A 139,149-nucleotide genomic window follows, 5' to 3' on the forward strand; every position below is an offset into this window, starting at 1 on the left:
GTATCTTTCCTGTGCCTTCATATTTTCAAGGAATATGAAAAAAAATTACAAGAGTATAATACCTGAGAAAGAATGATTTAGAACTGAACAGCTTATAGAATGCTCTAGGTCAGCAGCTGGTGGCTGAACTCGTCTTTTTTGATACATACTATTCCAAAGTTAATATTTGACCATTAGTACTTTAATTTAAAAACCAATCAATCTAAGAATCTAGAATTGCACCATACTTAAAAGTGTTATGCCCATTATTACATTGTGCCTTTAAAACAATGTTTCTAAGAACAAACTCTTCAGAGATTTTAATGACTTTTTTTTAAAGATTTTGTTTATTTGAAAGAGTGACAGAGACAGAGATCCTTATTACTGGTTCACTGCCTACATGGCCGAAATGGAGGGGGCCAGGCTGGGCCAGGGCAAAGCCAGGAGCTAGGCACTTCATCTGGGTCTCCCACATGGGTGTAGGGAGGGGCCCAAGGAATTGGGCCATCCTCTGTTGCTTTCCCAGGCACATTACCAGGGAGCTGGATTGGAAGAGGAGCAGCCGGACTCAAACTGGTGCCCAAATGGGATGCAGGCATCACACGTAATGGCTTAACCTGTTGTGCCACAATGCTGGCCCCTTGATTTTAACTTTTAATGGCACATTTTAATAGGTTTAAAATTTAGATTAAAATTACCAAAGGCTGAGACTTTTGTCTACTGGTAGACTATGTTCTGCCACTCTCAGAAGTTCTATCACGTAATTGAAACCTGGAGCCTGACTTGTTACTGTTGTGATATTTAACCCACTAAGAATACTCTGTACAATGGAACAAAACTTTCACTGTGAAAAAAAATCATCTCTTTATCCTAAACTATGGAAAACAGTAGTCTAAAAGATGAGAACCTTTGAAAGAAGGTAACACTTTCAAAGTTCATAAAGAAGGGGCCAGCACTATGGCATAGTGGGTGAAGCTGCTGTCTAGAACACTGGCATCCCACATTAGGTGCTGGTTCCAATTCCAGCTGCTTCACTTCTTATCCAGCTCCCTGCTAATGTGCCTAGGAAAGCAATGGAGATGGCCCAAGTGCTCGGGCCCCTACACCCACATGGGAGACCCAGAGGAAGGTCTTGGCTCCTGGCTTTGGATGGGCCCAGCTTCAATCATTGCAGCCATTTGGGAAGTGAACCAGCAGATGAAAGATCTCTACCTTTTAAATAAATAAATCTTTAAAAGAAAGTTCATAAGAAATACCTGAGTTCTTCAGGAAAACTATTAAACATCCTATTTAATATCAACAATAGAAGAAATTAAATCTAAGAGGAAAACTCCACAGAAATAGCAGAGGTCATTTTAACCATGTAAACCAGAGTTGGGGAACATCCAGCCCGCATACTGTATAAGGCCCACAAAATCATTTGGTCAAGTGGGACTTGAAATTCAGTAAATCTATAACAGGCTAATTTTTAAGTTGATAAATTTGCATGGCCTGTGAATTATATTAGAAATACCCAGGTGGCCCTTGGCAGAAGAAAGGTCCCCTACCCCCGATAAATGAAGATTAAGTCAAAAACAGAACTTCTGGATCTCTCTTAATCTCTTTAAGGACACACAATAATGCTGATAATAGAATTTCTAGTTTTAAATGGCCTTTAAGTATAGATTTTGCCAGCCAGGAAGATAATCAAGTTGGAAAGGTAAATAAAATGTTTTTTCATTGAAAATAAAGGTTTTTTCCATCTCATTTTGTTTAAAAAAATCAGTAAGCTGTGAAGAGATTCCAGTGTAGCCTACCTGAGCAGTTCTGAGTCAGTCCACAGTTGCTGCCTTTCACATCCATCTGATGGCACCGTATCTCTGCCGCAAGGGTCAGAGCAGAGTGAGCTGCTAATGTACAAGTGGCTTAGGGAATACCAGTCCTCAGTTAAGTCAGACTTTGCCATCTCCAAAATTATTACAACTGTTTCAGAAGTCATTTCTAGCTAATTGTGTTTCTGGGTTTAGTTGCTAAAAGTGTCTCATTTATGAAGCAGCAGTATTTCAATGTAAAAGATTTCTATTGTAGTGTGGTTACAGTTAATGGCTGATTATTCTTCCTCACTGGAAAGCATACAAATAATTTGTGGGATGTGGAACACTCTGTGTCAACTGCTCCAAGATAATCACTCTTTTTGTCATTTCATTCAGGTCTGAATTAAAGCTAAACTAATCACACGGTGTTCAATTTAAGCTTCTTTAATAACTGATGAAAGGCATTTGTAGTTCATATAAACCATACTTAAGTGCAGGACAGCAGATGCTTCTTTATATATAAATTACCACTTTGATACACATCTTATGATCATGAGAAAAGAGAAAGAACAATGTATCAGTTTTGCTACATTTTAATAGTAGGATTTTTAAGGGATTATTTTAGGTCTCATCAGCAACATCAAACAGGTACTGAGTACTCCACAGGGTACAGAGTGCTGCCAAGCACCTAGGGAAATGTGTGTGACATGGAGGAAATACTGTTCTTGCTCCTTGAAGAGCTTACAGTTTGGGGATTTGACAAAAAGAATTCCTTAAGGCAAATTCTTCATCCTCTAGCCCTACTGTGGATTGAGTTACTTGAGAATCTGGAATTAATCCAATCAAGATGAGAGACAAGACTAAACTTGGTTGAGAATTCTTTCAGGCTCATATAGTCTTTATTAATATCCAACTAATAAACAGAATTGACCTAACAGACAACTGAAAGTAAAGACTAGATCTCTTGAAGTGCAAGGGCTAAAACAACTTAATTGTGATTACTTACTTCAAAAAGCAAACATATCGGCATGACTAGGGTTATTACACTAGTTTAAAAATAGGCCAAGTACTGAAATTGCATTCCCCTCATGCATTGTTCATTAAAATAGTGAATATTAAAATACATGGGTTCTATATCTAACCCACAGAGAGCCCATCACAAATTTTAATGTTCTGTGTATCAAATATCCACCTCATGTGTACTATGAAAATTTTATTTATGCCCCATTAAGTCAAAAGAAATGTAAATAGTAAAATTATAATAAGCTAATGACCTGCATATTCTCATATGGATGAATTCCAATATATCTAAATAGGAAATAAATGGCAATCCTATCTATCTATATTAAAAAAAATAGAATATCTTTCCAGATTTTGCATACTCATCACTATAAGAAGAGATATGCAGGTTTGAAGATTTCACAATCAGTTGTCAGAAAACAGCAGTTGTTCCTGCAATATCTTGTTAGCATCTGACTCAGCTATTTTTAGATTACATTATTTGGAAGACATTGTGAACCCATCTAAAAATTTAATTCTGAGATGGTTCCAATGTTAACCCTAGAATTGTTATCAGAAAGAATAACAACGTGATACAGAAGAATATCTAATCAACATGATTAAAAGTATGCTCACTTTCAGAAAAACAATCTGGTCATCTGGAAAAACTCACAGCTACAACCTGGGAAACACTCCCACACGGGGTACTGATCTGGCCAAGGCACACTATTTCTAAGCAAGAAAACGATCAGATCAGGTGAATGTAGGCCACCTCAAAGGAGCAGCCTATCATCTGCAGACAGACCTTCTTAGGCAGCATAACTGGTCCATTTTCTCTTAAAGTAGTTTGATACTATTCTACCCACCTCAACCCAAAGTTTGAAGTTAACTCAAACCAAAAGAGCATATTGGAGCAAAAGTGAACAGATGTGTATGTAAACTCTAGCACATTCTTATTGCTGTATTAAGTTCGAAGATGAGCAAACCTACCCACAACAGTATTTTTCCAGGAAGCAGGGTAGGAGTAGTGGTAACTTAGAAAACAGACTATTAATTGCACAATAGAAAAGTAAAAATATGTTTTCAAATCTACAATAAACCTGTATCCAAAGGAGTCTTATACATCAGTGATGTGCTAGACTTTGAATTCTGTGGTACAGCTTTGCAGTGGACTCACTCTGGCCTACTGGCACGGGTACAGCTTGCTTTCTGCCTTCTGAAGGGTGAATATGCTACACAGAGCTGTGATGGTTTCTAACAAGTGGCAAAATTCACAGAAGTTCCAGGTTATTCATGTCAGGATCATTCCTTGTGCAAAGTTTGATGTAGATGAAGATAAAGTGGTTTCTTGGTCAATAATTGCAATTTCTTTCTTTTAAAGTCAGTGGGTTTCTTGTATCTGTAACCACAATAGAAAGATCATTGTTTAAAATGCTTTGAGGATGGATTAAATACTTTTGAGTCCAAGGATACAGGGACTAGGAAAACCAACATAGCAGTCACCATTAAATGAGTACAGACTTACAGCTCTATTACAATTGGCCCAGGCTTAATTTCATCCATCTCCATGAAAGCAAAACATTTGGTGCTGGTAAACCTTTTTTTAGGCTTGTAGTGTTTGAATTCAAAGAAGATAGCTGCACCTAAAGTAATGAAACAAAATAAACCACATAAGCCAAGACAGCACATTTCTTATGTGTGAATTAAGTGGGTTTTTTGACCACCAGAAGCATTTCAGCAAGCAATGGTTTTCCTAAGTTTACAACGTAAGCTGTGTCAAATAGGCTCTAATGATGGCTCATGGCTGTCACCTCAGACTTCTGAATCTGAGTAGTATGACATTTCCACACATCAACCAACTCTATACAGTACAGCAAAAGCTCCCCAAGTTACACTGACTCAAGAATGTATATGGGGGCCAGCACTGTGGTCTAGCAGGCTAGGCTTCTGCCTGTGGCACTAGCATCCCATATGGGCACCGGTTCATGTCCTGGCTGCTCCTCTTCTGATCCAGCTCTCTGCTATGGCCTGGGAAAGCAGTGGAAGATGGCCCAAGAACTTGGGCCCCTGTACCCATGTGGGAGACCTAAGAAGCTCCTGGCTTCCAATCGGCCCAGCTCCTGCTGTTGTGGCCATTTGGGGATTTAACCAGCAGATGGAAGACCTTTCTCTCTGTCATTCCATCTGTAACTAGCTCTCAAAAAAAAAAAATCTTTAACAAAATGTATATGAACCACTAAAGCCAGCTATAGTGACCCAAGAACGTATATAAACCACTAAATGTAAAATATGAAATACCACAAGAAAATCCTTGTCAAGTATTAGCAATACCCATTGAAACTCATAAGTGGAAAAGACATTTCTAAGAGTTCCTAAAAAAAATTCAGGTCTGAACCATTTTTCTTCCTCTTGAAATAAAAACTCAAAAATTCTGTTTTGGGGGTGTTAGGAGTTCAAACATTAGTCACATGCTGGTTCAGTTATAAAGTTACGAGTTTCCTACTGCATTCTGCAGTGTGTAAAGCACCGGCTTTTGGCTTTTCCCACCTGTAATGACATACATGCATCTATGAAAGGAACAGGTCTCAAAGGCAAGCCTATTTCATTCTCCTCCAGTGAACTAGTGATAATGAAAAAAATCAGACAGTTCTATGTCCCCAAAGCCCAAGAGATAAGCTCTCATCCCACCCCTGCAGGAAAAAAAAGCTAAAAAGAGAGATAAACTGCCTCTCACTAGAGTAGCCAGGAACAATTAAATTTTTTTTTTTTTACAGGCAGAGTTAGAGAGAGAAAGAAAGGTCTTCCTTTTTCTGTTGGCTTGCCCCCCAAGTAGCTGCTAAGGCTGGCACATTGTGGCCAGTGCGCTATGCCGATCTGAAGCCAGGAGCCAGGTGCTTCTCCTGCTCTCCCATGCGGGGGCAGGGCCCAAGCACTTGGGCCATCTTCCACTGCCCCCCCCCCCCCCCCCGGGCCACAGAAGAGAGCTGGACTGGAAGAGGAGCAACCAGGACAGAACCGGCACTCCAAAGCCAGCAGGTGGAGGATTAGCCTAGTGAGCTGCGGGCCCAGGAACAATTAATTTCTAAAGAAGGCATGGACGGGCCGGCGCCATGGCTCACTTGGCTAATCCTCCGCAGTGGAGGATGGCCCAACTGCACAGTTCCTGCCGTAGCAGCCATCTGGGGAGTGAACCAACGGAAGGAAGACCTTTCTCTCTCTCTCTCTCTCTCTCACTAACTCTGCCTGTCAAAAAAAAAAAAAAAAAAAAAAAAAGAAAAGAAAGAAAAAAAAAAAAAAGGAAGGCATGGAAACTGATGAAAGTCAGGGTCTTACTCTTAACTGGCTTTTTCTTTTTTCCTTTTCTTTTCCTTTCTTTTTTTGACAGGCAGAGTGGACAGTGAGAGAGAAAGACAGAGAGAAAGGTCTTCCTTTGCCGTTGGTTCACCCTCCAATGGCCTCCGCGGCCGGCGCGCTGCAGCTGGCACACCGCGCTGATCCGATGGCAGGAGGCAGGTACTTATCCTGGTCTCCCATTGGGGTGCAGGGCCCAAGCACCTGGGCCATCCTCCACTGCACTCCCGGGCCACAGCAGAGAGCTGGCCTGGAAGAGGGGCAACCGGGACAGAATCCGGGGCCCCGACCAGGACTAGAACCCGGTGTGCCAGCGCCGCAAGGCGGAGGATTAGCCTAGTGAGCCACAGCGCCGGCCTTAACTGGCTATTTCTAATATGTCCATGTAACCAGAAAGTGTGGGAGAGGCTGGATCCGGAGAGGCCTAGAACTTCCTAAGCCTGCCTCGAGTTTGAAGATCTGTCTTTAAGTTTCAAATCCCTGGGGGTAAACAACCCAGTCCCAGGGCGCTTTGCCTAAGGATCACTGAGGTGGTATAACAGGAGTGGCTAAAACCCTTTTGCGTCACATCAGCTCACCCCTTGCCCGCATCTGCTCTGTACTGCAGCTTTATAAACACCTCCCTTTTACAATAAAGTGAGATCCTGCTTCGACTGGATTCCCCGCTGTGCCTGATTGTCCCCTGGGTTCAGGGAGGCTGAGTGGCGGGTGGCGCACTTCCCCTCCTCAGCCAAGACAGGCTGTAGGCAGCCTGCCTAATTCTCTGGCGGTGAAAAGGAAGAGTCACTGCAAGAAAGGTGCTAGATCTTGGCTTTTAAAGACAGTCAACATATATATACCTAATCCTTTGAGTGGTAGTAAAACTCATAAGTGACCAGAAGTTCAACAACATTCAGAAATGCATGTACAGCCCTAGCACTGAGGTCCAAACCAAGCACCTCACCTGGCAAAAATGGAAATTAAAACCAGGGGGCCTGCATTGTGGCATAGTAGGTTAAGCTGCTATCTGAAATGCCAGCATCCCATATGGGCGCCAGTTTGAGTCCCTGCTGCTACTCCACTTCTGATCCAGCTGCCTGCTAATGTGCCTGGGGAAGCAGTAGAGTATGGCCCAAATGCTTGGGCCTCTGCACCCAAGTGGGAGACTTGGACAAAGCTCCTGGCTTTGGTCTGGCCCAGCCCTGGCCATTGCAGCCATTTGGGGTGCGACCTAGTAGATGAAAAATCTGTCTCTCCCTCCCCATCTCTTTCAAATAAATATAAAACAAATCTTAAAAAAAAAAAAGGAAAGAAAAACCAGTCCCTTGGGAGACAATGAAAGGTAAGTGAGGGAGAGTCTCTGCTCGAAACACACAGGCTTACAACAGTTAGGTCACTGGTGAACTCTTTCCTAGGTGGATGACCTGCCACAGCCACGAGAGGGGGCTCTCTTCTCCCTCCCACAGCAGTACGAGAGTATTTGATTATTTAAAACCATCAGAAATTTTAAAGACAGATCACATTACTTAATCTTCTCAGATATGAGACCCATCTTAACATGATCCTGTCCGAGGTCTAAACAAACGTGAAAAGAAACGCACGTTTGAAAACAGGTCCAGGCTCACTAGGCTAATCCTCTACCTAGCAGCGCCGGCACACCGGGTTCTAGTCCCGGTCAGGGCACCGGATTCTTTCCCAGTTGCCCCTCTTCCAGGCCAGCTCTCTGCTGTGGCCAGGGAGTGCATTGGAGGATGGCCCAACTGCTTGGGCCCTGCACCCCATGGGAGACCAGGAGAAGCACCTGGCTCCTGGCTTTGGATCAGCGCGGTGCGCTGGCCGCAGCGCGCCAGCCGTGGCGGCCATTGGAGGATGAACCAACGGCAAAAGGAAGACCTTTCTCTCTGTCTCTCTCTCTATCCACTCTGTCAAAAAGAAAGAAAGAAAGAAAGAAAGAGAGAAAGAGAGAAAGAGAGAAAGAGAGAGAGAGAGAGAGAGAGAAAGAGAAAGAGAAAGAAAGAGAGAAAGAAAGAGAGAGAGAGAGAGAGAGAGAGAAAGAAAGAAAGAAAGAAAGAAAGAAAAAGAAAGAAAGAAAGAAAGAAAGAAAGAAAGAAAGAAAGAAAGAAAGAAAGAAAGAAAGAAAGAAAGAAAGAAAGAAAACAGGTCCAACTAGGGTTTCCATCCTCTTGAGGAAGTTAAAAAATGTTTATTCATCTGCATCATCTGTAAACAACAACTTTCTTGCATTCTTGGTTTGTGTGGCCATATACATCATGCTATTTATAAAACAAAATGTGAAGTCAGAATATCCTGAGATTAATTGAAATGCTTATAAACCAGAAAGTCTGCTCACTATCATCAGTATCATTTAAAACAGTAACTCAGTTTAAAGCTAGGGACAATGAATGTTCAAATCCCAAATATAGTGCAATTTGTTGTCAAGAAGGAACACAGTGTAATAGAAAAGTTAGCTTGCAAAACACTCCACCTTCTTTCCTCCACGCCAAGACATTTCTCACAGCAATGGAAATAAATAAATGGGAAAACACTGTTAACATTTTGATTCAGAAGACATATGTCACACTGAGATTTCTCCAACATCGTCAAGCACCTCCTGTTTGCATACTGTTCTAACACGGTCACTCAAACTTTGGCACATACCAGACCCACCAGGAAGGATTCTGGGACTACTGAGGGCCAGCCCCAGTTCCTGATTCAGGAGGTGTGGGATGGGACCTGAGCATTTGTACCTAACAAGGTTCAAGGTGCTGCTGCTCCAGAGCCACTCTCCGAGAGGCCCTGTCCCAGCAGAAGCACAGACAGATAAGTCGTGAGTGGCTGCACAGAGGAGGCAGCAGCAGATCTGAGAAGTAAAATATCCAGTATTTTAGAGGCTGAGGCAGTTATTTCAAAGGGCACTTGTACATGCGATAAAGCTTTCTGCAAAGCCTGCTGTTTCCAGAGCTGAAACTGAACGTCAGGTGACATATGGACCCTGTGCCTTCTCTCGGGAATGCTGACATTCCCTCTGGGCAGATGTGCAGAGAAGCAGGTAATCCTGTTCAACTTGGGAGCACAAGCTCACTTTTCTAACAGTTCGTTTTAGTCCTTTCCCATCTTCCTGACAACCAATGCCAAGTCAGGGCATCTTCCTACCCAGTGCCGTCAACTGGAAGAAAAAGTCGATTCTCCAACATAGAGGCTTGGTCAGCAGGGAGCCTCGGTGAGGGAGCTCCTGCTTGCCGCACCTCTGTAAGATGAGAACACCTATTGCTAAAGTTGGTAAGATTTTCGTATTAAAAAAAATTATGATTACAATTAGACAACATAATTCCTGATTCCATATGTATTTTAAGAAACATCTGTTTTATTCAAATCAATAGCTACTCCACGACATTTACTTCTGCCAGAGAGGCCCAGAATAGTGCTAGGTCACTGTGCCCGCAAACATGAACGAAGCGAGGACTCCGTCCATAAGCAGCAGTTATTTATGATTACAAACCTTTGGTTAATTTTTCAACATGCTTCTGGAGCTCGATGTCCACATTAAAGTGAACATACGTATCTTCTTTTCGTGAAGCCACGGGAGTATCCTGCACAGGAGTTAAATCTATGCCATTCAGATCTGGAGAGGAAAAAAGAAATTTCTGCTTAGGAACATTCAAACACACAGACCCAAAACTGCAAAGAAATTGCAAATGTTCCATTTCTTAAAGAGGCCTGGCGAGAACTGAGATTCTTGTTCGACGGAGTCCCACCTGGAGTGAGCAGGCACCAAAGAGTTGTGTGCGCAGAGGTATGTAGGGAAGCTGAGCAACGCAGATGGGAACTCTGGGAAGTGGGAGGGCCTTGCCATGACCAGGTGTGGAAGAAAGCTGGCAGAAGGCAATATTTGATCTCTGTAGCTGACAGGAGAGAAGAACTTTCTGCTTTCCTTAAAGAATGGACTGCTATATTTTTGTGTGTAGTAAGAATTCGCAATATGCTACAATGGGACCCTGGGCTGCTACTTTCTAATCCTGATCAAGTGTGCAGTTTGAAAAGGTTTTAAATGTAACATCAGAATTCCCCTGCTGTATTCGAGTAGGAGAACCACAAAGGGACATGAGAGCCACATGAACAGATTTATACATGTGTATAGCCTAACTTCACTGTAACAACCTGCTTTATAACTTCTAGATGGTATACCAAATCATTGTGTATGGTTCTAATTTTCTGGATCCAGGAATCATCCAGCTTAATCAAATTCAATATGGAGTCATTTACTGACTATTCAGTGTTTACATTTTGATTCAACAGACCTGGAACTTAAAACAATTTAGTTCGTTTTGTTATTTTAGTTCTTAAGGAAAGATATTTATACAAAAACATGTTTCAGGTCAACATATACCCCCAGGTGACTTAATCTACTATATTATCATTAAATATTTTTTATGGAATACATTCCTGACTGAGCTGCATAGTTTATTTGTTTATTTGTTTATTTGAGAGGTAGAGTTACAAACAGAGGGAGAGACCGAGAGAAAGGTCTTCCATTGTTGGTTCACTCCCCAAATGGCTGGAATGTCTGGAGCTGGGCCTATTTGAAGCCAGGTGCTTCTTCCAGGTTTCCCACGCAGAGGCAGGGGAACAAGCACCTGGGCCATCCTCCACTGCTTTCCCAGGCCATAGCAGAGAGCTGGATTGGAAGAGGAGCAGCTGGGACTAGAACTGGTGCCCATATGGGATGCTGGTGCTGCAGGCAGAGGATTAACCTACTGTGCCACAGCTCAGACCCCAAGAGCGACATAGTTTTGTAAATGAAGAGTTTAAATACTTTCCAGGAGACAACGATTTTTGATAACATCAAAAGTCAAATATCACAGCACAGTGCTGTGGATCATGGTGTCCACATATAAACATTCTTCTCTGTGGCCAAATTTCTTTTTCTTTCCACCAATACCAAAGAACCCACGGCTCTGCATTTATTTATACAATTTATAGAAGTTTCATCCATTTAATTTCAGCCATATCTGTTTCTCTGATTTGCCTCAAGTTACAGATTAAAGTAAACCACATAGTTTAAGCTGTGCAATTATTTTTGGATGATAGTGTGATAATTTCATTCTCAGTTACCCAGTAATTATCCTTAAAAGCCTGATAAGTGCTTTACAACATTGCCAAAAATGCCTGGCCACAACAAAAGAATTCACTATGGTGGTTTCCCTCTTGATAATTGCAAAAGGTTGTTTTCAAGGAATAAATGGACTGCCATATTGGATAGGGGAAAAAAAATCCTTAGAATAATCATACTAAATAACCATGGAAACACAGTTAAGGATAAAATACTTCACTTTAACCCATTAAGTCCCAGGTTTTCAATTCTTCAAATTTGTCAGTTAAATAGATACAAGTACAAAGTTACCATAAGTGGTTTATTTATTGCTCAAGTATTCACTGGTGTCCTATATATAGGACAAAGGGAAACAGGTGAATGCCCCAGTGAATTACATTCAGAGAACGGATGTTAGGACCTGTCCCATTTCCTGTCTCCTTGATGACCTTCTCAAGGCCTGATTCTCATCTCCCTCTGCAGCATTCTCCTATGTATGTAGAAAGCCCTCTGGGACAGAAGCTAGAGGACAGAAAATAAAGAGGGATAGGAAAACAGAATGCTGGGCTTTCTATGCAAAGCAGTGTCTGCTGTTAAAGACAGCACCCTGAATGGAATCCAAAGGATAAAAAGATATATTAAAGGCATATTAAAGGAAAATTCAAAAGCAAAGTGAGGGGCTGGTGTTGTAGAGCAGTGGGTTAAGCCAACACTTGTGACGCCAGCATCCAATGTTGAAGCACCTGTCCTAATCTCAGGTGCTCCACTTCCAGTCCAGCTCCCGGTTAATGCAATTGTGCTTGGGCCCCTGTCACCCACATGGGACATCTAGATGGAGTTCCAGGCTCCCAGCTTCGACCTGGCCCAGTTCTAGCCATTGTGACCATTTGAGGAGTGAGCCAGAGGATGGAAGATCTGTCTCTCTCTCCCTGTCACTTTTTGCCATTCAAATAAATTAAATAAATCTTAAAAAATCAAAAGTGAGCATAAGTTATAAAAAGTAGGATATTTTTAGTAAATCTCTCCAAAATGTTCACTGAAGGAGTATCCATTTCTTCCAGGGACTTGGCCTCACAACAGAATGAATTAAAATGAGTTATCACAGATATAAGAACCCACTCACAACAAAATCTGTCTTGGAGTGGACTGTTGGCCTAGCAGTGAAGATGTCTGTGTCTCGTATTGGAATACCTGGGTTCAAGTTCCAGCTTCCTGCTAATGAAGACCATGCAAGGCAGCGGTGATGGCCTAAGGAATTGGGTCCCTGCCACCCAGAGCAGACACCTGGATTGAGTTCTTGGCACAGTGATTTTGGGCAATTGGGGTATGAATCAGTGGATGGGATCTCTCTCCCTCTATCTGTCTCTCTGCCTCTCAAATAATTTAAAAGAGAAACATTACAAAATTCACCAGAGGGAAGTAAATGTAGACAGAATTACTGACCTTTTACACTAACTGTAATATAGGGGTCGATGCACTGCCCAGCATCTTTCAGACCAATCTTCTCAATTCTGATTGTGAGTAATGTCATTCCTGGTTCTGAGGGCAACCTTGGTAATAAGGTACCTGACAACGTAGAAACAGCAGTCAAAATTAGCTCCACCAACAACTTCAACATAAATATTTTTACAGACATAGAAAAGATATAGCCTTGTTCATAATGGTCTGCTCTTAACTAGCTTAGTAACTATCCAGGCATTACATATTTCGGCTTCCAAAGCCCCCAAACATTTGACATTATTTTTTTAGACAAATATTTAATTATACACAAGATAAGTCTGTACTTCCATGTCTCATATTCACTATCAAAACAAATTAATCCAGCTTGTTAAAAATTCAAGTCATTGTAGAAAGCCCAGTTATCAATCACATAATATAATGCTTCACATATACTCAATTATAGAATATATTTCCACATCTCAATACAAAGTAGTAAAATGAAGGTAGGAAACACCTTTTAAACATTTGTTAACTCACTGCAAAGTCTGACAAATCTAATACCAGAAACAACAAGTCCTTTACTACTGATAAAACAATTTATAATACTTAAATATATAATTTAATGTTACAGACTAATTTTCCCCTCCTTCCCTCATTCTATTCTGTATGATCATTCTCAGAAATCAGTGCTACTGAGAATGCAACACACGAGCAAGTTACATATTTAAGATCTTTTCCATACAGCAGGTAAGTGTCTGAAAGCTGAACAACCCAGAATGCCATGAGAGTATTTCCCCACTGAGAAAATTACAGGAAGGGAGAAGTCAGTGGTACAGTGTGTTCCTTCCTTTTAAATCATCCATGGAGAACAAATGCAAACCAGAGCTGATGGCAATTCTGTATCATCTATATTACCTCAAACCACACACAGAAAACTTGACATAAAAAGACTGCTAGAAAGTCTCCAAGTTTCTATTCACGATGTGTTATCTTGATTTTAATGATGAAATATTTGAGGTACAGGAAATCAATCAACTTCCTGCACTCAAAAATATATTACACTTGACTGACTGCAACCAGTCTTAGAGAAGGGATTTGGGGAGATTATAGAAATGCCCGAAACTTAGATTATGGTCTATGATGCATAACAATTTATCAAAACGAATTGAATTGTATACTTATAGGTGAATTTTTCCATATGAAAAGTAAATTTAATAAAGCTGTAAAAACTAAGTTTTAATAATGTGTTAAATTTTTACTTTCTAGTTTATGAAGAACACAAAAAAATGCAGGAATGGGAAAGAATGCAGGCATTATCCTACTGTTGCCTGAACAGACTTGGATAGGCCAGGGATGATAAGCCTCAACATACACGACAAGACCACCCACCCACCCAAAAAAAAAAAAAAAAAAGAGACAAGGAAAACAAAATATAAAAGGGGGTTGTGATGCCAGCAATCCCATATGGAATGCCAGTTAATCCTGGCTGTGCTTGGGCCCATGCCACCCATGTGGGAGACCCAAATGCAGTTCTTGGCTTTTGGCTTCAGCTTAGCCCAGTCCCAGCTGTTGTGGCCATTTACTGAGTGAACCAGTAGATGGAAGATCTCTGTCTCTCTCCCCTGCATTGAAAAATAAATCCTTTTTTACAAAAGAAACCAGTATCCATGTGACTTAAGACCTATGTTGCTGCTTCTGACTCACTTACAAATGAAGACACCCCTAGATTAGCGGCTTTAAATAGGATTCTTCAGGACCAGTTTCAGAGTCAACACTTTAGAAATTTTATGAAAAATGCAGTTACATAGATTTTTCTAAAATTTTCCATGGAAAGATTCATAGTCCACACTCTTAACAGATTCGCAAAAAGGTTTCTTCCAAAAAAGTTTCTAAAACTAGCATTATTCTGGGGCTGGCGCTGTGGAGCAGTGGGCCTAGGAAAGCAGTGGAGGCCCAATTCCTTGGGCTCCTGCACCCGTGTGGGAGACCTGGAGGAAGCTCCTGGCTCCTGGCTTTGGATCAGCTCAGCTCTGGCTGTTGTGGTCATTTGGGGAATGAACCAGTGGAATGGAAGAACTCTCTCTCTCTCTGTAACTCTGGTTTCAAAGAAATAAAATAAATCTTTTAAAAGAATTAGCATTATTTTAATTAGAGATGAAAGTTCAAAAAGTTTTTACTATGTTTTGTTTGTTGTAAGCCGATATTGAACTTAGTTTTTCTTTTTTTTTTTTTTTAAAGATTTATTCATTAATTTGAAAGTCAGTTACACAGAGAGAGGAGAAGCAGAGAGAGAGAGAGGTCTTCCATCCGCTGGTTCACTCCCCAATCGGCCACAACAGCCAGAACTGGGCCGATCCGAAGCCAGGAGCCAGGAGATTCTTCCCGGTTTCCCAAAGGGGGTGCAGCGGCCCAAGGACTTGGCCATCTTCTACTGCTTTCCCAGGCCATAGCAGAGAGCTGGATTGGAAGTGGAGCAGCCAGGTCTTGAACTGGCATCCATATGGGATGCTGGTGCTTCAAGCCAGGGCATTAACCCACAGTGCCACAGCACCAGCCCCTGAACTTAGTTTTTCAACAAGTAAAGAAAATCTGTGAGTTTCAATTTTTCAAATCTCAGTCTTAAGCGGTGATAATTGTTAAAAATAAACTTTGCCTGTTGAAAAATTAGAAAGAAAAAGTAGAAAACCAAAGTGAAACACTGAAAGCTATGTTCAATACCGTCTCAACAGTAAAATTATAACATTACTTTTTCACATAAAATAGGTCTGTTCCAAATCATTTTTTGCCATATTTCAACATTTTCTTAACATTTCTTTAATATAAAGAAAGAAAGGTCTTTTACTGCACTCACTGGCTAGCCTTTTCTTTTTAACATATTTAACTATGAAACTTAACAAATATTCAGAAAAACAAATAAAGCAAGGATCCAGCTAAAGGGGGTTGTGATTTCTATACTAGCACAAGTGAAGTAATATGTCCATTGCAACACATCTTTTTTTTTTTTTTTAAAGATTTATTTATTTGAAAGTCAGAGCTACACAGAGAGAGGAGAGGCAGAGAGAGAGAGAGAGAGATCTTTCATCCATTAATTCACTCCCCAATTGGCCACAACGGCCGGAGCTGTGCTGATCTGAAGCCAGGAGCCAGGAGCTTCCTCCAGGTCTCCCACGAGGGTGCAGGGGTCCAAGCACTTGGGCCGTCTTCTGCTTTCCCAGGCCACAGCAGAGAGCTGGATCAGAAGTAGAGAAGCTGGGCCTCGAACCAGCTTCCATATGAGATTCCGGCGCTTGAGGACAGGGCGTTAACCTGCTGTGCCGCAACACCAGCCCTTGTAACACATCCTTGATAGTACTTCGTATAGTTATGATTTTATTTTAGCTAAATTAAGACACCCCCCACCCCTTTTTCTTTAAAGCTGTATTTACTTATCTGAAAGGCAGAGCTACAGAGAGATCTTCCACCTACTGGTTCACTCCCCAAATGACCTCAATGACCAGGCCAAAGTCAGTAGCCTGTAGCTCCATCCAGGGTAGAAGGGGCCTAAGCACTAAGGCAGTCTTCTTTCCCACAAACAGTAGCAGGCAGCTGTACTGAATTAACAACTTGGACTTGAATCAGTGTTCATGTGGGATGCCAGCATTGCAGGTGGTGGATTAGCACACTGTACCATCATCCTGGCCCTGATCTGTTTAATTTGTATTTCTCCAAAGATTAATAAGACTGGGCACCTCTTCATAGTAGATTGAGGTTCTGGTTTTCCTCATTTTGAAGTTTCTGTTAATTATTTTGCCCATTTTTCTACTGATATGTTCATCTTCTCGAGTTCTAGGAAGTTTCTAATAGTTTGGTATGAATTTTTTGTTGGATAAATGATTTATAAATAGCAGTTTTCCTTTTAAAAAAGACATTAAAGTATAGCATGTACATTTAAAAATGCACACATCTGAAGTACAGCTTACTGAACTTTCACAGGGTGAATGTACCTGGGTAACTAGGACCAGATCCAGAGAAGACTTAGCTGCACCGAGGAGCAGTCCCAGTATTCCCTACACACTCAGATCCGTCTCCCAGAAGACAGCAACTCTCACTGACTTCTAACACCAACAATGTTTACAATGTCTTTTCTCTCTTTATGCTATCTTCTGATATTATTTTAACATGTATTTATTTGAAAGGCAGAGTTACAGAGAGAAAGAGCAAAATCTTCTATCTGCTGCTTCATACCCCAAATGGCAGCAACGGCTGGGGCTGGGTCAGGTCGAAGTCAGGAGCAGGAGCTTCACCCAAGTCTCCCACACTGGGGGCTTGGGGAATCTTCTGCTGCTTTCCCGTGCACATTAGCAGGGAGCTGGATCAGGAAGTGGAACAGCCAGGACTCAAACTGGCACCCACATGAGATGCCAGTGTTACAGGCAGTGTCTTAACCTATTGTGCCTCCATGCCATTCCCTGATTATGATACATTCTTAACATTAACAAAGTCAAATTTCTTTTTTTTTTTTTTAAGATTTATTTATTTGTTTGAGAAGTAGAGTTACAGACAGAAAGAGAGAGACAGAGAAAGGTCTTCCATCCACTGGTTCACTCCCCAAATGGCCCCAATGGCCAGAGCTGAGTCGCTCCAAAGCCAGGAACCAGAAGCCTCTTCCAGGTCTCCCATGTGGGTACAGAGGCCCCAGCACTTGGGCCATCCTCCAATGCTTTCCCAGGTCATAGCAGAGAGCTGGATCAGAACAGCAGCAGCCGGGACATTCTAGAATCGGCACCCATATGGGATGCTGGTGCCACAGGCGGAGGATTAACCTACTGTGCCACAGCACCAATCCCCCCCACCCCACTTTTCTTTTTTTCAAAGATTTATTTGAAATGCAGAGTTACAGAGAGCAGGAGGGAGATAAAGAGGTCTTCCATGCACTGGTTCATTCTCCAAATGGCCGAGAAGCTGGGAGCCAGAAGCCAGAGATTGATTGATATCCATTAGTTTTTATTGTTACAGATTTAACATACTTGTAACTAAGTTCATATTTCTAGTATTACCAATCTAGACTCTGTCATCCAAATTATATAATTATATATGAGAGGCAGAGAAACAGAAGGACAAAAACACAGAGAGAGCTCCCATGAACTTGTTTACTCCCCAAATGCCTGCAATAGCTGGGGCTAGGCCAAGGCCAAAGTCAGGAGCTAGGAACCCAATCTCTGTCTCCCACAAAGCGGCAGGAACCCAATTCCTTAAGCCATCACCACAGCATTCCAGAGTCTGCATCAGCATGAAGTTGGACTCAGGAGCTGGAACTGGGAATTGAATCTGGGTACTCTGATGTGTGACGCAAGCATCTTGTTAAAAAGATTTATTTGAGAGGTAGAGTTACAGAGCAGAGCGGGAGAAAGAAAGAGGGAGACACTTTAATCTCCCATCCATTGGGTCACTCCACAACTGGCCACAACAGCCAGGGTTGGGCCAGGCTGAAACCAGGAGCTAGGAGCTTCATCTGCGTCTCCACATGGTTGGCAGGGGCCCAAAGAGTTGAGTCATCGTCCACTGCTTTTCCCAGGCTATCAGCAGGGAGCTGGATCAGAAATAGAGCAGCTGGGACATGAAACACTGCTCATATGGGATGCCAGCATCACAGGCGGCAGCCCTAACTGCTATGCCACAATGCCGGCTCCTATTTTTACTACTCTTGGTCAAGCCATATCCACATCCCATATCTTATTCATTCGCTTAACAGTGATAGTGGTTAGTGTATGTGTATGTGAAAACTTGTAAAACTGTGCACTAAAAGGGTGAATTTTATATATGTAAGTGATAATCGAATAAATATGACTTTAAAAAGTCACAATAAGTTTATAATTAAATAAATTACTTATAAACAAAAGTAATGAAGGAAAAGTCCTAATTTTCAGAACCATTCTGCCCTGGCACTGCAGATACAGCTCAGCAGTAACTGAAATCTCAACCTCCCTCTGGGTAACAAGGAAAAGAAACATTGCTCTGCAGTTGAATTAAGTCAAATGTCAATTGCTATTTCAAAGAATATAGCTCTATAAGTTATTTCTCAATGACACTTATAGGCCCTGGACAATATGATCCCAAACCAAACATAACTAATTAAAGCACACGCATACTCTTTTTTACTTCTAGAGGTAAAAAAAAAAAAATAAATCAGGGAACAATGTGCAGGGGCAGGCACCTGTGACTGCCTCCATGCTGGCTGCAGCACCACCCCCCCCCCCCCCAGGGACAGAACCAGATGCTTGGAGAACGACTGTTCCCGCTCATCCAAACAATGTGCTCAAACCTAGTGGGGAAGATCACGGGCATGCTGCTGGTGACTGACAACTCGGAGCTGCTGCACATGCTGGGGTCCCCTGAGTCTCTGCTCCAAGGAAGCTGTGGGAGTTTTACAAGCTCATCATGCCAAGAAAGAAGCCACCCAGAAGGTGGGCGCTGTTGCTGCTGCCACATCTTAGACATGGAAAAACCGATTCAAAACCCAAATAACCCCTCGTGGAGTTCAGCTCCAGGTTTGAAGACTTCATAGCTTCTCCTACGGACCTCAACAGCAAGAACCACAAATTGCAAATTTAATAGGCCATTTTGTATTAAAAGGTCAATTAATGAAGCATCTAGAATTTTTCAATTCTATGACTATATTCTCTGGGTTCTGCTTTGACCTAGACAGTGTGAACTTTTCTTTCTTTTGTGGTTTTGATTTTCTTTTTTCCCCCTTCCCTGGAAACTGGTTTTATTTGATATACCCAAGTCTTATGTTTCTCAATAAAGAAAGATATCCATTTAAAAAAAAATCAGGGAACAGAAGAGCTCAGGAAGCTTTCTGGATTTCTGAAATATATTACAATGCTGTATCATAATGCAAAAATCAACTCAGTTTGGGTTTAATCTTATAGTAAATGGATTTTTTTGGTAGAAGCTTTTTTTCTCTCCCTCTTTCAAAACATTTTTTCCTATTTTAGAAAATTTATTTTATACCTATTATACCACACAGCATGTTTTAAACATTGACAATACCCTAATAAAATAAAGACAAAGTTTATCCGATTAGAAACAAGACACATCACTTAATCTTCAAACATTACTGCACTTTTAACTTTCATAATTTGACAAAGCATTCATGAAATCATTGACAGACTAGTTTTAACAGACAAATAACACCTTTAAGCAGACAAGACATCCTAAATGGTGTATTAGATAGTATAAGTTTTACAAACACTACTTGAGTTGGTGGTAATGATGCAGCTGGAGGGTCTTGAGCCTTCTCCAGGCCACACGGTGAGAACCAATCGCGTGGTGGAACTTGTGGCCCTTTCCAAGGCCATGACTCTTGCAGCCTGCAGATGTCAGCCCACACATTTCCCTGTGCTTGTGAGCTGGTGTGGTCATCCACTGAGTGTAGGATTTCTTGACAACTTTATGGAATGGATCAATGAGGATAACCTCAAAGAATCTGTACGTGGAATCTTCACCAACCCAGTAAGAATTCAGAACTCCCAGAGCTCCACAGTGGTGCCCAGCTCATTCTTTGGCGACAGACAGGTTTTGTGCAAACTTTGGCTGCTTAACACCATTATGGACAGACTTGCCATTGTTGCACCCCTAGGAACTAGGCACTTGCGGCTACCACGATGCACACGAATCCTACAGATGACATAACCTTGCTTGGCCTTGTATCCCAACCACTGTGTCCTGTGGGGCTGGTGGGGCCTGTGCAGCATGGAGAGCTGGTGGTATTACCAACAGCTGACCCTCAGGAGAAAGTGTATCACATCCAACTGCTTCTTTCTCTGTAGCTCCTGGATGTCCTTGTATGCACCCAACCTGGCTTACTTCGTGGCTGCTGGCAGACAGAAAGGAAGGAGCCTTTCTCCCACAATCCCTTTTGGGCTCCTCCTCCCGCCTTGTTTTTTAAATGAACTAATTTTTTTAAAAGATCAACAGATTGGTTTATATGAAAGGTAGAGTAACAGAAAAAGAAAGAGAGAGGGAGATCTTCTATCTACTGGTTAACTCTCTGGATGCCCACAATAGCCAGGACCAAAGCCAGGAACCAGAAACTTCATTTATATTTCCCATGCGGTAGGCAGGGACCCACGTTCTTGAGCTATTATCCACTGCTTTCACAGGGGCATCAGTAGGAAGACTCAAGCCTGGCACTTCAATATGGGGTGCTGGTGTCATATGTGGTGGCTTAACCTATTGAGCTACAACACCAGCTCCAGAAAAATCAACTTGGCAACCCGCATCTCATAAAAACTATAATCTGTCCATTTCATGATTTCCATCACTTGCTTCAAAGACCTTGTTTGTTATAAAAATACAGCAACTGAGCAAACAACAAAATCAGATAGAAAATTACAGAACTGGAAGTTACACCAATCACAGTATGTGGTTTGAAAACAGAATAGAAATTATCAAGTCAGTAAGACAGAAAAATAATTTACCTCTTCATGGCAGCAGCCTCGAAATTTCCTACAAATATGACAAAAGAAAAACACAGCTCTCTCTTCATAAAGAAAAGTAGGCTATAAATAATGCCCTTGTACCAAACAAACATTTACAACAACAGGTGTGGTCTGTAGTACCTGCAGTTTTTCCAATAACCTGATGGAGAAGGTACTGTTACTCCTATTTAAAGGTGATGATGATCAGAATACCAGCTTCCACTAATATTCATGTGCTGAATATGAATATGCTAGGTACCTCATATTTAGTGCCTTGTTTCATCTCCACAGTAACCTTGAGTTGGGTATTATCATTATTCCATTTTACAAAGTAATAGAGATTCAGACTGGTTTAGGAAACAAATCTGAAGTCATTCAACTAGTGATTAACAGAGGTCAAACTAAAAAGTTCAGGTATCTGTTGGCCCAAGTCTCTTATTGTTCCAATTTCTAATGCTTCCTCCCCAAGGATTATTAAAACTACTGGAGTATTATTTTAATTATGAAGAAAGTGATCTAGAAGGCATACAAATTATATTTATGCCACAAAGCTTCTAAAGGCTATTCTAAAATGTATCACAATATTACAGTCTATTTCTATACTTCCTAAAGTGAACTAACTTACCAGAAATAGAAAGTGTACAATATAAGAACATAACAGTGTATAGCAGTAACTGGGAGAGGCAAGACATTTACCCAGGGTGCTTGTCTAGGTTATTTACAGAGAGGTAAGATCCTCATTGAGATCTTCCATAATTAAAAAAAGCTTGTGGTCCATTCTTTACTTTCCTAAAACAAGATGGGGGAAATAGGTAATTGCTCAGTATTCATTCTCCTGGTCCAGTTTTAACTCCCAAAATTTGATTAAAGAGGAACTTATGATAGTACACAGAAATTGACACAGCATGCCTGGAACTGCTGCTATTCTTAGAAAGACCCATTTTTAAGTTCAGCCCATGGCTGGCATCCAGAAATGTACATTTTGGGGAGATTCCCATCATTCCCTGATAGAAATGGTCACTGTGCCTAAACTGTCTGTGCAAACACTATGGTTTATGCTAAATATTTGCTTTCCTTCTAGAGTCTGGGACTTTAATCCATGTTGGGCAGACAGCACCTACATGATCATTCTCAAATAAAATACTTGGGCACTGAACCTCTTATGAACTTCCCTAGTAGACAACAAACTGCATTTCACACCTGTGACTCCATTGGGATAAAACTTGGAAATTTAAATTTGGCTTCTTCTTGTCTTTGTTGGGGTGCCTTTTCCCTTTGCCGAGTCTGTTCTTGTGCTTTCTCACTGCAATAACTCATAGCTGTGAGCATGAAGCTTTATGGTGAGTCTCGGAGGCCTACTGAATCACTGAACATGTGTGTTCCCAAGGAACCCAACACAGAAAATAAGGTAACTTTTATACTATGGTTATAAAAAAGAACTACTGCCAATAGCATGACCATGAATATGTGCTTAAGACTGTATAGGCTCTACAGAGGTTTTATTCACCACTAGCAAGTACCAAAATAAGTTCCAAACAGCCTGATGATGGATTAAATACAGTTATGTATATTTTTATAATAATTAATTTATAATTTAATAAGAGATACCTGGGCCGGCGCCGTGGCTCAATAGGCTAATCCTCCGCCTTGCGGCGCCGGCACACCGGGTTCTAGTCCCGGTCGGGGCGCCGGATTCTGTCCCGGTTGCCCCTCTTCCAGGCCAGCTCTCTGCTGTGGCCCGGGAGTGCAGTGGAGGATGGCCCAAGTGCTTGGGCCCTGCACCCCATGGGAGACCAGGAAAAGCACCTGGCTCCTGGCTCCTGCCATCGGATCAGCGAGGTGCGCCGGTCGCAGCACGCTGGCCGCGGCAGCCATTGGAGGGTGAACCAACGGCAAAGGAAGACCTTTCTCTCTCTGTCTCTCTCTCACTGTCCACTCTGCCTGTCAAAAAAAAAAAAAAAAAAAAAAAAAAAAGAGATACCTACCAGGAACTCTGGCAGGAAAAGAATCAGGAGATCCTGCTCCAGCACCACCCTCTTCTTCATCTTCTTCGAATTCCAAATTCTCTTCTTCACCAGGTGCTAAAATTCTTCTACGTGAAAAAGGACAGAAAAAACAGTGAGCTAACACACTAATTACAAGTGAAGTCTCACAGCTACTCATTGCCCAGATAAGATGCTGACATGAAAAATGCTGATATGGTGATATCAATGATTTCACTGATACCAACAATACCAGTAATATCAGTGACACCGAAATTAATGTTAAAAGAAAAACTCCTAAAAATATTAGAAAAATGGGTATAAAACAAAAAAATAAGGAAACAAACATGTATGCTTTAAATTTTACCTTAATGGGACAGGCTGAACATCAAATGGGAATTCTTTATTATATGTAAGAATATTCTTTAGGACTAGAATAAAAAGACAAAGAACCAAAAATTATATCTTGAATGATTAATCAATATTATTATGCATATTAATATATATTTTAAAATCTCCAGAGCAACACCGTATTTGTCCATTGCTGGTCTTGAACAAGTAAGATTCCGATGGTATACTCCAGGCTCTAGTATCTTTAGAGTACTTTCCCATTTCCAAGGGAAGTCAGATCCAGAGTCTTAAGAGTCCTCATGGAAAATTAATCACAAAATAGTTCTCGTGTATATAAGGCCCTAAGTGAGACATGGGGTACCACCTCTTCCTGGGTCATTTTCATTAAGAAGACACTGGTATCCAAGCTGACCAATCAGAGAGAAGTATATGACCACCTCTTATTCTCTGTTCTGAGCAGACTTCTCCTCAATACCATCAAAATAGTAAGATGTGAAGCATCAAGGTTGTAATTCTCATATCCCTTTAATGATACAGTTTATCATATACACATAAATACCTGTGTGTCTACACAGGCAAACACACATGTACACAACAGGAGATTTATCCTTAAGAGGGGTCTTTACACAGCACAGTCCCATCCCCTCTGCCTGGCTGTGGTAGAGCTACATATGTCCATGACTGTATTCTGGCATGTAAACTTAAAGAGAGACAGTTACAGCTCTTCTTAAGTATGTTATTTAATATTCACCTCTGGCCTTTGGGCTCACACTACCTGCAGTTACAAAAAAGATGAACTCACAGCATTAACTGGCCAATCCAGAAGATTCCCATGATTCCATAGTAACTAATTCAGCCTTTATTTTGGTTTTGTTTCTTATTATTTGAAAGGCAGAGAGAAAAATAGTGCCCCACTGGATCACTCCCCAAATGCCCAGGAGCCTGGAACTCAATCCAGATTTCCTATATGGGTGGCAGGAATTGAACTACTTGAGCCCATCACCTACTGACTCCCAGAGTACACACTAGTAGGAAGCTGTAATTGAGCAGAACCAGGACTCAAACCCAGGCACTCCAGCATGGGACCAAGGCATTCCAACCAGTGTCTTAGCAGTGGCCAAATTCCCAACCCTCAGCCTTTATTTCGAAGGTATGAAGTTTAGAGCTAAAATGGATATGGCATACCGACCTCAGTTACATATCTTACTCCAACAGGAGTCAGATTAGCTTGTTAGACTTCTTATATATGTACTTTACTAAATCCTCCAATGCCAAAGAAGCTGGAGACTTGTGTCTAGATTCACATTTATTCTTACTTTCCCTCTCTCCCTTTAGCTATCACCCTTAGCATTCCTCTCTTTCTAAAATGTATGTCGAGTGTCCATAATATTGTAATGACTGCTTTAAATGCTAAAGATACACTGTGATCCACAGCATCCTAGCCCTCAAATATGGATCTTCGATCATTATCACAAAGAGTAGACAATGAGGACGCCAACACATAAACAAGATAATACATGGCTGGGATGGGTGTTACAAAGGATACCAACGGGAGACTGCGTAAATGGAGCAGAGGAGGGGAGAACTGGCTGGAGCAGCTACCATGGACAGGGTAGGAAAACTGTTAGAAGATATCTGAGCCATGACCTAGGATGAGAGGAATCACCCACAAATAGCTGTGGGGTAAGAGTTTCCCAGGTATGAGAACAGTCTGGAGCACCAACAATGGCTCTGCAGCAGGAGTTGGCCTGGCTTGTTCGAGGAATAAGGTGAGCTACACAGCTGAAATTCATAAGCAAAAGGGATGTAGGAATACCGGACAAGCGGAAAGTTAGCAGTTCTGAAATCAAGTCCTAGCCTGACCATTACGGTAATGACTTGAACACTGGCCTAACCAATTTGAATCTCAGTTTCTCCAAATCTAAAACAGGAATACGGCTCCCTTCAGAGACTGCTGAGAATATTTATGTGTATGTACAAAAAATTAAAGATCACACAAATGTTAGCTTGTATCATTGTACTTTAATTCAGTCTCTCCACAACTAGATGACTAGAATCCTAGTACTGCAGGTCTCACTGTAAAGCACCATTATTTTTTAATCAAAAGAACATTCTTTGTAAACTTGCTAATGTAAAACAATAAAATTAATAACTTAAATAGTATTGAGCTAGATAGAATAGAAAATGACAAAAGAATTCATTTGTCATTCATAGCAGAAAATAAAAAGATTAGTCATATTTTAATAAAATGGGAAAATCAATTCTAATATATATACATATATACATATATTAGAATTGATTTTTATATATACATACATTTTATATATATATAAAACATCACCAAGAAAAAGTTTGAAAACTATATCAGTTGTTGTAGTAGAGGAATTAAATAGTATTTTCTTTTCTCAGGGGTCGATGCCTTGAAAAGGAAATATCTGTTTTGCAAAATAGCCTCTCATTATTTTGTTTATGCATCTACAGCATATCAATTATTTAACTTATATGAATAATTTTGGGAGAAAAAACAGATCCATTCTCACATTCTATAACTGCACAGAAGATCTCCACTTTTTAAAAAATAAAAGATTCTAATGTACTCTTTAAAAATTTATTTATTTGAAAGGTAGTATTAGAGAGAGAGAACCGTCCACTGGTTCACTCCCCAAATGGCTTAAACAGTGAGGGCTGGGTCCAGCTGAAGCCAGGAGCCTAGAACTCCATCTAGGTCTCCCACGTGGGTGGCACTTGAGTCATCTTCCACTGCTTTCCCAGGCACATTAGTGAGGAGCTGGATCAGAAGTCCAGCAGCCACATACGGAATACTGGCATTGCAGGTGGTGTCTTAATCCCCTGCACCACAACACTGACCTCCTAATATGTTTTTCAAGTATAGTTTTCCTTCCATGAACACTAGTAGTGATATTTTCAGAGGATTAAAAGGAGTTTATGATTTCACAGAATGTATTATAACGAGCACAGTGTACATCACAGGCTGAGGACTCACTGCCTCCCTAGGCAGAACATATACTTTTAGGGTCACTTCCTGGCAGATACCTAACCATGTGTTCACTAGTACAAATGCAGCACCCCTAGCTTGTTCTCACAAAGCAGGGACCTGCATTTCCCAAAGCTTACACTCTAAAGACAGTGCATACATAAATGATAAAATGTGTTCGGTTTTGGGGACTGACTTGTTTCATTTTTGTGGTAAGCAAAATGTGCAACTGCTTCCCCTCTGAAAAGTCACTTTTTAAACTATGGAAGAAGATCCTGTAAAGATACTATATACAAAGCACTACATTAAGGTCTCTGCAGAAAATGCAAAGGTTACTCACAATCTTTTTTAGGAATGCGAGAAATGTAAGCAAGAATAATGCAGGGCAGACTATAGTAATGGATATAAAAAATGCCATAAAGGACAGGAGGTAGAGTTTCATTATGGGAGAAGAGAGGAAGCTTTCAGAGAAAAATGGGCTTTCTGTGGAGACTTGAAGGATGAGTTAACGGAAAGGAATTTTACAGAGAAGTGGTACGGAAGATAGGCTTATTAGTAAGCAGTGGTATATCTCTGAGAATTAAATGATTAGTACTTTTACAATTTTTTTAAAATTTTTTTGACAGGCAGAGTGGACAGTGAGAGAGAGAGAGACATAGAGAAAGGTCTTCTTTTACCATTGGTTCACCCTCCAATGGCCGCTGCGCTGTGGCCGGTGCACCGCGCTGATCCGAAGCCAGGAGCCAGGTGCTTCTCCTGATCTCCCATGTGGGTGCAGGGCCCAATCACTTGGGCCATCCTCCATTGCACTCCTGGGCCACAGCAGAGAGCTGGACTGGAAGAGGAGCAATTGGGACAGAATCCGGTGCCCCAACCGGGACTAGAACCTGGGGTGCCGGCGCCGCAGGCAGAGGATTAGCCTAGTGAGCCGCTGCAGAGGATTAGCCTAGTGAGCCGCTGCGCCCGTCACTTTTACAATTTCAATATGAATGTCAGACAGGAGTTTAAGGAGATTAAAAAAAAAAAGAATACATTGGCAAAATGAATCAACTGAGTCCAACATACTTAAAGTTATTTTACTTTAAAGTCCAACATACTTAAAAGGAATTTTCCTTAGAAGGGGCTTGACAGAAGGAAAGCTTGACGGAGCCAGCTTCATGACACTTAATCTAAGACACTGACAGCAATTCGTAGAAAATGTCTAATTTTGATAAAAATAAGTAATAAGTATCTCATTACAGAGTACACACTACTGAGATACAGTATACACATTTATGTCCCTTTAAAAAGCAATAGCAAACAATAGTACCAGAGAGCTTCCAAGGTGGTAGAATAGGGAGGGAGCTTACTGCTCTAGTCTAGAGGAAGATAGTTTTAAAAAAGTAGAGAGGCCGGCGCCGCGGCTCAATAGGCTAATCCTCTGCCTGGGGCACCGGCACACCAGGTTCTAGTCCCACTTGGGGTGCCAGATTCTGTCCCGGTTGCTCCTTTTCCAGTCCAGCTCTCTGCTGTGGCCCAGGAGTGCAGTGGAGGATGGCCCAAGTGCTTGGGCCCTGCACCCGCATGGGAGACCAGGAGAAGCACCTGGCTTCTGGCTTTGGATCAGCGTGGTGCGCTGGCCGCAGCGGCCATTAGAGGGTGAACCAATGGTAAAGGAAGACCTCTCTCGCTGTCTCTCTCTCACTGTCCACTCTGCCTGTCCAAAAAAAAAAAAAAAAAAAAAAAAAGTGGAGAAAACCTGGGTGTGTCACCTTAGGCATGCCCTTAACCCTGGAGAACTGAACAGAGCTCTCTGGCTACACCTAATACAAGCTTCTAGAGATTCACTGAAAGCAGACAATCCACTTATCTACAGAGTCATAGTACAATGATAAAAGCTGCCACGGCAGGTGCCTCGGCTCACTAGGCTAATCTTCCACCTGCGGCACCGGTACTCCAGGTTCTAGTCCTGGTTGGGGTGCCAGTTCTGTCCCGGTTGCTCCTCTTCCAGTCCAGCTCTCTGCTGTGGCCCGGGAAGGCAGTGGAGGATGGCCCAAGTGATTGGGCCCTGCACCTACATGGGAGACCAGGAGGAAGCACCTGGCTCCTGGCTTCGGATCGGTACAGTGTGCCGGCCACAGCGGCCATTTGGGGGGTGAACCAACGGAAGGAAGATCTTTCTCTCTGTCTCTCTCTCTAACTCTGCCTATCACCAAAAAAAAAAAAAAAAAAAAAAAAAAAAAGCTGTCACAGCAGGGTGGGGGTGGGGCCGGGAGGGAGAAACCAACAGGTATCTCCACAAATGCAACAATCCAAGAAGCAAGAATAAGGAAGACAACATGACACTCCCAAAAGAACAAGACACTTCAATACTAAACTATAAAGACGATGAGCTAGAAGATATGCAAGAAATGGAACTAAAAAAACTGATCATAAGATTACATAGAAGTAATCAAAAGCAAACGCACTAACTACTAAAATCTACACAGGACATGAAAGAAAATCTCTCCCATGAAATTGAGATCCTAAGGAGGAATCAAAAGGAAATGGAGAATTCAATAGAACAAATACAAATTGCAGTTGAGAGCCTTAAAAACAGAATCAGTAAGGCAGAAGAGAGAATATTGGACTTAGAAGACAGAGCACAGGAAAGTATACAGTCAAACCAAAGACAAGAGGAAATTAGACATCTAAAAATATTGTTGGTAATCTACAGGATACTATTAAAAACCCCAACATTGGGTTCTAGGAGTTCCTGAAAGCATGGAGAGAGAAAGGATTAGGAGGCCTTTTTAGTGAGATATTAGCAGAAAACTTCCCAGGTTTGGATAAAGAAAGAGATGTCCAAGTACAGGAAGTACGCAGAATTCCTAATAGACATGACCAGAAAAGATCCTCACCAAGACACACTGTCATCAAACTCACCACAGTGAAACATAAAGAAAAGATTCTAAAATGTGCAAGAGAGAAACACCACATTACTTTCAGAGGATCTCCAACTGGACTCACAGCAGACTTCTCATCAGAAAGCCTGCAGTCAAAGAGAAACTGGTGAGATATAGCCCAAGTCCTAAGAGAAAAAAACTGTCAGTCCAGAATATTATACCCTGCAAAGCTCTAGTTTGTGAATGAAGGTGAAACAAAGACCTTTCATAACATACAAAAATTGAAAGAATTTGTCACCACACATCCAGCCCTGCAAAAGATGCTTAAGGATGTGTTCTATACAGGGACACAGAAACATGGTCATCAATATGAAAGAAGGTAAAGGAAGAAAAAGATCAAAGGAAATTCAAAGTATAAATTAGGAATAATTTTGGAAAAATGGCAGGGCAAAGTTATAACTTATCAATAGTCATACTGAATGTAAACAGCCTCAACTCCCCAGTTAAAAGGCACAGACTGGCTGAATGGATTGAAAAAACAAAACTCATCTATTTGCTGCCTACAAGAAATACATCTTACCAACAAAGATGCATGCAGACTGAAAGTGAGATGTTGGAAAAAGATATTCCATGCCAACAGAAACCAAAAAAGAGCTTCACAGCCATCTTAATATCAGACAAAATAGACTTTAACAAAAAAACTGTCAAAAGAGACAAAGAAGAGCACTATATAATGATTAAGGGATCAATTCAAAAGGAAGATGTAACTATATGCACCTGGCAATTTAAAAGAAAGGTTAAGGGGCCGGTGCCATGGCTCACTGGGTTGATCCTCAAGCTGTGGCGCCGGCATCCCATATGGGGGCTGGTTCTAGTCCTGGTTGCTCCACTTCCAGTCCAGCTCTCTGCTGTGGCCCAGGAGGGCAGTGGATGATGGCCCAAGTGTTTGGGCCCCTGCACCCGCATGGGAGACAAGGAAGAAGCACCTGGCTCCTGGCTTCAGATCAGCACAGCTCCAGCCATTGCAGCCATTTGGGGAGTGAACTAGCAGATGGAAGACCTTTCTCTCTATCTCTCTCTCACTGTCTGTAACTCTACCTGTCAAATAAATAAATATCTTTTAAAAAAAAGGTTAAGGGATTTAAAGGGAGCTTAGGACTCTAATACAATAGTATCGGGGACTTCAATACCCCACTTTCAGCAATGGACAGATCAACCAGACAGAAAATCAACAAGGAAACAGCAGGTTTAATCTACACTATAGACCAAACAGAACTAACATATCTACAGAACTTTTCATTCTACAGTTGCAGAATACACATTCTTCTCAGCAGTGCATGGAACTTTCTCTAGGACTGACCACATACTAGGCCATAAAGCAAGTCTCAGCATCCAAAAAAAATTGAAATCATACCATGCCTCTTCTTGGACTACAATCAAATGAAGCTGGAAATCAGCAACTCAGGAATCTCTAGAGCATATGCAAACACATGGAGACTAAACAACATGCTCCTTAATGGACAGTGGGTCATAGAAGAAATCAAAAACTTTCTGGAAACAAATGAAGATGACAACACAACATATCAAAACTTATGGGCTACAGCAAAAACAGTGTTAAGAGGAAAGTTTATAGCAATAGGTGCCTACATCAAGAAATTGGAAAGGCACCAAAGAAATGAACTATCAATGCATCTTAAAGATCTAGAAAAATAACAACAAACCAAACCCAAAACTAGTAGGAGAAAAGAAATAATTAGAAAACAAATCGACAAAATTGAATCAAAAAATTTTCAAAAGATCAGCAAAATGGGGCCAGCACTATGGCATTGTAGGTAAAGCTGCCGCCTGCAGTACCTGCATCCCACATGGGTGCCGGTTCGAGTTCTGGCTGCTCCACTTCCGATCCAACTCTCCGCTACAGCCTGGGAAAGCAGTGGAAGATGGTCCAAACCATTGGACCCCTGCACCTGAATGGGAGACCCAAAAGAAGCTCCTGGCTCCTGGCTTTGGATCAGCACAGCTCCGGCCATTGCCGCCAACTGGGGAGTGAATCAGCAGATAGAAGACCTTCCTCCCTCCCTCTCCCTCCCCTCCCCACCTCTCCTTCTTTCAGTGTAACTCTTTCAAATAAATAAATAAGTCTTAAAAAAAGGGATGACCCAAATCAATAGAGATGAAAAAGGAAATGTAACAGCAGACAGCCCAGAAATAAAAAGAGTAGTAAGAAATTACTACAAAGAGTTGTATGACAACAAACTGGGAAATCTAGCAGAAATGGATAGATTCCTGGGTACATATAACCTACCTAAATTGAGCCATGAAGACACAGAAAACCTAAACAGACCCATAACCAAGTCAGAAATTAAATCAGTAATAAAGGCCCTCCCAACAAAGAAAAGCTCAGGACCGGATGGATTCACTGCTGAATTCTACCAGACATTTAATGAAGAACTAACTCCAATTCTTCTCAAACTATTCAAAGTAATTGAGAGAGGGAATCCTCCCAAATTTTTTATGCAGCTAGCATCCTAAACCTGAAAAAGATGCAGCAGAGAAAGAGAATTAGACCAATTTCCCTGATGAACATAGACGCAATAATCCTCAACAAAATTCTAGCTGATAGAATCCAACAACACATCAGAAAGATCATCCATCCAGACAGGGTGGGATTTATCCCTGGTATACAGGGATGGTTCATCATTCGTAAATCAATCAATGTGATACATCACATTAACAAATTGAAGAATAAAAACCATATGATTATCTCAATAGATGCAGAGAAAGCATTTGATAAAATACAACACCCTTTCATGATGAAAACTCTAAGCAAACTGGGTATAGAAGGAACATACCTCAACACAATCAAGGCAATTTATAAAAAATCCACAGCCAGCATCCTATTGAATAGGGGAAAATCAGAAGCATTTCTGCTGAGATCCGGTACCAGACAAGGAAGCCCACTTTCACCATTGCTATTCAATATGCTATTGGAAATTTTAGCCAGAGGTATTAGGCAAGAAAAAGAAATCAAAGGGATTCAAATTGGGAAGGAAGAAGTCAAACTATCCCTCTTTGCAGATAACATGATTCTTTATTTAGGCGATCCAAAGAACTCCACTAAGAGACTATTAGAACTCATAGAAGAGTTTGGGAAAGTAGCAGGATATAAAATCAATACACAAAAATCAACAGCCTTTGTATACACAGACAACACCACACCCGAGAAAGAACTGCTAAGATCAATCACATTCACAATAGCTACAAAAACAATCAAATACCTTAGAATAAACATAACCAAGGATGTCAAAGATCTCTACGATGAAAATTACAAAACTTTAAAGAAAGATATGGAAGAAGATACAAAAAAATGGAAAAATCTGCCATGCTCATGGATTCAAAGAATCAATATCATGAAAATGTCCAATCTTCCAAAAGCAATTTATATATTCAATGCGAAACCAATCAAAATACCAACGACGTTCTTCTCAGATCTGGAAAAAATGATTCTGAAATTCATATGGAGGCACAGACGACCTCGAATACCTAAAACAATCTTATACAACAAAGCCAGAGGCATCACAATACCAGATTTCAGGACATACTACAGGGCAATTATAATCAAAACAGCATTGTACTGGTACAAAAACAGATCGATAATCCAATGCAACAGAATAGAAACACCAGAAATCAATTCAAGCAACTATAACCAATTAATATTTGATTAAGGAGTATTGGGCATTGCCTAAAACCTCCATTACAACATGGCGCCTGGCAGATGTTCAAGGGGTGTGTTTGTGGCTGCTGCAGTTAAGCCACGTAAGATCAGACCACCTGCAGGGATAGGTCCACTTTAGTTCCAGACACAGGGACAGTGCATGATCCTTATACTTTAAGATGCCCCTGTGCATGGTCCACCCACACCTTCATGACCTTTTCGCTGATTTGCTCCCCTGCTGCCTTATAAGCCTATACACTTCCTCAATAAAATAGTTTCTGCTTCGACAGAACTCACGGGTGCTTGCTGTGTTCTTGACCTGTCGACCTTACCTTTCCCGTTCACCTTGTCGGGGAGTGCTTGTAGTGTTCCCTGCTGGTCAGGGGCCAGCCTCAGGCTTAAGACCCCAACAAAGGAGCGAAAAGCAATTCCTGGAGCAAGGACAGATTGTTCAACAAATGGTGCTGGGAAAATTGGATTTCCACCTAACACCTTACACAAAAATCCACTCAACATGGATTAAAGATTAAATCTATGACCCAACACCATCAAATTATTAGAGAACATCGGAGAAACCCTGCAAGATATTGGCACAGGCAAATAATTCTTGGAAAGACCCCAGAGGCACAGGCAGTCAAAGCCAAAATTAACATTTGGGATTACATCAAATTGAGAAGTTTCTGTACTGCAAAAGAAACAGGAAAGTGAAGAGGCAACCGACAGAATGGGAGAAAATATTTGCAAATTATGCAACTGATAAAGAATTAATAACCAGAATGTACAAAGAAATCAAGAAAATCCATAACAACCAAACAAGCAACCCACTTAAGAGATGAGCCAAGGACCTAAACAGACATTTTTCAAAAGAGGAAATCCAAACGACCAACAGACACATGAAAAAAATGCTCAGGATCACTAGCCATCTGGGAAATGCAAATCAAAACCACAATGAGATTTCACCTCATTCCTGTTAGAACGGCTTTCATACAGAAAATAAATGCTGGAGAGGATGTGAGGAAAAAAGGTATCCTAATGCACTGTTGGTGGGAATGTAAACTGGTAAAGCTACTACGGAGGTATGGCGGAAGTATGGAGATACCTCCGAAATCTGAATATAGATCTACCATATGACCCAGACATCCCACTCCTGGGAATTTATCCAAGAGAAATGAAATCAGCATATGAAAGAGTTATCTGTATCCCTATGTTTATTGCAGCTCAATTCACAATAGCTAAGATATGGAATCAACCCCAATGTCCGTCAACTGAAGACTGGATAAAGAAATTATGGATATGTACACCATGGACTACTACAGAGTGGTTAAAAAAAATGAAATTGTCGTTTACAACAAAAAGGATGAAACTGTAAAACATCATACTTATTGAAATAAGCCAGTCCCAAAAGGACAAATACTATATATTCTCATGGATCTGCGATAATTAATAGAACACCAAAAAGATAATCTCTAGAAATGAAACTGACACTTTGAGATGTAATGACTTTGAACAGCCCTTGTCTTGACTGTTGAGCAGCAGGTTTTTTTTTCCCCATACAATTTGTTGAATTCTTTACTTAGTATAGAGTTAATTGTATGTATATAAAGTTAAGTGAAAATAGAACTTAGTAAAAAACAAGAATAGGAATAGTAGAGAGAGGAGGACGAGGGATGGGAGTGTGGGTGGGAAAGGCGGGTATGGTAAGAATTCTTATGTTCCTAAAGTAGTACTTAAGAAATGCATGAAGTTTCTATGGAAAATAAAAAAAGGGAACAGCAGATGAAAAATCTCTTAAAAGGTCTAAGACCCAAAAAGGGAGATTTTCAAATGACAAGCATTATCTAAACTCAAATTAATAAAAGGAATAAAAGAAATCCATCTATTACTATTTTTCCTTTCCATTCCCAACTCCAAATCTTTAAAAAAAAAAATGAGGAATAGAAGACTGGTGCAGGGGCCAGGGTTGTGGCACAGCAGGTTAATCCACGGCCTGTTATGCCAGCATCCCGTATCAGAGAACTGGTTCAAGTCTCAGCTGCTCCACTTCTGGATCCAGTTCTCTACTAATAGGCCTGGGAAAGCAGCAGAAGATGGCCTATATATTTGGATCTCTGTCACCCACATGGAAGTCCCAAATAGAATTTCGGGGTCCTCGCTTCAGCCTGGCCCAGCCCTATCTGTTGTGGTCATTTGCAGAGTACACCAAGGGATGGAAGATTTCTGTATATCTCCCTCCCTCTGACACTCTGCTTTCCAAATAAATAAAATAAATTTTAAAAAAGAGAGAGTGACTCAGATTGTAGTCCAATCTTCCACTAACATATGGGTCAGTGATCTCTCAGGAGCTTTGAACTGGAGAACTATGCTATTCAGGATTGACGTCAATACTGCACCACCATAAAAGTATTAATAACAGAGTATAGTGAAAGAAACATAGGCTGGTCTCAGTGACCCTAAAACTCATCCCTGCTGTTTACAGCAGGATCAGGTCTCAGGCAAGTGGCAGAGTAGTCATTAGCAAAACGCAGTGGAAAAGATGGATCCAAGAGCTTGGCATCTCTTTTTTTTTTTTTTTATTTATTTATTTATTTATTTATTTTTTTTGACAGGCAGAGTGGACAGTGAGAGAGAGAGACAGAGAGAAAGGTCTTCCTTTGCCGTTGGTTCACCCTCCAATGGCCGCCGCGGCCTGCGCGCTGCGGCCGGCGCACCGCACTGATCCGATGGCAGGAGCCAGGAGCCAGGTGCTTTTCCTGGTCTCCCCTGGGGTGCAGGGCCCAAGCACCTGGGCCATCCTCCACTGCACTCCTTGGCCACAGCAGAGGGCTGGCCTGGAAGAGGGGCAACCGGGACAGAATCCGGCGCCCCAACCGGGACTAGAACCCGGTGTGCCGGCGCCGCTAGGCGGAGGATTAGCCTAGTGAGCCGCGGCGCCGGCCCTTGGCATCTCTTAAAAACAATAATTGTTATTGCCAATTAAAGATCCTAAGAGGCAACAGGACAAACAGTTGAGAATTTTTGTAGGAAATAATAAGGGGCCAGTGCTGTGGCATAGAAGGTTAAGACTCTGTCTGCTATGTCAGCATCCCATATGGGTTCCAGTTTGAGTCCCGGCTGTTCTACTTCTGATCCAGCTTCCTGCTAAAGCACCTGGGAAAGCAGAAGATGGTCCAAGTGCTTGGGCTCCTGCACCCACATGGGAGATCTGGAAGAAGCTCCTGGCTCCTCACTTTGGCCTGGCCCAATGCTGGCCATTGTGGCTGTTTTGGGGGTGAACCAGCAGATGGAAAAATCTCTCTTTCTCATTCTCTCTCCTCCTATTTCTGATTTTCAAATAAATAAATAAATAAATTTTTTTTTGAAAAAAGAAATACTAAATCTTAGAGGACTTATAATTTTTATTGCCATCCTAGCTTTCCGTAAATTTTGTTTGGAAACAGAAAGACAAAATTAATGGAAAATAGTGACCAATTGAGAAAACCAAAACCCTGATTATTTTTTATTGCTTTTCTTTAAACAATATCTAGCCAGTCATGAAAAATCATATATTACTCCAGTTAGATAAAATGTCCAAAATAGGTAAATTCATAGACATAAAATAAATCAGTCATCACATAGAGCTGGTAACTCTATGTGGGCCCTGCACCCACGCAGGAGGCCTAGAGGAGGTTCCCGGCTTCAGATCGGCTCAGCCCTGGCCGTTGCGGCCACTGAGAGGTGAAACACCAGATAGAAGCTCTTGCGCTTTCTCTCTCTCTCTCTGTCTCTCCCTCTCTCTCTCTCGGTCTCTCCCTCTCTCTCTGCCTTTCAAACAAATAAAATTAAATATTAAAAAAAGAACTATTTCTCAATGTAAAATCATGTTTCTTGCAACAAAAAGTTCATGATCTAGATTATATAAAGCAACCAAAAGTATTAAATGACACAGTTTGTCATACTTCTTGCCACATTCACAAGGATAGTGTTCTGAAGAGATGAAATATGATCACCTAACCACTGTGGAAAAGCCACCAGAGTCACAACAAATGTCCAGTTGTTTTTGTTCTTCTACCAGTTCAAACAACAGAAACCAGACTTCCTTCAGTGCAGACTCTGAGAACTCCTTTCCTATTCTGGACCTGTAATTACAATTCCATTTTGACTACCTCAGTAACATCTTTATCAGACTTGCTATAAAAGAATTAGGAATTAGTAGCTTGTGGAACTGACACGTAACATTCTCTCTCGGCTGTAAGAGAAAAATATGTTCTTTTGCCTTTTCACCAGGGAACAGAAACATCAAAAGGAGTACTAGAGGGAACAGAGCTAGAATGACCAATGTCCTCAGATTTAGGCCCCGCTCAGCTACTAAGGGTCAAAGTGAAGCAGGGCAAATCATTTCATCTGTTCCTTCACCACAACGTGAGAGAAGCTGACTACTTAGCTCTTAAGACTCTTTTCTGTTTCAAAATGCTATGATTTTGTGATTATCTACTTATAAATCTGACTTAAAAGGTACTCTTTCTTGATTAACAAAATGTTAAGATGTGCAATCTTTCTCAATGATAAAAGAGAATACTGACTTACATTCAGTCTTAGAGTCAACTCTGTGCCTTTGCCCATACTGCAAACATTGCTCCTAAGAGAACGTTTATTTGAAACAACAAAAAAGCTTTATTTGGCAGCATCCTAACCACCAAAACATTTGAAGGAATTGTTTACTTCCAAGTTTTATAGAAAAGAAAACAGAGACAAGGAAACATTTTGTAGTACAGTTCTAAGAGCTGTACTTTAGTTGTTGATGGCATGTAGCGTAAATGAGCATCAGTGACTGACAAGATTTCCACTAGATTCTATGTAAATGTTTATCAAATTATAGCCTCATCAAAGCAATTAAGACAAAATAAAGGCTAATATATATATGATCCAAATATAATCTCATGTATTCTATAATAAAGATGAAATTCAAACAATAATTACTATAATACCACAGATATTTTAAAAAGATCATAAAGGAATAGAAATTAACAGAAATAAATCAACAATCATTACTAAATAATCAACATCTACAGTAACTACTTTTTAAAGGAATAACACTTTACAAAATATAAAATAAGACTCACTTGGTTCTAGCTTCTTCAGGTCCTCCAGTTTAAATTCTTCTTGGGACTGTGTGGACTAAAGTTAAAATAGGTATATTAACCTTTTTATTACAAAGATTTCACTGTACTCTATCTCTTAAGCAGCAAGAACTAGCTCATCAAAATGAATCTATTTCTTGTTTCTAAGGTTGAAAATGAAAAGTCTCAAACTGATTTGTGCATTCCTGGAACATTCATGCTAAAAGTAACAGAAAAAAAACGAAGTCATATCTTTTATTTCTATAATTCATAAATATAAATTAAATCACTTATGTGTAAATTTAATAAATGAAGTACCATTGTTATAAAATCCTTCTGGGACAGTATTATTTTTGGCATGAATGTCTAATGTTTTACCAGGATAGTTCATTATAATTTACTTTTCTTGTATTAGGAAGCAGAAAAAAACTCTATTTACCTGTAAAGCTGCACTTCGCAATTCCAAGCATGTTGCAATTTTGCCTATGGTTTTCTGTAGGAAAAATAAATTAATGCCCAAATTATTACAACTGTTAGTTGTTGAAAATCAAGTTAATCTCTACTGACAAGAGATCTATGACTCTTAAATGAATTGATTTCTTTCTAGCATCTTACAGACTTTAAAGGAAAGAAATGGGTGGGAGGCAAAGGACTGAGATGAAGGAGAGAAGGTGCACGTGTCCTCTCCTGACCTAGCAGGCGATACACCAAATTCTAAATCAGGCCTGCTCTGGTGACAGCTTTACTTTATAGCTTTCCTCTGACTTGTTCAATGAAGCACAAGAGTAATGCAAAGCAAAATCAATATATGTGGTGTACAGTGACAAATTTTATGGTCAGATCTGTTTAATGTAACATAATGAGCTATAAAATAGACACAAATATTAGGGCACAATCCTTGCCTGTAATAAACTTATATTCTATTACATGAGATAAGACATATAGAAACATTATAAAGTAAGACACTCAATTACTACGGAGTTAAGCTCCAATAACCCTACGTACTGAATTTCTACAAAGAGTTTAGAAAATTGTCATGGTTCAATTGTCTGAAGTCCCAAACTGAATTCAGGAGATAGCTTTTAAAGATAAAGGGGCTGGGGGCAGTTGTCACTGTGAAATGAGCATTCAGTGACCAGCCAAGGAACTGTGACTAATTCTGAAAAGAAGACACTTTCAGATCTGCCCTTTAAGAAGATTGTTATGATAAAAGTATACACATAGGTTGAAATAGAAAAAAAGACTAAAAGAAAAACCAATCAAGCTAGTTCTACTGTCCAGGTAAACAATAATCACAATAATATCAATGACTGGGATAGAAACAAGGAAACTCACGCGAGAAACATCCATCTCAGTCGGCAGATCAATCATGCCCATTAAGACATTGAAGTCCTCCCCAAAAGAAATTTATGCTTTATTAGGAATAAATCCAGGCCACAAGCGAAGTATTTACATACAATGTTTATACTGCCTATACAAAGAAATGCTTTGAAAAGAAAATGACATTTTGGGAGCCAGTGTTGTGATGTAGAGAATAAAGTCACCTCCTATGACTCTGGCATCCGATATGGGCACAGCTTCATGTCCCAGGTGCTTCACTTCCAATCTAGCTCCCTGCTAGTAGCCTGAGAAAAGCAGAGGAAGATGGGCCCTGCCACCTATGTGGGAGACTCAGAGGAAGTTCCTGGTTCCTAGCTTCAGACAATCCTAGCTCTGGTCACTGCGGCCGTCTGGGGAGTGAACCAGCAGATGAAAGATCTCTGTCTCTGTCTCTCCCTCTAACTCTTTCAAAATAAATAAATAAATTCCTTTTAAAAAGTGTTATGTACATAAAATCTATATCCCCAAATCACGGCTGTTCAAATATACCACTCAACACTGATGAAACTAGTAAAAACTTTTAACTATAAATGTAATAGCAATAATAATAATGGGTAATAAGTAATGAACACTTGAATGACAGGCTCTCCTGATTGGCAAATGTTAATTCATTTAATACTCACTATAAGTTAAATAGGCATGAAAAACGAAGCACAGAGAGGTAGAGTACTTGTAACTTGTCTGAGACATCAATGACAGCAAAATATATAACAAAGCAACACACTTTTTTAAAGATTTATTTATTTATTTGAAAGTCAGAGTTACACAGAGAGAGGAGAGGAAGAGACAGAGAGAGGTTCACTCTGGTTCACTTCTGGTTCACTCCCCGATTGGCCGTGCCAGTCAGAGCTACACCAATCCAAAGCCAGGAGCCAGGAGCTTCTTCCTGGTCTCCCACGCAGGTGCAGGGGTCCAAGGACTTGGGTCATCTTCTACTGCTTTCTCAGGCCATAGCAGACAGCTGGATGGGAAGTAGAGCAGCTGGGACTTGAACCGGTGCCCATACGGCATGCCTGCACTGTGGCAGCGGCTTTATCCGTTACACCACAGCGCCAGCCCCAAGCAGCATACTTTTAATACCAGCCAGTTGTAACTTTTTATATTTCTTTTTTTATTTATTTGAAAGGCAGAATTACAGAGAGAGAAAGGTTGAGACAGAAAGAGATCTCTACCTGCTGGTCCACTCCGCAAATGACCACAATGGCCGAAGCTGAGTAGATTTCAAAACCAGGAGCCAGGACCTTCCTCTGGGTCTCCCATGTGGATGCAGGGGCCCAAGCACTTGGGCCATCCTCTGCTGCCCTCCCAGGTGCATTAGCAGGGAGCTGGATTGGAAGATCAGCTGGGACATAAACCAGTGCCTAAATGGGACGCCGGTGTCAACAGGCGGAAGCTTTACTCACTACTCCACAACACTGGCCCCACTTTGTATATTCCTTTAAAATTGATTTTGTAGGGGCTGATGCTGTGGCATGGTGGGTTAAAGTCCAGACATGTAGTGCCAGCATCCCATATGTGTGCCAGCTCAAGTCCTGGCTGTTCCACTTCCAACCCAGCTCCCTGCTAATGTGCCTGGAAAAGCAGTGGAAGATGGCCCAACAGTTTAGGCCCCCGCACCCACATGTGAGACCTGGAAGAAGCTTCTGGCTCCTGGCTTCAGATGGGCTCAGCTCCATCGTGGCCATTTGGGGACTGAACCAGCAGATGGGAGATCTCTTTCTTTCTCTACCTCTCTCTGTAACTTTTTCAAATAAATAAAATGAATTTTAAAAAATTGATTTGTAGAAAAGATTTTGTTAAATGAGCTAAATCAGTGACTAAATATTTTAAAATATTAATTATGAGGCAGGTGTTGGAGTGTAGTGGTTAAGACTGGGTTTAAGGCTGCACTCTGCTCCTGTTCCAGCTACTTGCTAATGTGCACCCTGGGAGACAGGTGACAGCTCAAGTGCCACCCATGTAGACCAGGCATTGAGTTCCTGGCTCCTGACTTCAGCCTTGCCCAGCCCTGGCTGTTGCAGACATTTGGAAGTGAACCAGTAGATAAAAGATCTCTGTCTGTCTGTATATGTCTCTCTCTGGTTCTAATACAGTCTCTCTGCCTTTCAAATAAATTTTCTAAAAAATAAAAAATTTAAATAAATGCATAAAAAGATTAGTTAGCTTCTTTTCCTTTTTACTATAAAATCCATTTGATTTCATGCTTTTAAAATTTAAGGTAAAATGTTGTTCAACTATTAGCCCACTAACAAACTATTTTAAATTTATTATTTTTTTTTTGTTTTGGACAGGCAGAGTTAGACAGTGTGAGAGAGAGAGAGAGAGAGAGAGTTGAGCCCAACTATTTTAAATTTAAACAGTTCTTCAAGCTAAGCAGAAATAGAAAAAGTTAAACTTTTTATACAGAAATCTACTTAACTATGGCAAAAGACCAATAGGCATTATTCATAACTATTTTAAGGAACCACACCCAACCTCAGTATTAAAAAAGTGGAACGCTATAATTTCTACTGTAGCATTAACTTTGAAAACATGTAGAATTTATTGATGTCAAAACCTAGTACTTGCTAATAGTTATTTCACCTTTCTTAGAAATATACAGTTCAGCCGGTGCCGCAGCTCACTAAGCTAATCTTCTGCCTGCGGCGCCGACACTGTGGGTTCTAGTCCTGGTCGGGGCACCAGATTCTGTCCCGGTTGCTCCTCTTCCAGGCCAGCTCTCTGCTGTGGCCTGGGAAGGCAGTGGAGGATGGCCCGGGTGCTTGGGCCCTGTTTCCGCATGGGAGACCAGGAGGAAGCACCTGGCTCCTGACTTCGGATCGGCACAGTGCACCGGCCGCTGCGGCCATTTTGGGGGGTGAACCAACAGAAAAAGGAGGACCTTTCTCTCTGTCTCTTTCTCTCTCACTGTCTGACTCTGCCTGTCAAAAAAAAAAAAAAAAAAAAAAAAGAAAAAGAAAAAGAAATATACAGTTCAGAAAAACGATTAAGAAGCACAAGTTCACATGAGTATAAGTACCGACAATGAACATACATTAAGACTAAGCACTAAAAGCATTTAATTATAGAAAGACCCACTAGCACTTCATTAAAATTAACTGCTTATATAACTTAATATGGTACAGAAATGGAAAATGTTCTTATTTTCAGAATACTGGTTATTTTATTTTATCGTTACTAGCAAAACTGACATCTCAAAAGATGACTTACAGGAAAGGATGGGTTAAAAATAAGAGGTAAGCTAATTTTGCTAAAATGTACTCCATTTATATAAGGAAAAACAGCTTTAAAAATATACAACAAGTAATGTACTCTCACTTAATCCAGACTTACTTTTTATACTTAAACAGCCAGTTGCCTACTGTGTAGCTAGGGCAGAGTGGGGAGAGGTAGGAAGGAGGTAGAGGTGAAATGCGGGGAAGGGGCAATGTAAAATCTAAAACCAGCATACAGTATTGGGGTTCTCATTACCACCAAATCTGACACAAAACAGGCAAAGACTTTCTAAGCATCATAAGACAGGATGTTCTATTCTGTCCAGAAACTTAGATGAGAAAAATCTACTACACCAAAGGAGGGAATTCAGTGGAATGAAAGCCTTTGGCAGCAATTTGTTGGCTACTAAGCCAGTTGTTATAATGACAAAACTATTGAGAACGGAAATGAAAGCAAACTGATCATGAGGGAGTAAGAATCACAAACTTTCTTATTTTAAGCCAGATTTTTGAGATGAGGAAGAAGACAAAAAGGCAAAGTTTTTGTACCATTTGTCAGCAATTTACTAAAGCTGAGAGAAATCAATAGGTCTGCTTTAGAATTCTTTAGATTTAAATAAATATGTTCAAAATGTATCTTATTCTCTCCAAACTCAGGAGTTATCTTATGATGTTCATATAACAATAACCTAAAATCCAACAAAGCATTTGTCCATCAAATATTTTTCTGAGAGCTCACTGTGAACTAGACAATAATAGAGGAAGTGCTTTAGAAATATAGTTGGGGGGGGGGGCGGCGGCACTGTGGCATAGCAGGTAAAGCCGCTGCCTGCAGTGCCAGCATCCCATATGGATGCAAGTGTGAGTCCTGGCTGCTCCCACTTCTGATCCAGCTCGCTGCTGTGGCCTGGGAAAGCAGTAGAAGATGGCCCCTGTACCCACATGGGAGACCCGGAAGAAGCTCCTGGCTTCAGAATAGCCCAGCTCCAGTCAATGGGGCTATTTGGGGAGTGAACCAGTGGATGGAAGATATCTTTTTCTCTCTCTGCCTGTGTAACTTTGCCTTTCAAATAATAAATCTTAAAAAAAGGAAAGAAATATAGTTGGTTCTTTTTTAAAGCTTCTTTCTTCTCTAAAATTTGCCATAGCTACACCAGCCCTGAAAATAGTAACAGCATACAAAATTCAATTCAAGTTGGAAAACATAAAGAGTAACTGCTCAGAATAATAGAAGGAACATTCCCCATCTTCTTCTGTTGAGGAAAACAATTGATCTTTCTCCTCCTTCAGCATAGGATCCAAGTCTATCATTCAATTAATTTTGCAGGCCTAACAGCTAATATCAATATTTCTAATATGTTCTTCAGAACACTAGACCCAAAAAATGTTCTAAAAAGGCAGAAGGACTTCAAAAAACAATTAAGTTTTAAAAGGCTGCATACCCAAAGTGTTTAAACTATTCAACATACACATGAGCACATTAAAACCACCTCAGTTCAAATAATATGTATTAATTGCTCAGTGTCAGTGTTCTCCGGTACGCTTTCGGAAGATGTTTCCTAATCTTTCATTAACTTGGAACCTCTGACAACTTTTTCCTTATGTGACATTCAAATAAGGCTTCTGTGCACTTTGAGATTTTTGGTTCCACTGTGAATGTTTCACTTGTATTTTTAAAGAAACTTAAACTTTTAAATATATACAATTTGTCTTATATTCATAATATAGCACATAGTGATTTGGGAGTCCTTCTCCAAAACTAAGGAATAAGCTAGCACAACTTCTCTTTGTACTCATAAATGCCTCCTGGCAGGCTTTATAAATTACCTTGGAAAGCAGGCCTCCAAGAGAGGAGGAGGGGTAGAATAGCGCAAAGGCAGCAGTCATTGGAAGATTTAGGGATACCTTTTGGGATCATTTAGGTTTCTCTGATCTCTCATTTCATACATATGGGCCAAAGACAGGACCTAAGACCCTTAAGTCTTCTGATCCCAAAGATCTGCTCTCTCCTCTAGGTCACTGACTGCCAGATCTTTTAGAGTGCAAGATCTATAAGCAAGGGTAAACTGAAAGGAAACAGCTGACAGCGGGCTGCTGAGTTATCAATTAAAGAATAAGCAGGGGCTGGCACTGTGGTGTAGTGGGTTAAACCACAGCCTGCAGTGCCAGCATCCCATATGGGCGCTGGCTCAAGTCCCTACTGCTCCATTTCTGATCCAGCTCCCTGCTAATGCACCTGGGAAGGCAGCAGAAGATGGCCCAAGTGCTTGGGCCCCTGCACCCATGTGGGAGACCTGAATGAAGCTTCTGGCTCCTGGCTTCAGTCCAGCCCTGGCCAATGTGGCCATTTGGGGAGTGAACCAAGGGATGGAAGACTTCTCTCTCTGCCTCTCCTTCTGTCAACTTACCTTTCAAATAAAAAATAAACCTTAAAAAAAATAAGCAACATCATCAAACACCAGCTTCAGTCTTAGATAGTTAAACACAACTAAGAAAAAGTTAATCCTTTCTCTTTAATCTAATCATTACAAGACAAGGCTCATTTCTTGAGAAGGTATTTTGTTGTGGTAATTTTGGTATGTTTTAGGTCAAATCATTTTACATTTGAAGTCACATGGCTCATACTCATAATTCCTTTTTTTTTTTTTTTTTTTTTTGACAGGCAAAGTTAGACAGTGAGAGAGAAAGAGACAGAAAGAAAGGTCTTCCTTCCATTGGTTCACCTCCCAAGTGGCCGCTATGGCTGGCTCGCTGCACTGATCCGAAGCCAGGAGCCAGGTGCTTCCTCCTGGTCTCCCATGTGGATGCAGGGCCCAAGCACCCGGGCCATGCTCCACTGCCTTCCCAGGCCATAGCAGAGAGCTGGACTGGAAGAGGAGCAACCGGGACAGAATCTGGCGCCCCAACCGGGACTAGAACCCGGAGTGCCGGCACCGCAGGCAGAGGATTAGCCTAGAAAGCCTCAGCGCTGGCCTCATAATTCCTATACTTAAGAAGCTGATGTTAGAAAAAATATGGGGTCATTAAAGATTTTTTTAAATTCTCTAAGTTTTTGTTTCCATATTCGTAATATACTTGTTAGCTATTAATTTAGATATCTAGATACCTAAGTTTCTGCTCATTAAAATTTAGGTGTTTTAACTCTCAGTTCTGTCACACTAGCTATTCACTTCCCAACTATTCCTAGCCAGATTCCACAAAAATCTTACAGAGGTACATATAGTCTTCATTCCTTTCCTTTAGTAAATCAGTCATTTCCTCAGCGGAAACTAGTTTCCAGGGCTACAACCCCAAGTGTTGTTGCAAATCTAGTGAGGACGTTAACAAATATTAAAGAAAAAGAAGAAAAATGTCCTGTTAAAATAATAGCAAAATGACTTTTTGGCAAAAAAACAAAAGTACATTAGATAATGTAGATCTTAAATATTTTTAAGGTGCAAATACACTAACACACAAGAAATATGACTAATATGGTGCTTGGGCTTTTTCTTCCCAAATATCTATGAATAAGGATCAAAAGAATAGAGGTCTATCAACTAAAACAGATTTGTTTCAGCTTAGTTTAAAAGTGTGCAAAAAGGGGTTGGCGCTGTGGCACAGCGGGTTAACGCCCTGGCCTGAACTGCCAGCACCCCATATGGGCGCCGGTTCAAGACCAGCTGCTCCACCTCTGATCCAGCTCTCTGCTGTGGCCTGGGAAAGCAGTAGAAGATGGCCCAAGTCCTTGGGCCCCGGCACCCACATGGGAGACCCGGAAGAAGCTCCTGGCTCCAGATCGGCACAGCTAAGGCCTTTGCGGCCAATTGGGGAGTGAACCATCAGATGGAAGACTTCTCTCTCACTGCTTCTCCTCTTTCTGTGTAACTCTATCAAATAAATAAATAAATCTTAAAAAAAAAAAAAGTGTGCAAAAAATTCCTCCCATTCTACTTGTGGAGAAATAAGAGCAAATTAAGTCACCATAGTTTTCACACTACCTTTTTTTTTTTTTAAGAGATGAGAGACTGATTAAAAGTTGACTTAACACTAAATACTCTGTGTCAGGGGAAAACGGAGTTGTTTCCTTCCATTTCTTCTCACTCTTTTAGTTAGAATAAAGCTTCTTTAAAGTATCTCAGTTTTCATAATCTCATAATTCAGGAGATCAACTTGACTCACAAAAAGTTTTAATTCAAGGAGAAAAGGCATCATTGAAATATTTTGCAACCTCTTGTATTTGTTTTGTTGACAACTGTTTATGTCAAATTCTTGACTTGAACTAAGTTTTTCACTGGTGGGTTTTCTGGGTTTGGTTTTTATATGGTTTGTGTGTACGTGTTTTAAGAGACAGACGAGGAGTTATGAAAGAGTTAAACAAACATTGAAGTGGACTGCATTTACTTACAATCCTTCTATTTTCCCAAGTGACCCTAGTCAAACTCCATCTCTGGGTTTCCCCTCCTCAACTAAAATGTAGACATCTTCACTAAAGTTAACCAAAGCCTAAATGGCTGAGGACAGAAATTTGTGAAGTGATAAATCATATGGTACCTCTAAATGATTGCTTAATGTTAGGGCATAATCCTTATCATTCTTTTTCCTTAAGTATAACAGTTTTCGTTAGTTTTCTGCTAACCCTTTTCATTTAGAATCTGCTATATCTAGAGATTACTTTGATACCTTTTGTTCTTCGGTAAATTCAGAATTATTGTGTTGAGCTTGGGCTTCTTTTTGTAGATGTCTTGCCAATCTGTAAGAAAAAAACACATCTTTAGAATTGTAGAAAAGCAAACTATGTCAACTGTAAAAGGTAAAACATTTTTTTTTAAAAACAGTGATGTATAATAATGTTGTTTTCAAAATATAAATCTACATTACCTTTACAATAAAATTCTTTACACAATGATGATGAAAATAAGATTTTTCATACCATTTCACTTGGACAAATCTCAGCTGTAGGCAGTAAAAACAGAAGCTTTGAGCTGGAAAGAATCTCAAAGGGCATCTAGTCCAACTTTCTGTAGCATGCATGAATTTCTTCTGCAACAGGCCAATAGGTAGTTGTCCAGATTCCCCATGAGCTCCCATAATAGTACCAACCAAAGATGCTTTATCAGGCTATCCCTAATTTGCTAATAAGAGTTATCCAAATCTAAATCACAGCACTGACAAAGAGAAAATACTCCATAACAATCTACTTTTTATTTTGTTTTACTTTAAAAACTGTTTATTGTTTTACTTTTATTGTTGTTTTTTGTTTTACTTTTTAAAAAAATTTTACATGTAAAAAGGGAACAAATCTCATGTATTTCATATACACAGTTTTAAGAACATAATGATACTTCCCACCCTTCCCTCCCTCCCACTTGCCCTCCTTTCAATTTTTACAATGACATAATTTCAATGTTCTTTATAATCACAAGTTCAACCCTTCACCTAATACAGAACTCAATAAGTAGTAAAGTAGAAAAACCACTGTCCTCAAGAATACAGACAGGGCTATAAATAATAATCAAATTTCAAAATGTCAATTTTATCTATGTAATTATTTTTGTATTCTGTGTATTAGTTACCACAAATCACAGGAAACATATTTGTCTATTATGCTTAGCGAAATAAGCCAGTTACAATCTACTTTTAAAACATTTTTATGGAAAATAAAGAAAATCCTCCTCCAGTCAGAACACAGAAATATTGTTTGCTCAATTACTATCATCCTTAAAAAACAACAGCTAGGCCTTGGATGAATTTTCAAGGATAGGGCTATTTAATTACATTCCAAGCTCAACAGTGAGGATCAAAAGCTATTTCTGAGACAGAAAAAAACAAAGGGATTGATTCTTACAACACGATAAAAAGAACAATTTGGGGCAAAAAAATTTGAAAAGACATTTCTCCAAAAAAGATACAAAAATATCCCACAAGCACATGAAAAGCTGTTCAATATCATTATCAGGGATCAGAAAAAGAGCTAAAGGAAATATGTCACCACACCTTCCCCTAGAGTGGTCTGACAGTAACCATTACTCTTACTGTAGCAAGGCATCAGCTGAAAATATCCAACATGGCTGCTTCCTGTGACCTATAATATTATAATGGGATTACCATAGCTGACACTCCTACTTCCACCTGATGACACGACATTTCCTAAACAAGCCAGAAAATGGGCAGTCACCAAATTCCCGGAAATCTTTGCCATATCTTAGAAAACTCCACTCAAAGCCCTACCCTTTATGCCTACAGATCACTTAAAGGATGACCCCCCAAAAATAGCACTTAGTGTTCATTAGCATGAGGATAATTAGAGAGAGAGAGAAGGAGAGGGAGAGAAATCAGTGTTGGGAAGGATATTTTACTGAAAACTGGATCTCTCATACATTGCTGGTGGGATTTAAAACGGTTCCAGTTACTGTGGAAAACAGTTTGGCACTTCCTCAAAAAGTTAAATACAGAGTTACCATATGACCCAGGTACATACCCAAGAGAACTCAAAACAAAAAACCTATACACAAACATTTACAGCAGTGTTGTTCACAATAGCCAAAAAGTGAAAAAAAAACAAAAAAAAAACATCCATCAACTGATGGATAAACAAAATCCACACCCATTCAATGGACTAGTATTTGGTCATAAAAACAAAAGAAACATTATTAACATGCTACAGTATGGATGAACCTCAACATTATGCTAAATAAAAGCCAGAAGTTGGAGGGAGCCGGCACTGTGACCTAACGGGTAAAGCTGCCACCTGTAGTGCCAGAATCCAATATAGGTGCCTGTTGGAGTCCCAACTGCTCCACTTCCAATCCAGCTCTCTGCTATGGCCTGGGAAAGCAGAAGATGGCCTTGGGCCCCTGCACCCGTGTGGGAGACCAGGAAGAAGCTCCTGGCTCCTGGCTTTGGATCAGCTCTGGCCATTGCAGTCATCTGGGGAGTGATCCAGTAGATGGAAGACATCTCTCTCTCTCCTGCTCTACCTCTCTTTGTAACTCTTTCAAATAAATAAAATGATAATCTTAAAAAAAATAAATAAAAGCCAGAAGCAAAAGAGCACACATAATTCCATTTATATGAGATGTCCTGCATAAGTAAACGCAGAGTCGGAAAGCATATCTGTGGTTGTCAAGAGATGGGGAAGTGAGAGTGACTGATTGGGTATGGGATTTCCTTTGGGGGTGATGGAAATGTTCAAGAATTAAAAGTAGTGACGGTCAGACAACACTGTGAAAAGTACTTAACAACCACTCAATTGTACAGTTTAAAATGATGAGTTTTATGTGATATTTATCTCAGTACAAAACGTGTGAGGGGAAACTACTCTATGCAACCATATCTGTAAAGATCAGGCATGAAGCATGGCCAGTATCCGATGTATGAAAAGTTTACATCCTCCTTATCATAAAGAAATTCACACACACTCACACACACACACACAAATTAGCATTTGCCACGACAGCTTCACACTACTTTATCAAACTGCTTCCATCCATTTATTTCTTTTCTCCCAAAGAAACTCCATAATATTTATTCCTAAATTTTCATTCCTAACTACATTCACCCTTTGTGGATTCTATAGAGAAGAAGGTACTATTAGTAACATACCCAGTGTTAGTAAAATGGCATAGTCTTATCTATGGCACAATCTCCACCCCAGACACCAACCTAGGCTCTAGCTCCCACCACCATTGCTGGAAACCAGGTGACCACATGGCCCAACCATTGGTGTCAGCTCCACCCTCACCCTAATAGGATTCGCTGCTTCTACTTCCCTGCCCGCCCCCCAGCAAAGTTTTAAGAGGACCTGCTCCTGAACATGTGGCTCTCTCTCCTTCTCTTTTGATCTCTTTTCTTTCTTTGCCCCTTCCCTCCAGTCTGTTGGGTCTCCCCCACCAATAAACCCTTTCCCTTACTCCGATGTTTGGTGTGTTTCCTGGCAGCCTTACACCCAGTCAATGCCCTTCTTCTCCACTTGGTTTCTTTTCTAACTCTTGCTGGCCTGCCCCTACATGAAGTACCCAAAGCCTGTGTATCCTCAGCAGAGCCAATTCTACAGGCCTGAACTCAGGGCAGCTATAGTGTGGTATGAAGTTCTTATTTGAATAACTCTTTAAAAAAAGAAAGATTTATTTGAAAGACAGAGTTACAGAGAGAGGTAGACAGAGAGAGAGAGAGATCCTCCATCCACTGGTTCACTCCCCAAATGGCTGCAATGGACAGAGGTGAGCTAATCTGATCCGAAGCCAGTAGTCAGGAGCTTCTTCTAGGTCTCCTATGTAGGTGCAGGGGCCCAAGGACTTGGACCATTCTCAGCTGCTTTCCCAGGTACATTAGCAGGGAGCTGGATCGGAAGTGGAGCAGCTGGGACTTGAACCAGCGTCCATATGGGATGCTGGCGCTGCAGGTCAGGGCTTTAACCCGCTGTGCTACAGTGCTGGCCCCTGAATAATTCTCTATATAACTTGCTGACAGTAGAGGTCAACCTAGGCAGGGTCATTGTCACAAGAAAGGGTATTACTCTAAACTCCAGCTATAATGACAATAATCAGTAGAAAAATTACTGAAGTTAAAGAGAATACTGCTTTTAAAATTAGGAAATAGAGAGGAAACATTTTAAAATCATGTACAAAATAAATCATAAGAGACAAAAGACTTGTATCTAGAATATATAAAGAACAGTTTCAACAGGTCAGTGATAACTCAAAAGCAAAAAGCAAAATAAGCATATGAAAAGAAGTTCAACATCATTAGTAAGCAGAAATGCAAATTAAAACCACAATGAGGTACAAAGTACACCCACTAGAATGGTTATAATCAGAAAAGACAGACAAGTGCTGGCAGTGTGGAAAAACACACACTGCTGGTAGAACTATAAAATGGCGGGGCCAGCATTGTGTCATATCTGGTAAAACTGCCGCCTGCAGTGCCAGCATTCCATAAGGGCCCTGGTTCGAGTCCCATCTGCTCCACTTCTGATCCAGTTCTCTGATATGGCCTGGGAAAGCAGTAGAAGATGGACACTGGGAAGAGGCTCTTGGCTTCAAATTGGCGCAGCTCTAGCCATTGCGGCCATCTGGGGAGTGAACCAGTGGATGGAAGACCTCTCTCTCTCTCTCTCTCTGCCTCTCTTTCTGTAGCCCTGCCTTTCAAATAAATAAATCTTTTAAAAAAGCTATAAAATGGCAAGGGTTTGGACAAAAATTAGGCAGTTTCTCTAAAATGTTACACACGAATTTACCATATGACTAAGCTATCCCACTCCTAGGCATCTAGCCAAGAGAAATGAAAATACACATCCACGGACAGCGCTGCGGCTCAATAGGCTAATCCTCCGCCTGCAGCGCCGACACACTGGGTTCTAGTCCCGGTCGGAGCGCTGGATTCTGTCCCGGTTGCTCCTTTTCCAGTCCAGCTCTCTGCTATGGCCCAGGAGTGCAGTGGAGGATGGCCCAAGTACTTGGGCCCTGCACCCCATGGGAGACCAGGGTAAGTACCTGGCTTCTGGCTTCGGATCAGCGGGGTGCACCGGCCGCAGCGGCCATTGGAGGGTGAACCAACGGGAAAGGAAGACCTTTCTCTCTGTCTCTCTCTCTCACTATCCACTCTGCCTGTCAAAAAAAAAAAAAAAAAAAAAAAAAAAGAAAGAAAGAAAATACACATCCACACACAGACTTGCATGTGAATGTTCAGGATGGTATTATTGAATGCTGTGGTTTAGATATGGTTTCGGTATGTTCATCAAGGATCTGTGTGTTAGAGGCATTAGGTAAGAGATATTAAGAGATGCGGCCTAGTGGGAAGCCCTTGGGTCACTGGCGGAGCTGCCCTCAGCAGAGGACAAGAGTTGTACTGCTTGGATATGGGATACCTGAGCTCTCCAAGAGTGAGCTGAACCTGAACACTGAATTGCATTCAGGCTTCCTGTTTTAATACACACACTCTCTTCACAATATTGCCCTCCACCACCATGACCAGAGGCAGCCAAGAGGGCCCTCACCAGAGCTGACCCAATGCAGGTGCCAGGCCCTTGAATCTCCAGAACCGTGAGCTAAATACATCTTCTCTTTACGAGTTAGTCTGTCTCAGGTATTTCATTACAGTAACAAAAAATAAACAAACTAATCCATTGAGGATAATCAAAATTCAAGAATCTATCAACCAGTGAATGGATACACAATGTGTGTATGTCCATATGTAATACACAGGATGATGAAGGCAATCTCGGTTCTTGTCTCACATGGAAGAAGAATTTCCAAGCACACAGGGATGGTGAGCAAAACAAGATAAATTGAAATGAGAAAGCTCCTGTAGCAGCAGTCAATAGTGGGGCTCCCAGGAGGAATTGCCAGGGATGCCTCTGGATACTGGCTCTTTTATGCACAAAATGGCTCTCTCTGGTTAGCCCCAGAAGAACATAATAACAGCTACAAACCAATCAGAGAGCTGGATAACAACCCATCAGAGGCAGGGATAAAAACCTATCAGAGGGCTACAATTGATAATCCTGACTAGCTGCTCATAATAAAACTAAGTGTTGCTAAAGACAGCCTCTGGGAAAAAGCAAGCATTCTGAACATCCATAAAGGGACCTGAACTAACTGCCTGTGAGCCTAACTTCTCACAATACTATCCATCAATAAGAAAAGAACAAAATCCTGATACCTGCTACAACATGGATGACTCTTAAAAACATTACACTCAATGAAAGAAGCCAGAAACAAAAGAGCACACATTTAATGATACAAAGTTTGTGGAATGTCCATAAATATCGATGGAAAAATATTACTGGTTGTCTGGGGCTGATGTGAGATTATGGAGTGGTTGTAAATCAGCACAACAAATCTTTCTGAAGTGATGCAAATGTTCTAAAATTTTAATTTGGTGATGGCTACGTAATTTGGTAAATTTAACTGAAAAAAATCATTAAATTGTACATGTAAATTGGGTGAGTCTCACAATATGTCCAACATTCCTTTATTATAAAAATTCCCAACAAAACAGGCAAAGAGGGAATATAAAGGCCATATATGACAAATCCACAGCCAATGTCATACTGAATGGGGAAAAGCTGAAAGTATTTCCCCTTTAGATCTGAATGAGACAAGAATTTCCACTTTTACCACTTTTATTAAATACAGTATTGGAAGTATTAACAAGAGCATCTAGGGAAGATAAAGAAATAAAGGCATCAAAATTGGAAAGGAGGAAATAAAAATATCTGTTTTCAGATGACATGATTTTGTAGATGGTAAAACCTAAACAGTCCACCAAAAACCTGTTAGAACTAGTAAATCGATTCAGTAAAGTAACAGGATATAAAATCCACATACAAAAAACAGTAGCATTTTACATACCAATAAAGCCCTTGCTCAAAGGGAAATCAAAAAATCTCACCCACATCAGCTTCACAAATTTTAGTATTTAAGAATGAATTTAACCAAAGTAAAAGAGTCTCTACAATGAAATTATATATCACTAATGCAAGAAATCATTAAGGACACATAGAGGGGCCAGCACTGTGGCACAGCGGGTTGACACCTTGGCCTGAAGCAACGGCATCCCATATGGGTGCCAGTTAGAGTCCCGGCTGCTCCACCTCCGATCCAGCTCTCTACTATGGCCTGGGAAAGCAGTGAAGGATGGCCTAAGACTTGGGCCCCTGCACCCACATGGGAGACCCAGGGGAGGCTCCTGACTCCTGGCTTCGGATTGGCACAGCTCCGGCCATCGTGGTCAACTGGGGAGTGAACCGTCGGATGGAGGGCCTCTCTCTGCCTCTCCTCTCTCTGTGTGACTCTGACTTTCAAATAAATAAATCTTGGGGAAAAAAAAACACATAGAAAAATGGTAAGATATCCCTTATTCATGTATTCAAAGAGTTAATATTGTTAAAATGTCCCTACTACTTAAGGCAATCTACAAAATCAGTATTATCTCCATTAAAATATCAATGACATTCTTCACAGAATGGGCAAAAAACAATTCTAAAATTCATATGGAGACACAAAAGACCCAGAAGAGCCACAGCAATGCTAAACAAAAGCACAAAGCTGAAGGCATCACAATACTTGACTTCAAAGTATACTATTTGTTTTAAAGATTTATTTATTTATTTGAAAGTCAGAACTACACAGAGAGAGAAGAGGCAGAGACAGAGAGAGAGAGATACTGGCATAAATAGATCAATGGATCAGAATAGATCACACATAAATCAATGTAACAGACTAGAGGGCCCAGAAATTAAACCATGTACATACAGTCAACTGAATTTTGACAAAGGTGTCAAGAACTTACATGGAGAAAGGATAGTCTTTTCAATAAATGGCAAAATTGGACAGGCATATATAAAAGATCTTTACCTCTTACCATATACAAAAATCAACTCAAGATCGAAGGCCTAAATTTAACACCTGAAGCTATGACACTACTACAGGAAAATAAAAACATGTAGGTAATGATTTTTTGAACAAGGTCTTAAAAGCATGGGCAACAAAAGCAAAACTAGACAAATGGGATTATAACAAACAGAAACTTCTTCACAGGAAAGGCAATAATCAATAGAGTGAAGAGATAGTCAGCAGAATGGGAGAAAATATTTGCAAGGTACTTATTTAACAAAGGATCAATATCCAAAATATATAAGGAACTCAAAAACCCAACAATAACAACATGAGCCAATCCAGTTAAGAAATGGGCAAAGGGGGGCCGGCACTGTGGCACAGCAGGTGAAGCTGCCGCCTAGAGTGCTGGCATTCCAAACGGATGCCAGTTCGAGTTCTGGCTGCTCCACTTCCAATCCAGCGCTTTGCTATGCCCTGGGAAAACAAACTGCCAACAAATATAGGAAAGAATGCTTAGTATCACTAGTCAACAAGGAAATGCAAATGAAAACCACCATGAGATACCACCTTTCCTCTGTGGGGATGCCTACTATCAAAGAGACAGAAAGTGACAAATGCTGGTCAGGATGTCAAGAAAGGAGAAGTCACATACTGTTGGTAGGAAGGTAAATCAGTACAGCCACTACAGAAAATAGTATGGAGATTTCCTAAAAAGTTGAAAATAGAAGTGTCCCACCACAGGGTATATACAGTCAAAATACATGAATTCATTGTATCAAACATGCTCCACCATGTTTCAGCAGCACTGTTTACAACAGCCAAGCTACAGAATCAACCCTGGTATTCATCATCAGATGACTGCCTAAAGAAAATGGTATATATACACAATGGAATACTAACTATTTAGTCATTTTTAAAAAAAGAATGAAATGCTGTCATTTGCAGCAAAACAGATGGAACTAGAGGACATCAGGTTAAGTGAAATAAGCCAGAAAAAGACAAATACCACACATGTTCTCCTTTATATGTGGAGGCTGAAACAAACAAACAAAACTCAATCTGAACACAAGAGCGGTGACTATCAGAGGCTGGCGGGGTGGGGGGAGGGGGGAGGAGATAGAGGGAGTTTGGATAACAAGTATCAAATCAGAGTTTGACCAAGGGTAAGTTACACAGGCTATCAGGGCGATTGTAGTTTATAACAACATAGTATATACCGCATGAATAAACAGAAGCTCCAACCTTGTAACCATTAAGGAATGTTGAAGGGGAAATGTTGATTAACCTGTTTAAACTGTATTCATATACTGAAATATCACTGTCACCCACAAACATGTATAATTGTTAATAATTTTTTAATTGTCATTAAAAAAAACTTTAAGCCTAAGCAAAAAAATTATTTTCTAAATCCACAAAAGATGCACCATTTTAAGATAAAGTGAGATCTGATTCTGTTCACTGAGGGAAAGATCTACATGCTCTGGATTTCAGATGAGTGAAATAAAAAGCTGACATTCTACTAATAAAGGTGAGAAGCCTGAAAAATACTCTCTAGAGGTTCATCTAATCCTACAAAGGTACCCACAAGCCAAACAGAACCACCCCAAGGGAGACTTCTAAATATACTTTAACCACACAAGCAAGTGATTGGTAGAAACCCCATACCAGGCCAGAGAAATCAGTGTTTCTCAAACTATCTGAAGGGAGGGATCATTTTTCCCTCCACCTGTTCCAGGTTAATACTTTTTAAAATACAGTAATAAAAAAATACAGTGAAGATGACATATTGCTGCAAAGTTTCTAAATGCTCACTATCAATTTTATCTGGTTACAGACTAGTAACAACTTACAAGCCAGCACCAATTTGTGAACCACACTTTTAGCACAGATACAAAGCAGGATAAAGATGACTAAAAACAAATATTATCCAGTCTTCCAATTCATCCATTCATTTAACAGATACTTATTAGTCACCCGTGTGCTAGATAAATACCTCAGGACTACTCTGTGCAATGTCTAATTAGGAGTAGCCACTTCTGTCCTACAGTTCCGTAACTTAGTGGTCATATATCCCCAGGTAGCTGGAAGAGGTGACTTGCTAAATGGAGAGCCTTTAATTGACCATGTATAATTCTGCGTAACAATTTTGACATAATTTGCTTCAGTCTTCCATTAGTATTTTGACACTAACTCCTTAATGATCCCACAGCAAACCTGAGAAGACATTCATTCAACAGGATAAACATATAACACATACACAGTTACGTACTGACAGACAGTCCAGTACTACTCTGGATGCTACGTTTACAGTATACGTTTTTAGAGAACAAAACACACACCCCATCCATACCCTGCCCTCAAAAAGCAACACCCAAGTACTCTACAACCTTCTGGTAGACTCTTGGGCACGACTCCATGGTATCTTCAGCCTCCCTAGTTGAGTGATGAGATTAAGCTACAGTGTGCTTACATGATGATAGTACAGTTACTAACTCTCCTTCAAAACGCTTCTCCCAATAAACCAGCTCCTGTATGTTGTGGGACTATAAAGCCACTGCTGCCTATCCAATGAGAAATCAGTAATCTCAGGCTGTCAGTGACTCAGTCCTATCAACTCTTGTTTCTCTCTCTACAGAGGCTCCCAACTACAGCCTTTCCTCCCAAACAGCTACTTCAAATGCAAAAGACCATTTGCCACCATTTCTAAATATAAGAAAAAAACTTAAACCCTTGGCTTCATTTTATGTATATAACTTTTTTTTTTTTTTTTTTTTTTGACAGGCAGAGTGGACAGTGACAGAGAGAGACAGAGAGAGAAAGGTCTTCCTTTGCCGTTGGTTCACCCTCCAATGGCCGCCGCTGCAGCCGGCGCACCGCGCTGATCCGATGGCAGGAGCCAGGATCCAGGTGCTTTTCCTGGTCTCCCATGGGGTGCAGGGCCCAAGCACCTGGGCCATCCTCCACTGCACTCCCTGGCCATAGCAGAGAGCTGGCCTGGAAGAGGGGCAACCGGGACTAGAACCCGGTGTGCCGGCGCTGCAAGGTGGAGGATTAGCCTATTGAGCCACGGCGCCGGCTTATGTATATAACTTCTAACTTTACAAAATGTAAGCCAATCACAATGGCGGGTACTTTCAAAAAGTTCATGGAAAATGGAATCAAAAGATAAGTTTATTTTGGTGTCCCAAAGTTTCGAAATCCAAGCATATTAGGGGTAGTCTTTTAAAAGTTCATGGATGGTGCCCAGTGCTGTGGCATAGCAGATAACGCTGCCACCTGCAGTGCCGGCATCCCAAATGGGTGACAGTTCTAGTCCCCACTGCTCTACTTCCCATCCAGCTCTCTGCTATGGCCTGAGTCCTTGGGCCCCTACACCCACATGGGAGACTCAGAAGAAGCTCCTGGCAGCTCCGGCCATTGTGGCCATCTGAAGAGTGAACCAGCAGATGGAGGATTTCTGCCTCTGCCTCTCTGTAACTCTGCCTTTCAAAAAAAAAAGTTCATGATGGGGTCAGTGCTGTGGTATAATGGGTAAAAACTGCTGCCTGCTGTACCACGGCATCCCATTTGGGTGCCGGTTCGAGTCCACTTCCTGATCCAGCTCCCTTCTATGGCCTGGGAAGGCGGTGGAAGATGGCCCAAATCCTTGGGCCCCTGCACCCGCGTGGGAAACTCGGAAGCTCCTGACTCCTGGCTTCGGATGGGCCCAGCTCTGGCCGTTGCAGCCATTTGGGGAGTGAACCAGTAGACTGAAGACCTTTGTCTCTTTGCCTCTGCCTCTCTGAAACTTTCAAATAAATAAACCTTAAAAAAAAAAAAGTGCATGAATAATGCATCTTATGGGGGCAAGTGTCTGGCCTAGCAGTTATGACACCCACATCTCATATTAGAGTACCTGGGTTCAAGTCCTGCTTCCACTCCCAATTCCAGCTTCCTGCTAATGCAGACCCTAGGAGTAAGCAGGTGGTGGTGGTTCAAGTAGTTAGGTCCTTGCTGGCTTCAACCTGGAACAAAATCAGCTGTTGCCAGCATTTAGGAAATGAACCAGTGGATGGAAGATCTCTGTTGGTCTCTACCTTTCAAATAAATTTTTAAAAAGAAACAATGGGGTTGCTGTTGTGGTATAGTGGGTTAAGCTGCCATCTGCAACACCAACACCCCATAGGGTCGACGATTCATGCATGTCCTGGCTCCTCCACTTCACCTGAGAAAGTATGGCCAAGTACTTGGGCCCGTGCTACCCACATAGGAGACCAACTCATGGAGCTAGAAGATCTCTTTCTTAGTAACCCTTTCAAATAAAAATAAATAAATCTTTACAAAAAGGACAATGTGTATAATGAAAAAACTACTTGAATTTCAATTTTTTGCACTAAAATAATCTTATTTCTGTGAACTTTTTGAAGCACCCTCATATTTGTATTTAAATTTAAAAATGAATGTTTTTTAATTTGAAAACTGAATCGTGAAGTTCAGTGTTTAGAATTGAGATCCAACAGATTTGTCTCTATTATTCTAATTCAGATGTTCCCAGAAATTCCAACTAATCAGTCTACATATTTAATTTTCCTTTGTAATTTCAATTGGACATGTATTCTTCACTTCTCACTGAGGCCTGCTGCCCACTGCTGACAGCTGCCGGTCCCACCACCTCACAAGTGAGGCAGCTTTTGCAATTTTAATCAACACTTAGGAGCACACAGGAGCTCACCAACTGACTACACTATGGAAGTTGTCAGTATTGAAGGAAATCTCATCTGAACAACTTAGTTACAGAATTTTTCCATCAATGCACCTTCTAAAGAGCATCTTAAGGACTACGCATTAGAGCAAACAGGGTTTAGAATTAAAAAAATAAAAATCTCAGATTGCATTGGTGTTGTGACCCTGAGTAATCTGTTTAACCTGAGCTTCAGTTTCCTCATTCTATAAAAGGAAGGTAATGATATACTTTTTGGATAGGTGCAAGAGCAACTGAAATCATCTGAAAGTACAAAACCGTGGTACTGTTACACATGGCAAAAAGGCCCAAAGCGTGGTTGTATTCCCGCTTTTTGAAACTCGCCATTAGTCAGTAGTATGGAAGTAAAGAACACCTTACACATCTCGGATTCACAACTACTGGGAAAGGACAGACGTTTAGATTTTGTAATCCATCCAGAAGACACTGGGGGCGAGGAGCAAAAAGATCTTACTCACTCTTGGTTTCTTAGTCAGTGAACCTCAAACAATAACTTGCTCTAAACCAAGTAATTAACGGCAACAGTTTGCAAACAATAACATTTTTGTAGGCAATTCTCATGCGCAGTAAAACGTGCAAGAAAAGCAACAAGACTTTATATAATCAGATACCCTGTCTTTTAATTTTAAAAAACAACCATTAAGTTTTAAGGAGAAACCAGACAAGGGGAAGAAGTCGGACGGGGGCTGCTCCGGGGGACTGGCGCTCACGTGTACCCAGCGGCGGCTATACATTATACACAGGAAGAGGAGGAGGGACCCGGGGAGGGAGCGGTTGCTCCCGTGCGCGGTCTATTAATTCACATTTTGCTCTCTTCTGTTCACATCCTGCGCGGACTCCACCCAAAGCAACCGAGCGACTCACAGCCTAGCAAATAACAGTCCCAGAAACCGAAACGAAATCGAGGTGGAATTGTGAAAACACGGCTCGCCAGAGAGGGTGGAGAAGGAGCGCAAGAAGGGGACCCTTGTGGTGGCTGGAAAGACATCCCTGGCCCTCGTCGCTTCCCGGGGACATCCCCCACCCCTCAATCGCCACCAGCTCCCTCCTCTCCCGCACACGGGAGGAGGAAAGACGCACACCCGGCAAGGCCACCCATCCCCAGAACGTGGGCGGAGAGCACGCCAGTACTCCTCGGAGATTTCAGAAGAAATAGGGGTGGCAACCCGGGAGAGGCGGAGGCTAGGCGGAATGGAAACTGACTGCGAGTGGGGCACCCGTGAGACGGCGCGAAGGGACTAAGGAGGGAGCCTGCTGGGGCCGCTGCCCCGGCCAAGAAGGCTACCTGTTGAATGGAACCCGCCCTGTGGATGCAGAGGAAGCGAGAAGGGCGAGACGCCCGGGACGGCGGAGCCGCTGCGGCCAGAACAGCGTGGCGGGGCCGGTGGGATCCCGGCCCCAGTGCCTGCGGGGCCCCACCCTGAGAAGCCTTGGCTGCAGCCACAGGGATGAGAGACACCGACAGAAACGAGGGAGAAGTGGCCGACGGCAGCCGGTCTGGCCCGCTCCCGCCGTTAGTCACTCACATCTGATACTCGTCTATCGCCTCCACCAGCTGGCCCCAAGAGTCGAAGTCGGCGCCTCTCCTAAAACTGGCGCCCCAGCGCTGCAGCAGACTCCGGGTCACCTCCGACATGGCCGGGCCCCACCCCGTCCCCTCCCGCCCCTGCCCCAGCAAGGCCGGGCTCTAGGGCGCCATCCTCCCCGGGCCTGGCCCCGACATTAACAGGGCCAGGAGGAACCGCTACCGCCACCACCGCCACCCGCCGAGGAGCCGCCCAAGCCCATTTGCCGCCACAGCCAAACTTTGCGGCTCCGAAGCGGCCGCCCCGCCGAGGCCCCGCCCCCGAGGCCCCGCCCCGCGTTAGGTTGAGGCCGCCCCATTTCCACCGCGGGCCGCCATCGCTATTGCGGGGTCCTGTGTCGGCTGCGGCTGCGTGGCCGACTGTGCCCTTCCTCTGTGAGCTAGGGCTCGCAGCCCACGAGGGAAGACCGGGGAGGAGAAGTTAGGAGGGGCTGATGGGCCGAGCGTTCTGAGGAGGGCGGCAGCTCCCGCCCCCGAGTGGCGCGCCTGGCCGCCTCGGTTGCTGTCATGGCCGCCGGGCCACGTGACTCTGGCCGGGCGCCGGCCTGTCTTCCTGTCTAGTTCAGTAGTCTCGGTTCACCGACTCCCTCCTTTTCTCGCTTGCGGACCACGATACTGCTTTTCTTTCCTCAGAAGCACTGCTGACAGACTCTGAAAAATCCAGTAAGTATGTCCGAAGAAGGGTGTTTGCCTGTCCCTGTTTCCCCAGAGCCCCAGGCTGAGGGTCACCCCCTTTGACACCTATCTCCATAGATCTCTGGATGGTGGTCTTTATAAGTCTAACGCCTTGTAACAAACGAAAGAAAATAAGGTTGACCCCGTGGTCAGTGGTATTAACAGCTAGATTCGCCGAACCTCCCTGCCCAAACCTCCAGTGGCAGCTGGAGATCTTATACGGTAGTCTAACTAGGAGTTAGAGCCCTCGTCTGTCCGCCTGTCCCGGGTCGATAGTATCGGCTTTCCACAGAAATGCCTAGTCGCAAAGAGGGGCGCGCGGGGTGTTGGCGCATGCGCATGTCGCCGCCCGGCCTCTTGTTGGGGACGGGCTGCGGAGGAAGAGACTGGTAAACAGGAAGTGGACCTAGAGAGCCCGGGAGCTACCCCAGGTATGTTCCTGCAGGACCGGGAGCCTCGGGAGTGGGGGTCGCTGTTGGAAATTTGAGTCGTCTTGGTGTAGGCGGGTTAGTGGTTGCTCTGAAGGCACCCAGGCGCCTGCCGGGGGCAGGAGGCGTCGTTCCGCGCCAGGGTCGGAATTCCCGAGAAGCTAGGGGTGCGGCCGGAGAAAGAGGGCACCTGCAGCGGGGGCCGGGAGTACTGGCCTTAGCCCCTTCCTTCCTGAAGTGTGGATGCGCAGACCTGGAAGTGGAAGGCCCCCTGAAAGGAGTATTTGTAGAAAATTTGACAGCATTAAGCGCAGCGTGTGCCAGTGTCTCTGGAGCTCGGTTGAAGTGCGTGTGGATGCCTTAGTTGGGCTTTGTATGGAAGGTGTTGGGTGATGTGTTCTAAAGGACTCGCTAAGCGTTTTAAGTCGCAAATGCACCTGCTCGAGTTTTTTTTGAGTTCTGTCCGTTAAATATCTGGTCTTCGCACAAACCGGTTGTCATTAATTAGTACATATAAGGGAGCTGCTGCACGCAGTTATTTAACACTCTGTAGTACAAGTATTTTTCTAATGAGAAAAACCTGTTGACAGCCCTGTGTAAGCCCTTCAAATTACCCCGTTGTGTCCCATCGTCATCTATAGGACATCTATAAAGACTTGAGCAATAAATATACCACTTCTGGTAACTTTGAAGTGAATGAAAACTCGGCGCCTAATGGGTTAAGTGAGCCTTACCAGAATTTCTCTCTATTATTTCCTGGAATCTAGTTGCCATATTTGAGTCTTTGGCTGGACTTTCCTGTATTGTCTGCACTGCCTATCCAAGGGTGTTTTTTGGCAAGAGACATAGAGTACTTTGGTTGTTGTTTTTTTTTTTAAGAATCTAAAAAGTGTGGTACTTATTTTTAAGTTGTCATTTCACTAAAGTAGTTTTTCAAATTTTTTGTTTTTATGATAGAAGCGTGTAGTGTTGTTTATTATAGAAATACTGATTATTAGCTGTCTTGTGGAAAATACTGTTGTTGTGGGACACACATGATAACCAATCCATTGGCACCAGCCAATGTGGGAAATACAGTCAACTTAAAACCTTTTTATTTCAAGTAGCTTCAGTACTGTAGATGAGAGTCACCATTTGAACCTGTTTTGGAAATTACATTCGTCTGGTCCTGTGTACTCCACTCGAAGCTGTTCGACCATCTAGTACTTGGCTATTAAAAAGTGTAATCTGGGGACCTGCTACATCAGCTTTTCAGGCCCTGCTTTAGACTGTTGAATTACAACCTGCATTTAACAAGCCTCTGCCCAGTGATTTTTATCAACGTTAAAGTTTAAACTTTACTAGTCTAGAATATACTTTTACTTGCATATTTGTTTTTTATTTTTAATAGAAATTGTACTATTTATGGGCACCATTTGCTATTTCAATACATGTATGCATTATGTAGCATCCAAATCAGGATAAACATACCTATTTACCCAAACATTTACCTATTTTTAATAATGAAAACATTCAAATTCTTTCTTCTAGCTTTTTTTTTTAGAGAAGTACACAGTACATTATTATTATCTGTAGTTACCCCACTGTGCGATAGAACACCAGAACTTCTTACTCCTAGGTAACTAATACTGTTGTTTATTTAACATTGACGTTACTATAGGTGGAATTCTAAAGGCTATATATATATTTTTTTTTTTTGACAGGCAGAGTGGACAGTGAGAGAGAGAGACAGAGAGAGAAAGGTCTTCCTTTGCCGTTGGTTCACCCTCCAATGGCCGCCGCTGCAGCCGGCGCACCGCGCTGATCCGATGGCAGGAGCCAGGATCCAGGTGCTTTTCCTGGTCTCCCATGGGGTGCAGGGCCCAAGCACCTGGGCCATCCTCCACTGCACTCCCTGGCCATAGCAGAGAGCTGGCCTGGAAGAGGAGCAACCGGGACAGAATCCGGCGCCCCAACCGGGACTAGAACCCGGTGTGCCGGCGCCGAAGGGGCTATATTTTTTATTTTTTAAGAATTTTTTTTAACTTTTATTTAGCAAATATAAATTTCCAAAGTACAACTTATGGATTACAGTGGCTTGCTATATTTTTTATAGACCTGATCTAAACATAGATTTCCATAGATATACAATTAATTACAACACAAGATTGTTTATCATCACAAGATTGACTTGTGATGATAAAGTTACATATGTGATGATTTAGTTACATATGGGTGTAATGCTTTGTATACGAGATATATGTATCCTGTAGTAAAATTTTGTTTGTTGTATACCATTTGCATTGTTCAATATTTTATCTTTAATTTACATATTTTTTTTGTTTGTAGAAGATATCTGGAGAAAATGACACATTGGTTTCATAGGAACCCATTAAAAGCCACTGCTCCTGTCTCTTTTAACTACTATGGTGTAATCACTGGCCCTCCTGCTTCAAAAATTTGCAAGTAAGTTTCAGTCAATCTCAGCCAGCATTGATTGTACCACATCTGGATACAAGGTACTTTATAGGTTCTCTGAGCTATCCAAAAGTGTGTAACGTTCTCCCTAACCTTAGACTCCTTATAATTTAAATGTTAGAAAAAGTGGAGTCATGGGTTACTGAACCTTTGGTAATCATCTAGGCCAAGATCGTCAATTTTAGATGAGCAGACAAGTCCCAGAGAGGCTAAAGCAATCATAATAAAAGAGTTAAGCTGTCTATTATGAGTAAATGCTATGGACTCCAGAAAGTAATATATGGACATTGTAAATTGACCATACAGTAAATTCATTGAGATCAGAGTGGAAGAGATCCCTGTAAGTTAGGATAAACTTCAAAGTTTTCATACTGGATATCGGACTTGAGCCAGTACTTAAATAAATTAAATGGCTTAGGTCCCATATGGTTTGGCAAACTACATCCCACAGATCTAACCTACTGTTGTTTTTTGTTTTATTTGAAAGGCAGAGGCACAGAGACAGAGATCTCCCATCCACAGGTTCACTGCACAAACACCTGCAACAGCCAGGGCTGGGCCAGGCTGAAGCCAGGATTTAGAAACTCACTCTGGGTCTGCCTTGTTGGTGGCAGGATCCCAACTACTGGAGCTATCACTTGCTGCTTCCTACTGTGCACATTAGCAGGAAGTTGGAATCAGAAGCAGAGCTGGGACTTGAACCCAGACACTCCAGTATGGGATGCTGACATGACAAAGAACACCAAATGCCCACCCCCACTACTTGTTTTATAAATGAGATTTTATTGGAACACAGGCAGTCCCATGTTTATTTACATATGGCTGCTTATGGTTACTTTACAATGGCAGAGTTGAGTAGTCCACAAAGCCTAAAATATTTACTGTCCTGCCGTTTATAGATATAGATGGTAAGAGGGGAAAGAAGAAAATCATTTTTATTAGGAAAATCTTTTGTTCTGAGGATAGTGAATAGGGCAGTTTGCCTGGAACAAAAGATGAAAGAGCTATTTCAAAGGAGGAATCAACTGACCTTACCAACAGATTTGCTCCAGGATATTGGAAAGGATTTGGTATATGTGTATAGAAAATATTCGGACATTGGTGGTAGCAGTACAGGAAAGTCAGGAGAGTTGCTGCTTTTGTGGGAAGAAGTGGCTAAAGCAAAAGATAAGAAATTTGGTTTATTGTTCTAGACCACTGGTGAGCAAACTTTTTTCCAAAGGGCAAAATAGTAAATATTTGTAAACTTTGTGGGCTGCATACATCACTTGATAATCTTTGTTCATCCTTACAAATTTTTTTTTTAAGATTTGTTTGTTTGAGAGGCAGAGAGAGAGGTGTCTTCCATCCGCTGGTTCACTCCCCAGATGGCTACAATGACTAGAGCTGCACTGATCCGAAGCCAGGAGCCAGGCGAGGGTGCAGGGGCCCAAGGACTTGGGCCATCTTCCACTGCTTTTCCAGGCCATGGCAGAGAGCTGTATCGGAAGTAGAGCAGCCGGAACCGGAATTTGAACTGGTGCCCATATAGGATGCGGGCACTGAAGGTGGCAGCTTTACCCACTACACCACAACGCCGGCCCCTCTTACACCTCTTTAAAAGGTGTGAAACCCATTCTCAGTGTAGGCTCCCAGACATTGGTCCCAGCTTAGCTGTTTTATCCGTAGTAACAGGCAGGTTCCTTAACTTCTTTGGACTTGATTTGTAATCTGTAAAGTGAACAACTTAAATTAGGCATTTCCAAGCTGTGTTTTTTGCAAATGCTATAATTTTAAGATGGATACAAGTTTATACAAATTGGATGGTAAGGTGTTAGCCAAGCACCTATATTTAAGTAACTAGGAAACTTGAGTCTAGAGGATTCAAATTTCTTCCTGTTCCCTGTCAAGGGAATCACCCCTTGACAACCCTTAGATAAATACCTCAAGCAGTGACAGATTGATTGGTAGCCTGTCCTATTTTCAGTCAGTTTTGTGCAAATGTTGATATTTACTTTCTTGGAATAAGCCTCCTTGGAAGTTAGTAGCAGGGGCCGGTGCCGTGGTGTAGTGGGTGGAGCTGCCACCTGTGGTGCCGGTGTCCCATGTGGGTGCCAATTTGGGTCCCGGCTGTTCCACTTCCTATCCAGCTCTCTGCTGTGGCCTGGGAAAGCAGTGGAGGATGGCCCTTGGGCCCCTGCACCCGTGTGGGGCACCCAGAGGGGGCTCCTGGCTCCTGGCTTCGGATTGGTGCAGCTCCGCTGTTGCGGCCTATTGGGGAGTGGACCGGCGGATGGAGGACTTCTCTCTCTCTCTCTCTGCCTCTCCTCTCTCTCTGTAACTCTTTTGGGTAAGATAGATAAATCTTTAAAAAAATAAATTAGTAGCAGTGAATAGACTATATGTAGACCATTCAAGGTTAAGTGTCTGTTCTCTTCTAAATGTTGCTGCTATACTACAGCGCTTCTAAATCTCCAAATATTTAAAAGCTAATAGAGTTATGCATCACTTAATGACAAAGATATATTCAAATAAATTTGACATTGGGAGATTTGATCATTGTGCAAACATCATAGAATGTATTTAGACAAATAATATAGCTTTTTTTTTTTTAATTAATTTACTTGAAAAGTGACTGAGCTTTTACCTGCTGGTTTACTCACTAAATGCTGGTAACAACCAGCCTACTCCCCAAATGCTGGTAATAGCTGGGGCTGGGCCAGGCCAAACCCCATCCGGGTCTGCCACATGGATGGCAGGGACCTAAGTACTTGAGTCATCTTCTGCTGCTTTCCCAGGCATGACAGCAGGGAGCTGGTTGGAAGTGGAGCAGCCAGAACTCGAATTGGTGCTCTGATATGGGATGCTAGCATTGCAGGCAGCTTAACCTGCTGTGCCATAATACCCACCACAACAGTATAGCCCTCTGTACACTGTTATATATTCACAGTCTTCTGGGACCACCATCATAGTATGTGGTCTGTCATTGATTGAAACATTGAGTATCTGCCTTAACCTACCCCCCTCCTAAATTCTGAGAATATAGTCGCTACTCTATGCTTATCATTTACATTCAGTATTTCTTGGTCACATTCACCCATTTCAGGTGTCTTCCATCTCTGACCATTTAGTGTGCTCTCTGGACCCCTCACTAAGCTCATTGCCTTCTGGATTGAATATGGAGCTTGTTAGACCTGGTGTAGACCTAGGAATCTTGTAGCTTAAATTATGCCAGTAGATCTCAAAAATGTGCAGAAAGACTGAACATGTTTAGAGGTGAGAATAAGAAAGGGATGTAGGAAAAATATAGAAGAAACTGTTAGAGGTAACAGGAGCACTTGGAAAATTTAGTGTTAGTAGATTCCAGGGAGAAAAGGATTTCAAGAAGGAAAAAGTAGATCCACAGTGTTGATTGCTACAGAGGAGTAAAGGTGAATAGAGACTAGGAAGCAGTTTTTAAAAATTGACCCGGGCCAGTGCTGTGGTGTAGTAGGTTAAGCCTTCACCTGAGGCATGGGCATCCTATATTAGTGTGGGTTCGGGTCCCTGCTGCTCCACTTTCAATCCAGCTCTCTACTAAGGTTCCTGGGAAAGCAGTGGAAGGTGGCCCAAATGCTTGGCCCCCTGCACTCACGTGGGAGACCAGGAAGAAGCTCCTGCTTCCTGCCTTCAGATCAGCTGAGCTCAGGCCGTTGCGGCCATTTGGCAAGTGAACCAGTGGATAGAAGACTTCTTTCTCTAACTCTCCCACTGTCTGTAACTCTGCCTGTGAAATAAATAAATCTTAAAAACAACTGACTACATGTTTTTATATTTTTTATATATTCTTTATGTGTATGTTGAGTTACAGAATGCAATTTCATTTTTAAAATGACTTCATACCTAATATATATTTTACTATATACAATATAAAATGGTGCCAGCTTTGTGGCGTAGCAGGTAAAGCCACTGCCTGCGACATAGGCATCCCATATAGGCATCAGTTCAAGTCCCAGCTGTTCTACTTCTGATCTAACTCCCTGCTTATGCACCTGGGAAGACAGTGGAGGATGGCCCAAATGGGATACATAGAAGAAGCTTCAGGTTCCTGGCTTCCACCTGGACCTGCCCCAGCTGTTGGCAGCCATTTAGGAAGTGAGCCAGAGGATGGAAGATTTCTATCTCTCCCTCTCTGTCATAACTCTTTCAAGTAAATATATAAATCTTAAAAAAAAATTAAAAATATATAAGGGGCCAGTGCTATGGAGCAGGTTAAACCTCCTCCTGCAGTGCCAGCATTCAATATGGGCTCCAGTTCAAGTCCTGGCTGCTTCACTTCCCATCCAGCTCCCTGCTAATGCACCTAGGAAAGCAGCACAAGAGGGTCCAAGTGCTTGGGTCCCCGCACCAACGTGGGAGACCCAAATTAAGTTCCTGGCTTCAGCCTGGCCATTGTGGCCATTTGGGGAGTGAACCAGCGGATGGAAGATCTTTCTTTCTCTGTATTTCTGTGTTTCAAATAAACCTTTAAAATATACATATAATAAAATATATTTTGACATTTTGTTTAATGTCATTTAGAATTTTAAGTAGATAGTAAAATTAAATGTGTTACTTTCCATTGTTCTAAGCACTTTTATTGTGAACTGGTTAAATTTAATTATAATTCCTCTCCCCATCTTAAATGCATGCGGTTTGATTTTTTTTTTTTTTTTTTTTTGACAGAGTGGACAGTGAGAGAGAGGGACAGAGAGAAAGGTCTTCCCTTGCCGTTGGTTCACCCTCCAATGGCCGGCGCGCTGTGGCCAGAGCACCGCGCTGATCCGATGGCAGGAGGCAGGTACTTATCCTGGTCTCCCATGGGGTGCAGGGCCCAAGCACTTGGGCCATCCTCCACTGCACTCCCTGGCCACAGCAGAGGGCTGGCCTGGAAGAGGAGCAACCAGGACAGAATCCGGCGCCCCGACCGGGACTAGAACCCAGTGTGCCGGCGCCGCAAGGCGGAGGATTAGCCTAGTGAGCCGCGGTGCCGGCCTGATTTTTTTTTTTAATTAAAACTTGCTGTGCATTTTTATTACATAATTATATCCATGATTTGTCCCTTTAATTGGACTGGGTTTATTTCAGTACAACTTTTTTTTTTTTTTTTTTTTTTTTTTTTTTTTTTTTTTTTTGACAGGCAGAGTGGACAGTGAGAGAGAGAGAGAGAGAAAGGTCTTCCTTTCGCCGTTGGTTCACCCTCCAATGGCCGCCGCTGCAGCCGGCGCACCGCGCTGATCCGATGGCAGGAGCCAGAATCCAGGTGCTTTTTCCTGGTCTCCCATGGGGTGCAGGGCCCTAGCACCTGGGCCATCCTCCACTGCACTCCCTGGCCATAGCAGAGAGCTGGCCTGGAAGAGGGGCAACCGGGACAGAATCCGGCGCCCCGACCGGGACTAGAACCCGGTGTGCCGGCGCCGCAAGGTGGAGGATTAGCCTATTGAGCCACGGCGCCGGCTTCAGTACAACTTTTAAAATAATTGTAATTAGAAATTTCATTTATTTTTAGACCTAATTGAATTAATTCCTGTAAATTTGGTAATTCCTCAGAGAAGGTAGGGGTGAGGAGATGTGTGATGTTGGAGAGCTTTTACTTTGAAACATACAAAGCATTTTTACATTGCTTCTTTGTAACATGGCTTATTTAACTCTTTATCTCTCGTAAGTGACTTGAGATCATCCAGGGCAAGACTCCTTGAACTGTTCACTGATTTGAGCTGTAATCCAGAAATGATGAAGAATGCAGCAGATTTGTATTTTTCACTTTTACAAGGTTAGTTATATGAAATTCTGTCCTTTTTTAAAAAACAAAACTATACAAAAATTCGCTTGTAATTTTTAGACTTCTCAAATGTGAATAGTTTAGTCTTCCAGGCTATATTGTTTGGTATGCTTGAATTTCGGAAACGTGAGAATATATTGGTGGCGTGTGGTCTTTCTGACAGGTTGAAAGTTAGATGTGCACGTGTGTCTTGTTAACTCAGGAGAAGAAAGATAGCTGCAGGTTTCATCCAGACCTGAAGAAGTAAATATCTGGAATTTCTGAATATAACACTTGATATTTCTTCTAAAACCGGATTATCTTGTATCCTTTTTAAGGTTTCATAAATTCATCGGATGAGTCTACTCAAGAAAGCAAGTTACGATATATTCAAAATTTCAAGTGGACTGATACATTACAAGGACAGGTTCCCAGGTAAACAGTGCTGACATAACACTAAATTGAAGCTAGTTTTCCTAACAATGTAGCTACTGGGTAACTCATTGCCTCTGTGTTTGAAGAAGAAATGTGTAGGTCTGGTCAGTATTTTCTCTTCTCAGGAAATCAATTAAAAACATTTAACTTAAATCCTAATGCATACCATTAAGTAAAAATATAATCTGTTTCTCCCAGACCAAATTGGTTTTTGAGGTAATCAGTACAGGTGTTAGCTAGAATTGAACAGCCTTGACTTGAATAACAAGAAGAATGGTTTGGGAATTGAGAACCCAAACACGGCTTTCAGTCTTTGCCTGAATTCAAGCTCAGTAGAATTTTATTTTTTCTCTTGCTTTCCTTTTTCTAATGGGATATTTCAGATGTGTTTAGTCCTATCTCTTCAACACTATACTCTTTTGTTTCCCAGTATTTATTTTATCTCTTCTTATCACTGTCTCTTTACTTTTTAAAAACTTCAAAGCCTTTTCATTACTTAGTGGAAATTATAACAGAAAACAGATTATAGTGGGGTTCATTGTTTTTGGTAAGATTTTACTTATTTTTTTTAAAAGGCAGAGTTACAGAGAGAGAAAGAGTGGTCTTTGATTCGCTGGTTCACTCCCCAAATGGCCGCAATGGCTGGAACTGGGCTGATCAGGTGCCAGGAGCCTTTGATGTTTCCCCCATGCGGGTGCAGAGCCCAAGCACTTGGGCCATCTTCCACTGCTTTCCCAGGCCATAAGCAGAGAGCTGGATCAGAGGAAGAGCAGCCAGAACATGAACCGGCACCCACTGGCACCGTCCATGGGACTAATTTTTTAGGTACTTTTAAAACACCACTGAATTGTTAAAATACCCTTATACCTTTCTCAGTTTGCTTTGAAATTATTGTTTTATTAAAAACAGAATGGAAGGGTGTGAAGATTGTTGAAAGATCATGACAAGGGGTTGCATGACAATGGCAAGGCTATAGATGTTGGATTCATACAAATCCAGATGGAGTCCCAGGTTTCCAGTGAGTTAACATCTGCATCTTCGACTGTATATAGGTATTCACAGATATAGGACCTCATGAAGGAAATTTATGTATATAATGTAATATTATTTTTGTGTATAATGTATATAATATTATATATGTATATAATATTTATGTATACAATATAATATTAGGAATATAGGAAGATGTTCATTGTTAGTTTCCTGTCTTCCTTGGGAATATTATGTGTGGAATTTATAAATTAGGTAGGAAGAGCAGACTTTGAGTCCTTTCTGAATTTTAATATTCTAGAATACTAAGATATTTCTAAAGCCTCATTTTTGGGGCTGGCATTCTGGCATAGCAGGTAAACCCACTGCCTACGACAGTGGCTTCCCATACAGGTGCCAGTTCCTGTCCTAGCTGCTTCACTTTGATCCAGCTTCCTACTAATGTGCTTGGAAAAGCAGTGGAAGATGGCCCAATTGTTTGAGCCCCTGCCACCCACATTGGAAACTGGGAAGAAGCTCCTGTCTTCAGGCTTGCTCAGCCCTGGCCATCATACCCAGTGGGGAATGAACAAGCGCTTGAAAGATCTCTCTCTCTCTCTCTCTCTCTCTCTCTCTCTGTAACTCAGACTTTCAAAATAAATAAATATTTAAAAAACAAGCCCTGATTCTATGTTTTTCCTTATGTAATCCCTTTGCTTTTCATCCAAAGTTAAGGAATATTTTCTAAAATTTATTTATTTAAAGAATCCAACCTCAAGACTTTGACAGATTTTAAAATGTTTTGAGTTACTGGGGCTGGCGCTGTGGCGTAGTGGGTAAAGCTGCAGCCTGCAGTGCCGGCATCCCATATGGGCACCGGTTCAGCTGCTCCACTTCCAATCCAACTCTCTGCTATGGCCTGGGAAAGCAGTAGAATATGACCCAAGTCCTTGGGCCCCTGCACCCACATGAGAGACTCCCCACCCCCTCTCTGCTTCTCCGTCTCTCTCTATGTAACTCTGACTTTCAAATAAATATTTCTTTAAATGTTTTGAGTTACATAAATTTGGCAATTTTTTCCACCATTCAAGTTTTTTTTTTTTTTTTTTTTAAGATTTATTTTATTTATTTGAAAGACAAAGTTACAGAGAGAGGTAGAGACAGAGAGAGAGGTCTTACATCCGCTGGTTCACTCCCCAGATGGCTGCAACGACTGGAGCTGCACCCATCAGGAGCCAGGAGTTTCTTCTGGGTCTCCCTCTCTGTCTCTCCTTCTCTACCTCTTAAATAAATAAAATCTTTAAAAAATATATATATAGTTCTTTGTCATTTTGACTTGAATGTTCAGTAGGCTTCATGTAGCAATGTCTGTATAATTGATAGAACTTGACAATTGTATTTTTAATTCCAGTGCTCAGCAGGATGCTGTTTTTGAATTAATCTCCATGGGATTTAATGTAGCTTTATGGTATACTAAGTATGCTTCAAGACTGGCTGGGAAAGAAAAGTAAGTTAAGGGGGAAGAGTTACATGTATGTATGTTACTTTTCAAATATATAGAGCTTCATCATTAAAATGTGTAGGCTGTTGACTAAAACATACTTCAGAGAAGTGAGAAATTGCCCATAATGTTAATAGTTTAAGTACTAGAATTATGGAACCTGGTGTTAAGGGTGGGGTAGGGGTTAACCTTACCATATGAAAGGTTTTTCTATGTAAGATTGGAAACCATGAAACCATAAGGGATAAGACTGAATATTTGACTACATAGAAGTATCATAAACAAAGTTAAAAAAGGACAAGACTGGTCAAAAACATTGCAGTGTATATGATAAATTGTTTTTAAAGTGTATATTCCTGTACATCAACAAAAGCTACTAAATCAGTTGGAAAAATATAATAAAGAACAACAGGCAATCAGAAATACAGAAAGTTTTTAAGTATGTGAAAAAATGTTTTCAAGGATGTGGGGAGCAATCCGGACTAGACTGAGTTACTGGAATTAAGACTTATTCTATGCATCTGCTCTCCCACAATATGGCGCTGGGAGAGAAGAAAACAGCTTTTACACAGCTGCCTCCAGTTCAGCCAATAAACTGTAGGACTTGCTCCTGATTGGAGGAGAGCAGCGTACTCGGCGTGTGGGCAGCCGAGTTGGGATTGGCGGAGGAGGACTATAAAGGAGGAGAGAGACGGCATGCATGGGAAACATCTAAGGGGAACATCTAAGGGGAACACCTGTGCAGCCCCCGAGAGAGCCGGCCGGCAGTGTGCCGCTCCCCTGCGGAAGTGGGGAATGTGGCAGGGGGAACCGCCCTTCCACGGAGGTGGAAGGGACAGTAGCCAACCCGGGAAGAACCAGCAACAAACCCGGGGAGGGCCGAGCAGACGAAAGAACAGCGCAGGGTCCTGTGTCGTTCCTCCACGAAGACGGGGAGCGACATAATGGTGCCGTGACTCGGATATGAAGCCTAGGCAGGGCTTAGTGTCGTTCCTCCACGAAGAGGGGGAGCGACAAAGGATTGAAGAATTATAAGATTAAGATGTCATTTTTATAATAGTTCCGGTATATTCAGCAGTTGGAAATATTCTATATGTGGAAATAATATGCAGCCATTTAAAAATAAAATGGAATTGTATGTGCTGATCTAAAACTATTGCTAAAGTAAGCTGGTTAAAGCAGGGTTGGAAATGTGAGGTGGCTACCATTGTGTATGTGTTTTTAAAGTGTCTATATATTAAATATATAATATTTTGTGCTTGTTTATGTACATAGCATGTCTGGAAGTACAAAAAAAGCACTTTTGTCCAGAGTTTACCTCTAGGCAGGGCCTTTTTTCATTTGTAATGTCTTCTTCAATATTTTTCATGTACATTTGTGGTTTCTTAAGTGTCAGACTTTTTAAAAGGAAGAGAAACAGTGGTGAAAACACAATTGACTAATTTGGTTTTATGGTAAAATAATAGTTGTTTTAATACCAGAAACAAGTTTGATCTTCTAATATGACCACTGTCTTTAAGCATAACAGAGGATGAAGCAAAAGATGTCCATCGAAGCTTAAAAATTGCAGCTGGGATTTTTAAACATTTGAAGGTAAAAAAGAAAAAAAAAGAAAAAGTTCATACTTATGTGTACTTATGTATTCCTAATGCTTTAATTTTTTACTCAAATGTTTTATTATATGAAAAGAGCTAATAGAGTTGTCCCTTGATGTCCACAGGGGATTGATTGCAGGATCATGCCACCAAGATACCAAAAAACTTGGATGCTCAAGCCCTTTATATAAAATGGCACATAATTAGCATATAATGTGTGCACATCCTCCCTCCTGTATACTTTAAATCATCTCTAGATTCCTCATAGTACAGTATAAATGCCATATAGATAATTGTTCTATGTATAGGAATAGTGACAAGGAAAAAAGCCAGCACGTGTTCACATAGGCAGTTTTTCCTTCACATGATCTCATCCTTGGTTGGTGAATTGGTGATTTGGAACCCTCCAATATGAAGGGCCAACTCTCTTTTCCTTATGTTAACTGCCTTATTGAGGAGCACAGCCATATACTGAATATTGAGTGTCTCCATTTTGGTCTTAAAATTCTCAGTGACTTTTATAATTAGAAATTTCAAGTTGTAATACACTGCTTTTTTTGTTTGTTTGTTTTTTTGTTTCCTGAAAAGATAGGAAGAAAAAACAAAGCAGAAAAATTGATGGCTCTTACCATTTTCTTGTTCTCCTGCAGCAGTTGCCAGGAGCAGTTACGATTTCACAAAACTCACCTTGTGATTGTGTTCTCTGCATTGCAGTGAAAGTGCAAGGGGGACAGTCCAGTGCATTCTGATTATATTAAATGCCCAAGATGCACTGGGAATCAGGAAAAAGGATAATGTGTCTTCCACCCAGATTCTCCCCTGCTGCCATTCTGATTAAACCACTATTTGCTGAAGCCCTCCTGGAGACCAGTGTTGGAGATTTTCCATGATAAAATACGAGCAACCTGTGCTTTCACAGGGATTGAGAAACTGTGGTCTTGGGTTAGGTGAAAAATTGTAGTATATTTTCTTCTTTATATAAAGATAAAAAGGGTTCTTTGTATCTTTAATTATTGTGAATGGACAATTCAGGGTGTCATGTAAAAGGGAATTTTGGTTACAATCTGAGTAAAACAGTTTATAAAATGAAATTGCAACTTGTGGGTCAAGCAATGATTTATAACCCAAGCTTTGTTTTTGGGTTTCTTGTTATTATGAATGCTGAGTTTTAGTACACAGGCGTTCGTATCCTCTGTAAGATGGCCTTTGCTCCTTTTTGTACTTTTTTCGTTTTACTCTAAATTTCTGTTAAGTCGTCCCATTGAATGTATCAGGACTTCTATTTTCTTCATCTCTAACAACTGGGTTAAAATAAGATGTGGCTTCTTTATTTTCTCTCTCAGGAAAGTCACATCCCAAAACTTATCACACCTGCAGAAAAGGGAAGGGATCTGGAGGCCCGGCTCATAGACGCTTACGTTATCCAGTGTCAGGCTGAAGCTCAAGAAGGTATCCTGAATACCGGAAGGCTTTTTTTTTTGAAAAAGTCAACATTGGCATTTAGTTGTTTGAAAAATCGGATTTAGCTGGATTTGAGTTTCAGGTTTTGAGAAATTTATATTGAGGAGTAATTTTATCTTTAGTGTTTGCCTTTATTCTCAAGTTGTGGCTATTTTAGAACATTTTTACTTCATGTCAATTCTGACAGCATAAAATTCTGTAACTCATCTTTTACCCATTACCATGCTTATTTTTTTTTTTTTTTTTACTTCTCTCACTGTTTGGTTTAGCTTGCCTTGAAATCCTCACCTTTCAATGGCAGAAATTGATAAGAATTGTGTGATAATACAATTGTAGGTTTTTTCTTTTCTTTATTGGAAGCTCCAGTTCTCTGAAAATATTTTTCCTATTGTATCATGGTGCTTTGTAGTAGTAATTCTCTGTGATTGGCTGGTAATTTGTGGTAGCAGATCCAGCAAGCTCAGTGTTTTCTGTTTGTTCATGTTTGCATTTTCTGTTACTTTTCATGTTAAAACTTTTAACAAACTGTCTGAAAATCCCAAAAGTACTATCAGCTTATATTTTGCTTTTATAATTACATGTAGGATACATGGAAGTGAATGTGTGGATTCACTTTGTTGTTTTTGGTTACAGTAACAATTGCTCGAGCAATTGAACTAAAACATGCACCTGGACTAATTGCGGCACTGGCATATGAAACAGCCAATTTCTATCAGAAAGCTGGTAAGCTTATAATTCTGTTATACTTTCAAATTTTTTTTTCCATTTCTGATATATGTATTTGCGACATTTAAAATTTAAGCCTCTCTTACTACATGCAGAATTCATGGTTGTTGAAAATAGGTTTGCCTCAGGTTTACTTTCAGTTTTTAAGTTTGCAGATTTACTTGATTGTAGAGAACAGAGAACAAAGCAAAAATCCTAGATTGTTTTCATTATTTGAAAAAATGATGTTTCCATTATTTTATTTATCTTTCTGGGAAAAAAAGTTAAGCTGGTCACAATTAATATGCAGCATAACTTCTAATGGAGAGTCAATACCATACTTTTTAACCAGGCATATCAAATAGTTACAAAACTTGTTTGTTTTTAATTTTTTTGGAGGGGTGGAAGATATTATAAGTATTATAATAACCTTATAGTTAATATCCTTAAACAGTAGACAAATCCAGAGAATTACCATGTTACAGTTACAGGCTAATCTGTAACTGAACTACTACCAGGTGGGAGGTTGGGACTAGAACTCTGTTCCTCTAATTAGCCTGTTATTTTCATTCATTTATTTAGAAAACATGAATGTTTCTGTTTATGAGATCATTACTGTTTTAGTTGCTGAGTAGAAAAGTAGAATGGGTTCACAGTATAGGGAAAGAGGCCAATGTGCAATCACATTATTTTGTCATGAAATAAATAGCCTGGGTGCGCGAAAGATAAAGGTTGACAAAGGTTGTGTTTTTTGTTTTTTTATAGAAAACTTTTATTTTATAAATATAAGTTTGAAAAGTACAACTTTTGGAAGGTTGTGTTTTAGCCTTATTTTGAATAACAGTAGAAGTTTTAAGTTTCTTAAGTTTTTACAGAAGTGGGGAATTTTTTTCTGCCAAAGGCCATTTGAATATTTATAACATCATTTGCAGGCCATATAAAATTATCAGTTTAAAAATTAGCCTGCTATAGATTCATTGAGTTTCTAAGTCCCACCTGCAGTTGTCTTGGCAGGGCCCAGACCAAATGATTTTGCGGCCCTCATATGGCCCATGGGCTGGACATTCCCCAACCCTGCAAGTTCAACATGTGGGAGTAGAACATTTTACAGCATACAGAGAGATAGAAAACAACTTAGTGTGTCCTGGGGCCTTCGCACCATCGTTATTAACTGAAACTCATGAGTGACAGGAAAAGAGATGGGGAAAGTGCACGTGTGAGATCAGGAATTGATTTGTAAGTCTGAGAAGTTTGGCTTTTGTTTTGTAGATTTCTGGGATCCATTAAAAAATATAAAACAAGTTTGATGAAGTTTGAGTTTAAGAACCATCCTTATGATTGTAGTATTAGCTGTGGGCTTACCACATGAAGGAGTAATAAATAGGCTGCCTTTACTTAGCACTTAGAAAAATTCTTGGGAGGCCATGTTGTGGTACAGTGGGTTCAGCTGCAAGTTGTGATCAGCAACAGCATCCTATATCCACTGTTTCGAGTTCCAGCTGCTCCACTCCTGATCCAGAGTTCTGCTGGGAAGGAAGCAAAATATAGCCCAAGCAAGTACTTAAGCTATCCAGGTGGGAGACAGGATGGAGTTCCTGACTCCTGGCTTTGGCCTGGCTCTGGCTTGGCTGTTGGGACCTTTTGGTTAATGAATTAGCATATGGCAGATCTCTCGGTCTCTCCTTGTTGCTCTGCCTTTCAAATAAATTAAAAAATAAATCTTTTATTTTTAACAGAAAAATTGTTATAAAAATAACAGGAACTGGAAAGGTGTTTGGCCATAGGATACCTGAGTGTGTGTGTGTTTTACACAAGATTCAGGGAGGAGGGAGGGGGTACATGAGATACGAGCATCCTCCATGTTTCTGACTTGAATGACTAGATTGCTTATTGTGTTGCTGTATGATGTGAATTTTTTTTAATTAGGTAATGTTATAAACAGCATTTACCTTGAAGTTGTGTTCACGTTATTTTTTATCATTGTCTTTAATTTATAGTTACATTAACCAACAAATCAAAGAGATGTCATTGTATTTAATCTTATTATATAGCTTAAATTGCCATTTGGAAAAATAAATCACTTCAGATAATGAAGTGGATTTTTTTTTTACTGTGTAAATGCTTGAGTATTAGTATCAGAACATACTAACTAAAAGGCTTCTAGTGAATCAGGGTGAAATTATATTTTGCTTTTTAAAATGTAACTTTAGATCATACTTTATCCAGTTTGGAGCCTGCATACTCTGCTAAATGGAGAAAATATCTTCACTTGAAAATGTGTTTCTACACAGCTTATGTAAGTATTTATAGCCAAAAAAGCAATGCAAATAAATGACTGTCTTTCCAGCCCCTTGAGTGCCAGGTCTCTCATCTCACCAGACTCTGCATTAGCATTTTACAAAGAATGGACAGCTCTTAGTCAGAGTTTGGTGATAGTGCAGCCATTGTGAACTAAAGTGGGTGGAAAGAGATAATGTAGAATTGTAGGACTGAATTATAGCAATGGAATTACTGTTTGCTTCAGAACCCACTTTGAGGCTGCATACTTAATGAGAATTCTCTCAGTTGTTTCATCTTGTAAGCTGAGAAGGATACTTCTCATGATAATCTTGATACGTGCCACACAGTGTATCATCCTGAACATTTTGGAAGTCGGTTACCAGTCTTTTATTGCTCACCAAACTTAATTGTTTTGCTGATTAGAATATTGTGGGAGAGAACCAAAAACCTTTTTGAGTCCTAAGTAGATAGTTTTATTTCTTACCATTTGTTTCCAAGCATATTCTGTAAACCCTTGCACCGAAGTGGATGTTTAAAGAGTAACCTTTCAAGCTGATAGATTTCTCTGGAAATCTCTTCAATCCTTAACCTCAGAAGCCTCCCTCTCTTTCCCTCTGTGCTAGCACAATAATTTCCTTCTTGATCTGCTGTCCTGGTTCAGTTTTTGTTTTTGTTTTTAAATTTCAGCAAGTAACTTGGGCACTCAGGACAGGGTTAGAAGGCTGTTTGGATACAAGTCGATACTATTCCACCTTGGGTGTCAAGAGAGATGGGGGAAAGCTTATTCAAGTAGAGAGATAGGATTGTGTTGATATTTCAAGCAATGGATAAAGGAGTTTTTAAAACAATACTGTTGGAATGCATGTGAGAAAAGAATGAATACAAAATTATTTCTTTTATCAGGCTTACTGTTATCATGGTCAGACATTGTTGGCTAGTGATAAATGTGGTGAAGCAATCAGGTCTCTCCAAGAAGCAGAAAAATGTAAGTAATCCTGCCAGAATATTAACACACTTTTTTAAAAACAAATGGCTTATCATCAGGGACTGATTAAGGGGATTTTGGCTGGGTGCATGATAGGGAATGGGAATCGGTAGGTAATTGGAGGAAGGAAGAATGTCAGAAACCTGGAACCTAGAGAAAATACCTTCCTCTGGCAGTATTTATACTGGTATTGCTATTAATGCCAGGTAAAGAATGGTATGTCTTATCATCTCTGATGTAAAGCTTTTTAAATATAAATAAGCATGCTTAATTATACTCAAACAACTTTATATCCCTTTCATATGTAGTTTATGCAAAGGCAGAAGCACTATGCAAAGAATATGGAGAAACAAAAGGACCTGGACCAACAGTCAAACCATCAGGACACTTGTTCTTCAGGAAACTTGGAAACCTCGTGAAGAATACACTAGAAAAATGTCAGAGAGAAAATGGGTTTATGTGAGTTCAACCTAATACTGTTTTAATAATATTAGTATTATATACTTAAAATATATTAAAATATTAGTATTTTAGTAGTATCACAGTTTGTTAGTCTATTCTCCACGGTTTATTGTTAAATTGAATTTCAGTTTAGCATTAGCTTTCTATTTAAATTGGTAGTAAAGTTCAGTTGTCTAGGGCCTAGCTTTTATTCTACTTACAATTACATAAGTGGATTTTAAAGTTTAGACATGAAGTCTTAACATACAACTCTTGTCATTAGGACACCCTCATACTATCCTGTTTTTCTACCAATTTTGTTTCCTTGCCATTCTTTCTGGTTATGAAATAATATATTGTCTTCTGTCCTTTTGCTTATTCATCTTGCTCTGGTTTCAGCTACATAGCAGGAACATGAGGTTTTGCATTTCTCCCCAGTCCTTTGAGGTGTTTTCCATGATTAAGTCAATGTCATTCACACTGTAGGTCACCACCTGTATAGGTTGGTGACTCAATCTTGCTGCAACTTTTTCTCTTTACATTCTTCCTCTCTTACTCTGTATTTTTTCATTGCTCAGACATGCCTGGTTCACTTTTAATTACTTCCTTTGGAAAGGGTCGCTGGTTGCCCATTTTGTGGTGACATTCTGCATCCTTCATAGCCTCAGTTACCTTGCACTGTGACTGAGAAGTTTCTTAACTTTCTCATCTATTCATTTGTGGGCTATAAAAGGCAGAGAAATCTCTCATTCATCATTAATTTGTCATTGTCTCCAAAGGACCTTGAACATACTAAGCACTCAAATAGTTACTGAACAAAATAATAAATTGCTGTTTAAATTGCCTTTTGCAGTTACTTTCAGAAAATTCCAGCCGAAGCTCCACAACTGGAACTCAAAGCAAATTATGGTCTTGTAGAGCCTGTACCTTTTGAATTTCCTCCTGCAAGTACTCAGTGGACACCAGAAACATTGGCTGCCTTTGATCTCACCAAGAGACCCAAGGATGACAGTGTATGAGATTGAATTTTTTCCTTCCATTCACAAAAGTTTAAAAAGAATTCAGAAAGGTGCAGTTGGATAAGAGGAATGGCTTCCAATGTTCTGTTGCACAGGAGGGTAACTATGATTGATAACATTTACTTGTAAATTTCAAAATAGTTAGTACAAAAGATTTTGAATGTATCCAACAACAAAGAAATAATCAATGTTTGAGATGATGGATATCCAGATTACCTTACACTAAGGAGTATACATTGTGTACATGTGTTGAAACTCATTTTTAAAGAGAATTCATACTTTTTGATATTTTTCTCTATTTTGATATTTTAGGAAAATATATTTGCCTTATGTTAAATTACCTAATTATAGTGCTTGATGTGATCTGTTATAGAATATTCTCAAAGATAAGATCTCTGGGCCTTAATAAATGTCTTTTTTTTAATTTATTTATTTGAAAAGCAGAGGTAGTTACAGAGAGGCAGAGGCAGAGAAAGAAAGAGAGAGGTCTTCTATCCGCTGGTTCACTCCCCAATTGGCTGCAAAGGCCAGAGTTGTGCCAGTCCAAAGCCAAGAGCCAGGAGCTTCTTCTAGGTCTCCCTTATGGGTGCAGGGGCCCAAGAACTTGGGCCATCTTCTGCTTTCCCAGGCCATAGCAGAGAGTTGGATTGGAAGTGGAGCAGCTGGTACTTGAACTGGTGCCCATATGGGATGCCGGGACTGCAGGCAGCGACTGTACCTGCTATGCCACTTCCCTGGCCCCCAATATCTTCTTATTGTTTACAAAATCAACTGATGTTGTGCTCAACACATTATCTTCCCTTGCTACAGTTTGACAGTGCCTCCTTTAAGAAGAGTGTAGGGGATTATTCATGTTTATATTGCATAGGAGAAAAGATCATGTTTATATTGCTATAACAGTACTCTGTTTTCAGTTTAGCATATTGTAGGTTATTTAAAGATTTGACTTAATTTCAACCTTTCATGAAATTTTCCAGGGGTAAAATGAGTGCTTTTTTTTTTTTTTTCACTTAAATCCAAGTCCCTCTTGGTGTTCTTAACCAAGAGGTAGGTTAAGTGGTAATTTTTAGCTCAAACTACTGAAATAGGGGCCGGCGCCGTGGCTCACTTGGTTAATCCTCTGCCTGCGGTGCCAGCATCCCATATGAGCACTGGATTCTAGTCCCGGTTGCTCCTCTTCAGTCCAGCTCTCTGCTGTGGCCCGGGAGGGCAGTAGAGGATGGCCTGAGTGCTTGGGCCCCGGCACCTGCGTGGGAGACCAGGAGGAGGCACCTGGCTCCTGGCTTCAGATCAGCAGAGTGCTGGCCATGGCAGCCATTTGGGGAGTGAACCAACGGAAGGAAGATCTTTCTCTCTGTCTCTTCTCTGTCTGTAACTCTACCTGTCGAATTAAAAAAAAAAAAAAAAAAAAAAAAAACTACTGAAATAACTGTGTATCTGTTACTAAAGGAATGAGAATTTTTTGCAGCCATAGCCCCTTTCTTAACATTGCAGTGAAGCCATGGATTCTTAAAATAACTATTGTTACATCCTTTGCAGCCTCTAAAATAGTACCCTGAGAGCCTGAGAGCCTCCTAGGTTACATCTGAACTTCAGGCTTCTGCATGCATCGGTTTGTCACTCACTTTATCCCTCTTCAGAAAGAGCACAGAGTTAGAACAGTAGCTTGATTTTTGCCTGCCAGTCTGTCTTCATCTTCATTGAAATGTTGTCTTTACATTATGTATTAAATAACATGTAGCTTCTGCAATAGCTTTGTTAACCCCAGTGTTTTGTCATCTAGTATGGCATCTTTTAAAAGTCTGAAGTGGAAAAGAGCTCATGTTTATTTCCCGATCTTAGTGTGCGTACTTACACTATTTTTCTTCCTACCTAGGCCAAACCCAAACCAGAAGAAGATGTGAAACCCGTGAAAGAACCAGATATCAAACCCCAAAAAGACACTGGTTGCTACCTATCCTAACATACTTCTGGAATAAGATGTGCACTTAAAATTTACTGCTTGTGGATAAGATAAACCATGGACCTTAGTTCATTTTTCTTAAAATGATTTCTCTGAAACTTTAGAATTACTACATTCAGAGGGAACCTGGCTCCAGTTTATTTGTTCTTGATTTTGAATACAGTGGAGATGACTCCATGCTTTGTTTCCAGACTCCTTTTTAATCAGGACAACGCTTGAAAGATTTTATTGTGCCTCTTATGGGTGTATTTGGGAGTTAGGTCTTTTTTTGAACTCTGGATAATAATAATTTCAGATTAATATATTATAGTTGTAAATCATGTAGCTTTCACATTCAGGTATATTTTCACAAAAGAGTTTATGTTCTTCCTTATTTGATCCCTGAAGAATGATGGGAATTAGTTTTTAACAAAGACAGGGTTTTTTTTCCCCTCACCGTTGTATTAGTTTGAATACAGACCTGATATGGTCTGCGTCATTTATCTTTTCTGGTAGAAAAACAGTGACTTAAAGATCAGAACACTTTCATACCAAATCCCTTAAATAGATTAGAATCTATAATTTACTTGAAAATCAGTGTTTATAGGTATGTTGAGTCTTTCAAGAATGTATCTCTATTCTTATAGCCCTGTGTTTCATTCTGTTTCAGTAACCCTAAGTTGATTTTTACAAGTACGTTTTCTAATGGGTTTTTTACTTAGAGAAAGAACTTTGTTAACAGCTGTTAATGTTTCTTATGGAAGAGAAGACAGTACAAATAGAAAATGTTTTTTGAAGTAAAATTTTTTGTGATGTAAAGAAGAAACTTTAATTACGTGAGGTAGGTTGTCCTGAATTATACTGGTAGCTCTTTACTTCTGTGGTAAAGAAGTTACAGTAAAATGCCTTTGTTGCCTGATTCAGTGTACATTGTTTTTTTATGGTTTTCTAATACATGTGTCCTGTCGGGATTGTATTGCTTTAGTCCAAAGGCCATAGCAAAAACTTAGAGAACAAACTTAAATACAGTGTAATATGAATAATAGATTGTAATCTTGGGAACAGGTAGGTTAGCATGTGCACAGACTTGGAAAATAGTGGAGGCATAATACTGTAACAAAAGTCACACATCTGTAAGTTTATCTTTTGATTATTCTCCTGGCATGTTAGCCAGTTTTCCTATTGTAATGGACAGATCAGTCCACTTAATAGAAATAATAGTGTGTATGGAGAACTTGCTGTTTGCCAGGCACTGTGCTGAGCAGTTACAGATAAACCATTAATTCCACAGAACAGCCTTGTGAGGAATGAATAAAATCTGCACAAAGTGCTAATGTAGTAATACACATTTCATTGTGAAGAATGACTAGAATATGCCCAAGTCAATATTGTGATCAGATGAGTGATTACTTAAATCCTGTATTGTAGTTTACACTGCTTTAGAGACACTCCTTAGGAAACACTACACAGAATCAGTGTGTTTTTTTTTTAATATACAGAATTGCTAATTTGTGCTTACAGTATGATATTTAATATTTGAAACCACAGTTTCCAGAGTAAGTGGAGTAATAACAAACAGGCATTTAGTTTTATTTTGTTGTCTATGGGAAAAAATAATTTATTAAACTTCCCCATATCTTGTGTGATCCTCATTACAGAGTCCATCGTCATCTTTGCTGTTTAGCCATTTACTGACAAAATCCTGCGCAGCACTGCACAACTCTTTTCTTTCTACCTATAGGACTTGTTTATCTTAGGTAATAGAGCCTATTAACCTAGTTACTAAATTTTCACATTGACATTTTTGTGTATTCTATTACCATACATGAAATGGAAACATGTATTATGCCCAGTGCTTCTGTAGAACTCAGTAAATACTGGTATTACTTTAAATCAGTAATTAAACATTCTATTGGCTCAGCAAAGGTGATACTCTGTGATTAAAGTATCCCATGCCATCATATTTAATGCTTTCTGACATGACATTGAGAATTTGGGGAAATTACCAAATTCAGAGTTGTGTGAAAATTAGAGAGATGTAACTATTTGTGTTAACTGCATTTGGTACCACGCAGTGACAGCTAACATATTACTTCTGCTAAAGGTGTTATTTGTATAATGAGTTATCTTTTTATTTATGAAAATAAAAGTAATTTTACTTAGAAATGTGTTGGGATTTTTTTGTTTTTTGATAAATATTTTTAATTTACTAAGCCAGTAACAGAGTTAAAATAATATAGAATCATAAGTCTTTAGACTATTTTCAAATGATACATATTTGCATCCATTGTTTTATGCTTTTTTTATGAGTTCATGAAATATTTATTACTTCTTGACCTGTTCAGTTTCTACTTGTGTGGATCAGTGCCCCTTACCTCTTAGTTGCAAGGTAGAATTTGATTGGCTTGTCAGTGTCTGGTGCAGTGTTACCCATGTGATGCATTGTTTGCGTACCATGGTCAGCTGAGCTGGAGCACTTACTCATTTTCGCTGTACAGTAGAAAACTGTACTTCGCAAACTTGAGGTAAATTTTATTCAGAAATAGTTTCTTATTTCCCCGAATAATTGTGCTTCAGAAAGTCCTGCCTTTCTTACCTTTTTTGACATGAATGTAAGAAAAAATTTGCAGTATCACTTTGGTCACCATAACATTGTATCTGTATACTGTTTTTCTTGACATTGAAGTAATTTAAGATTTTTATTTTAAATAATTTAGTATTATAAATGTTAAGGAATTAAAATAACCTGAAAGGTGAGTTTACTCTGAATTACAGAGCAGAAATGCATATTTGATTGTGCTTAGCTGAGGTTGCCAGAGCTCTCAATTCAATGTGTTGAATGCCTGTTATGTACTTAATGAAGCAGCAGTGAATTCATGCAGCACTCTCGCAGTGCTTCCCAGAGAAAGTGTTCAGTCACCAGTGACTTGCAGTGTGCTGCTCTGATGTCCGACTTCTAGTAGTTTGCCTGAAGGTATTGACAGCACTTTCTCAGTGGTGAGCTGGGAAGGACCAGGATCTTCGGTGGCTGCAGCTCCCTGGCTGGTCACCCCCAGAATTCTTTTTTTTTTAAAGATTTATTTTTATTTATTTGAAAGAGTTACAGAGAGAGGTAGAGACAGAGAGAAAGGTCTTCCATCCGATGGTTCACTCCCCAGATGGCCACAACAGCTGGAGCTGCGCCGATCTGAAGCCAGGAGCCAGGAGCTTCTTCAGGTCTCCCAAGCGGGTGCAGGGCCCCAAGGACTTCGGCTATCTTCTACTGCTACCCCAGGCCATAGCAGAGAGCTGGATAGGAAGAAGAGCAGCCGGACTAGAACCAGCGCCCATATGGACTGCTGGGGCTTCAGGCCAGGGTGTTAACCCGCTGAGCCACAGCGCCGGCCCCCACCCCAGAATTTCAAAGAGTTTTGAGCATTATCTGCCATGATGTAGGAAAAGTTGAGAAACACCCCCATGGCAAAGGTATTTTGGTAACTGGGTGCATGTGCATGCACATACTGAATATGATTTTCACAATACTGAAAATGATTTAAAAAAAAAAATCTGTCAGGCAATGTTCTGTCAGTAATTCACAAAGAGCAGCAATTTATACCTTTGTTTATCAGATTTCACATTTTTGTGCACAGTTCCCTACCACTTTTCTGCACCAAACACATTCCATCTCCCTCCCTCCATCCCCCCAGTCCCTGATGTGAGAGAAATGGCACTGAAGACTGTTCTGTGCTGCTCTGCTTCTGAGGCTGAGCACTGGGACTTGAGCTGTCCCTTAACTGCTCTCGCCAGGATGTTGACCTTTAAACCACTGCAGGGGAAGCGGAAAACATAGGAGCAGAAAGGGGCTTCTAGGGTAGCCCAGGCAAATGGTGCTAGTTGGCTCTTCTCTGACTTCCCAGCACCGGGTCCTGGCTGTGTTTTAACCTGGGCCATTTGGAAACATTTTTTTTAGATAAGTGAAAACTGAACACTAGAAAATACTAGGTAGCATATCTTGAAGTTAAGTGCCAAGATGTGGAACTAGTGTGTTATGTTCTTGGTACAGTGTTTCAGTAGAGGAGTTAAGATGAAATGATAAGGAGTGGGTGTTTGGCCGGCATTGAGAAGTTCTGCTCCATGTCGAGAGCCAAGGTTTGACCCCCAGCTCAAGCTTCTGACTCCCGCTTCCTGCCAGGGCAGATCCTGGGAAGCAGCAGTGATGGCTCAGTAATTGGGTTCATGCTGCCCACGTGGGAGACCTGGATTGAATTCCCAGTATCTGGCTTCATCCCTGGTTTTGGCCCTGGCTTGGTCCTAGTCTGCAGGCATTTGGGAAGTGGAACCAGTGGATGGGATATAATTATGCTCTAACTCTCAAATAAGTGATGGCTCAAAATCCCAAATGCTGTAAGTGTAACGAGAAAAATATTAAATGAAGGATAGACATTTTAAAATAGGAAATGGTAATGGGTCCACTTTAATTTTTCTATTCTATTATACAGGACCTTAACCCTCATTAAAATTAAATATATAATTCACTTATTAAACAGAAGATAACAGCAGTCAACATATAGGTAAGAACCCCCCCACACACACACACACACGCACGCACACTCACCAACTCTTGAGGGGCAGGGAAGGGAGGAGGGAGACAAGATACCAGAAATGTGGAGCATGTTCAGGTTAAGGGCTGAGGTCAGGTGTGAGTAGAGGGTGGGGCATGGTGGGCGCTGCTGAAGGGAATGGTAATTTCCTGTGCAGAGAGGGAGGTGGCCAGGGGAAGCCCCCTTGTGGTGGAACACCTGACCTGAGCTAAGGAACAAAGTGGAAGCGGAGAGCAGCCACACAGTGACCCCTGCAGAGGCGGTATCTGTGCCTCCAAGCAACTGCAGGAAGAAGGCTAGTACAAGGGTAGTACAAGACGAGGTGGGAAAAGTCACGGGTGAGATGTACCTGGAATTTTATTCTGCAGGAGATGGGAACCCACTGCAGACTTCGATGTGGAAGAGTGATATCTGACTTTGAACAATTCAGCAGTTGTTTTTGAGTGTAGACTCCAGAGGGCCAATTAGGGCTGCTGCTGCAATAAAGTGAGAGGTGGTGGCGGAGACCAGGGAGGTGGCACTGGGGTGGTGAATGTATTAGGATTCTGGAAATATCCCAGAGAATTACCTGATGGATGTAATGCAGAGTATGATTAAAAGACGTAAATTAAGAATGATTCTACTGGCCGGCGCCACGGCTCAATAGGCTAATCCTGTGCCTGCAGCGCCGGCACCCCAGGATCTAGTCCCGGTCGGGGGCGCCGGATTCTGTCCCGGTTGCTCCTCTTCCAGTCCAGCTCTCTGCTGTGGCCCGGGAAGGCAGTGGAGGATGGGCCAAGTGCTTGGGCCCTGCACCCGCATGGGAGACCAGGAGAAGCACCTGGCTCCTGGCTTCGGATCAGCAAGCACCTGGCTCCTGGCTTCGGATCAGCGTGGTGCGCCGGCCGCAGCGCGCGGGCCGCGGCGGCCATTGGAGGGTGAACCAACGGCAAAAGGAAGACCTTTCTCTCTGTCTCTCTCTCTCTCACTGTCCACTCTGCCTGTCAAAAAAAAAAAAAAAAAAAAAGTGATTCTACTGGCTGGTGCCGTGGCTCAATAGGCTAATCCTCTGCCTGTGGTGCCAGCACCCCAGGATCTAGTCCCGGTCAGGGGTGCCGGATTCTGTCCCGGTTGCTCCTCTTCCAGTCCAGCTCTCTGCTGTGGCCCGGGAGGGCAGTGGAGGATGGCCCAAGTGCTTGGGCCCTGCACCCACATGGGAGACTAGGAAAAGCACCTGGCTACTGGCTTCGGATCAGCGCGGTGCACTGGCCGCAGCAGTCATTGGAAGGAAAGACCTTTCTCTCTGTCTCTCTCTCTCACTGTCCACTCTGCCTGTCAAAAAAAATAAATAAATAAATAAAAGAATGACTCTACTGTTTTCAGCCTGAGCAGCTGGAAGAATCAAGTTGCCCTTTATTGAGACAGGAAGACTTCCAGAGGAGTAGATGTGATTTGTGTGTTGGGAGGGCTCGGGGGCTGGCAGAGGGGGTTGCACTGAAAGCATGAGTGAAGACTTAGACAAATTAGGATTGACATGTCTGTAGATACCGCTCTATTAAGGCTGTCAAGGGGGCAGTTGGAGTTGTGACGCTGAGGTTGAGCAAAGTCTGACCTGGAGAATGTAAACAGAGGTCATCCCTGTGTAGATGGGCAGTGTTCACAGCCATCAGCCAGAGGAGATTGTCCAGGGAGGAGATAGAAGAGGCTCAGTCAGTCACTGAGATGATGTAGTCTGTTCCATTACGTTATGTATTGGGAAATTACTCTGGATAGCCTAGACTTGAGGTTTTTAAGAAACAAAGGAGTAGGGCATTCATGAGAATTAAATTGAGGCAAAAAGCTTTATGCAGGGGTGAGTGGCACAGCAGTTAAGATGCTACTTGGGATGGCCACATCCATATCAGATTGCCTGGGTTCAGGTCCCCGCTCTCCAATTCTGATCCGGCTTCCTGCTAATGTACATCCTGGGAAGCAGCAGATAGTGGTTCAAATACTAGGGCCTCTGCCACCCTTGTGGGAGATCTGGATGCTGTTCTGGGTTCCTGGCTTCAGGCTGGCCCAGCCCTTGCTGTTTGGGAGTGAATCAGTAGATTGAAGGTTCTCTCTCTCTCTCTTTGTATGTGTGTGTGTGTCTGCCTATGTCTCTGTCACTCTGCTTTTCAAAAATAAATAAAAAGCATGTCACAGGCAGCGTTAGGACCTCTGTATGATCACTTACAAAATATCCATGTCTAGGTATTTGGCATAAAGTTGGAATATATTCCCCAGGTTTTTGTGAATCAAAACTGTTCACTTTTGAGCTCTCGCTATACACAGGCACAAAGATGAATCTTGTGTAGCATATTCTAAAATGTCCATTAGGTGGCAGAAAAACATTCACTAAATCCACTATGAGCTAGTTCACTTGCTCTTTCTCCCTCTCTCTAGAAAAACATTCGCTGTCCTGTGAGCTAGGTTGGTCTCCCTCCCTCTTTCTTTCCCTCCCTCTGTAAGGAACCCTCTGAATTAAAAGATATATATGTCTACTTACTGCACATTATTATAAAGAACAGAGTCTAGTATTTCCAGAGCACTGACAGGTATCATCAACCTATGTTATAATAGAGGTGAGCCAGGTGTATGTGAGATAGGGGTGTGCATTTATATTTATTTCATTTGGATCAGAAATCTGAGTTCAGATGGTTTTGAAAGGAGGAAAGACCTCTTTCTAAAATTTTTGATATTTAAACTCTTCAGCTTGAAGCAGGTTGGGAGGGGACTGGGAAAGGAAAAAGGAGGAATCCTCTTGGAAAACGATAGTGTCTTGGAAGCAGCCTGTTGGAGCGCCCTATGATACATGAACTCACTAAATCGAAAATCTTCTATCTTAGTTGTCTTGAAAGAAGCCTGTTGTTTGCACCCTGTGTCATTTGTGCATCGACTACTAAAGCCCAGGTCTCTCTGTGTCTGTTTGGAAGTTGCTTCCTTTCCTACTCTTTTTAAGGTACTGGCCCCCAAATTGCCTGCACATTGGGATAACCTGGGCAGCTTAAAAAATCACTGATGCCCATGTCCCATCCAGAATTGGGATTTAAGTCTGGAGCACTGCATGTTTTCAAAAGAACCTCAGATGATTATAAAGTGACAAGTCTGAGAGCCTCTGGGTTTAGTTCATGGTGAATGTGTAAATGTGGCAGACCTTCCCACAACTCAAACATGTTCCACCCTTTAGACACACAAGAGAACACTTCCACGTCAGCATGGTCAAGGGCTCTGTACGGCTTCAGCCTAGTTTTATGAATTTATCCATTGAGAAACTTTTAGTACCAGATTTGGTACTACTTTCAACACCAAAAGTACCACTTTAGCGATGAAAGAAAAATACAGAGGACTTACGTGAGTTACTGTTTTAGAATGTTTTGATTTTTTGATTATAGTTATAGAATGCTTATTTCCTATGGAACTGATAATATATCCTTTTACAATCTTATGCTCAGCATATAATTGGTCTTACCAAATTAGAATGGATATTTCTGTGGCCTTTGACATCAGAAACTAGATAACACCTCTTCTTATTTCTTACTGAAGCTTTTCTGTAATTTACTGGCACTAGATTGGGGAAAACAATGTTTATCATTCATCTCTCCTGGCTATGTATGACACATGGAACCTTTGATGAGCCTTTTGCAGTTTTGGCCTTGACGACAGTATAGCCTCAGCATTATACTAACAGGATTTGGCGATGTATGCATATATACATAAGCATATGTAAATAAGAATGTATGTGAGCATATATTCCATCATGTTTTAAATGGCTGTAAAACATTATTTAAATTCAGTTATGCTAGTCTTCACTTTAATACCTGACTGGAAATTTGTTTACATTTATTATGATTACTGATTTATTGGAGTGGTTGACAGGTTTTTTTAATTGATTATGCTTTTTCCTTGCTCATTTTCTCTCCTGTTTCTTGCCTTCTGTCAGACTGTTTCTTTTCTTCTATGGATTTTGAAGCTATAAATTAAAACTCCTTTTTTTTTTTGTTATCTTTAAATTCTTTTTTTTTTTCAGAATCTACAGATTTTATTTTTGTCAAAAATGTCTATGCGATTGAATAACAGGTTAATTAAAATATTTATAAAATCTGAAATAAACAAGCTTATTAGATAAACTCATTGATGCACTAAATGAGGCAAAGAAAAATGCATGGAACTGCGTAAGAACAATCACACTGAACGGAGCAGTGTCAGCAGTGAGCTGCCGAGTGGACCCAGGCTTTGGCGCGAGAAGCACCCTGCGCAGACACGTGTCAGGCTTCCAGCTTCACCGAGTCCAGGACTAGCCGGGCTTCCTTATATTCCTCAGCTTCTTCCAAGTCTTTTTCACTTTCCAGGATCTGCTGCAGGTCGGTGCAGGCGGCTTCCAGCCTGCGCTGGCAGTCCGGGATCATCATGCGGGACTCCTGCAGGATCTCCGCCTGCTTTTTAATGGCATAATTTTCACCATCTTCAGCTCTCATTTTTTCAATCTTTTCTTCTTGTTTTGCTTCTTTTTCATACATCACTTTTTCTTTGACCAGTCGCTTCACCACGCCGGTCTTGATCTTGATCTGCCTCACGCGAGGGTCGGCCATGGTCCCGGAGAGCTGCGCAGGAGGGGCGGGAGCCGAGCGGCCGGAGGGCGGCGGCGGGCTATCTTTAAATTCTTAACATGCATACTTAGCAACCTATGCTATACAGCCTATTACAAAACAATACTTAAGAGATCAACTCCTCACGTTTTTTTGTTGCTGTTTAATGCTTAATACTGCTTGGCTTTGTACTGTCCTCACTAAAAGTGTGTTTTAAATTTTTTATTTATTTTTATTTATTTGAAAGGCAAGGAGAGTCAGAGACAGACACAGATATTCCACCTACTGGTTCACTTCCACAGTGCTCTGAATGGCCACAGTGGGGCCAGACTGAAGGCAGGAGCCTAGAACTCAGTCTGGGTCTCCCATGGGAGTGGCAGAGACCCAGGTTCTTCCGTCACCACCTGCTGCTTCACAGTGTGTGCATTAGGAGGAAGCTCAATCAAGAGGGTGGTTGTGACTTGAATCCAGGCACTCTGATATGGGATGCAGGTGTCCAGTGTCGTGAACTGCTGCTCTAACTGCTCACCCCTAAAACAGTGTTTTTAAGGAATAGCGCTGGCATTGTGGCATCGTGGTAAAACTGCTGCCTGCAATGCTGGCATCCCATATGGGCGCTGGTTTGCATCCCGGCTGCTCCACTTCCCATCCAGCTCCCTGCTAATGGCCTGGGAAGAACAGCAGAAGATGGCCCAAGTGTTTGGGCCCCTGTCACCCACATAGGAGACCAGGCTCCTTGCTTCTCAGCCTCCCAGTGGTTTCACCTGCTCCTCCTGACGGTTTCTTCCTGTGGTTTGTACAGTGTTGCCACAAGCACCTCCTCAGCAGGGGGTTGGTTGTAGTGGAGACTCTTTACACCCATTCTCACCGAATGCCTCTCCAAGGCGGTTCTGCTTCCCATCTGACCAAGTTCTGTGGGTTACACTGTCCTTAGATCACTGGACTTCCCCTTGGTCCTCATACAGAGGAGGACAGTGATCCGGGCCCCACGCAGTAGTGTGGTGAAGGCCTGGGGTCCCATTTGTCTCCAGGGGACTGTCTGCATCCCAGTGTCCAGGAGAGGGCAAATCACTTTGTTCCTTTTGCATATCAGGAGTTACTTTTTCTAGTCAACAGTTTATAGATGAGATAGTATTTTATTAACTTAGTTTTATGCAGGTAGCTTCATTTTAACTCCCCTCACAAATGAGACCTGTGATTTGTACTGTTGCTCTATTCCCATGTTGAAACCCCAGCTTCAAGATCTGCATCTGGTTATAAAGCCATCTCGTTTTCGGCTCATATTTGTGATTTAGTTTTCCCTCTTCTTCTGACACCTAGGCTGGCTAGTTCCTTCCTTTCCTGTTCTTCTCTTTCTTCCCTGCCCACTCTCAGCTTTCATCTCTCTCCTTTTATCACTTCCTTAGTGCAGCTATGACTTAATATTTTTGTTTGTTTATTTTTAAAATTCATTTTTATTTATTTGAAAGTTACAGAAAGAGGTAGAAACAGAGAGAGAAAGGTCTTCCATTGCTGGTTCACTACCCAAAGTGAGCTGAGCAGGTCCAGAGCCAGGAGCCAGGAGCTTCTTCTGGGTCTTCCATGTGAGACTTGAGCCATCCTCTGCTGCTTTCCCAGGTGCATTAGCAGGGAGCTGGATCGGAAGACAAACCAATGCCCACATGGGATGCCAGTGCTGTAGGCCAGGGCTTTAAACCACTGTGCCACAGCACCAGTTCCATGTTTGTTTAATTTTGTCCTGCATTTCTATATGTTTGGAACAGCCGAAGGATTATTCATGATCAGCTGTCTGCCATATTTGCTGAATAATCTTAAAATAGACTAAATATAAATATAAATTAAAATATCTCATCATGGTTTCAATTTGTATATCCCTAATGACCCGTAACATTAAGCATCTTTTCATGTTTATTTGCCATCTATAAATCTTGTATGATAATATCTATTCAAATTTTTGCCTTTTTTTAAGTGGAGGTGTTTTGTTCTTTACCTTCTGCATTGCAATAGTTCTTTATATATTATGAACATGAGTCCTTTCCTGAATATATGTATACTTTGCAAATATTTTTTCCCATCTGTGAAATACTGAGAAGCTTCTGCAGCAATGGCTGTTTCCCACTAGCAGTTGCGCGTTTTGCAGTTACTAAAGAGTAAGGGAAATGCTGCTGATATTTTTGTTTGAAGGTGCAAAGTTCACATTTTCACTACTAACTGAATGACTTCCATTTGGTACAGAACTGAATAATCTTTTCTTGGTTTGAAGAGTTGATGGGATCACAGCTCTGATTACTTCTGAACTCTCAGTCTTCTCCATCCACTGAAAATAACTAGACATCTCCTAGCCAAATAAACACTGCCCTGGGAAGCCTGTCCTAAGGTGTCCTGTTTTAATTGGCTAGTTGTATGTTTCCTTGTAGAGAAAGATAATTTCCAGCTTTGAGAACTAGAGAAGAGTGGAACTTCCAAAATGACCACTCCCAAAAGGATTATCCATTTTGCTAATGGAGACACCATGGAAGAATATAGCACAGAGGAGGAAGAAGAAAAAGAGGAACAGAAAATAAATTCGACACTGGACTCTGTAAGCTTTTACTATTAACGCAAGTGGGACTGAATGAATCAGAGATTGAGCCAGATAGTTTGTAGGAAATATCTTCTTTAAAAAAAAATTATCTTATTTACTTGAAAGGCAGAGTGACTAAGAGAAGGAGAAACAGATAAAGAAAGAGATCCCCATCCACTGGTTCATTCTCCAAGTCAGCCTGGATCAGGCTGAAGCCAGGAACCAGAAACTCCATCCGGATCTCCTATGTGGTTAGCAAGGGCCCAAGTACTTGAGCCTTCTTCTGTTGCTTTTCCAGGCTCATTAATAGGGAGCTGATTGGATGCTAAGCAGCCAGGACTTGAACTGGTGCCCACAGGGGATGCTTAACCCCCTGCTCAACAGTACCAGCCCTAGAAATACAGTTTTAAGCCAAGTGTCTTATTTCTTTGCCTTCTAGATCCATGTATAGGTGACTTACAATTCTGATCATCTTAGTTTTCTCATCTATGAGAGAGAAAATGAAACACATTACAATGTATTTTGAAATTTCTGTGTAAGACTCTGTAGTCACCACACCTGTTTTTAATTACCGTGACTTGTTTCTGTGTTTTTTTTTTTTTTTTTCCCCAGTCTCAACTTTCATGGGGGGCCTCCCTATGGTTTTGGGCAGGACGAATAGCAAGCACTTCATTTTCTAGTAAGTACTGCGAAGATTTTTATTTTTTTCTGTCCTAATATATACTCATAGACCCTCCAAGTTACGTGAGACTTCCAATGGTTTAGTCCACTCTGTGGCATTCTAAAGAAGAGATGAGCTGGTCAACTCTACGTCTACACTTTAACCCTCACAAGGGTGTAGACCCACATTTGCAGGTGGATCCTTCCCCTTCTGCCATGCTTGTCAGTAAATTCTTTCTGATGTTGGCCCAGAATTTGTCTTCTACTCGGGTTCTACCCATTGGTCCCAGTTATTCTTAGAATCATAAAAAAAATCTAAATTTCTCTTTCATAGAAAAAAGTTTCAAATATTTGAAGGCACTTGACAGCCCTCTTAGTGTTGGCTCTTCACCTGAATAAGCATGGAAGTTTTTGGAAAACAAATTACTGCTATAGGACGTAGGACGTAGTTCTAAGTTCTTTCATTATAATCACTTTATTAAAGACACTAACTTCATTGACCCCTTCCCAGGGGGCATAATGCATGGCCCTAGTGACTATTCACAACAGATGAAATATTATATCTCATTTTTCTTGACATTCACTAATTTTCTTCAGAACACAATTGTCAGCATCTAATTGCTCATTTCCTTCAAACTTGCATTTGCTCATGAATATGATAAGGAATAAAAAACTACTTTAGAATTGGAGAAAATGTAAAATGTAGCTCTTGGAAATTAATCTTCATTCATTCATTTAAAAATACATTACTGAGTACCTCTGACATGCCCATCACTCTGCTGGACGCCGAGACACAAAAACTATTAATAAATCAGTCTCGCTCTAGGGGCTCAGTGATAACGGATAATATAGACTAGGAAACATGTCCACATTTACCAAACCAATCTGTGATCACAATTGCCAGAGAAGCAGGAGTGTAGGGACCGTGAACTGGGAGCCTCAGAGATGCTGATGTAAGGAAGCTGCATAAGTGTGACCAGTTAAGGTCAACTTGAGGTCTGTGAAAGTGACCAGGGAGTCTTTAAATTGCAAGTACGACAGGAGATGATTTAGACAGATGCTTTGATCCTTTCAAGAATAAGTGCTTTGCACTAGGGTGGAAGTTTAGTGATTTGGAAGTTACTTTCGAGACCCAGGTGAATACCAGTCCTACTGTGACCATAATACATTGGCAGAAAAATGCTGTCTTCCAAAGAGAGCTATGTTTCTGTGAAGGCAAGATTGTTTGAGAGGAGCAATAAGAGATTAGATCAGGTAGAAGAAGCAAAACTCAGTCTGTGGTTGAGAGTATGCGTAACAGGAACTACGGTGATGTGCATGTTGGGGTTGACATAAAATGGCAGGATTGGGATGCATGCTGAAAATAGCTGCCTGGAAGGTTCCAAACAGAACCGTAGTGTTACCATGCCTCCTGCTAGGGCTTCCAGATGGCAGTGAAGGATTAAATATTGTATGCCAGCAGATGGTGCCCTGGTCTTTACACAGAGAATTTGGACAGAATTAGAATCCCGGTGACACTGATAATTAATTTTTTCAATTAAAAATTCTAGCAGGTCATAATCAAGAAAGCCTCCTAAGATTTATTCTAGTATCTTAAAGATTTCTTTTCTATGCACTTACTAGACATGCACTAAAAACAAACAGAATAAAGAGCTCAAGTATTCTAAAAAGATAAGTTGTAGTTTCAAAAAATAGCATTGTTTTAATACACCATATGAGCAAGAGGTGGGATAAGTCAAGAAACCATTAAGTTCTGTAATATGGGGGGAAGGGGCAGGAATTGGAAGACCTATAATTTAGAGGGAAACATTTCTAGAAGACTCCGAGCAACCACTCATTAATCATGCTAAACCCTCATCCCTGCCTGACTGTAACAACGACACCTCTGCAGGCCACCTTGCTATTGTGCCTGGAGACAGACTGAGAAGTTTGTCTGCATGCATGGAATAATTTCTCACATGGGTCTTGGCAACACTGGATTGAGTTGTTGATATCATCTGAAATATACTCACAGCTGATGTTCAACCAGTATTCATGGGGATGAGCAGTATCTACTCCAGTTGCTCAGGACTTCTACCTGTACTGTACCTGTTTGGTATTTTGAAAATCCCTCCTGACATATCCATCTGGAAAGGATAGTTATATGTGATCCCACGGAAAGACAAAAGACTTGGAAACTTTCACTTGAATCCTAAAATTTTGTTGAGAGCCGAAGGCCATTGAAATCTGTCATGAGCCTTGAAGTGAAGTGTAGTAATGTTTCACTCACTGGCAAGTTTAGAATCTTAGCACCTCAACTGATGCTGAACTTCAATTATTATTCCACTTTATCTAAGTGTTGCTTTCTTCTAGCCTGTGAATTCCTCGGTGGAAGATTTGCTGCCTTCTTTGGTCTTACTCAACCCAAATATCAGTATATGCTAAATGAGTACTATAGGATGCAAAATAAGGTAAGTGATGCCCTGACGGGGATGCCAGGGCCCTGAGATGAGAAAGTTGGTTGTTTCAACTTCAGGCCAGTATAGATATTCTCCCTAGCAATCATGTACTATAATTTCTCTGAGTTCCCATGGTTAGACTGACTTTTAAATGTTTTTTATTTTGTGCATTTGAAAGGAGGCAGAGAGAATCAGAGACACAGGGAGATACCCCATCTGCTAGTTCACTCTTCAAATGCCCGCAGCAGCTGGGGCCTCAAAGCCGGGAGCCAGGATCTCAATCTGGTCTCCCACCTTGGTATCAGGGACCCAACCACCTGAGTCATCATTGCTGCCTCCTAGGGTTTGCATTAACAGGAAGCTGGGATCCAGAGCAGAGCTGAGACTGGAACCCAAGCACTCTTGTGGGATTCAGGCCTCCCTAGCAATAGCTTACCTGCTGGGCCAAGTGCCTGCCCAGACTGACTTTCTTTTCTAATACCCCTTGCTTCATGATGCTGTTGTCTGTTGGCCTCAGTTCTGTAAAATCAGGGTGTTGTGGGATGGTCAGAGGATTTAGCTGGGTATGCAGCCTGAGATTGTTCAAAGGTGAAGCTTCTAACACACATCGCTACAAGAGGGGATTTTTCCTCCACTCCAGGAAAATGACAAGGAACCTGAAGGGACTGGATCCAAGGCTCAGGAAGCTGAAGCTCCTGATGAGAAGTGTCACCTGGAGACTGGAGACCAAGAGTATGGGACACAGCGGCAGGACAGAGCAGAGGCCGTTCCTTAGTGGAGTGTGTCATCCAGGAAGTGCCTTGAGACTGGTTCCAGCCTGTGATGGACAGTAGTGGCTGGAGTACCCCTGGGGATCTCTGTTCCTGGGCCATTGGTTACCATGGCAACAGCACCACAGAGAGCAGATCAGATCCCACTCTCAGGATTTATTCTCAAACCTCCAGGGTTGCAAGCAATAATGTGAGTAATTTTGGATACTTTCTCAATGTAAATTTTTATTAGTAAGTCTCTACGCCCTGACTCTATCTCAGTTATTCAAGTTCTGTTAGTATTGACATCTTTACCGTAGTATAACCTGGAGGTTTGGGCTGAAATTCTTTATCATGGAGTTAAGATGCAGTAAAGAAGCTCTGTTCCTCAGAAGAAAATTGAGACCCCACAAAATCTGATCATCCCTTTTCAAGATTTGAAATAAGGTACGAATTTCCAAAGCAGCCATTTTGGCTTACTTAGTTGGTACTGGTTTTAGAATAAGCAAATATTGCTAACAGCTCTGTTAACAAAATTTCTATCAAAATATTTGAGAATTAGGTATATTTTTCACACTCAAAAATAATGTAATCTCTAAAAACATGTTTTTTAAAAAATTGATGATTTTTCTTTATTTTCCCAACAAATTTTCAAAACCTAGAAAGATTAAACACAGAAATCAGTCAGCTAGCACATATGGTGGTGGGCCAGTGGTGAGCGGGATGCAATAGAATCACAGGGCTTGTGTCTGGAATTCAAGTTTCAGTTCTGCCATTTACTAATTGTGAGATTTTAGGCATCCAGATGTCTGAGCTGCAGTCTCCCTCTTTGTAAAATATGGGTGGCATTTATTTTGTTCCTTAAGGGTTGTTTTTCAGCAAAATGAGATAATAAATGTGAAAACACTTTTAACACTGAAAATGTTTGTTGCTACTATGTAAATAGTAAGCTGTCATTTTGGTGTTCCACAGACAACCATGTCTTCTGGAATTCATGCTTTTGTATAGCCCTACCTGCATGAACTCTGGGATTGGCCATGTGACTTGCTTTGGCCAATGAGATGGCAGCAAATGTGATGTAGGCAGAGGCTCCAGAAGCACTTGCACACTGGGGCTCGTCTGCTTGGCAAACTTCCTGTCCTAAAGAAACGTGGGCTGCGTTTCTGAATGATGAGCGGCAACAAGGGGAAAGGCCCCCAAGGAAGAAAGACCATTTTACATACCCCAGCCCACCCTAGCTGCCAGCCAAATGCAGCCACATGAATGACCTTCTGCTAGCCTGCAAGAAACTGGTGAACCAGCTTAGCACAGTCAACCCTCAGAACCATGAGAAATAATAACTCACGTTTTATATTCTGGACTGGTTATGCAACCATGTGTAATTACAACCATAGTTCTCAGAGAAGGGGAAGTTGGAATTAACTTGATATGAAATCAAAGACTAGGTAGGCCTGGAGAATAAGATGTGATTAGTTGGATATTCTAGGATAAGATAGATTGTGTTGTACAAACAGAATAATTGCAAGACCTCTGGGTTAAAACAGCAAAACTTTCTCTATTTCTCATGAGGAATTCACTGTCAGTTGAAGGACTTCCCAGAGATGGTTTCTCCAGCTGTTGTTGGCTTGGTGTTACATGTTTATTTGGTCTTTTCCCCCAAGATTTGTTTACTTATTTATTCATTTATTTGAACAACAGAGTAACAGAGAGAGAGGAAGAGCAAGAGAGAACCTTCCATCTGCTGGTTCATTCCCCACATGGCTGCCACAGCCAGGTCCGGGCCAGGTCAAAGCCAGAAGCCAAGAATTCCATCCTGGTCTCCCACATAGGTGGCAGGGGCCCAAGTTCTTGAGTCCTCATCTGCTGCTTTCTGGCATAGCAGAAAGATCAGGAGTGGAGTAGCCAAGACTCACACTGGCACTCTGGTACAGCATGCTAGTGTGGCGAGCCGCAGCTTGACCCACTGCACCACACGCTTACCCCTGCTTCTTTGGTCTTACGGTTCTTCCATACTGTGATGCTCTCTGGGCTTCTGAAGGGGAAGTGAAATGAGGAGTTAAGCACTGGCAATCAATGTCTCTACTGTGAATGACCCACGGCACCTCTGCTTATGTTTCTTCCAGCACAGCAAGTCTCACGGCCACGATCAAGTTTATAGGGATATAAGCCTCCTAAGACAGCTCAGAAAAGAGAGCACTTCTTTCTAGTGGCAGAGAAGATAGATGACGGGCTGGAGAGTCAATATGATCTTTGGTTTAATCTCAGCTCTGCTACCTCTTTATGATCTGGTAGCTGCATGCAAGTTCCTTAGTGTTCTCATCTACAAACAAGTTTTATACAAGAAGAAAATCCAATTTAACTTATGGAACAAAAATAGATTTGGGGGGAAGGACATTGAGGTATCTTTTGAACATCAAGGGCAGATAGGTATCAGTAGCTTCTAGAACAGTCTGGCAAGCAAACACCTAAGCAGGCTCTCTACATTTCTCATCCTCTGGATTTACTGCTCTGTAGAGTTCTTTTGTTCAAGGGACTGGAATAGTGACCCTCAGTCCCATTTCTGGACATATAGGGAACAGAATCTGATACGCATTTTCATCAGGTGATCAACTCCTGCTTCAACCAGGTGAGACCCAAAGAGTTCTGTACTAGCAACATGGTTACAGGACCTATTTCTAGCGTGGTTCTCAGGAAAAGGGAATTAAGGTGAGCTAGCAGAGTGGGCATTTGGTGCAGCAGTTAAGAAGCCACTTGGGTCACCCACATCCCATATCAGAGTGCCCAAGTTCAAGTTCCCACACCACTTTCTGAGTCAAGCTTCCTGCTAAGGCATACCCTGGAAAGCAGCAAATGATGGCCCATGTAGTCCAGTCCATGCCACCCATGTAAAAGACTCAGATTGAGTTCTGGGCTTTTGGATGTGGCCTGGCCCAGTCCTTGCTATTATGAACACTGGGGGAGTAGACCAGTGGGTGAAAGACCTCCTTTTCTTTGTTTCTCTCTCTCTCTTTTTCTCTGTATCAGTCTCTTAAATAAGTAATTAAACTCTTTTGTTAAAAGAGTTTGCTGAGGCTGGCACTGTGGCTCACTTGGCTAATCCTCCACCTGTGGCACCGGCACCCCGGGTTCTAGTCCAGGTTGGGGCACCGGATTCTGTCCCGGTTGCTCCTCTTCCAGGCCAGCTCTCTGCTGTGGCCCAAGAAGGCAGTGGAGGATGGCCCAAGTGCTTGGGCACTGCACCCGCATGGGAGACCAAGAGGAAGCGCCTGGCTCCTGGCTTTGGATCAGCGCAGCACGCGGGCCATAGCGGCCATTTGGGGGGTGAACCAACAGAAAGAAGACCTTTCTCTCTGTCTCTCTCTCTCACTGTCTAACTGCCTGTCCAAAAAAAAAAAAAAAAAAAAAAAAAAAAAAAAAAAAAAAAAAGAGTTTGCTGAAAATTGAATTAAAATATTTATTTTTTTCTATTTTTTATTTTTTTAATTTTTATTTAATAAATATAAATTTCCAAAGCACAGCTTTTGGATTATAGTGGCTTCCCCCCCATAACTTTTCTCCCACCCACAACCCTCCCATCTCCTGCTCCCTCTCCCATCCCATTCACATCAAGATTCATTTTCAATTCTCTTTATATACAGAAGATCAATTTAGTATATATTAAGTAAAGATTTCAACAGTTTTCACCCACACAGAAACACAAAGTGTAAAGTACTGTTTGAGTACTAGTTATAGCTTTAATTCACATTGTATAACACATTAAGGACAGAAATCCTACATGGGGAGTAAGTGCACAGTGACTCCTGTTGTTGATTTAACAATTGACACTCTTGTTTATGGCGTCAGTAATCACCCTAGGCTCTTGTCATGAGTTGCCAAGGCTATTGAAGCCTTTTGAGTTCACCAACTCCCATCTTATTTAGACAAGGTCATAGTCAAAGTGGAAGTTCTCTCCTCCCTTCAGAGAAAGGTACCTCCTTCTTTGATGACCCATTCTTTCCACTGGGATCTCACTCACAGAGATCTTTCATTTAGTTGTTTGTTTGTTTGGTTTTTTGCCACAGTGTCTTGGCTTTCTATGCCTGAAATACTCTCATGTGCTCTTCAGCCAGATCCAAATGCCTTAAGGGCTGATTCTGAGGCCAGAGTGCTATTTAGGACATCTGCCATTTTATGAGTCTGCTGTGTATCCTGCTTCCCATGTTGGATCGTTCAGACACTAGTCTTATTTATGTGATCCCTTTGATTCTTAATCCTATCATTATGACCAATTATGAACTGAAACTGATCACTTTGACTAGTGAGATGGCATTGGTACATGCCACCTTGATGGGATTGAATTGGAATCCCCTGGCACATTTCTAACTCTATCATTTGGGGCAAGTCCAATTAAACATGTGCCAAACTGTACATCTCCTCCCTCTCTTATTCTCACTCTTATATGAATTGAATTAAAATGTTTATTTCTAAAAAACTCTGTTTCTACTGCTCTGTCTGTCCTATTGATTCCACTTCACTGGGGAACCTGACTAGTAAAACAGCAAATGAGAATCCTTCTTCTGAGAGGACTCTGAGGGAAGCTGGCTGCTAGGTGGTGAGGATACTCAGTGCAGTGGACTGAATGTGTGTTCCCAAAATTCCTGTGTTGCAACCCCGATCCCAATGTGGTGGTTTGGGAGGTGGGGCCCTTGGGAGGTAATTGAGTCATGAGGATGGAGCCCTTATGAATGAAATAAGTGCAGGAAGTAGGCTAGCTGTCCTTGCACCATGGGAGGATACAATGAGGAGCCAGCAGCCTGTAGCTCAGAAGAGAGCCTCGCCAGAGCCGACAGTACGTCAGACCTCCAGAACTGCCATCAACACATTGCTGTTGTTTACAAATCACCTACTCTCTAGTGTTCTGTTGTAACCCACTGAACTAAGACCTCTCCAAGGGGCACGTGGTAAGGAACTATAGTCTCCAGTAACCAGCAAGAAACTGCCAAAAATGGTATGTGTATGCTTGGAAGATGCCCTTCCTCCAACTTGCAGATGATTGCAGCTCCAGCCAACAGCTTCCCGGCAACCTCATGAGAAACCCTGAGCCAGGACATCCCAGCAAATCCACTGTTGGATTCCTGCCTTAGAAAACATAAAAGGGGGCTGGCGCTGTGGCGTAGTGGGTACGGCCACTGCCTGCAGTGCCAGCATCCCATATGGGTGCCGGTTCAAGTCCCGGCTGCTCCACTTCCGATCCAGCTCTCTGCTATGGCCTGGAAAAGCAGTAGAAAATGGCCCAAATTCTTGGGCCCCTGCACCCACGTGGGAGACCAGAAGAAGCTCCTGGCTCCTGGCTTCAGATCAGCTTAGCTCAGTCCATTGCAGCAAACTGGAGCATGAACCAATGGATGGAAGACCTCGCCTTCTCTCTCTGCCTCTCCTTCTCTCTGCGTGTAACTCTGACTTTCAAATAAATAAATTAAAAAAAAAAAAAGAAAATGTAAGATAATAAACATGCTGTTAAGCTACTAAATTTTGGGATCCTTTCTTACACAGCAATGAGCAACTAAAACAGTTTCTGTTCATAGATAATCTTAAGGACTCCTAAGGATACTTGAACTCATCTAAGAACCATAATGCTCAGGGCCGGTGCTGTGGCATAGTGGGTAGAACCACCACCTGCAGTGCCAGCATCCCATATGGGCGCTGGTTCGAGTTCCAGCTGTTCCACTTCCAATCCAGCTCTCTGCTATGGCTTGGGAAAGCAGTGGAAGATGGCCCAAGCCCTTGGGCCCCTGCACCTGCATGGGAGACTCAGAAGAAGCTCCTGGCTCCTGGCTTCAGATCGGCACAGCTCCAGCTGTTGCAGCCAATTGGCGAGTGAACCAGCGGATGGAAGATCTCTCTCTCTGCCTCTCCTTCTCTCTCTCTGTATCTCTGACTTTCAAGTAAAATAAATAAATGTTTAAAAAAAAAGCACCATAATGCTCTTGGAAAAAGGAATTTAGCTTATCCTCTCAAGGCTAGACTGAAATCACAGAGCTGTAGTAGATATGCCTTCTACTTTATGGTGCTATGTCGGGGCCTAACCAGTCAACCATCTCCTTCCAATTTAATCTGTATATTCCTTCCTTCCTTCCTTCCTTCCTTCCTTCCTTCTTCCTTCCTTCTTCCTTCTTCCTTCTTCCTTCTTCCTTCCTTCCTTCCTTTCTTTTAGAAAACTTTTATTTACTAAGTATTAATTTCGAAAGTACAACTTTTGGATTATAGTGGTTTCCCCCCATAACCACCTTCCCACCTGCAAACCATCCCAACTCCTACTCCCTCTCCCGTCCTATTCATCATTAAGATTCATTTTTAATTATCTTTATATACAGAAGATCAACTTAGTATATACTAAGTAAAGATTTCAATAGTTTGCACCTACACAGCCACACAAAGTATAAAGTACTGATTGAAGACTATTTTTTACCGTTTAATCTGGCTATGTCATTTGCCACCACTGTCAGTTCTCATATCTGCTACATGCTGATTCACTCACAGAACCACGGGAAATATTTTTCTATAATATTAGTCATGAGCATTCTAAAGCAAAGAAGTTCAGGCTCCCAGAAAGTGATAGAAATCTTTTATTCAGTTATCTGTCACTATTTCCCCCAAAGTACATAATGTCAAACTGACTCACGGTAGGAAGGAGTTTACCCATGATCATGCCCTATAATCAGAACCAACACTTCCCACCACACTGTAGACCCTCACGTTGTACTTGTCACCAGTCCAGAGTTCCCCTCCTTTATAGTAGGTTTCATCTTGGGCCTTTATTATCCCTTCATAGTGCCCAGCATTGGTCACTATCATTCCAGTCTATCCTAACTCATTTTAGTATCTGAACTCTGGAGTAAGTCTGAGTCCGTTCCCTCCCAGGAATCAACTCTGCCCCTTGTACATTATGGATGCTAAACAGTATGTGGAGAAGATGTATTTCCCAGCTCTGGCAGCGTCCAAGATACCATGATTTATTAGGAAAGGGGTAACTCACTTCCTCTTTTAGCAACATATAAACATAACACTCCTGCCAAGCCAAAAATATTCCCAATTAATAAAATTATCTTAGCAAAATGTTTTTTGAGTTGATATAAATATAAATATAAATATAAATGATTCTCTGATTCTTGATGTTTTGGATTATTATTACCATACTTCATTTATATAATGTAGGCAAATGAAGGTCAAGTTCACTATTTCTCTTTCCAAAGATGGAGTCACACAAACCTTAACCTTCAGTGTGGAAATTGAGGAAGTCTGAAGAGATCAGAGGTACTTTTTGGCAAATGCACACAGGCATCCCCGCTTTATTTCCATACATAAAATGCTCGATGTCTTTCCCTGAATGAGTAGTCCTGCCAAGAACTGCTTGGGTCTTTTTCATCTTTGCAGGCTAGGATTATGATGCCCTGCAATTATCCCTATACAAGTTTTTCACTTCAGCCAAACTGCACCACCTCCAACTGAAAGATATAATTATTTCCTAGACCCACAGTGAAATGAACCCAAACATACCTTTAATCGTTTTTATTCTCAAGTACCTTATGTAAATTTTCTAAGACCTGGCAAACAAGGTAGTCAACTTTGCAGACAAAAGAGGGAGAAAATGGTGAGAGTTCTTTAGTGGAACTCTTCCTTGTAAGTCTTATTTAACTTGGAAGCAAGAGGGAAGTGGCATGGTTCTATCAATCTAAGTTTAATCTGGGTGAGCAGTTTGTGTACTTTGGAAAAAGAAGATAAAGAAACCCTAGCGAATTACTCAAAAGGGAATAGATACTACTTCTCTAGAACACTGACTTCTTTTGTCAACCCAGTCTGCCCTCAGTCTGACCAGCTGTGCAAATCATGGCAAAGAGGTAGAAACAAAAACCTGTTCAGAATTGAGTGGCCTTCTATAGAAAATGTGTCCTAAGGTAAATATTTCATGAGATCTTTGGTGGCCTTGGAAAAAAGCAATTAGTTTTAATCACTTTCAGTGACAGAGCAAGATGACCACCAAGAATAGGATGGCGCCCAAGAAAGTGCTTGTGGTGAGAAACCTATAGCTTCAGATCATAAGCAGGTAGCCCTTGAAACGTGATATATATAAGGCTTTTAGTGCAAATTTTAGGCAACTGGTTGAAATACCCATTTTTCCTCTTTGGCTGATCTGATGTTTAGTTTTGTGTGTCACCTTGGCTAGGCTCTAGTTCCTAGTTATTTACTGACATGTTGCTGTAGGTGTTGCTGTAAAAGTTGTTTGTAGATGTGGTTAACATCTACAGATAGTTGACTTTAAGTAGAGAAGAAGCTGTGTTTTGAATATTTGTTCCCCTACACATGGTACTAAGAGGACTAAAACTTAACCCAATTACAGTGTTTGGAGTTGGGGCCACTGGGAGGTGATTGTATTGAGTGGATGGTGGATCCCCCAAGATTAAATCCTGGTGGCTTTATAAGAGACCACATGGGCATTGACACACATGTTCCCTGTCCCTTGCCAAGTGATGCTCTGTGCCACTCTAGGGCTTTGCCAGCAAGAACATCATCACAGGGGCCAAACCAATGGACCGTGAACCTCTGGAACTGTGAGCAGAAACAAACCTCTTTTCTTTATGAAGTTTAGTTGCTTCATGTATTTCATTGTAGTAAACAGAAGTTGACTAATACAGGTTACTCTCGAGCATTGACTTCATCCAATCAGGTGAAGATCATTGGCCTCATGCAATCAGTTGAAGGCCTGTAAGAGCAAAACTGAGGCTTTCTGAAGAGGGAGAAATTCTGCCTCAAGGCTCCAGGATCAAATCTTGCCTGATTTTCCAGCTTCCTGGCCTACCCTAAGGATGTCAGACTTGCCAGCTCCTACAAGTATGTGAGTCAATCCCTTGAAATAAATCTCTTTGATTCTGTTTCTCTGGAGAACTCTGACTGATACAGCTGGTATCCAACAAGTGTTTAGGAAGTTATCACTACTGTGTTTAGCGAGCTATTACACAGGCCAGTTGGCCGCTATTACCATTATGCAATGTTCAGGATTGCTCTCTTCTCTGCTTCATGTTGTTTCATATGGCGCAAAAACTTCATCTTGGCTCTCCCAAGGGGCACCAAATGACGTCCTACATCCTAATGTTTATGAAGAAGTACCTGGTCTGTTTTCACTCTTTTCACAGATTAATTGTGATCACATAGAACTATGCAACTGAGAATTAAAAAAATCCTCCCTCCAGCTGGCTGTGGAGCGATGAGTGGATGAAAGACAGGCCCAGCAGTTCCACTCCCCCAGAGCCTGAAAGTGAATGCTTGGAATCTGGAAAGGGAACATGTCTTGGAGTTTAAAGGGAAAGCCTACATACTGTTAAAGAGCCAGGAACACTAGATTTTAGTGCTAATTTCTCCAGTCATTAGCTGGGTGACCACAGACACACTTGTCCTCAAAATGGGGGTGTTAAAGCAACTGGCGTCCCTGAAAAGGCTGAGAATGAATTGAGATCCTACATGTGAACGTCCTATTCAAGTCTCTATTCCAAGGCACATCAGTGTTATTTATCCCCTTTGGTCTCCCCTACCCTTATGTGTAATATCTAGAAGCAGAAAACTGTACAGTGAGAACATATGCTAAAGGTTATTCATAAGATCTTCTCTGCTGTAATTCCTATTAGAAGTTTGGTTCTATGGGAAATGAAATACATCACATTCACCTCCAGGCCAACCCTATTTAGGCACAATTATAGATGGTTCAGTTTAGCTGCTCTCTACGGGGATGTCTCATTGTGTGGGAAATGGAAATATGGCACCAACCCCTCCCCACCCCCCAGGAAAGTGAGATCTTGTGATACAACTCCATATCAAGGGCAGCCAAACCGAGAGAGCTTTGTGTAAGAGCACACGCTCAGTAACTGGAGTCTGAGGGGCCCGCCACAGTGTAGGTCCTTGGCTGCAGGGATCGGACTCCGCGGGAAGGAGGCAGATGGTGCACAGGAAGAGAGGGACTGCGCAAAGAGCAATGTGGCCAAGAGGATGGAGGGAGGAAGGTCATCTTGACAGGCAGAGATGTTGGCTCACAAAGGGCTGGATGAGGAGCTCTATTCAGGGTCAGAGAGAAATGGAGAGATTTCCTCTCAACTGGCCCCAAACATTCAACAGCTAGTTTTGTGTTCCCCTAGAAAGACAGGCAGGAATGGCAGAAAGAGAAGTTGAGCTCTTCACCAAGCCATCCGGTTAGAGTGAGCTTCCTGCCTGAAGAATGGCGGGAGGAGGGCAGCACAAGACAAAAGGAGTCCTCAACTCGGACTGGTTCTGGTTTTCAGAAGATATTCAGATCATCTCCATGGTGATTAGAAGCCTAGGCAGGTGGGCAGTGCACTGGATAAGGAGTTATGAAAATTAGATTCTATGTCCGGACTCAGCCACAGAAAAGCTGGATGACCTTGGAAATGTCATTCCATAGCTCTATGCTTGGTTTTCTAATGTAGGAAATGAGGAGTTTGGGCCAAACTAGCTTTACTCAAAGTATGTTCTTGTGAAAATTTACAATTTTATATGCAACAGGAAGATCTATCTGAGAAATGTACTCTTTTGGAGGAGTTTGGTTAAACAAAATGAAATGAGCATTGTTCTTGCAGATTTTCAGAGTGCTAAATACACTAATGCGCATTATTCAGGTCCAAAAGGCAGATATCATATATAATGCTTCCCAGGGCATTTGGTTATAAAATCACTTGTGCATGGAACATTTCAAGAAGTCTAAGGAGCTTACTTTGAGAAATGCTAAACCAGATAATCTGTAAAATACCTTTTTCATTCCAACATTCGTATTCTGTAAAGCTGGAATGGTACCAAAGACAACGGATATTTGCCAGGAATGTGAAGTACATGCTAAAGTAAGAAACATTTTTCTATTTTGTTTTAATGGCATCACCATTTTTGCTGTCAGCCAAGCTGGAAATTTCAGTACTTCAGGGGTAAACTTGACTCTCAGCCATTAATCTATCCTTGCTAACTCCTGACAATGCATCCTTTATGGTATCTCTGAAACTCAGAAATGTCAGCAATCCTGCTTCCAGGCTTTGCTGATGAACCTGTTTCTTTATTGTTGCTTTTACTGGAAGAAACACTGAAAAGCTCTCCAGGTAACAAGGGCAAGAAAAGTCTCCCCCTCTCTGCCTGCCTATTCTTTACCTTCATGCCAGAGGGTTTTCTTCTGAAGCATTAATCTAATGAGGTCACTTCCCTTCTCAAAAACCCTCAAAAGTTCCACATTATTGCAAAGTAAAATTTTAACTTCTTCAAAGTCATTCATGGACTATGCCTAACTTATCTTTTCCTTCCTGTATCTATAAGCCAAAGCTCCTTGTGCTTTAAAAATATCTTATTTCATCTCTGTTCACAAAATTTTCTGTTCTTTGGGTTGCTGCCTCTTATCTCTTATGAAATCACTGGGATCACTCAAGACCCAACTTTAACACCACTTCTTTTATTTTCTTTTAAGATTTATTTATTGAAAGGCAGAGTTACAAAGAGAGAGAGAGAGAGAGAGAAAGAGAGAGAGAGATTTTCCATCTGCTGGTTCACTCCCCAGATGGCTGCAACAAGCCAGGGCAGAGCCAGACTAAAGCCAGGAGCCAGGAGCTTCTTCTGGGTCTCCCACAAGGGTGCAGGGGCCCAAGCACTTGACCCATCTTCCACTGCTTTCAGAGCTTAATGCCACTTCTTTGAGCTTTTCTCTGCACTCTTATTTAGATGTGAGCTCTCCTTTCTCAGTACTTGGTCAGTACTTTCTCATCTAAACCCCCCCTTCTAGTATGATTTGTAAACTTTAGAAAATGGATTTATTGAACATGGGGTAGTAAATGATTGTAATAGTCTTAAAAATTCTGCAGCCAGTTCAGCCAGATCCAATCTCATCCATTTCTTCACTCAATCAGCAACTGTTTATTATGTGCCAGCACTAGGGAATATAAACAGGTTAAGACCCTACAACCGCCGGTGCCGCGGCTCACTAGGCTAATCCTCCGCCTTGTGGCGCCAGCACACCAGGTTCTAGTCCCAGTTGGGGAGCCAGATTCTGTCCCAGTTGCCCCTCTTCCAGGCCAGCTCTCTGCTGTGGCCAGGGAGTGCAGTGGAGGATGGCCCAAGTGCTTGGGCCCTGCACCCCATGGGAGACCAGGAGAAGTACCTGGCTCCTGCCATCAGATCAGCGCAGTGCGCCGGCCGCAGCGCGCCGGCCGCGGCGGCCATTGGAGGGTGAACCAAAGGCAAAGGAAGACCTTTCTCTCTCTCTCTCTCTCTCACTGTCTACTCTGCCTGTCAAAAAAAAAAAAAAAAAAATACCCTACAACCAATCCCTTGGTTGCCCCAGTCCAGCTCCAGGTCCATAAAGAAGAGGCCCCAGTGAGAGTCTGCCCCACACCAACCACATTGTTCCTGATCCCTGATGAGTAGAGTGACCGCACAAGCCCCCAGTGGCTCTGCTGAGGGCTTCTTTTGCCTAGGTGGTAAGCATTTTCTCATTTGCGATCCTTAGCATTCCTTAAAACCCAACATTAAAAGACACCTGTCCTTTGATCAAACCTCCAAAGCCTTATTTTCAGATTCACCCCATTAAGGCTCTGGAACAAGCCTGCACTAAACACTCCACAAATCCTGGTGTACTTTCTTGAGTATTATTTACTGTAACCTCCATGAAGTGTGCAATAAACAGACAGAAGTCCCCAGTGTTGAAGGCTGGAAAGATGTGGCAGGATGATAAATAAGCTTTGATGATGATTTCAATGGATGGTAATTTCTTGCTTCCACAGAGACTCCACAAACACAGCTGTCAGAAGTGCATTGTGAAAATCAGATGCTAATTAAATTAAATTCCCACTAGAATTAAGGCAGCAGAGTATTTTGCCTTGTTTCCTTGCAAACTAGGCCTCTCAATCAAGACAGCTGGAGCACTGGCATTTCAGGTACATGGAGGCAACAGCTGCAGCGAAGCAAAGCAACTTTCATAATTAAATCGCCATCAGCAACAGGAAAATAGATGCCATTCTTGACAACATTTGAAGCATTAAAATTGCAAACAATCCAACAGAAACAGAGCTAGACTGGGAAAGAAGAGGTCTCGGTTCTGCTGTAAGTTTTAGCAAAACCATTTTACAACTCAGCTTCGGGTCCTTGCCTCTTGCCAGCTCATTCCTGCTTCTGCTGAATGTTTATTGAGTGCAAGCTACCGCCAGGAAATGTTCTGAGTCCTGAAGACCCAATGACAAAAGACATCTTCCACCCTCTGGGTGTTCCTGGTCTTTCTCGAAGAACCAGGAGGTGGAACTCAATGATCTTGGCAGCTTCTGGGACTCAGAGTTCTACCATTCCAAAGATGAACTTGGATTAACCAGCCCTCAGGTGATATCAGTTTTTCAGGACTACACCCCACCTCTGTTGGATACTGAAGATACATCCTGCCCCAGGCTTCAATTTTGTGGGTGAAGTTAGAAATCAAAGCACACATGACAGAAACAACATTTGACATATTCCTTAGCTATTCATAAGCAGGCGTTGGAAATATTACCTAAATTGTGTACAGAAGTATTGAGGCTGAAGCTTGTGTAAGGAAGTCATTTAACAAATGCCTTTATCCCCAGTCACTCACTGATGAAATATTTACTAAACACCTGCTGTGTACCTGGTTCTTTTCTCCATGCTGGGGACACCAGACACCGTCTGCTTACAATTATTTGGAGAGGCAAATACATACAATGTTCATTATAATAAAAAGTGGTCTCAGCAAAGATAAAATCATTAAAATAGGACACCCAGGGGAGGGTGTGGGGAGCAACTCGGACTAGACTGTTACTGGAATTAAGACTTATTCTATGCATCTGCTCTCCCACAATATGGCGCTGAGAAGGGAGTAACAGCTTCTACGCAGCTGCCTCTCGCCAACTTGAGTGATGACCTGCAGGAGCTGATCCTGCTCCTGATTGGAGGAGAGCCGCGTACTCGGCGTGTGGGTAGCAGAGTTGGGATTGGTGGAAGAGGACTATAAAGGAGGAGAGAGACAACATGCACCAGGAACATCTATCTGAAGGAACACCTGTGCAGCCCCCGAGAGAGCCGGCCGGCGGTGTGCCGCTCCCCTGCGGAAGTGGGGAAAGTGGCAGGGGGAACCGCCCTTCCACGGAGGTGGAAGGGACAGTAGCCAACCTGGGAAGAACCAGCAGCAAACCTGGGGAGGGCCGAGCAGACAAAAGAACAGCGCAGGGTCCTGTGTCGTTCCTCCATGAAGAGGGGGAGCGACATAATGGTGCTGTGACTCGGATATGAAGCCTAGTCAGGGTTTAGTGTCGTTCCTCCACGAAGAGGGGGGGCGACAGGAGGGAGGCTTCCTTTAAAAACAAAGAACTTAGAAGTACATTGAAAGTGTTCTGGGGCTGACGCTGTAGCCTAGCAGGTAAAGCCGCCGCCTGTGGTGCCGGCATCCCATAGGGGCGCCAGTTTGAGTCCTGGCTCCTCCTCTTCCGATCCAGCTCTCTGCTATGGCCTGGGAAAGCAGTAGAAGATGGCCTAAGTCCTTGGGCCCATGCACCCTCGTGGGAGACCTGGAAAAAGCTCTTGGTTCCTGGCTTCGGATTGGTGCAGCTCCAGCCATTGTGGCCAATTGGGGAGTGAACCAGCGGATGGAAGACCTTTCTCTCTCTCTCTCTCTCTCTCTCTGGCTCTCCTCTCTTTGTGTAACTCTGACTTTCAAGTAAATAAATAAATCTTAAAAAAAAAAAGAAATCAGTTTAGGTTACATGAATATATATGCTGGGTTATATATACAGCATATATATATATATATATATAATTATTTAATATAAATTTTACCCCAAATGGAATAAAGCAAATACTGAGCTCTAATTAATTGTGTGCTGAAATATTTAGAGGGATATGTACTGATGTCTGCGATTTTATTTATTTATTTATTTAGAGCTTCTATCTGCTGTTTTACACCCCAAATGCCCTCAATGGCTGAGGCTGCTCCAAGCTGAAGCCAGGAGCTGTGATCTCAGTCCAGATCTCCCATGTGGGTGGCAGGAACCCCACTATTTGAGCCATCACCACTGCTTCCCAAGGTTCACATCAGCAGGAAGCCAGAATCAGGAGCCAGAGCCAGGACACAAATCCAGTTACTCTAATACGGCACATCAGTGTCTTCACTGGCATCTTAGCCACTAGGCCAAGTACATGCCCCTGCAGATTAATTTTGAAAGCACCAAAAATAAAATGAGTTAATAGGTGCCCAAAGGGATGACTAGATAGTTGGGGCCATCCTAATGCCAGCATCTAGGCAGAGGGTAGAAGGGGGTTCAATGTAATAGTCCTTCTATGGGGCTGTATTTCATAATAAAATTTAGGGGTAGAAAGGATATGTGACGTCCCTGAATTGCCGTGAGCAACACCCATTGGTGCCCTCTTTTGTAGATTACATGTGTCTTGAGGTCCTAGTGTGGGATGGAGCACCTGGGATCCTGTGAGGCCCTGGTTTCTAATCATAGCAGCAAATAAGAATTCCCTCTATAAGTTTTTAAAAATCCATGTATCTGGGGCTGGCGCTGTGGCACAGTAGGTTAATTCTCTGCCTGCATCACCGGCATCCCATGTGGGCACCGGTTCTGGTGCCAGCTGCTCCTCTTCCCATCCAGCTCTCTGCTAAGACCTGGGAGGGCAGTGGAGGATGGCCTAGGTCCTTGGGACCCTGCACCCACGTGGGAGACCCGAGGGAAGCTCCTGGGTCCTGGTTTTGGATTGGCGCAGCTCTGGCCCTGTGGCCATTTGGGGAGTGAACCAGCGGACAGAGGACCTTTCTTTCTGTCTCTCTCTCACCATCTGTGACTCTACCTCTTAAATAAATAAATGAATAATCTTTTAAAAAAATGCTCCAACAGATTATCTGGAAAATATTTCATCAAAAAATAAATAAAATAAAAATCCATGTATCGCAGACACGTAGACACAGTCCTGGAAACTGATCTTGGGAGGTCTGGGGTGGGGCCCTGAATACCTGTACCTGTATGAGCACCCCAGGAAGGTTTTACAGAACCCCTGGTGTGATCACCTGCAGCAAGGAATGAAATTCTCCATCCACCAAGTGGATGCCCATATAGAGCCTCCATCCTGACAGCTTTCTTGGGCCTCCTCGGAGGCCCCTCTGTGGTCAGTAGCTATGGCACTCAGGACACTAAGAACAATGGCAGGCAAAGTGACGGAGGGAAGGGTGTGGCAGCCTCTCCTAGCAGGGCTATGCTGCCAACTCAGACACAGTCATTTTCCGTCGACACGTAAAAGGGGTTTCACCACGAGGATGTTGTGATATCTCTTTTAGCTCAGCAGCTCTGATTCCCTGTGAGAGGCAGTGCCCAAGACTGGGGGCGAAAAGAGGCGAGGAGAACTTTGTGAGAACTGCTTAACCTGGCTCCAGGTTTTGGGTGACTTGTTTCTACTCCCTGACTTCTATGTGCAAATCATTTCCTCCTTTGCTTAATTCCCTCCTTTGCTTTTTGTTTCTCATCTCTCCTTCTGTCTCTTCTATCAGCTTAAAAAATGCAAAAGAAACGCTACATAAATGGTCGGGTCTCTCTGCTTTCTGCCCCTTGGCTTCCACCCAGGCTCTGGAAGGCCATTGCGTTCTGCTCATCCTTCACACTTAGTGCAGAACCTATGCCTATGGCAGGTGCACAAGTGAATTTAAATCACAGAAAGCACAAAGTCAGGGTTGGAGGTGGGAAGTTGATGGGAACTATTTTCCACTTTCTATTTCGTCTAAAGATTGATGACACTTTTGGCAGATTCCCACAGTCCTGACTGTCTAATTGCAAATTAATTATTTATCAACAGTAGCTTTTTTTCCTGTCATGCATTTTTGAAGGAATAATTACTCAGGAGTTATCCAGAAATGGCATTTACTGAGCTGATCTTAATCACTGTATGAAGTTGGAATCTTTTTTTATATACAGCCTTTCTTAGTTTCTAATGTAGCTGAAAAGTTTTGTTCGAAGTTCATATTTCTGCAGATAGAGACTTAAAATTATTTGTGTGACTCTGGAGGAGAAAATGACACACTCAACTATTGTGAAACCAAAAGGAACAGGCCATTTCCAATGGCCAGACTCGTGCCAATACCACTCTCCCCAGCCCACTTAAAAAATGTAATGTTTTTTCTTTGCCTAGGACCCACACTACAAAATATTACACTCCATTCCCCTGGAAGCTGCTGTAGACCGATTCCTGTGGTGAGCATCTGGAAATGTGCCCCAGAACCTTCCATGGTCACAGCAGAAACAAAGCTGAAGCGCATTGATCAAAGAGGCATAAGTTAGAGTAAACAGTGAGGTAGCACAGAATGGCACACACACAAAAAGTTAATTTAAAGAAGATGAGCACAAAACAGCAAAATAAACATTTCCAAAATGAGTCATACTATTCTTATTCGGCATTTCCTGAAGGCAATCCTTAGAATATCAGTCCCATGAAATGCTTCATTAACATACACACACACACACACATACACACCTCCTACCACTACCACCAAGGCCATGATCAGTTAAGATTGGAGAAATGCTACACATAGTAATTCTTCCTTGGGGGTTTGTAATATATGTATTTTTTCTTTTTTTTTCTTTTTTTGACAGGCAGAGTGGACAGTGAGAGAGAGAGACAGAGAGAAAGGTCTTCCTTTGCCTTTGGTTCACCCTCCAATGGCCTCCTGATGGCAGGAGCCAGGTACTTATTCTGGTCTCCCATGGGGTGCAGAGCCCAAGTACTTGGGCCATCCTCCACTGCACTCCCTGGCCACAGCAGAGAGCTGGCCTGGAAGAGGGACAACTGGGACAGAATCCGGCGCCCCGACCAGGACTAGAACCTGGTGTGCCAGTGCCGCAAGGTGGAGGATTAGCCTAGTGAGCCACAGCGCCGGCCGTAATATATGTATTTTTAAAGATTTATTTATTTATTTATTTATTTATTTATTTATTTATTTATTTATTTTGACAGGCAGAGTGGACAGTGTGTGTGTGAGAGAGAGAGAGAGAGAGAGAGAAAGGTCTTCCTTTTCCTTTGGTTCACCCCCAGTGGCCGCTGCCAATCCAAAGCCAGGAGCCAGGTGCTTCTCCTGGTCTCCCTTGCAGGTGCAGGGCCCAAGGACTTGGGCCAACCTCCACTGCACTCCTGGGCCACAGCAGGGAGCTGGCCTGGAAGAGGGGCAACCGGGACAGAATCTGGCACCCCGACCTGGACTAGAATCCGGGGTGCCAGCGCCGCAGGCGGAGGATTAGCCTATTGAGCCACGGCACCAGCCAGATTTATTTATTTTTTAAATATTTATTTTATTTATTTGAAAGAGTTACGGAGAGAGGGAGAGTCATAGATCTTTCATCTGCTAGTTCACTCCCCAGATGGCCACAACCACCAGTGCAAAGCCAGGAGCTTCTTCTGGGTCTCCCATGTGGGTGCAGGGGCCCAAGCACAAGGGCCATCCTCCACTGCTTTCTCAGGCCATTAGCAGAGAACTGGACTGGATGTGGAGCAGCCAGGACATGAACAACTATACACATGGGATGCTAGCGCCACAGGTGATGTCTTTACCCACTATGTTCAATGCTGGCCCCTAAAGGTTTATTTATTTGAAAGAGTTGGGTGGGGGGGAGAGATCTTCCATCCACAGGTTTACTTCCCAAATGGCCCACAACAGCTGGGGCTGGACCAGACTGAGGCCAGGAGCCTGGTGCCTGGAACTCCATCTGGGTCCCCCACGTGGGTGCCAGGAGCCCACACACATTTTTATTTCTGAGCTAGCCTGCAGTAGATGGTTCTATTTTCATTTTGTTTAACTCAGATTTTCCTGAAGTTCTTTGACCACAGAGTAACTGTTCTTGACATCCTGTGGAACCAGTGCTCCAACAGGACAGGTCCTCAGATGTGCTGGTCTCAGGGCCCCTGTGCCAGTCTGGGTCCAGCTGGGAGACAGCAACCCCATAATATAAAGAATGACACTGTAGAGTGGGATTGGCTAGTAAGAGGTAAAGAGAACATCAAAGAATCCATGAACAGGATGTATCGGGAGCAGCCACTGCCTGCCAGAGGGCTGCCTTAGAGTGCACAGGAAGAACTCCCACACTCACTGCTCAGATCCAGCCCTTGGCAGAGAAGGTGCCCTGGGGGCACACCAATGGAACTTGCTGGAAACCTGCTCTCTGAACGCTGGAGAACTGCCCTCCAGAGGCTAGGAGAAGCTGTTCCTGGAGAGGTTTCTCAGTGCAGGCTTTTAGCTACAAATGCCTGGGGTCGGGAGTACCAGGAAGCTGTTGTCTGCTGGGTGCAGAGCTGGGCCTGGTGCTGGGTAAGCTGAGTGCCGGCTGCATGAGCACATGCTGCAGCAGCTGCGGCTCGGAGCGCAGGAGCCTGTGCAAGATCCGACCAGAACCAGGAAGGAAAGCCCCTCCTGCTGCAGTGCCTCTCCGCTTCCTCTACTGAGTAAGGTCGCTGCCAAATGACCACAGGAACGTAACACACAGGATCTAGCCCACTTTCAGAGAGCAGGCATCAAAGGGGAATATGGAAACGAGAGGCAATAAATCTATAGCTAGCACAGCTGCAATAATTTAAAATGACCTAATTATTCATTACTTCGTAACTAATGGTCATTGATCATTTATCATATGCCAGACACTGGGCCTATACACCAGTTCGTTTAATCCTCACACAAGTCTTTGTGAAAAGTACTGCCGTTTCCAATGATGATTTTACATAGAATGAAACCAAGGGATGTAAGAATTCAGCCGCTTGCCGAGTCAGAGATCCAGTGAGCAGCAGGTCTCGGATCCAAACCTAGATCAGCACTGCACATTCCCTTCCCACCTGAGAGCAGGAACAATCCTGCTTTATGCAATGCTGTATCCACTGTGCTTGCACAAAGAAAAATTCATTAACATCTATTGAAGTTACAGTTCAATGTTTCTCAGCCTTGTTACCTCATTGTCTGCCCAAGGAGCCTTTTTTGATATTTTTTCCTAATTGCCCTTCACTATAAATTTTAATATGACAGATACGTTTATTTGTATTTATGTACTGCACATATATCTGGGCTTCATACACTAAAAGAATGAGATTCCTCCCCCTAGCCCCAAAATAACTTTTGCTCCTGTGGGGAGCAACTGGGAGCAACTCGGACTAGACTAAGTTACTGGAATTAAGACTTATTCTATGCATCTGCTTTCCCACAATATGGCGCTGAGAAGGGAAACAGCTTCTACACAGCTGCCTCCAGTTCAACCAATAGATTGTGGGACCTGCTCCTGATTGGAGGAGAGCAGCGTACTCGGCGTGTGGGCAGCCGAGTTGGGATTGGCGGAGGAGGACTATAAAGGAGGAGAGAGACGGCATGCACCAGGAACATCTAAGGGGAGCATCTAAGGGGAACACCTGTGCAGCCCCCGAGAGAGCCGGCCGGCGGTGTGCCGCTCCCCCACGGAAGTGGGGAATGTGGCAGGGGGAACCGCCCTTCCATGGAGGTGGAAGGGATGGTAGCCAACCCGGGAAGGACCAGCAGCCAACCCGGGAAGGACCAGCAGCAAACCCTGGGAGGGCCGAGCAGACAGAAGAACAGCGCAGGGTCCTGTGTCGTTCCTCCACGAAGAGGGGGAGCGACAGCTCCCTTAAAGGCAACATCACACCTATTGAGAATGCTTCATGATACCTACACCAGTGGCAGGAATTTGTTCTATGCAGGTCAGGAGGGGTATACCTGGGCTCAAGAATGTGACCTTGATTGAATGACTTCACCTCTGGGCCTCAGTTTCTGGGACTATCAGGGAGGTTAGTTCAAACGCCTAAAGGGTCCTTCCGAATTTGTAACATGAGTATATTAATCAGGCCAGTGTAACAATAATGTCTGGGACAGAGCATGGCAAACTGAAGACAACTAAACCTGGTTAGAGTCATGCCATTAATTTTTTTTTTTTTTTTTTTTACCAACACTGTACCTGCCAACAAAATGCTCTTGTGGGCTATGCTTGTCTCCCAATGCCACCAATTTACAACCTTTGGATTAAGGTCCCTTTTAGCTCTAAGATTCTTTGTCTTTAAGTAAGCAAACAAACGACATGCAGCACCCCTTTGCCACAAGGGAGATTGGAGAAGAGGTTGCTGAGATGAACAGTACTGCTGTGAATGTCCTCATATGTGGTCTTGGACGTTCAGGGGTAAGAATTTCTCTTGGGTAGTCTCAGCTGTTTGCAGGAAGCCAACCCTGAGACAGAAGTGCAAGAGCCTAGGGGTAACACTGGTGAAAGATGACACCTGGGGGAGAGGCCCGCAAAGGAGGGCAGGAAGGTGGGGAGAACCTGCGGACTGCAGAGCCAGTCTGAGTCTGCGCTGTGAAAGGGGCGGGGTGGGGGGGGGAGCAAGAGGTCTGTGTAGGAAGAACCTCAGAGGTTTCTTGCAGCACAGCTCTGAGGAGGTCTTGGCCAGCTCCATGAAGGGCTTTAGAGAAACCCCTAGAAGAGTTCCTCAGGCCAGTCCTTGGCTGTGGGCCGCCCAGGAAGCATGCAGCCTTGGCTTGAAAGTTGAGGCAGATCCTAGAGTGACCCGAGCTTTGGGGGCCCTCAGCAAGCAGCAGTCCCCGTGGCAGCATCTCTTTTTAAGAGAATCAGGAGCAGCACACATCTGTGCCTGCTGCACACAAGTGTACATCCAGCAGTAGGCTTGGGCTTTTGACACAGTTTTTAAAAGAAAGTGCGTGTATTATGTTGTTGCAAAGTAATACAATTATAAAAAAATCAATAAAGGAACCAATCACTTCAGTGATTTTTGCAGGTAAACAGGAGGTTGAATGTGAGACAGTGACATTGTTCTTCTGAACCCTAACCAGTTGCCAAGCACCACTCTGGAGGGGATCGTGTGTGAAGGCGGCAGGCAGGAGGGTCTGCGACGCATGTGCAAGGTCCGGGCTTCTGTGACCTCCAGGACAAGGCTCAGCAGCACTTCTCGTCCCTCTGGATCTGACCAGCTGTTGGGATCTATAATCAAAAGCCAGTCTGGGGCAGAGATCAGGCTGTGTGGTTCATGGACTCTTACCGGCAGGGGAGACACAGCCTGTGTGAGTGTTCTTGGCGAGATCTGCTGTTTCCTCTGGGTCCTGAGGAGCATGGGGGGAAATGAGGAGATGGGCTTGGTCCTTTCCACCCCGAGGCTGGCAGAGTCCCTGCAGCTGAAGACACTGAGAATTGAAGGCTTTGCTGCTTGTCAGGGCACTAACAAGCGGCAGGTTGTACCTCTCTCCTCACGGCTCGCAGAGGGCTGCTGCTCAGGCACACTAAGGAACGACAGCCAGGTCCCCAGGGTTAACAGGGACAGGAGTGGGCAAAGGGACAGAACATTCCGTTCATGATGACCAGTAGCCAGAGAGAAACAAGCAAGGTACAAAGAAGAGAGAGAGAGAGCTCCTGGGAAATAAAACTGTTAGAACTTCAACAACAAAATTACTGTATACAAAGTACCTTCTGAAGCTAAACAGAGGATCTTTTAAATTCAAAAAATTCAGTAGATAAATTGAAAGAAAACAATGGTCGCTGTTAAAACCCAATTTGCTTCCTAGATCAAACAGAAACAGTTTCACAAAGCACAGAGCAAAAATACCAAGAGATGGAAATGTGATAGAAAAAACTAGAAGATTGGGAGGATGAACCCAAATAATTTATGAGACAACCAGGGGAGCTTGGAGGGAGGGATGACCAGGCAGAGCACAGAGGAGGTTAAGGGCGGTGAAACTTCTCAGCACGATGCTATAACCGTGAATGAATGCTGTCTTGCATTTGTCCAAAGCCATAGAATGTAGAGCGCCAAGAGTGAACCCTGTGAGCTATGCACTCTGGGTGATCATGCTGTGTCAGTGCAGGGGTTGTAGTTTGGATATGACTTGTGTGTCCCCCAAAGGTTCGTGTATCGAGAAGCTTGGTTGCCAAAGTGGCAGAACTGGGAGATGGCATGGGCATTTGGGAGATGGAGTCTATTAGAAACCTTTAGCTCTATTGGGTGTGTGCCTTTAAAAGGAATTAAGGGGGCCCAGCACTGTGGCGTGGCAGGTAAAGCCATCGCCTGCAATGCTGGCATCCCATATGGCCGCCAGTTCGAGTCCTGGCTGCCCCATTTCTGATCCAACTCTCTGCTATGGCCTGGGAAAGCAGTAGAAGATGACCCAAGTCCTTGGACCCCTGCACCCAGGGACTGGAAGAGCTGGAAGAAATTCCTGGCTCCTGCCTTTGGATTGGCACAGCTCCGACCATTGGAGCCATCTGGGGAGGGAACCAGAGGATGGAAGACTCTCTCTCTCTCTCTCTCTCTCTCTCTCTCTCTCTCTGTCTCTCTGTCTGCCTCTGCTTCTTTGTAACTCTACCTTTCAAATAAATAAATAAATCTTATAAAAAAAGGATTAAGGGGTGGGCATTTGCCTGGCAGTTAAGACACCACTTGGAAACGCATGCTTCCTGTATCAGAGTGCCTGGTTTTGAGGCCTGGCTCTGCTCTGATTCCAGCTTCCCGCTAGAGTGAAGCCTGGAGGACAGCAGGTGATGGCTCAGTTGAATGGGTCCCTGCCACCCATGCAGGGGGCCCTGATTGAATTCTGGCTCTCAGCTTTAGCCTAACCCAGCCCCAGCTGTTATGGGTGTTTGGGTAATGAGCCCATAAATGGGAGCTCTCTGGCTGGCTTTCTCTCTGACTCTCAGGTAAATTTAGTACAGTTTTTTATAAAGACGGTTCAGGGGGCCAGTGTGGTGCAGCAGGTTCAGTCACAGCTTAGAATGCCAGCATTCCACATCAGAGTGCTTGTTCAAGCCCCAGTTACTTTGCTTCCTGCTAATGCACTTGGGAAGGCAACAGATGGTGGCCCTAGTCCTTGGGTCCATGTCACCCATGTGGGAAACCTGGATGGGGTTCCTCACTCCTGGCTTCAGCCCGGCGCAGCCCTGGCTGTTGCAATCATTTGGGAGTGTGAACCAGAGGATGGAAGATCTCTCCCTCTCTCTCTTGCTTTGCCGTTCAAACAAACAAATAAATACATAAATTCCTTTTGAAAAGAGATTAAGGTACAGCTTGTTGGAAACTGAATAGAACTCGCAACAGGATTGTTATGAGAGCCTGAGTGCGCCCAGTCCTTCTCTGGCTTCCTGTCCTGCACATGTTCCACCATCTGCCAGGGGGCCCTCACTGAGAGCCTGCACGGTGCTCTTTGGACTTCCAGCCTTCAAAACTACGAGCTAAGTAAACCACTTTTCCTTATAATGCCATATGCTTCAGGTATTTCCTTGTAGAGACAGAAGGCTGACAGGTCAGCAGCCTCATCAGCTGTAACAAATGTACCATTTGGGAGAGATGGGAGGTGGGGCGGCCACATGGGGGGTCACATGGAGGGATGCAGAGTTCTGTCTGTGTCTGCTGCTCCATTTTTTTGGGAACCTATAAGTGCTCTATTTAAAAAATATGAGTATAAAAAAAGTGGGCAAAGAACAGATGGGAAAAGGCAATAGTTAAACAATTGAGAAAAACTTCCCTCACCTAAAGAAACACTTCTTGAGGTTGCAAGAATAAACCAAGCTTCGCAGAGAATTTATAGGGGAAGAAGGCACACACTTAGACACATACTGATTAAAGAAAAATCTTATGTCAGGTATAAAAGTTACTTTAAAAGTAAAATGAATTAGATTGGCATAAAATTTTCCATCTGCTATGATAGAAACTCAGAATATGAAGTCACGTCCAGTCTGTTGAAAGAAAAGAGCTAACGCCCAGGGCAGCTACAGAGTCAGAACTCAGTGCCTTAGCCACACCTGTTGTTAAAGTAGTGAACTATCTCCATGTGGGATGGGGAAAACTTGGGCCCTGAGCATCCCCATCCCCCGCTCCAGCCCTCATGCTCTCCCCTTGGGTCCACATTCTGCAGCAGTTAGCAACTGAGGACATTTATATCTCACTGTTAAAGTGGTAAAAGTCAAAAATAAAGAGATAAGCAAGTAATACTAGACAAATTGAAAAAAAATTAGGAATGGTAACCATAATATCAGACAAAATGAAATGTAGATTAAAAGCACAAAAGAAGATAAAGAAAAAATAATGTAATATTAAAAGGCCCAATTTACAAAGCTGTATAACTATATATACTAAATAGCATTGTGTTAAACACATGAAGCCAAAAGCAATAAAAATGAAAGAACTTGATGAAAATATAAATATTCTGAGAGAGTTTAATTCATGTCTTTCAGATAGACAGATCTAGTAGTTAAAATGTAAAGACATACAAGGATTGAATAATGAAAACATCAAAAGTTTTGTGGGGACAGCCTTTGGCCTAGGGGTTAAGGTGCTGGCTGGGACATCCATATCGCTTATCAGAGTGCCTGGGTTCCAGTTCTGACTCTCCTCCCGATTCCAGTTTCCTGCTAATGCACACCTGGGAGGCAGAAAGTGATAGCTGAAATAACTGAGTTCCTTCTACCCATGAGAGATCTGATTTGAGTTTTCAGCTTCAGCTTGGCCCAGTCCTTGCTGTTGTAGGCATTTGGGGGAATGAACCAGAGGATTGGAGCTCTGTCAGTCTCTCTCAAACAACATTTTTAAAGCAATAATTTCTTTGTTTTATGATTTTATTTTTGTCATATTATTGTTGCTTTTCTATTGAATAGGAGAGATAAAACATACATGAGGATACAAATTCAAATACTGAAGTGTATTTATAAAATTAATTATACTGTTTTGATTTGCTTTTTTCTTTTTGGTTCCAAATAATAATGAAATGTTAGGCAAATATAATTAGTAAGTTGCATCAAGGGTGTAATGAAAAGGAATATAAATGGTCCATTAGTATTTTAAAAATGCTTTATACTAAATGTAAAAATGTTAAGTAACAAGATACCATTTTTTCTCTTGATAGTATAGATTAAAGAGGGACTAGATGTTTGGAAAGTATTATATTTTTAGTTAATGGTAAACTTACCTATGATTTTACACAGTCATTATTATTATTATTTTTTTTTTTTGACAGGCAGAGTGGACAGTGAGAGAGAGAGTCAGAGAGAAAGGTCTTCCTTTGCCGTTGGTTCACCCTCCAATGGCCGCCACAGCTGGCGCGCTGCGGTCGGTGCACCGCGCTGATCTGAAGCCAGGAGCCAGGTACTCATCCTGGTCTCCCATTGGTTGTAGGGCCCAAGTACTTGGGCCATCCTCCAATGCACTCCCTGGCCACAGCAGAGAGCTGGCCTGGAAGAGGGGCAACCAGGACAGAATGCGGTGCCCCGACCAGGACTAGAACCCGGTGTGCCGGCGCCGCAAGGTGGAGGATTAGCCTAGTGAGCCGCGGCGTCGGCCACAGTCATTATTCTTTAAGGACTCTCAAAGCTACTACCACCTGTGCATTAGAATAGGGTAAGGTGGGCAGGTGTTTGACTCAGCAGGTAAGTTGCTGCTTGGGCTGTCCACATCCCAAATCTGAGGACTGGCTCAAGTCCCGCCCACTCTGCTCACTTCAACTTTGGGCTGATGTGCACCCTTGTATTCAGCAGAGGATGGCTCAAGTACTTGGGTTCCTGCCCTGGACTGAGTTCTAGGCTCCTGGCCTTGGCCTGGCCCAGCCACAGCAGTTGTGGGAATTTGGAGAATGTGCCAGTATATGGAAGATCTCTCTCCATCTGTCTCTCTTTTTTCTGTCTTTCAAAAAGAAGTAAAAATAAGTTAATAAAAATTTAGGATACAATACAAAAAGTCTATTGAATCCTACTAAATTGTTCACTGTAAGGGGGCTAACTTGATTACATGAATTTCACCTCAATTTTAAAAAGTAAAAAGGAGAAAAAAATGTAAAATAGCTTTTTAAAAAATTATGCATTGTCTCCACTATTAATACTATGCATTGGAACTGGTGCTGGGGCACAGCAGGTAAAGCCCCCACCTACAGTGCTGGCATCCCTTATGGATGCCAGTTTCAGTTCCGGTTGCTCCGTTTCCAATGCAGCTCTGCTATGGCATGGGAAAGCAGTAGAAGATGGCCCAACTCCTTGCGCTCCTGCACCCGTGTGGGAGACCCGGAAGAAGCTCCTGGCTCCTGGCTTCAGATCAGCGCAGCTCCAACCATTGCTGCTAACTGGGGAGTGAACCAGCGGATGGAAGAACTCTCTCTCTCTCTGTCTCTTCTCTCTCTGTGTAATTCTGACTTTCAAATAAATAAATAAATCTTAAAAATACTATGTATTTTTACAATTAAATATTAAATATCGGGGACCGGCGCTATGGCACAGCGGGTTAAAGCCCTGGCCTGAAGAGCAGGCATCTCATATGTGTCGCTCCCCGTCTTCGTGGAGGAACGACACAGGACCCTGCACTGTTCTTTTGTCTGCTCGGCCCTCCCCGGGTTTGCTGCTGGTTCTTCCCGGGTTGGCTACTGTCCCTTCCACCTCCGTGGAAGGGCAGTTCCCCCTGGCCACATTCCCCACTTCCGCAGGGGAGCGGCACACCGCCGGCCGGCTCTTCTCGGGGGCTGCACAGGTGTTCCCCTTAGATGTTCCCCCCAGATGTTCCTGGTGCATGCCGTCTCTCTCCTCCTTTATAGTCCTCCTCCGCCAATCCTAACTCGGCTGCTCACACGCCGAGTACGCTGCTCTCCTCCAATCAGGAGTAGGTCCTACAGTTTATTGGTTGAACTGGAGGCAGCTGCGTAGAAGCTGTTTTCTCCTCTCCCAGCGCCATATTGTGGGAGAGCAGATGCATAGAATAAGTCTTAATTCCAGTAACTCAGTCTAGTCCTGGTTGCTCCCCACAATATGGGCACCAGTTCTAGTCCTAGCTGCTCCTCTTCCAATCCAGCTCTTTGCTGTGGTCTGGGAAAGCAATGGAAGATGGCCCAAGTCCTTGGGCCCCTGCACCCACATGGGAGACCTGGAAGAAGCTCCTGGCTCCTGGCTTCGGATTGGCGCAACTTTGGCTGTTGCAGCCATCTGGGGAGTTAACCAGCGGATGGAAGACCTATCTCTATGTCTCTACCTCTCTCTGTAACTCTGTCTTTCAAATAAACAAAGTAAGTCTTTAAAAATAATATTAAGTCTCTATGAAATAGATACAGGCATAGTGTTACTAAAAAGGGAAAATTATAATTTACTTACAGATATGTGTACAAATATGTAAATTTATAGCTCATTTAATACATATGTATATATACATTTCAATGTTAATCAGAATCACTTCTTAGAGGGGATAAGCATTGGCTTTTTCTGAGCATTTTATACTGAGTACACACTGTATTTGTGTTACAGGTGAAATGGTCACAGAGAAAAGATTATCTCAGTTCTTTGTCTCACATGGAAGAAGAATTTCTAAGTGAATAAGGCAGAGAGAAAGCAAGGTGTGTATTAAAGCAAGATTTATCTAAGTCAAACACCTCCTGCAGAGTTGCCTGGAGGGAGGCTCCAAGAGAGGCAAACTTCTCTCTCTTCATTTGAAATATATTTCATTGACAAAGATTCTATGTATTTAAAGTATAGATATGAGGATTTGATATGGATATACATTGTATAATGATTACCACATACAAATCAGCAAATCCATCACCACCCCCGCTGTACATCAGACCTTCAAAACTTGTTCATCTGAAAACTGCAGTAAAATAACTATTATCTAAACTGAAAGGAGAAACGGATAGCAATATAATAGCAGAGGACTTTAATCCACTTCCAACAATGAATAGATCATCCAGACAGAATATCAATAAAGAAATAACAGATTAACAACATTAAAGACCAAAAGACAAAATGAACCTAACAGAGCTTTCTACCCAACAGCATTTTTATCAAGTGTACACAGTACTTACTCCAGGATAAATCATAGATGGTACCTCAAAGCAAGTTTAATAAATTTAAATGGACTGGAATCAAATCAAGTATCTTCTGATCACAATGGTATAAAATCAGAAATCAGTAACGAGGAATTTTAGAAATTACACAAACTTGTGAAGTTAACACTCATGAAAAACCAATAGACCAAAGAAGAAATTAAGAGGCAATCAAAAAAGTATCTTGAGACAAATGAAAATGGAACACAGCATACCAAAATATAAGGGATGTTAGTGTTAAGAGGACGGTTTATTATAATAAATGCTTTAAGTAAGATAAAAGAAAGAGTCCTGGCTCTTCCTCTCATTCCAGTTTCCTGCTGATCAGCATCCCGGGAAGGCAGTGAAAAATGGCTCAAATACTTGGGTCCTTCCAACGTATGCGAGAGACTCAGATGGAGTTCCAGGCTTCTAGCTTTGTACTGACCCGGAACCAGCTGTTGCAGTCATTGGATGGAAGATCTTTAACTCTCTGAGTCTCTGCCTCTCTGCCTATAAAAAATAGATAAATAGGGACCAGCACTGTGGGGTAGGGTATCCAATATGGGCACCGGTTCAAGTCCTGGTTGCTTCTCTTTTGATCCAGTTCTCAGCTTTGGCCTAGAAAAGCAGTGGAAGATGGCCCAAGTGCTTGCGCCCCGACACTTGCATGGGAGACCCAGAAGAAGCTCTTGGCGCCTGGCTTCAGATAGGCTCAGCTCTAGCCCTTGTGGCCATCTGGGGAGTGAACCAGTGAATGGAAGATCTTTCTGTCTGTCTGTCTCTCTGTCTGTAACTTTATCTCTCAAATAAATAAATAAAAATATTTTTAAAATGATAAAAAAAAGAGAGGGGCCGGCGCTGTGGTGTAGCAGTTAAAGCCATTGCCTGCAGTGCCGACATCCCATACGGGCTCCGGTTCAAGTCCCGGCTGCTCCACTTCTGACCCAGCTCTCTACTATGACATGGGAAAGCAGTAGAAGATGATCCAAGTCCTTGGGCCCCTATACTCACCTGGGAGACCTGGAAGAAGCTCCTGGCTCTTGGCTTCGGATTGGCCCAGATCCAGCTGTTGCAGCCATTTGGGGAGTGAACAAGCAGATGGAAGATGCCCTTACTCAGTCAGTATCAGCTGTCAGCCAAACACTGATGGCTTGAGTGACTCTGACCATGTCTTTTTTAAAAAATTATTTATATATTTATTTGAAAGTCAGAGTTACAAAGAAGGAGAGGGACAGGGAAAGAGAGAGAGAGAGAGGGAGAGGGAGGGAGAGTGAGAGAGATCTTCCATCTGCTGGTTCACTTCCCAAGCTAGGCCAGGCTGAAGCCAGGAGCTAGGAACTCCATCTGTGTCTCCCACATGGGTGCAGGGGCTCAAGCACTTGAGCCATCTTCCACTGCTTTCCCAAGTGCATTAGGAAGGAGTTGGATCAGAGGAGGAGCAGCTGGGGCTCGTATCAGCCCTCACATGGGATGCTGGTTTTGCAGGCAGTGGCTTAACCCTCTGTGCCACAATACTGGCCCTGACTTTGACCATTTTATAGTTCTAAATTGTTTCAATTTTTGTTACATCAAATTTATGCTTCTTATGAGATATTAAATAGGGAAATAGTGATAGATGCTAATGGAGAAATATAGAAAAATAATGTACTATATGACTTAATTCTCCACGTTTTTCCCAGAAAAGGAAACACAACCCAGCCTGACTTGGACACCTAGACTATCACAACTCTGGGAGTGCTGACTGGAGATGATGACAATGCGTGATGGGGGGAAGCATCTTTCCTGTGCAAAGCAAGGTGAGGACCAGCAGGGAGAGCTTCCAGTCCCCAGGGTTAGGGGATGGCACAGGAGGCTCCAGCTACAGGGTTTCCTCTTTCCCTTGTGGACACCAGTGGTAGGGTTAGGTGGAAGGGAAGAGATGGAGAGACCTTGGTAACAGAAGAGGACTAAGCCATCTGGGCTCCTACCAGGATGATTCGAGGAGGTTCCAAGGTAAGAGGCAATGTTGTTGTCAGGGTAGGGCAGGGATTGGCATGCATCTTTGATGCCTTTTTTTTTTTTTTTTTTTTTGACAGGCAGAGTGGACAGTGAGAGAGAGAGACAGAGAGAAAGGTCTTCCTTTGCCGTTGGTTCACCCTCCAATGGCCGCCGCGGCCAGCGAGCTGCGGCTGGCGCACCGCGCTGATCCGATGGCAGGAACCAGGAGCCAGGTGCTTTTCCTGGTCTCCCATGGGGTGCAGGGCCCAAGCACCTGGGCCATCCTCCACTGCACTCCCTGGCCACAGCAGAGAGCTGGCCTGGAAGAGGGGCAACCGGGACAGAATCCAGCGCCCCGACCGGGACTAGAACCCAGTGTGCCGGCACCGCAAGGCGGAGGATTAGCCTAGTGAGCCGCAGCGCCGGCTACTTACACTTTCCATGAACTTTATGAAGTGCTCTTATAGAAAGGAAAGCAGACTCTCAGGGTTCATGCTGGGAACATCAAGTAAGACATGGTCCTCATGTCAAAAATAAGTTCTGACTCATTTAGGAAAAAGAAAAAAGAAAAGACATGCTACTTCTGCAGGAACTGATTGTTAAACTGAACTTTGCTAAGCGCCTACTGTGTGCCAGGCTGGACACACGGTGCTGGGAGTTTTCCTTGTTGCATCACCAGGCAGTGTAGCCCTTTGTCCAAACCCCCATGCAGCAAACAGCTCACAAGTGCCCTTATCCCTTCTATTCCAGTGCCTCTGAGGAGGCGGTGCTCTGTGTCAGAGTTCCTCTGTCTCACGGGCAGAACTTAGTAAGTTCTGAAATTGATTAAATTGGGTTTCGAACATCAATTTTTTTAAATGAGGGGTAGTAAATAAGAAAACATCAGAAGGCAGGCAGTAAAATAGTTTCATGAGAATTTGTGTTTCTGTTTTATAGACATGTGTGTATACTAGATCTCTGTAGAAAATATATTCCTTTCTGTGGGTCAAGATTAAAAAGTTTGAAGAGCACTGATGTATTGCACTGCACTGAAATGTGCAATGGTTTCCATCCAGTGGGCATATCAGGAGTGAATTATGTGTGCTAAAGTCTCATTGAAAGAAGGAATTGTGCTATATATCTTTAGGGATAGTGCCAAACATGCTCACAGAAGAATAGATGGTATAGGGTAAGTAGACTGAAAGCTTTCAGATAGGATCGAGTCTTCTAGAATAATCACTTTTTTGAAGAGTGCATATCATACACCAGTTGTTGAAGCTCAGAGTAAACTGTTAGTTCAAGCACATAGCTTTCCTTCACTAATTACAGCTATTCTCATGCCATTTATTACATTCGCTAGTTATACATCATTTTCTTCCTCTTCTCTCAAAAGACACCCTTACTATATTTCTTAAGCCCACATGCAATCATCTGAAAACACATTTTCTAAATCTCTGGTGCAAGGAATACAGTGGAAACAGATGATAGAGTTGTGCTGTGAATTATTTAAGGCTGCGTATGTCACGGGTGCCTGAAAAGTGAATTCAATTGGCAGTTTAAAACCAAAGTCCCAAGAAAGGTGAAATGTAAAGAATGATATGATTCCTGTATGTGGTATTTTCAAAGATAATGCTGACCAGGTTGTTTGTAGAAATCACTTTCTAATACAGGAAGGAGCAGAATCTTGCAGAATGTGTAAAATGGTTTCTTAGGGGCTGGTGCCCTGATGTAGAAGGTTAAGTCTCCATCTGCAGTGTCAGCATCCCATATGGGAGCTGGTTTGTGTCCTGGCTGCTCCACTTCCAATCCAGCTTCCTGCTAATTCACCTGGGAAAGCTGCAGAAGATGGCTCAAGTACTTGTACCTTTGCACCCACATGGGAGACCCAGAAGACGCTCCTGGCCCTTGACTTCAGATTGGCCCAGTTCCTGCTGTTGTGGCCATTTGGGGAGTGAACCAACAGATGGAAGATGCATTCTCTCTCTCTCTCTCTCTCTCTCTCTCTCTCTCTTTCTCCCTATCGTTCTCTCTCTCTCCATATCTCTCCCTTTCAGATAAATAAATCTTTTTTAAAAAGTTCCTTAGTCTTTCAGCATGTGTGGTTTGATTTTTGAAGAAAGGAAGCAATACTGTGAAGGTCTTATGTACTCTGGGAGCTCCAAGATGCTGAAGGTAGCTTGCAGTCGGTGAAGTGGGCCAAATCCTTTCCTGCCACGGTCTGGGGGAAATGGATGGGAAACCATTCAAGTCTGAGAACTGAACAGGGCTGGGTATCTGACCATCTCATTTTCTCTTCTTCCTTCAACTTTTCATTTTGAAAAATAGCAAACCTACAGAAAAGTTGAAGGAATAGCGCAATAAACAACTGTAGAGTTTTCATCTATTTCGGCTCACTAATTATTAACATTTTGCCACGTTTGCCTTCAAATGTATATATGTAAAGTAGGTTGCAGACATCATGACAATTGATCTCTAAATGCTTCAGCAACCCTCTCCTAAGAATAGGAAGTTGATTCACTAATGTCTCCTCATGCAGAGCCTAATCTAAATTTCCCCGATTGTTCCAGCACCTGGTATTCTTGATCTTCTGCCAAGACTGCATCCCTCAGCACTGCCATTTCTCAGACTGAACAATCCACTTAAATGGGCAATATATCTTCCTTGCCCCACGCAAGGGCCCTCCCATAGCCAGGACTATGCATTAGCATTCCACCCCCTCACCTGCATTGCAGGATGGGAAGGAACATGACTGATATAATGGATAGGGGCAGTTGCAGTCTGCAAGTTTCCCTTTATACTTGATCTTAGCTAAGAGGTAGAGAAGCTGCAAGCCTTCCTTTAACTGAGTGGATGAACCAGGGAGCTGTGAGTGATCAGACTGTCTTTCCAAATGGGCCAATCCATGAAAGGTTTGCTGTGTTAGAGGGGCATCTGCAACTAGTGCCCAGAACAAGTCCACCTCCTCTCAATGGCGTCCAAGGCACCCTTCAGGAATTGGCCTCTGCTGACCTCACCAACCTCATCCTCTTGCCCTCCTCACAACCTCCTCTCAACACCCCCCTAACAAATGAAGTTCTCAGCAACCTCCAATGCTACCTTCTCTGAGTGCCCTTTACCCCAAGTCGCATGAGTGCTCCTCCTTTGGCTCCCATGCTCCACACATCTCCTTCCTGCACTGCCACACTCCATTGCAATACCCCATTTACTTGTCTGTAGCCTTCAGACTGTAAGGACCGTTGGACAGAGCTAGGTCTCCTCTGTCCCAGCCCAGCACCAACCCACAGCACATGCACAAGCACGTTTATGCAATGAGTGTCGACCAGCCCAGGGAGTGAACGCTCCTTGTTGAGGAATGAGGCCCCTTGTGTAGTCTATGCACTCTTTAGCAGCCTGTCTCATGCTAGGTGCTCAGGGGATAGTAAGTACCATGAGATGAATTCCCCACCTCCAGGGACTATGCTGTACATTGGGAGGCAGATCTGATTGTGCAGAAAAGGCCAAATAGCCATGCAAGAAGGCTGAGTAAGAAATGACTGACCCAGTCGCATCTCCAGATCATATTGTGCATCAGAATCAGCAAAAGGCATTTCCTAAAAACACCAATTCCCAGTCTCACTCGGAGGTTTTAAAGGGGCAGGCCCAAGGTGCACGCGCGGGTGTGTGTGTGTGTGTGTGTGTGTGCCGTGATATACGTGACCCAGGGGACTATGGTATACATGGATTATGGACTCACCTTTAGGAACTGTTGGTGATTAAAGGGTAAAATTCAGATACAGGTGATTACAGTTAATGCCCCTCCATCAGCCCCTTCAGTGCCTTTGTGTGGGTAAGAACAAGGCACTCTCCTGGGAGGATGCCACCCATGCGTGTCCAGGCTGGTGGGTGGTTACGCTGCACTTCAGTTCTGTTGCCTCTTGGTTGGATGGCCTTGTAGAGAACACAACTTGAACGAATGCGCATGGTGATTCTGCTCGGAGTGAGGCAGGGGGAGCATCAGAGGGGCAAGAATCCAGGGCAGCTTGAAGAGGTAGGAAGAAAAGAGCACAGCAATGGGGCTGGTCTGGCCAAACACCAATCTAGGTGCCAGTGCTTGAGCCCATAGTAACGCAGCCTTTGAAGGGTGTTGAGCAGGACTACTACCAGATGAGAGAACATGGTGTTAGGAATCTGATAACGCTATGATTATTGCCTATAGAAATAGGGGTGGGGAGATGATTTCAGGCAGAGGGAACAGTACTTAAAAGGCCCTGATGTGGCAAAAAAAAAAAAGGGCATGAAAGAAGACAAGGTCTTAGAATTTAGTGTCCAAACTGGGGCATGTGCATGATTAACAATCATGCCAGGGTAACGTGTGTAAATGAGGACTGCCTGGTGCACACAGGATGTGTGCGAACAACCAGCAGAGTAGGGCCTGCTGGTTCTGAGCATGGAGATAGCAGCCACACCAGGCAGGGCCTCTCTCCCTTTGGAGAGACTTTGCCTCTTGTTCTAAGTGCAATGGGGAGGAAGCTTTTGAAGCGTTTGAAGTCAGGCAGTGTTGTGTCATGTTCCAGCTGATGCATGGAAGGGATCTGTGGCTACACAAAGGGTAGAGATTCAAGGGCTGGAACATGAAGCTTTGATATTAATCATTGCCTTGTTCTGGTTGCCCCTGAAATGGTATCCAAGCACTCTTCATTCACATCTCTTCAAAGAGTTCCCTAGCTGCACATAACGAGGTAAACAAGGGTCATTACAGTGTATCTCGGCATCTCAGAACATGCAAGAGCATTTTTCACTTTGGCTTGTCAAGCAAATCCCAGCAACATAGAAACCACACAAAACAAACGAATCAAACATTATTATTTGCCTTACATCTCCCACTTCAAGGCAGCCAACTCCTGGGTTGTTGCCACCCAACCGAGGGCGGTGATTCCAGATGCAAGATTCCCCAGTGAGCACAGTAAACAACGTGTGCTTGCAGCACTGAAAAAGAAATGTCTGGTTGTGCTGATGTGAACTCCCACAAGGCCCCAGGAATCAAACACAGGGCTGCAGGGGACCCACCTAGCCATTTTCCCAAGAAGTGAATCCTAGTGGTGCAAAGCTCCCTAAATAACCCCCAGATGTTTGGTGCTATAATCCACAAGCTCTGTGTTCAACGCTGGTGATGTGGCTACAAAGATGAACAAGTCACAGTGTCCTCAAGGAGGTAACAATGTAGTAAACAAAAAATTCCACTCAAGTGCCATTGTGTTGTAGCAACTTAAAAAAAGCTCAGACATAACACTATTGGTGAATGGAAACAGGAAGATTCTAATCTACATGAGAGGACTGGAAAAGGTTTAATGGAGCAGGTGGAATTTATGTTGTACATTGAAAATGGATAGGCTTTTGATAGGTTAATAATATTGCAAAAGACATTAAGGCTACTGGAATCTTGACTCTGCAATGAATCAGCTGTGTGGTCTTAGGCAAGTCACTTAACCTCTTTGTGTTTAAATTTCCTTTTGAGTAAAGTTGGGAATATGATGAGTGTTTCCTCCCTTAAATTTGTGTACTGAAATCCCATTAGGAAGTAATAGGTCAAGAGAGTAGAGACCTCATAATGGGATCAGTGCCCTTGGAAAGGAGGCTTAAAGGAGTTCTCTTGCCCCTTACATGAGGACTCCACAGAAGGCAATATTCTATGAACCAGAAACTGGGCCCTCACTAAACACATTCTGCTGGGGTCTTGATCTTGGACTTTCAGTTTCCATAACTGAGGAATTTCTATTGTTTCAAGCAAACCTGGTCTGGTATTTTGCTACAGCAGCCTGAATAGACTAAGACATAAGGTTGGTGCCAGCAAAACAATGACTTGACATTGAGAGTACCTATGAGAGTGTCCACATGTACCGGGTACAAACCCAGCCATCTGTTCTGCTTTTCCTTCAGTTAAGGGGGAATAAGTGGAAATATTTTGAGAGAATAGGAAGCAGAAATAAGTCAGGCACAATGGGACAAATACTGTGTGATTCCATTAAATACTTATGATGGTCAAGATCACAGAAACCAGTCATTAATGGTGGTTGTGGGGGCAGGGGATGGGGATGAGATCGGGGCATTACTATTTAACTGGCAGTTTCAGTTTGGGAATATTAAGAATTCTGAATATTGTTTGCACAACAATGTGAATATACTTAACACTACCGAACTACACATAAAAATGGCAAAGGCGGTAAATTGCCTGTTATGTATTTACCAATATCAAAACAACACAAACTCTTCGAAGACCGGGAGAAGAGCTCTGCACAGCTAACAATCAGATCGGAGTCAGCGTGTCTGAGCCCAGAAGGGCCCTGTGGGACACAGACCTGCTCCTCGCGGGGCGGCGGCACTGACTGGCGGGCTGGGGCTGGCGTCTCGGGAGGGGCTCCTCCGAGGCTGGTTAAGTGTTGGGAGAACTGCAAACTGAACAAGGTGCCGGAACTATAGGAACTGCTACTACTGGTGAAGAAAGGCTGAGAGGGTGATGCCGCAGTAGCCGACACAAGCCGCCCACAGAAATCCTTGCTTCCTCAGCCTTGCAGTCTCCCTCTAGCGCCCCCTTTTGGCAGAGACTGATGTGGAGCCAAAAGCAAAGATTGTTCCCTCAGTCCTGGTGCCCGCGGCAGCAAGCTGAGTGTGGGGGTTGAGGAATGGGTTCGATGATGAGACAGTGACTGGAACAGGGGGCCACGGGACGTTTATGAACAAGGGAGAACATGATCAATGTTTTAGAAAGCCCACTCTAGAGGTAGTGGGAGAAGCAATTGAAATAAGAGAGACCATAGAGGCTTAAATCAGTCCAGGAAGGACACAATGGGACTTCAAAATGTTGATGGAAAAATTGCGTTAGAGGAGAACGTGAAGTTTCCATGAACTCTTTGGAAACACCCACCCCCCTACCCCCCCACCCACCCCCGCGCCACACACAGACACAGTGAGAATCAAGCCTTGAGTTTGCTCCCATTCTGACATCAAGGGTTCTGCCCTGGTCCTGTGTCCTAAATCCTACTCCCCACTTTATCGTTAGTTCTAGTAAGTGGGTCTATTTCCAGTTATCTGTTAGACCATTTTAGCTTTCCAAGATTTTCCCCTCACAAACTGGGTACAACTCATCTAGACTGGCAGGCCTGCCTGAATCCCTAATGTGACCTGCTTTCGATGGCATTCTGTTTTAGGAAGTATTCAGACATCCTGCTATTCCTCTGAAACCCCAAAGGACCAAAAGCTCACTTGGACCTACTGGGTGCCACACATAAGTACTATGGCTTCAGAGATGAACAGATTCTACACTCAAGGAAACCAGAGCCGAAAGCACAGACCAAAAAATCTAAATAAATCATTAAAATACAATGACACAACAATAACTGTTAATGCTTATTACAAGATGGACATTTTTAAACATTTGAGATATTAACTCACTTGAACCTCAAAACAAACCTGGGAGACATGCTCTGTTGCTTTCCCCATTGTATAGATAGTGAAACTGAGACACAGATTAAGCAATTTATCCAAATTCATACAGCCAGCATATATTGGAACTGACATTCAAACCCCAGCCCAGTCTGCCCTAGAGTCCAGGGCTTGTGGGTAGAAAAGGTTTAGAAAGATTGCAGAGAGGAATTCAAGTGGAAAACAAGAGAAGGCTTGACAAATGGGATGAAGTTTCCAACTGAGATTAGAGGGAGGAAGTGTGTGTGTATGGATGTGTGGGTGTGGGTGTGTGTGTGCACATGAGCAACTCTGGCTCTTCTTGGAGATGTTTTTTCTTTTGTTTAATTTTTATTAATATAAACAGAAAAGCTTTCATGTATTTCATAGGTACAATTCTTTTTTTAAGATTTATTTATGGCCGGCGCTGTGGCTCAATAGGCTAATCCTGCACCTGTGGCACCGGCACACCAGGTTCTGGTCCTGGCTGGGGTGCCGGATTCTGTCCCAGTTGCCCTTCTTCCAGGCCAGCTCTCTGCTGTGGCCAGGGAGTGCAGTGGAGGATGGCCCAAGTGCTTGGGTCCTGCACCGCATGGGAGACCAGGATAAGCACCTGGCTCCTGGCTTCGGATCAGCGCAGTGCGATGGCCTCAGTGCACCGGCCGCAGCGGCCATTGAGGGAGTGAACCAATGGCAAAGGAAGACCTTTCTCTCTGTCTCTCTCTCTCTGTCCACTCTGCCTGTCCAAAAAAAAAAAAAAAAGATTTATTTATTTATTTGAAAAGCAGAATTAGAGAGAGAAAGAAGGAGAGAGAAGGAGAGAAAAGGAGAGAGAGAGAGGGCTTCCATTTACTGGTTTACTTCCCAAATGGTTGCAACAGTGGGAGCTGAGCCTATCTGAAGCCAGAAGCCTGGAGCTTACACAGGCTCCCATATGGGATGCTGGCGCTGCAGGTGGAGGTTTAACCTGCTAAGCCACAGCACCAGCTCCCATAGATAGAATTCTAAGAACATAACCATATTTCCCTCCCTAAATTCCCTTCCTTCCTTCTTTTTTTTTCTGTAATTCTTTTAAATATGTATTTATTTCCTTGAGAGGCAGAGTTACATAGAGAGGAAAAGAAACGAAGAGAGAAGCCTTCCATCCACTGGTTCTCTCCTCAAATGGCCACAACAGCTGCAGCTGGGCTGATCTGAAGCCAGGAGCCAGGAGCTTCTTCCGAGTCTCCCATGCGGGTGCAGGAGCCCAAGCACCCAGGCCATCTTCTACTGCTTTCCCAGGCCATCACCAGGGAGCTGGATTGGAAGTGGAGTGGCCAG

The 139,149-nt window shown here is 42.4% G+C and overlaps 4 protein-coding genes and 1 pseudogene across 10 annotated transcripts; 2 read left to right on the forward strand and 3 right to left on the reverse strand.

The window, feature by feature from the left end:
• Positions 1-2,349: 2,349 nt before the first annotated feature.
• On the reverse strand, positions 2,350-61,601 carry AIDA (axin interactor, dorsalization associated). 2 transcript variants are annotated; one of them, XM_002717493.5, is made up of 10 exons: positions 61,275-61,601; positions 47,350-47,419; positions 38,535-38,588; positions 38,099-38,153; positions 23,442-23,505; positions 23,078-23,184; positions 12,634-12,756; positions 9,601-9,723; positions 4,297-4,414; positions 2,350-4,170 (listed from the first exon to the last, which is right to left on the reverse strand). In XM_002717493.5, the coding sequence occupies exons 1-10, from the start codon at positions 61,382-61,384 to the stop codon at positions 4,074-4,076; spliced, it is 921 nt and encodes a 306-aa protein (XP_002717539.1). In that variant the 5' UTR covers positions 61,385-61,601; the 3' UTR covers positions 2,350-4,073. The 2 variants fall into 2 exon arrangements, with proteins under 2 accessions (XP_002717539.1, XP_008266610.1); XM_008268388.4 differs by lacking the exon at positions 12,634-12,756.
• Positions 19,713-21,100, reverse strand: LOC108178141 (large ribosomal subunit protein eL15-like; annotated as a pseudogene).
• Positions 61,602-61,833: 232 nt separating the features above from the next.
• On the forward strand, positions 61,834-86,150 carry BROX (BRO1 domain and CAAX motif containing). 6 transcript variants are annotated; one of them, XM_070055341.1, is made up of 14 exons: positions 61,834-61,996; positions 64,765-64,881; positions 69,577-69,691; positions 70,557-70,663; positions 70,990-71,086; positions 73,467-73,562; positions 75,077-75,149; positions 76,495-76,600; positions 77,246-77,335; positions 79,528-79,613; positions 80,501-80,582; positions 80,891-81,041; positions 81,877-82,036; positions 83,919-86,150. In XM_070055341.1, exons 3-14 carry the CDS (start codon positions 69,639-69,641, stop codon positions 84,003-84,005), a joined length of 1,188 nt encoding a protein of 395 aa, XP_069911442.1. In that variant the 5' UTR covers positions 61,834-61,996; positions 64,765-64,881; positions 69,577-69,638; the 3' UTR covers positions 84,006-86,150. The 6 variants fall into 6 exon arrangements, 4 of the variants coding, with proteins under 4 accessions (XP_069911442.1, XP_008266611.1, XP_002717538.1 ...); XM_070055342.1 differs by lacking the exon at positions 61,834-61,996 and adding an exon at positions 62,350-62,439; XR_007909928.2 differs by lacking the exon at positions 69,577-69,691 and having other exon boundaries at positions 81,877-82,141.
• Positions 86,151-91,778: 5,628 nt separating this feature from the next.
• Positions 91,779-100,485, forward strand: FAM177B (family with sequence similarity 177 member B). Its single transcript, XM_017347652.3, has 5 exons — positions 91,779-91,918; positions 95,571-95,734; positions 96,329-96,395; positions 98,729-98,826; positions 99,455-100,485. The coding sequence occupies exons 2-5, from the start codon at positions 95,621-95,623 to the stop codon at positions 99,587-99,589; spliced, it is 414 nt and encodes a 137-aa protein (XP_017203141.1). The 5' UTR covers positions 91,779-91,918; positions 95,571-95,620; the 3' UTR covers positions 99,590-100,485.
• LOC100350515 (tubulin-specific chaperone A) lies at positions 92,581-93,209 on the reverse strand. Its single transcript, XM_002717491.5, has one exon. The coding sequence runs from the start codon at positions 93,154-93,156 to the stop codon at positions 92,833-92,835; it is 324 nt and encodes a 107-aa protein (XP_002717537.1). The 5' UTR covers positions 93,157-93,209; the 3' UTR covers positions 92,581-92,832.
• Positions 100,486-139,149: the final 38,664 nt, after the last annotated feature.

The sequence above is a fragment of the Oryctolagus cuniculus genome, chromosome 13 (genome assembly GCF_964237555.1).
Source record: "Oryctolagus cuniculus chromosome 13, mOryCun1.1, whole genome shotgun sequence".
In the NCBI taxonomy this organism is placed as follows: domain Eukaryota; kingdom Metazoa; phylum Chordata; class Mammalia; order Lagomorpha; family Leporidae; genus Oryctolagus; species Oryctolagus cuniculus.

Bases quoted from the DNA above. Each gene is read 5' to 3' on its own strand.
- AIDA (XM_002717493.5), bottom strand. From the start codon at position 61,384: ATGTCGGAGGTGACCCGGAGTCTGCTGCAGCGCTGGGGCGCCAGTTTT. The intron at 23,185-23,441 runs GTAAAATTTAAA...TTTTTCACGTAG, and splicing joins GTTCAGCCTGTCCCATTAAG to AAGAATTTTAGCACCTGGTG. The intron at 12,757-23,077 runs GTAGGTATCTCT...CTACGTTGTCAG, and splicing joins TTTTCCTGCCAGAGTTCCTG to GTACCTTATTACCAAGGTTG.
- BROX (XM_008268389.4), top strand. From the start codon at position 64,781: ATGACACATTGGTTTCATAGGAACCCATTAAAAGCCACTGCTCCTGTC. The intron at 70,664-70,989 runs GTTAGTTATATG...ATCCTTTTTAAG, and splicing joins GTATTTTTCACTTTTACAAG to GTTTCATAAATTCATCGGAT. The intron at 77,336-79,527 runs GTAAGCTTATAA...ATGTAACTTTAG, and splicing joins CAATTTCTATCAGAAAGCTG to ATCATACTTTATCCAGTTTG.
- LOC100350515 (XM_002717491.5), bottom strand. From the start codon at position 93,156: ATGGCCGACCCTCGCGTGAGGCAGATCAAGATCAAGACCGGCGTGGTG.
- FAM177B (XM_017347652.3), top strand. From the start codon at position 95,621: ATGACCACTCCCAAAAGGATTATCCATTTTGCTAATGGAGACACCATG. The intron at 95,735-96,328 runs GTAAGCTTTTAC...TTTTTTCCCCAG, and splicing joins TAAATTCGACACTGGACTCT to TCTCAACTTTCATGGGGGGC. The intron at 96,396-98,728 runs GTAAGTACTGCG...GCTTTCTTCTAG, and splicing joins AGCAAGCACTTCATTTTCTA to CCTGTGAATTCCTCGGTGGA.